At 41.0% G+C, this 144,179-nt stretch overlaps 1 protein-coding gene across 1 annotated transcript; it reads right to left on the bottom strand.

Annotated features, from left to right (window-relative positions):
- Positions 1–26,760: 26,760 nt before the first annotated feature.
- CERS3 (ceramide synthase 3) lies at positions 26,761–105,764 on the bottom strand. The gene is made up of 10 exons (XM_047086855.1): positions 105,592–105,764; positions 93,529–93,646; positions 88,124–88,242; positions 81,407–81,464; positions 80,466–80,516; positions 75,951–76,043; positions 72,945–73,073; positions 70,614–70,720; positions 58,652–58,805; positions 26,761–26,925 (listed from the first exon to the last, which is right to left on the bottom strand). The coding sequence occupies exons 1-10, from the start codon at positions 105,762–105,764 to the stop codon at positions 26,761–26,763; spliced, it is 1,167 nt and encodes a 388-aa protein (XP_046942811.1).
- Positions 105,765–144,179: the final 38,415 nt, after the last annotated feature.

Raw genomic sequence — 144,179 nt, 5'->3', positions numbered from 1 at the left:
TTGGTTAAGCGTCCAACTTCAGCTCGGGTCACGATCTCACAGTTCATAAGTTTGAGCCCCACATCAGGCTCTGTGCTGACAGCTCAGGGCCTGGAGCCTGCTTCAGATTCTGTGTCTCCCTCTCTCTTTGCCCCTCCCCCACTCACGCTCTGTCTCTCTCTCTCAAAAATAAATATACATTAAGAAAAAAAAATTTTTTAAGTATCGTGGCAAGATCACAAGCAAGCCCTGGAAACACAAGTCTTACCTCACTAAGCTTACAGAGAATGACAAGATGTTGGTCTTTCCTCGGTAGTATGTAGGGTAAGGAATGAGATGCTTAATAAGTTCGGCTTGTAGGCTAGCTGTTGCTGCTGGAAGACAATTCTCACAGGCCTTTTGCATTTCTGTGAATTTTAAAACATTGATCACTTCTGTTCCAGACTATCTTTTTAAGGGTATTTGTACAAACAAGGAAACAAAGACACAATGTCTTGGAAGTGGAGATAGTATCTCTGTATCAAAAAGATCTGTTGGCTGTCCTGTGTAATACAAATAATATCTTCCTCTGGGGCCAAGATCAAACAGGTTTGCTAGCAGACCCTTTGCCATGGTTAATCTTACATGTCAACTTGACTGGCCATGGGTCACTGGATTAAACATTGTTTCTGGGTGTGTCTGTGAGGATGTTTCTGGATGGATTCACATTTAAATTGGCAGTCTCGGTAGGGTGCCCTCCTTGCTGTGGATGGGCATCATGCAATCCACTGAAAGGCTGAATAGAACATCCTGAGAATAAATACATTTGAAGTTCATTTTCAAATTAAAATGTATAGTGATACGGTTATCTTGACACTACAAGCTTTACAAGATAAAACAAGAACATCCTGCTTGGTTTTCAAGCCAGCTCTGCCGTACTCCACTGGGTTACTTTTTGACCAATGACTCTTATCTCCAGGTTTTGGCTGCTTCTTCTTAAAAACAAGAGAGTTATGCAGTCAAGGTAATGGCAGCCATTTAAATACAAATCTCCAAACACATCCTTGGAAAAGTAATACAGAACAACATGAGGAACAACCATAACTTCAGAAAACCCACATCCTCTAAAAACCTAGAAGACAAAAAATGTCCAAGTTCAAGTATCATGTTGTTAGAAAAATTAACACTAAATCCCACTGAACAATCAGGCTCTCACCAGATGCCTCCAAGGAGAGCAAGTATAGTACATTAAAAAGGGGTGGGGGGCTCCTGGGTGACTTACGGCTCAGGTCATGAGCTCATGGTTTGTGAGTGTGAGCTCCCCGTCAGGCTCTATGATGACAGCTCGGAGCCTACAGCCCACTTCAGATTCTGTGTCTCCCTCTCTCTCTGCCCCTCCCCACTCACGTTCTGTCTATCTCTCTAAAATAAATAAACATAAAAAATTTTTTTAAAAACAGTGGAAAAGAAGGGAGCTATCAACCGGTCCAAGACTGATAAAATTATTTCCAGAAAGAGAATGTCCACAAAGTGTGAAAATCCTGAAACAAGGCTGGCAGACCAGAGCACGTACTACAGTGTGACTGTCTTGGAAGGACATCACTTCTAGAGACGCTTTGCACACATTTTTTTATGTTTATTTGTTTTTGAAAGAAAGAGAGCATGAGCGAGCAGGGGAGGGGCAGAGAAGTGGGGACAGGATCTGAAGTGGGCTCTGTGCTCACAGCAACGAGCCTGATGTGGGGCTCGAACCCATGGACCACAAGATCATGACCTGAGCCCAAGTCAGATGCTCAACCAACTGAGCCACCCAGGTGCCCCTTTGAGAACTTCCTAGGTGCCAGGCCCCTGGTGTTGTTCCTCACAGTGGGCTCAAGGTGTTCCTGGTTTCTGACTGTGCCATATCCCTGGGAGCAAAATGGAAGAAGTAACATTCCTGGGAAGAAGCTGACCTTGGGATCCACAGTATCTCAAGTTTCTCAATGAAATTTCTCAAGTTAAAATAAGAGGGGGTTTTGGCAAAATGCAAGTGGAACCTAGCCAAGTTCCTTTGGTCAAAGATAGAATCCAGGGTGTTTGCCAACTCGAAAGCATCTGGGCTTATCACAGCCTTTTCTTTCTCGAAAAGCCCTCAAGGTCACCTATAGGTGAGAACTTACATTGTCCAGCTAAGCTTGGTGAAAAATCCAGGGCCTCGGTAGCAGAGAGAACTTTCAGTTGTGGCCCATCCCAGGACAAGCAGGCAGGCTGGAGTCTTTCACCAGGGTGACCAATTAGTTGTGTCCTACAGACAGGTGTCGAGTGAAGGGCTGCCCGTTCCAAAGAGAGGATGGCTGCTTGGAAGATAATGACTCTGGAATCAGGACACATTGATTTTTCTCAAGAACGCTTGCTTATCAGGTACTTTTAAAAATATTTACTAAAGTAGAGGCACCTGGGAGACTCAGTCAATTAAGCATCTGACTCTTGGTTTCAGCTCAGGTCATGATCTTGGGGTTCATGAGTTCGAGCTCCGAGTTGGGTTCTGCACTCATAGTATAGTGCAGAGCCTGCTTGGGATTCTCTCTCTCTCCCTCTCTCTCTGCCCTTCCCTGCTCGCATACTCTGTCTCTCTCTCTCAAAATAAATAAATAAATAAACTTAAAAAAAATACGAATACAAAAATCTTTACTAAGGTATAACCCACATATGAAAAATGGGCAAAATGTAAATGGAAGGCTCAGTGAACCACTACAAAGTGAAGACCCATATAATCAACCTATAGAATAACAAGATCATGGCCATCAGATCAGGAGCCCCATTGGCACCTGCCATCACTGCTGTCTTAACTTTAATGCTATAGTTTAATTTTGTGATTCTTGGATTTTACATGGATGGAATCACACACTATTTGTATGTAGCTACTTTGACATAAGTCACATGTTTGGTCCATGCACACATCATACTACGTACAACGGCAGTTCATTGCTATTTATTCTTTCACTGTCTAAAATTACCACAATTTGTTTTTAACAGCTTTATTCAGATATAATTCACATATTACAAAACTGACTTTTTTAAGGCATACTGTTCAGTTTTTTTTAGTACATTCACAGGGCTGCGTACTCATCACCACAATCTAATGTTAGAATAATTAATCTTTGGGGTGCCTCGGTGGCTCAGTCGGTTGAGCATCCAACTCTTGATTTCAGCTCAGGTCATGATCCCAAAATCATGGGATTGAGCCCCTCGTTGGGCTCTGTGCCAATTGTGGAGCCTGCTTAAGATTTTCTCTCTCTCCCTCTGCCTCTCTCCTCCACTTGCTCACTGTGTCTCTCTAAAATAAATAGAAAAAGAATAATTAATCTTGATCCAGTTATCATTAGCCATCACTTCCTATTCTCTCCATGACACCCCTACCCTGAGGATATACTTTTTGTCACCATGGATTCAGCTATCCTGGACATTTTGTGTATATGGGATGAGTCTCTTGTGACAATGTTTCTTTAACATAGCATAATGTTTTCAAAGTTCATCCATGTTGTAGAATGTATCAATACTTTTATTTCTTTTCTTTTTTTTCTTTTTCTTTTTTGTCAAATAACTCTAATGTGTGGCTGTACACATTTTGTTTTACTTTTTGGCTATCATGAATAATGCTGCTTTGAACATTTGTATACAAATTTTTGTGTGCCCCTGGACTGGAAGACAATATTTATAACATGTCAATTGTATGAAGGAGCTGATCTACAGATTCAGCAAAATATCTATCAGAATGCTAGTTGACTTTTTACAGAAATCAGCAAGGTGACCCTAAAAGTAATGTGGACATACAAGGGATCCAAATAGCAGAACAATTTTGAAAAGGAACAAGTTTGGAAGAATAGACATATAAAGGGAGTAGACTTGAGAGCCCAGAAATAAATTTAAAAATAACTCTAATTTTAGCCAGTATCGTGCATCTATAATTGTACATCAGTAGTGGTTTTAATGTCCACTTCCCTAATGACTAAATGTGGGGGATAAACTTAGGAATCCCCCGGGCCTACACCAATGGGTTAACAAGGCATAAAGAAACACAAAGTCATAAAATGCTCACACCCGAGTTTGGGTAACCAGATTGGCACTCCAAGAATAGGGAGGCACAAAGGTGCCAAGAATAGGGAGGTGCAAAGGCACCCCAAAATAGGGAGGGGATGCTGAACTCCCCAAAATAGAGGCAAAGGCCTGAAATAGAATCGGCACAAAGGTGCCCAATACATAGGAATAACAAGATTAGATATTCAGGGTGAAAGCACCCCAAGTTTAGTACTATAGCAGAAAGCTGCTTTCATAGGAGAATAGGGCCAGATAAGGCAAATTGGTGAATTGGACTTTGGACCGCTGGGCTTGTAGGCAAAGCAGCCCGGAGTGGAGATGGCTAACAAAAGAAAAGGTGTCTTGTTAACTCTGAGGTTATTTCCCCTATCTGTCTCATCCCCTAGGCTAGCAAAGATCAACAGGCACGGCGCCTCCTGTCTGCTGTTAACAACCATCTACCCATCTGCCCGGCGCCTGGATTTTTTTTATATTGACCCAAACCCAAACAGTGTATATCTTCAAAATCCCCTTTCCCCCCTCACATCCACAAGTTAATGTTCCTAGTTTCTTTGTCTCTTTGTACATGCCCGTCACGTTTGCAAGCCTTCTGATCTGAATAAATATGGGGCAAGGCTCTTGTCTTTTTCCTCCAGACATTAGCCATCTCTCTTTTTTTAATCCTGCGTCCGCTCTCTTGCTAGGCAAAAGAGAACTTTAGACTTAGAGTCTACGACAACTAAAAAATTTACATTTTAGATTTTCTTGGCCATTAAACTATTTTCTTTGTAAGGTGCTAATTCAAGTCTGTTGCCCATTTTCTATTCTTTCTCTGGTTGAGTTTTAAGCTTTCCTCACATATTCCGGATATGAATTTTTGGCCAGATATATTGCAAATATGTTTTCCCACTTTGTTGGTTTTATTTTCACTTGATTGATGGTGGTTTTTGAAGCACAGCTGATTCAATTTACCAATTTAACGTCCAATTTACCAATTTTTGCCTTTATTGTTAGTGCTTTTGTGTCCTACTTAAGAAACATTTGCCTATTGCCAAATATTGAAGATTTTCACCTATGTTTCCTTCCAAAAACCTATAATACATTTTTAAAAGCTAGAAACCATTCTAAAATCTAGAAATGTTCCCCAAATCTATGTTTTCTTCTGGAGTTATTTTATCTTTTACATTTAGATTAATTATCTGTAGAATTAATTTTGCAGAAATGGGGAAAAGATATTTTTCTATTTATGTTTCCAATTGAACCTGTATTATTTATTGAAAATAACTGTGCCAGTGATCAACTTACTGCCTCTCAGCTCCAATTACACATTTCAATGCCTTCTCTGCAGTAGGGCACAGAGCTTCTTAAGCAGTTCTCCGTTATGTGAGCTCCACGCTACCCTTTTTCAGTAGAAAGAACTGGAGGGACACTGAAAGGGGAGGGGCCTCTCCTGCTGCTTTCAGTGACTGCAGTGTGAGTTTGAGGACATCCAGCGGTGTTTGCCTAAGCCATAAGCCCACTTTCTCGGCAACTTGGCAATACCAGCCCAGCCTGGTGCTCACATTTCCATGGCTCCCTTGGACACAGGCACTGCACATTCCGACCTCTCACTTCCACCAGTGCCCCCTTCTGTACATTTATATACTTGGCCTTCAGCTGTGGCTCACTTGCAATCTAGAGGTTGCGTCCTGCTTGCCCAGCAACTGTCGTCCAGCTCTGGTTGGGGAAAACCAGAGAATTCTGACATCCAGGGGCTCCAACCATGCCTTATCTGAAGAAATCTGAGCCTCAGTCTGAGAATGGAACCCTTCTCCCAAGTTTGTTCCTCCCTGAGTACTCTTGCTCACCCCAGCATCCTCTTATATCTTATGTTATCTCATGTATCATAGCTTAATCAGTTATAAAGAACTAAACTTCCCTTCTTTAAGTCACTGGGTTTCCGTGTCCTGATTGGACACAAACTGATACAATAACCATCATTTCCCCATTGTGCTTTGGGTCAGCTTCCTAGGCATGTGTGGGTCTGGGGCCAGACTCTATTCTGTTTCATGTATCTTCGTCTAACCTTGAGCCAATAACCACAATAATGTCATAATGGTTTCAATACTGAGGTCCCGGAATTTTTTGTTATATTTTTATTCTCATATATTTGCATTGTTATGTCATAGTAAATGGTTTAAATCTTTAAATTTTGATTTTCTATCTTTTGTTACTGGTATGTAAAATACAGTCTTCGACTAACAGTGGTTCAACTTAACATTTTTTACATGTTCAGTAGAAACAGTAATTCAAATTTTGAATATTGATCTCCTCCTGAGCCAGTGATAATGTGGTACAATACTCTCCTTTGATGCTGAGCAGTGGCGGTGAGCCCCAGCTCCCAGCCAGCCATGCTGTCACGAGGGTAAACAATCCATATACTTACCACCATTCTGTCCCCATACAGCCATCATATTTTCCACTTTCAGGGTGGTGTTCAATAAATTCCATGAGCTATTCAACACGTTATTATAAAATAGGCTTGTGCTAGGTGATTTTGCACAACTGTAGGCGACTGTAAGTGTTCTGAGCACATTCAAGATGAGCCAGGCTAACCTATAATGTTCAGTAGGTTATGTGTATTAAGTACAGTTTCAACTTAATGATGCGTTTATTGGGATGTAGCCCCAACGCAATTTGAGGCAGGTCTGTACAATTGACTTCTGTAGGTTGACTTTACATTTAGAAAGCTTAGTAGATTCACTGACTGACTAATTCTAATAGTTTGTAAGTAGACCCTTTGAACGTTCTATGTATATAATAATGTCATTTGAGAATAATGATTATTTTATTTCTTCCCATTTCTTCTGCCTTTTCATTTTTCATTGTAACTTATTCATTAGCTAGGACCTCCAGGACAATGCTGAATAGGAATAATGATAGAGGGCATTTTTGTTTCACCCTGGATCTCAGAGAGAACATCTTCAACACTCACCAATACATACTACAGATATAGTGTGTATCTGTTGGTGCACAAACCAATTTTCATCCCTTTTGGAGTAATACCATCTCTACTGAGAATGCATATAGTAACATCATCATATTATTTGTTTCTCATTTTTTCCTGTTAATGTGATAAGTTGCATTAATTCAATTTTGGGTGTCAAACCATGATTGCATTTCTGGAACAAGACCCAGTTAGTCAGGATGTATTATCTTCTTTATATATCACTGGATTCAATTTGCTACTATTTTAGTAAGGATTTTTCATCTACGTTCATCAAAGAGATGGGCTATAATTCTTTGTCAGAACACCCATGTCAGGGTTTGAGATCAAGATCATGCTGGTCTCATGAAAGTGCTACAATGTTTCCTCTTTTTCTGTTATCTGGAAGCATTTAGGTGCAATTGGTGTTATTTTTTAAATATTTAGGAAATGTCATCAAGAAAGCCATCTGGGCTTGAGATTTTCTTTGTAGGAAAGTTTACAATAACAAATTAGTTTGTGAGGAGGATTTTAATTTTATTATTCTTTTCAAAGGACCCACTTGTGGCTTTGTTGATTTTTCTAATACCCATCCATTTGCTGCTTCATTAATACTTGGCTTGTCTTTTTTGTTTCTTTCCTTTCTCTCACTTAAGTTTGATTTCTGTGCTTACAGCTCTTTTGATGGCATCTAATGACACTGGGTTTATGTTTTTGTTTTTGCTTTTTTTTTTTTTTTTTTGCCTTTTGGCCTTTCATGTATATATATGCATGTGAAGTCAAAATTCCTCCTGGCACTGTTAACAGCTACTGCCCATATGTTTTGATCTCTTCTTTACCATTCATGCTAAAATATTTTCAAATTTTTGTTTGGAACTTTGGACACATGGACTATTTATAAGCAGAGTCTTTAATTTCCAGGCAGTTGAGAATTTTCTGACTCTCCCATGGCTCTGTTTTCTGGCTTACTACCCTGTGGACAAGAACATACTCTGTCCTGTTGAAAAGAAGTGTATTGAGGCTTTCTTTCTGGCCCACATATAGTCCATTTTAATATGTGCTCTATCAGCATTTGACAAACATGCGAATTCTGTCATGGTTTGGTAAAGAGTTCTTTGTGTATTAACTAGGTCAGGTTTGTGGATTGTCTTATTCAGATCTTTTATATCTCTATTAGTTTTTTTTCTCTTTTTTAATGTCTCCTTCTGTTATTTAGAGAGGTGGGTTAGAGTCTTCCACTTGAGTGAATTTGTCCATTGTCGTTTTAGTTCTGTAAGTACCTGTTTTTTATTGCTTTTAGAGAGTTGTTTTCTTTCTCTTTTTTGTTTTTTTACAGTCCAGTTGACCTTTAAACAACATGGGTTTGAATGGCACCAGTCCACTTATATGTGGATTTTTTTATGACTACAGTACAGTATTGCAAATGTATTTCTTTTCCTTATGATTTTCTTAATAACATTTTCTTTTCTCTAGCTTACTTTATTGTAAGAATACAGGATATAGTACAGACGATGTGCAAAATAATGATAATCAGCTGTTTATGTTACCTGTAAGGCCTCTGGTCAACAGCAGGCTAATAGTAGCTAAGTTTTGGGGGAGTCAAAATTATATGTGGACTTCTAGCTAACGAGGGATCAGGGCTCCTAACCCCTGCATTGTTCAAGGGTCAAGTATAAATGATTTCCCTTGCTTTTAGTACAACTTTCTACATCTTTGTATTTAAAGTGTATCCCTGTAGGGGCACTTGGGTGACTTCGTTGGTTTAGGCATCTGACTCTTGATTTCAACTCAGGTCATGATCTCACATGTTCATGAGCTCACAGTTCATGAGCTCAAGCCCCACATTGGGCTCTGCCCTGACAGTGCAGAACCTGCTTGGGATTCTCTCTCTCCCTCTCTCTCTGCCCCTCCCCCCACCCGTGTGCGCGGGCGTGCGCGGGCGCCGGCGCGCGCGCACGCACACACACTCTCTCAAAATAAATGAATAAACTTAAAAAAATTAAGTGTATCGCTGTAAATAACTTACAGCTGGTAAGAAATAGTCTGCATTTGGGTCCCCCCGTCTAGGCTCTCCTTTGAGATTTGGAGGATGATTTTCTCCACCACACTTGGCACTACAGGAATGTCCTTGCATTTTGTCCTGCTGTGTGGTTTCAGAAGTTGACACACATCTCAAGGGTCCATCTGGGCATCTGTCTGCAACTTGCAAGTCCAGCCCCAACTAAACAAAAAGTTGTTTGTGCTGAGTTCTTTGTCCCACAGAAACAGCCCTCTTCTGGCATCTCCCCATGGATTCTGGGACCCTCACACACCCCAAACTGAGAGGTGTCCCCAGGGAAAGACTAATCTCAGCAAGCCAGTATCAACTCACTCTTCCCTTGAGGACATTTGGTTCTTACTTACTGTCCCCCAGGGCCTCTCTCCCTCCTGAGTCTTTTCTGGCCCAAGCACTGGTCCATTTCTCTGCTTTTCTAAAGTTTTTTCTTCACTCATTAGCTTCTTGCCTGCGTGCCTTCAGAATTCAGCAAATGTCTCCAGGAAACACCAGCCAGGGGCTTGAGGCCCTCAGCTTTATATTTCATCACTCCAGGGTGCTGCCCAAAGCCAGGTTGGCTTCTCTGGCCCCGGGCAGCAGCCCGGGCAGCAGAGGAGCAAATGCAACCAAATTCCCTGCAGGGAGAGGCAGGGGAGTATCCTAGCTGAGGTTCTGTCTTCCCCCCAACTTCCACTCTCTTCAGCCCTCATTGTTTTCCTAGCTTCCCAGTGCTTTTGCACACAGGATTTAAAAATGCGTTCACCCAGAGGATCCTAGGTGGCTTAGTCAGTTAAGCAACCACCTCTTGATTTCGGCTCAGGTTATGATCTCATGGTTCGTGGGTTCGAGCCCCACACCAGGCTCTTCATTAACAGTGTGGAGCCTGCTTGAGATTTTTTTCTCCCTCTTTCTCTGCCCCTCCCCTGCTCATGGTCTGTCTCTCTCTCTCAAAATAAATGAACTTAAAAAAATGTTTTAAAAATGTGTTCACCTTTTCTAGTTGGTTGTCAGCAGGAACATTAGCCGGCTGAGGCCTACTCCATCCTACCCAGAGATGGAGGGAGAACAATATTGACTTTTTTTTTTTACATGCAACGTTCATAAAATTTTAAAAACTTTATTCAGGTAACATTGACACATAATAAACTTCACATATTAAGTTGTGTACAATTTTATAAATAAATAAATATACGTACATGTATGTATATATCTGTGTACATATATAAATGTATGTATCTGTGTTGTGTGTGTATATCTAATATATATATATATATATATTCTAAAAATGGAATATCAGAGTTTGTGCTCTTTCTTGTCTGGCTTTTTTCGCTCCAGATTCATTCTTCCATGTTGTTATGTGTATCAACAGTTTATTCTTTTCTATTGCTGAGTAGCATTTCATTAGTTATGGATAATCCAAGTTTATTGAACCATTCATTTGTTCGTTGACATTGGGTTGTGTCTAGTTTTTTTCTGTTACAAATAATGCCTCTATGAACATTCCTATAAAAATATTTATATAGACATATGCTTTTATTTCTTTGAGGTAAGTACCTAGGAGTAGAATGACTGGCCCATATGGTAGATGAGTCTTTAACTTTTTAGGAAATGCCAAATGACTCCTGAGGGACTCAGTCGGTTAAGCATCCGACTTTGGCTCAGGTCATGATCTCACTGTCGTGAGTTTGAGCCCCGCGTCGGGCTCTGTGCTGACAGCTCAGAGCCTGGAGCCTGCTTCGGATTCTGTGTCTCCCTCTCTCTCTGCCTTTCCCCCACTCACACTCTGTCTCTCTCTCCTTCAAAAATAAATAAACATTAAAAAAAAAGAAGAAATGCCAAATGATTTCCCAAAGCAGCTGTACCATTTTACAATCCTATCAGCAGATGAGATTTCCACTTGCTTCAAATCCTTGCCAACACTTACAATGGTCAGTCTTTTCATTTTGAGAAATTCTAACATGTGTGGTTTTAGTTTGCTGACTGATAATGTTGGGTATTTTTTAATGTGTTTATTTGCCATTCATCTGTCTTATTTGGTTGAGGATCTGCTCATTTAGAAATCTAGTTGTTTGTTTTCTGAATATTTAGGCTTGAGAGTTCTTTATGTATTCTGGATACAAGCCCTTTATTAAATATGTGATCTGAAATTATTTTTTCTCCCACTCTGTTGCTTGTCTTTTTGTTTTCTTAGCTATGTCTTTTGAAAAGTAAGCATTCTTAATTGTAATGAAACCCAGCTGATCATTTCTTTTCTTTTATGGATCCAGCTTTTGGGGTTGTACTGAAAAAATATTTGTCTCTTCCAAGGTCACAAAGATATTCTTCTATGAGTTCTTCTAGAAATTTGTGTTTTAGATTTTACGTTTAGATTTATGATCATTTTGAGTTAATGATCATTTTGAGTTAATAAAGAGATGTGGATCCAAGTTCTTGTTGTGTTTGTTTTTTGCATGTGCCTCACCAATTATCTCATCACCCTTTGTTGGACAGTAATTTTTTAAAGTTAAACCACTCCTGCTTTTCTAGAATAAACTTAACTTCATATGGTGTATTTTAAAATAAGTCTTTAAATTTTTAAATTCTGTTTGTTCGTAATTTGTTTTGGATTTTTTAATTCATGTTCATGAGTGAGCTCGGCCTGCAATTTTCCTTTCTCACAATGTTTTTGTTAGATAATCAAGATTATTATAGTCTCGTAAAGGAAACTGGAAGTGATTCTTCTTTTCCTATTCTCTGTAAAAGTATATATATTGACTGGCATTATTATTGTTTAAATATTTGGTAGAATTCACCAATGAAGCCATTGGAACTGCAGTGTTCTTTATGGGATGGTTGAATTTAATGTTTACGCAGTCGTAGGATTATTTCACGCAGGCCCCAATCCCAACCCTAATAGAGCATAATCCCTGATTGGTGCAATTCAGCTAGAAAATGACAATAAAAATATCACTAGGAAATGTATATGTGTTTAGAAATTAAGAGATATACTTCTGAGTAACCTATGGGCCAAAATGGAGTCATAATGGAAATTTTAATATATTTTCAATTAAATGACAATGAAACAACTGTATTAAAATTTCTGATTTTACTAAAGCCATCTGTAAAAGGATAATTTATAGCCTTTATAGTAAGACAGAAGAAAGGTTGAAAAACCTATAAATACTCATATCAAAAAGGCAGAAAATATCGGGTGTGTGGGTGGCTCAGTTGGTTAAGCGTCCGACTCTTTTTTTTTTTTTATTAAATTTTTTTTTTTAATGTTTATTTATTTTTGAGACAGAGAGAGACAGAGCATGAACAGGGGAGGGTCAGAGAGAGAGGGAGACACAGAATCTGAAACAGGCTCCAGGCTCTGAGCCATCAGCACAGAGCCCGACGCGGGGCTTGAACTCACGGACCGCGAGATCATGACCTGAGCCGAAGTCGGACGCTTAACCGACTGAGCCACCCAGGCGCCCCAAGCGTCCGACTCTTGATTTTGGCTCAGGTCATGATCTCACCATGGTGAGAGGAAGCCCCACATCAGGCTCTGTTCTGGGTGTGGCATCTGCTTAAGATTCTCTCTCTCCCTCTCCCTCTGCCCCTTCCCTGGGCTTGTTCTGTCTCTGTCTCTGTCTCTCTCTGTCTCTCACTCTCAAAAAAAAAAAAAAAAAAGGTCTAATGCCAATCTTCCACACATTCTTCTGGAATAGAAAGAGTGATAATGTCCTAACTTGTTAAGGAAATTTATAAATTACGAATACTGGTCCTTTGACTGTAATGAGGATTATAGCACTGTGTAAATAAATGTCTTTGTTGCTTGATCTTGGTGTGTGTGTGTGTGTATTTGTACTAATTTTTATCTCTTCTTTTTCAGTTGCATCTTGTTAGGCAGAAGCATGACATTATCTTTGTTGTATGGAATTCTAAATATGTGTAGAAGGTCCTGTGTGGGTGCTGAGTTGTCAGAGGGAGAAGCTGTGTTATTTACCTATTACCGCTCAGCTCTAAATGCCCCCTTTTAAACTCTGCTCCGTCTTGCTGAGGCCGGTTCTCTCCTAACTACACATCCCAGACCCTTGCCAGTTGGCTTCTTGTTAGGTTTGCTTATAGGAATACTTAGGAAGGCACTAACTGGAACTAGTTAACTAATTAGTTAACTGGAATGTAGGAGGAAGTGAGAAGGATGCTCCTTCCTAATTTTAAGCTTCTTTCTTTTAATGTTTGTTTATTTGAGAGAGTGAGAGAGAGAAAGAGAATGTGAACAGAAGAAAGTTAGAGATAGAAAGGGAAACAAGAATCCCAAGTAAGGATATCCCAAGTAGAGCTAGAAAGGGAGACAGAGAAAGCCCCCCATGGGGGGCTCCAACCCACGAACCAAGAGATAATTATCTGAGCTAAAATCAAGAGTCAGATGACTAAGCCACCAAGGTGCCCCCCTATTTTCCAGCTTCTGTTGGCAGCAGCTGACAGCCTGGCCCTAGTGCTCAGAACCAGCTTCAACTGAGCCCCTCAGAAATGCCAGCAAGAGCCAAGTGCTTCCCCTTTGAGAAACAGAGTGCCAGCCCTCTGCCTCTTTCTTTCTTTTTTTAAAGTATTTATTTATTTATTTATTTAGAGAGAGGGAGTGGGGGAGGGGCAGAGAGACAGGGAGAGAAAACCCCAAGCAGGCTCTATAATGCCAGCACAGAGCCCAGTGTGGGGCTTGAACTCATGAACTGTGAGGTCATGACCTGAGCTGAGATCAAGAGTCGGATGCTCAACCAAATGAACCACCCAGGTGCTGCAGCCCTCTGCCTCTTTCACCTGCCAGCCTGGGCTTCCTCTATGGAGGTCCCAGCACTGTGTCCCCTTCTCAGAGGTTCAAGAACCAGCCACAGGGCCTCCTCTCCTCAGTGGTACAAGCAGCAGCTGCCTGGACTTATCACCTACCCAGAGTGTGGGGGCCAGCAGTGCAGAGTCAATTCTCTGGGAATTTATGCATTAATCCCAGGGGGGACCTCTCCTCCAGGCACTTACATTCTGGAGAAGCCTTTGTATCCACTTCCTGCATTTACTATCTCTGGGTAACTTGGTGTCCCTTTGGCCTTTCTCAGCCTTCAGCCCCTTTAGAGCCAATTCCCTGCATTAAATCTCTTCTGTTTGAAATACCTTGAGTGATTTCAGTGCTTCTCTGACTGATACACCTGTTTTCTTAAGCATGAGCAAGGTTGGGGTGTGTTTTGTGATAATGTGTGTCTTGGAATGACACATAGTAGGCCTCGATAAATATGTTTTAATCACATCAATGCAAAGAGTATCATTCTTAGAGATCAGTCAAAAGTGCAGATTTAAATCTAAGCTCTGCCATTTACAAGATGGGTGACTTCTGCCTGTATTTCAGAAACAAAGCTAGTACTATTTTTGTGTCATTTCAAAAGAGATCTCATTTAATCCTTACAACATACCTTAGGGGAAAGCATTATTCTTAGAACCAAGAAAATAGTGGTTCACACAGATGAAGAAGCTTCCCCAGGCTGCATATTTCATAAGCGGTGTGCTGTGACTCCAAAGTGGGGACACCAGACTCCAGAAACCATCCTCTGTTGTATGGAGTTCAGCTTTACCTAGCTCCCCACGAACCCTTGTCTCCTCATCTGCACACTGATGATCTATAATTCATCATTTGGGTGAAATTATATGAAATATCACAGATGAAATTATGTAAATAAAAAAGTGAATCCACTTTAAAAAAATTTTTTTTTAATGTTTATTTTTTAGAGACAGAGCACAAGCAGGGTAGGAGCACAGAAAGAGAGAGACACAGAATCAGAAGCAGGCTCCAGGCTCTGAGCTGTCGGCAGAGACCCTGATGTGGGGATTGCACTCACAAGCCACGAGATCATGACCTGGGCTGAAGTTGGACGCTTAACTAACTGAGCCACCCAGGTGCCCCGTTTTTTTTTTTTCTTTTTAAAATAAATAATCTGTGGCTTCATAGTTTAACCTTAATAGTAAATCCCAAGCAAGCCCTACCCATGGGCCTGGCCTTCCCATACCTTTCCTTGGTGGCCACCATGCATATTCTGTTGAGTTATCCTAATGTACCATCTGACTTGCTGCCCTCTTATCTCTAACCTGAGCCCAGAGGGGCTGTCTTTGGATGCCTAAGGGGACAGATTCTTCTGCCTCTGCAGAGGATGACTCGGTTGTGTCCAGGTTAAGGGCTCCTACTCTAGAGTGTGTTGGATACAAAGCCCCAACAGCATCCAGACCCTTCAGTGGTATTTACAGCCTGCAGTGAGAAGCACTGAGTTCTGTCTTCTAAGATCAAATTCATATCCTAGGATCTCAATGTAAATGTTACAAAGTCCTTCCCTTACCCCTTCGCCTTCCTCTGAACAGCAGCATCCGAAAGCCTGGGGCAAAGAGACTTTGAGACCCAACCCAGCAGCCTCTGTTGGGGGCAAGGCGTGCATGCAGTCCGTTCCATGTCTGTTCTGAGAGGTCTCTACCACGTCTGCTTCAACCCATGGGGCTGGTGCAGAAGCCCAAGGATGTGGCCCAGGGGCTCCTGTCTATCAATGGGTTTGTTCACTGATGTCATTGTTATAAAAAGGAAGGGTGCCCATGGAAGACCAGTTCTTTCATGTGGTAAGGCAGTGAGTTCCAGGGGATGTTTCCACCACTTACAGAGACCAATGGGAATAGCACGTGTGAGGTGATGCCCAGTGTGGAAGAATGGCTGGCCAAGGATCTCAAGCACTATTGTCCCAAATCCCAAACTGCTTGGGCACCCACAGTACCAGCCCAGGGACAGATGTCTTCCCAGAGCAACCCTGGTCAAGGCTTCCTGATTTATTCCTTTCTCTTTGTGACCTACCCTCTCTCTTGAAAAGCCTGTGGATTTTGTCTCTACCCACTTTCACCCTTCTCCTTAACAGGAGCTTGAGGGCCACCTGGTGGAAGGTTTTATTTGCCCTAAGGACAAAGGACAGTGACAACAGGTTGTGAGGAGCCTGGGTGGCTCAGTCAGTTAAATGTCTGTCTCTTGATCTGGGCTCAGGTCATGATCTCATGATTTGTGAGATAGAGCCCCATGTTGGGCTCTGTGCTGACAGTGCAGAGCCTGCTTGGGATTTTCTCTCTCTCTTTCTCTGCCCCTCTCCAGGCTGGCACACACTCTTGCTCTCTCTCTCAAAATAAATGAATAAACATTAAAAAAAAAATCAACAGGTTGTGTGTGGGGAAGCAGCCAGATGGCAACTCACAGGTCTAGGCAGGTCTAGGCTTCACTGGGACATAGGACAGATTTACTTACCAATGACTTAACGTTCTCTGCACCAGCCTGTGTGAGACAGGCTGAGTTACTTGCTCACAGGTACTGGGACTGAATGGTGGCTGTTCGCAGGGACCCAGGGACATTAGCTGGTAAGCCTCTGGAGATATATGGCTATCACTAGTGGGGAGGTGGGGGTAAAAAGCCAAGAAAACTGCCAGAGTAAGAAAGCTGCTTGTAGTGTGGGGGTTTAGAGCCAAGTCTTGAGGGGAAGGTGTGGGGTTTCCTGTTCAGATTTCAAGTGGGAAAGTTTCAGCCCCTTTGTATGGATTCTGTGTTCTGCCAGGCCTCTGTCACTATCACAAAGGACGTGAGTCCTTTACCAAAAGGTGCCCAGATGGGACCTAGTATGACTTAGTCACAATGGGCAAGTTCCTTCTCCTAGGTGGACTTAGGTTTCTTCATTTAAAAACTGACCCATCCATGCGGTGCCTGGGTGGCTCAGTTGGTTGATTGGCTGACTTCAGCTCAGGTCATGATCTCACAGTTCTTGAGTTCAAGCCCCACATTGGGTTTGCTGCTGTCAGCTTAGAGCCTGCTTTGGATCCTCTGTCCCCCTTTGTCTCTGCATCTCCCCTGCTTGTGCTCTCTCACTCAAAAATAAATAAATATTTAAAAAATAAATAAAAATAAACATTGGCCCATCCAGGGATCCTCAGTAATGGCCTATTGTTTTGTTTTTAACACCTGGGACAGAAAAGAAAGTTCAATAAAATCATCTTACTGATGGGACTAGTGGAAGATGGAAGACAAAGTGTTGCCTTCCACAAGGTCAGCAGGCAGTGGGTGGAACCAGCTCCCCATAGACTCGGAATCCCCAGACCTCCTCAGGGATTTGGTTTCCCCCTTCTGCAATTCCAGAATGTATGCAGATTTCCAATAGAAAATGAAACCTTGTTACACAAAATATTCCTACGTGGTTGCAGGGTAAGTAAAATGTAAGAAAAATACCCAAGTTGTACTATTTAAAATATATATTGGTTGACCCCAATTATCTCTTCATTTTCCAAAGGAGCACATCCACAATTAGGTAGACACCAAGGTTTCCATGTTAGAAATTTGAACCAGATTTCACTTCCCTTTCAAGACATTTAACATGGAAAAAGGAGGAACTAACCTTCTTCAGGGCCCTGCCAGAGCCAAATGTTATCTATAGCTCTTGGTCTGGGTCACCCTGAGCAGGAAGTCTCTCCCCAGTTTCCTGGTGTGAGCCAGAGCTCTACTAAGACTAGAAGCTAGGAAACTCTAGTTAATATCTGAAATTATAACCTCACACATAATATGTATAAAGTTAACCATTCAGAAGTCTAACATGACTGTAAAGCTTCCAGATTCACAGAAGGGAAACACATACCTACATGCACTGCAAAATAATCCCCACAGAAAAGATAAAAAGGAGGAGAAATTTAAAATCTGAAAATAAGAGAGAACTTAGACCAAATATAAGTGTTATACCCATAAATATGAATGGAATAAACTTAATTATTACAAGAGAAGATTTCTAGACAAGATGGAGTAAATGCACTTCTTCCTAGTCTGCCCACTAAGTACAGTTACAAACCCTGGATACAAAACATCAAGCAAACATGAGAAGACACTGAAAGGTGGAGAAAAGAAAGCAGACTGGCTAGGGACCTCAGGATCCAAGGAACAACAGTAGTGACTTCCTTGGGTTTTCCTTCTACCTCATAAATCCAGGACTGAGTGCTGGAGAAGCTAGCAAATCACAGGCACAGACAGCCCTCCAAAAGCCCCATTCTCTCTAGCCAAGAGACTAGAAAAGAGAGTTTAGCAAGACATTGAGCAATGACAATAACTTCTCTACTCTAACACTATGGGAAAAACTATGCTTTCCCCCTACTTCTATCAGCAAAGATCAGTGGAGAAGTCTAGATTTTCAGCAGCTGTAACAAGGCATACTGCCCCCCTCCCTACACTGGGCTGGTGTCAGAGAAGGCAGAGTGAAATAGGACTTTCACTACACTCTATCAATAATGAGAACTCACCCTGCTCTGCAGTGTCAGTGGAAGCCACATAGGGAAGCAATGAGGTGTCCCTACCAGCCAGGGTGGCATCAGTGTATCAGCCTAAGTCTGGTGGGGAGCCTGAGAAAATAGAGTGAACCGACAAACAAAAACATGCGGTGCCTGGGCATCTCAGTTGGTTGAGCAGCTGACTTTGGCTCAGGTCATGATCTCATGGTTCGTGAGTTTGAGCCCCATCTCAGGCTCGTTGCTTGTTGGCGCAGAGCCCACTTCAGAGTCTCTCTCTCTCTCTGCCCCTCCCCTGCTCACATTCTCTCTGAAAAATAATATAAACATTAAAAACAAACAAAATAACCCCAAACAAAACCATGAAGGTAGCCTCATGGACCTGTGTAAGTGTAACTGAAGAGCTAATATGTGTGTCATTGGACTCCCAGATGGGAAAGGAAAAAAAAGAGAGGGGCTGGAAAAATCTTCAAATAAATAATGACTGAAAATTTTCTTCATTCAGTTAGACATAAGCCTATAGATTTAAGAAGCTGAGGAAACACAATATAGGATAAATCCAAAGAAATTCATATCAACATGTGTCATAATCAAACTTTTAAAAACTGAAGACAAAACTTACAGTGTCAAGAGACACATGACATGTATCAATAGGGGACAGACAATTCAAATAAGGACAGATTTCTCATCAGAGACCATAAAAACTGGAAGGAAACATTTTTCAAATGCTGAAAGAAACTAACTATAATTATATAGTTATTTATTCTATAATTCTATACCCAGCAAAAATATCCTTTCGGAATGAAGGGAAAATCAGAACCTCCTTAGCTAAAGGAAGCAAGAAATTATCAGCACCTACCCCAAAAAAGTGTCTAAAGAGAATATTCAAGACAGAAAGGCATGATAAAAGAAGGAAACTTAGAATACCAGGAAGGAAGAGAACACAACAGAATGAGTAACAATATGGGTGAATATAACAGATCCCTTCAACTTTTCTTTTTTTTAACCAATTTTTTAAAAGTTTATTTATTTTGAGAAAGAGAGAGAAAGCGTGAGCAGGGGAGGGACAGAGAGAGAGGGAGGGAGAGAGACCTAAGGCATGTACATGAACATTATGTGCATCATGTGCATTTATTATTTTACCTTATTATTTATTTTATTTATTTGATAGAGACAGAGACAGCATGAGTGGAGAAGGGGAAGAGAGAGAGGGAGAGAGAATCCCAAGCAGGTTCTGCACTGCCAGCCCAGAGCCCTATGCAGGGTTGGAAGTCAGGAAACTGTGAGATCATGACCTGAGCTGAAACCAAGAGTTAGATGCTTAATCGACTGAGCCACCCAGGCACACCTATATCACGTTGTTATTATTATCCCAAACTGCCAGTGCAGAGCCCAACGCAGGGCTTGATCTCATGAACCAAACCGTGAGATGATCATGACCTAAGCCAAAACCAAGAGTCAGATGCTTAATCGACTGAGCCACCTGAGCCCCTCATTTTCACAACTTTTTAAGAAACTTATACCTACATAAAAGCATACAAACCATAAGTGTACAGTTTGATGATCTATCACAAACTCAACATACTCATGTAAGCCCTATCCAGGTCAAGATGCAGAAAGTCACTGGTACCTTAAAACCCACTCTGACCCAATCTAGGCACAGTATCTCTCTTCTCCCCAAATGTAACGAGCATCCTGACTTTTTCTTTTTTTAAGTGTATTTATTTATTTTGAGAGAGACAGAGCATTAATGAGGGAGGGGCAGAGAGAGAGGGAAAGAGAGAATCCCAAGCAGGCTCTGCATTGCCAGCACAGAACCCAATGCAGGGCTTGAACTCACAAAACCGCAATATCATGATCTGAGCTGAAACCAAGAGTTGGATGCTTAACCAACAGAGCCACCCAGGCACCCTCTGACTTTTTCCATCATAGATTAGTTTTGTCTGGTTTTGAACTTTATGAAAAGATGGAAATGTAAATTATATATTCATTTTCCATTAGCTTCTTTTGAAAAACAGATAGGAAGATGAAGCTACATTGTTGTAAATACCAGTTCACTTCCATTGCTATATTGTATCCCATAATATAAATACAATAAAACCTTGGATTGCCAGTAACTTGTTCTGCAATTGTTCCATAAGACTACCAAACACATTTAATAAATTTTAACTTGATAAAACGAGCAATGTCCTGCAATATGAATAGTATGGATGCTGAATATCACTTGATCACGGTTGTGCCAATGGTTCTTCTCTCTCTCTTTCTCTTGGTCTCTCTCTGCGAGAATGTGGGTGATGGTCTCCTATGCTCAGATGCTTGGTCTCAGGCCAAGGTGTTTGGCAGAAATCAGTGATTTTTTTCAGAACATTGGAAGGTGCCCACAACTAATACTAGTGTATTTTTTGTCACTGCGAAGCACCTATAGACAGTCCTTTGCTTTTCCATCCAAAAGTGAGCTTAAGAATGCTTTGCTTCATTCTAGGTCAGGCTGCCTGCAGATATAGACCCTTTCCTCTATCACCTTATTACCAGTTATGTTAAATACAGTATATGACAAGGGTTTATTGATACTGTACTGTAGTCAACATCCGTGCAAGCATATACAATGGCCCCCAGGCAGAACAAGGTTGAGGGGCATCTGGGTGGCTCAGTCAGTTAAGTGTCCGACTTTGGCTTGGGTCATGGTCTCATGGTTCGTGGGTTTGAGCCCTGCGTTGGGTTCTGTGCTGACAGCTCAGAGCCTGGAGCCTGCCTCTGACTCTGTGTCTCCCTCTCTCTCCAAACTTCCCTTGCTCACACTCTGTCTTTCAAAAATAAATAAACACTGAAAAAAATTTGTTTAAAAAGAAAAAGGTTGAAAAGAAAGGCAGTGAGAAGAAGGAGATGATTACAGTGGAAGTTAAGAAGTCATCAAGAAGTACGAATGAGGTATGCAACTGGCCAAAATTGCAAGATTTTATAAGAAGTCTACATCTGCATCTTGTTTGCAGAGGAGGAGGAGAAAAGGGGGGAGGAATCCCTCACTTCAAATGAGATTAGGGAGATGTGTAAAATGTGGGAGACAGTGCAAAGTTTTGTAGAAAAGCACCACCGAATAAGGCTGTAGCAGTGCGAGGGATGAATCTGTTTAGCGACAATGCAAAGTCACATTTCTGCGAAATCCTCAAAAGGCTGCAAAAGCAACTGTCATTGGATAGATTCCTTGTTAAAGTTGCACGTAAAGAAAAGATTCCACTGAGCCAATAGCAGTGATTCCATTAGTGACAGTGAAAGTCATAATAACCCTCCTCTCTCTTGTCTCCCTCACACCAGCTGTGAAGGTCTTCAAAAGTAAGTGCAGGTTAATTTGTTTTTCTTTATATTTTCTATTTTCTTTAATATTTTCTATTATATTACTGTATTGCAATGATTTGTATATGAATATTTTTGGGTTGTAGAATGAAACATCTGAGTTTCCATTTTTTTTATGAGGAAATTCGCTTTGATATACAAGTGCTTTGGATTACAAGCATGTTTACAGAACAAATTATGCTCGTAAACCAAGGTTTTACTGTCTACCACAATTTACTTACCCATTCTACTCTTAATGGGTATTTGGAAATGACTTGTTTAGGCTATCACGAACACTGCTGATAAGAACATGCATATGCATTCTTTTGAGGTTCATGTATGTGCTTTTTAGATACGCACCTGGTAGTAAAGCTGCTGGATTGTAATATGCACATACATCCAATTTTAGGAAATGACAAACATTTTCAAAGTGGTTGTAATGATACTCCTGCGGCAGTGTGTAAGTTCTTATTGTTCCACGTGATCGCTGCTTGGTACTAGCAGCCTTCCTAATGATTAATGAAATTGAGCGCCTTTTCATATATTTACTTAACTGTTAATGGTATTCTGTAAAGCATCTGGTTAAGTGCCTTGTTGATTTTTTTTTTAATTGGGTTGTCAGATTTTATTTGTAGGAGTTCTTTATATGTGTTGGATATGAGTCTTGTCAGTTTTAAGTATTGCAGATATTTTCTCCTGCTCTATGGCTTTCCCTTTCACTCTCTTCATGGTGTCGATTGAGAAATAGAATTTCTTTATTATTATTTACTCTGATTTGTTAATGTTTTCCTTTATGTGTAATGCTTTATTTTTTTAAGTTTTATTTCTATTGAGAGAGAAAGAGAGAAAGAGAGCGTGCAAGCAGGGGATGTGTGGAGAGAGGGAGAAAGATCCCAAGCAGGCTCCACAGTGTCAGCAGAGAGGCCGACTAGGGGCTTGAACTCATGAACCGTGAGATCATGACCTGAGCCAAAGTCAGATGCTTAACTGACTGAGCCACCCAGGTGCACCCCATATTGCTTTTTGTTTTAAGAATCCTTTGCTTATCTTAAGGTCATGAAGATGAATGTCCTCTTATGTTTTTCTTTGGAAGCTTTTTCACATTTAGATCTACAAAAACACCTGGAATTTATTTTGTATATGGTGTTAGGTAAGGATCAAGTTTAATTTTTATCCTTAAGATAGCCAACTGTGCATATATGCATGAGTTTGTTCCTGGTCTTTATACAATTTTATTGTTCTATTTGTCTATCCTCATACCAATCTCACACTGCTTTACTATCTTTTTCGGTAGTATGTCCTGGTACTTAGTAAAATGAGTTCTCTTGCTTTGTTATTTTAAAGATTGTCTTAGCCAGTCTTGTTTCTTCATATTTCTGTATAAATTTAAACACACACACACACACACACACACACACACTATGTGTGGGATGTTTTGCATTTCATTTGTAATATGAGTTTTTATTTACTTTTTTCAAGCCTCACAATTTTTATTTCTTGAAATATTACATTAGGCAGGATGAAAAATACAATGTTGAATATATTCAGGATGATGGGCATCATTAATGGACATCCCTGTCTCAGTGCTCATCCCTTTGGGGAAAGCTTTCAGTATTTGGCCATCATAGCATCATATGATGCTGGCTTGATGCTTTTTGAAGGTGCTATTAAATCAGGTTAAGGAAGTTCCTTCTTACTTTTCTGTGAAGTTTTTTTTTTCAAATAAATAATTGTTGAATTTTATCTAAAGCTTTTGAAGATATGGCTTTTTCCTTTACTCTTTTAAAATGGTAACATTGATTTTCAAATAATAAATCAACCACAACTTCCTGAAATAAACCCAACTTGTCTGTCATGCATTCTCTTCTTTACATATTGTTGAATTCAGTTTGTGTTGAGGAATTTTGTACTTATGTTCACAAATGATTTAGCTAATAGTTGTTGGGTTTTTGCCTCCTAATATTCTTTTCAGATTTTAGTATTGAGATTATGCAGGCCTTATGAGACAAGTATGGATGTGTTCCTTTGGTCTCTACAGAAGTTTGTATAATACCTGTGTTAATTACTCCTTAAATATTGGAAGAATCCACTGGATGAACCATCTGGGCCTAAAGATTTTGTGTGTGTAGGGGGTAGAGGAGTGGATTTCAAAATTTTGGATTGAATTTTGTTTCATTTAGATGGCTATTTAAATATCTACTTCTTTTTGTGCCCATGTTAACAAGTTGCATTTTTCTAGGAACTTACACATTTTGTTCACGCCTTCAAATTTACTGACATAAAGTTGCTCGTAACATTCTCTTATCTGTTGAATGTCTACTTGCTCTACAGTCACAGTGAAAATGTCAAGAAAGTTCCTTTCGGATCAGTCCTCTTTCTTAGCACTTCAACATTGCCTTGCACCACAGGCCCCAGATGCCATGACCCAGGTTAGACCCCAGCCCACACTGGTCTGTCCGCACTGTCTACAGCCAAGCGGGTCACCCCTGTCAGGCCTATTTCCTCTTGTCTGGAGTCTGATACGCCAAAGGCAGCAGCCTTAGTGTCCTAACTTGGTTCTACCCTTCTCCCTGTTCCCTCTGATTTCCGGCAGGGCATTTCTAGAGGCAAATCTTTTTTTTTCCACTTGTCGGTGAGAGCGATAATGATCTCTCAGAAGCCAAGCAATGTGTGTGCTGAATCTACTCCTCCGGATTCTGTCTTTGCTTTATTGTAAGTCTTCACCATTATGATAACATTGGTGGCACAGTGGACTGTGTTTTTATAAAGTCATCTGGCATAGTGTGAGCCCTTGGTTCTGGTAGGAAGAGAGGTGACCTTTAAAGTGACCACAAAAGCCATAGAGGATGTTACAAAAATGCATATCTACCTTTCCAGAGGTAGTTCAGTGCTTCCGGTTGTATCAGAGAGAGCTGAAGTTGGCCTATCAAGTTTACCTTTCACATTTAAATAAGAAAAAAAAAAAAAAGAACTGGAGGCTAGAGCAGCCAATAAACATGTTTTTACCTTGAGAAGATAATTTGGTACAGAGACAAGACCAAAATAAATCAATGAAAAAAACAGTCTGTTAACTGGAAACATAAAACATAGTGAGTGTCTCAATGGGATTTTTCTTCCACCAATAATAATAATATAATATAATATTAATAATAATTTAACACCTATGTCCTAAAGGGAGTGGAGGCATTCTAGATTTATATTAAAACATTGTACATATGATGCCTATGTCGTACTCATAAAAGCAAAGAACAGGCAGAGAAAACTTGACATAGGTTTTTCTGTTGTTCTGACTCTTCAGGAAGAGATCTTGATGGGGAAAGAATTAGCAAGGGTTTTGAGTTTTGTCTTTGTTCATCCTGAAGATTTTAAAAACATCTTTTTATTAAAGAATAAAAACCGGGGACCCCTTGCTGGGCCGTGCCTTTCCACTCAGCAGCAGCAGCCCGCATCAGGGGGGCCTGTGTGGATGTCTTGCCAGCCCTCACAGCCCTAACTCCCGCTTGGTTTTATAATAGGGGCCCCAAGCAAATGGGACAAAAGTGCAAAATGTGGCCCCCAAAGTATGAGAGATTGGTGTGTGTGTGTGTGTGTGTGTGTGTGTGGAGGGGTATTTGTGTGTTCTGTTCAAGCTCTCCCTCTGCAAGGCTCAGCCTCTCCTCAGCCAGCTGAACCCTAAGTCTCAGGTCTGCCCTGCACTCTGGGCTCAGATGTGCCCCCTGAGGGGGCCGCCAGCAGGCTACTGACCCACCAGCCTGTATTGGTATCTGTATCTGTATTCCCTGAGTGGTCTGCAGCCCCAAGAGCTGCCATTGACTCTAACACTTGTCCTTGGACATTTCTCAGGGGGTATTTTGCAGCCTTTTGTTTTGTTCTCTCTTACTGTTGAGCAGTCTGATTGGGTTGCATAGCAGAGATGAAAGAGTGTGGCATCCTCTTTCTGTTTCTAAGATTTCACTTGGGTCAACAGCTCGCACGCATGTCATGCCCCAAAGGCTCAGGTTTTCCGGGAAATAATGGCTAGGTGAGCAGCCTGCCCTGGGTCTGACTCTCCGGGACAGGCCCCCAGAGGGATCCTACTGCTGTCTGGGCAGCTCTGCCAGCCTGAAGGAGGGGCTCAGGGCAGGGGCAGGGGCAGGAAAGCTTCCTTCTCAGGAAGCAAGTCAGAGGCCAGCAAAAGACAATAAGGAATTGGGGCCCAGGCTGCCTCCACTGGCCAGGGGACCTGGGGGTAGAGAATTTGGGGGAATTTGAGAATCATCCCTGGGTAGCTGTTACCAAATATAATGGAAACAACCTTCTGGATATTTGCACTTCTGGGTATCTCCAGACACATTTAAAATAAATTTTTTAAGATTGTGCCTTTTGTTCAGGCCCATTCAGTGCCAAGTGTAGCCAGGTTTCTGTCTCCCAAACAGAGTTGGCATCATAGTGAAAACAGGGTCAGGTAACAGTCACATTGCAGTTGGCAGTTATACGCTTTCCTTCTGTTGTTATCTCATTTGATCCTTACTCCAACTCCATGAGGTAGGCCAGGCAAATATTACTATTCCCACTGGACACCAAGGCTTGGAAGGTTTAAAAAAACCACCCACATCAGAAAGTGGCCAGTGAGCCCTGGAAGCCTGGTCACCTCCCTTGGTCCTGCCACTGTTGCATTGCGTCCTCTACATCACTTTGGGAGGCAATGAGCTGTTCTCTGTGGCTGAACGCACCTGAAAAAGCGGGTTCCCCTAGAACCTCTCAAGTAATCCTGAGAGTGAGCAAGGTGGCAAGGTGCAAAGTCCTACTGGCATGACGTGAGCGCATGGAAAACCACCAGTCTCACATATATGAATGAACACAACTGAACTGAAATGGGCCTGTGGAGAAATCCTTGAAATCTTTGACCAGTCTGAGTCCTAACTGCAGTAAAATCCATAGGGATGCTATATTTAACATTTTAACACAAATTAACAACATTTTGTTAAATACATCTCAGGGGGAGAGGAAGGTAGTGGTTGAAAAGAGGAAAGGGCAGAATCTGGGGTCCCTGTGGCTCCTGTAAGCCACAGCTGTGGAGGGGGAAGCAACTCTGGCTTCCAGCAGCCCTTAGAGGACACTGTGACCCGGTAGCTGCATGGACTTCAACCTAACGGCCATGTTGACCGTTGAGAATGAGATGCTTGTTGGCCCCGAGGCCATTCTTCAAACAGTCTCTCTCTTTGCCTTTGGTGACTTCTTCCTCCTCCTCCTCCTCCTCTTCCTCGTCCTCTTCATACCCATCCTCATCATCACTCCGCACATCGTGGGTGTCCTAGAGAAAGAAAGGAATGGGATGTGAGTGACAACCTTCCAGAAAGAGGCTTGAGTGATTAAGAAAACCCAAATCCCAAACCCAGAAAGAAAATGCAAATTTCAAAAACCAAACATTCACCAAGGTAGAACATATCATGGGTCACACAATAAATCTCAACAAACTTAAAGAATTGAAATTATGCAAAGTATACTTCAGATTATAATGGAATTAATCTAGAAATCAATACAAAAAATAGGAAAATCTCAAACCAGTTGGAAATTAAACAACACACACTTGACAATGGATCAAAGAGTAAGTCACAATGGATATTAGAAAACATTTTTATTAAAATGAAACTACAGCATATCAAAATTTGTCAAAGGTAGCTAAATAGTGCTTATAAGGAAATTTATAGCATTAAATGTTTATATTAAAAAGACAAGTCTCAAATAATTTGAGCTTCCACCTTAAGAAATTAGAAAAAAGAAGTGCAAAATAAGTCCAAAGCAAGCAAAAGGGAGGAAATAATAAAGAAATCAATGAAACCAAAAACAGAAAAAACAATAGAGAAAAAGCAGTAAACCAAAAGCTGGTTCTTTGAAAAGATCCATAAAATTGATAAATCACTAGCAAAGGAAAAGAGAGAGAAGGCACAACTTGTCAGAAAATAAAAAGAGGATTCAACTATGGATACTACAAATATTATAAAAATAACAGAATACAATGAGCAATATTATGCATATATATTTGACAACTTGGATGAAATGGACTAATTTCTCAAAAACTACAAACTACCAAAATTCACCCAATATGGCATAGGTAACCTAAAAAAGTCATATAACTATAGAAGAAATTAAATTACTTATAGATCTTCTGGAAACGAATATCATCAGGCCCAGAAGTTTTCACTGGCAAATTCTATGAAACATATAAAGAAGAAATAACACCAAAGTTCCACAATATCTTCCATTAAAAAGAAGAAGGAATACTTCCCAATTTATTTTGAGGCTAGAACTACCCACATACCAAGGCCAGAAAAAAGACAGCATAAGAAAAAACAACTACAGACCAATATCTCTAATGAATATACCTCAACACAATAGTCCAAATCAAAACCAGCGATGTATAAAAATAATAATACATCACAATGAAGTGGGGTTAGTCCCAGTAATGCAAGCCTGTTTCAATATTTAGAAATCAATGAATGTAATTCAACCTATTAATAATCCAAAGAAGGAAAAAATATATATCAGTTGATGAAGAAAAATCATATGACAAAATTCTACATCCACTCATGATAAAAAAAAATTCAGCAAAGAAGAAATAGAAGCTAACATCATACTTAATGATGTATGACCAAACACTTTCCTCCTAAGATTAGGAACAAAGCAAGAATATCTACTTTCACCACTCCTATACAACATTGTATTGGCAGTCCTAGTCAATGTAATAAGGTAAGAAAAAGAAACAGAAGTCAAACAGATTGGAAAGAAAGAAGTAAAAGCGTCACTATTTGAAGATGACATGATTATCTATGTAGAAAATCCCAGAGAATCTACTGAAAGCTCCTAAAATTCATAAGTGAGTTTAGCACAAAGTTGCAGGACACAAGGTTAACACACAAAATCACACACACACACACACACACACACACACACACACACATAATCTGGATTTCTATATGTTTTTTAATGTTTATTTTATTGCTTGAGAGAGAGAGAGAGAGAGAGAGAGAGCATGAGCAGGGGAGAGGCAGAGAGGGAGGGAGACCCAGAATCCGAAGCAGGCTCCAGGCTCTATGCTGTCAGTACAGAGCCTGACATGGGGCTCAAACTCACAACTGCGAGATCATGACCTGAGCCGAAGTCGGAAGCTTAACTGACTGAGCCACCAAGGTGCCCTGCATTTCTAAACAATAATGTAGTAGCCTGAAAAATGTCCTCAAAGATATTAAGTACTAATCCCTAAAAACCTGTGACTGTTACCCGATATGGTAAAGTTTTTGCAGATATGATTAAGTTAAGAATCTTGAGAAGACTGTCCTGGATAATCTAGGCATGCCCTAAGGCCATCCGAAGTGTATAAGAGAGGCAAAGGGAGATTCAACACAGAGCATAGGCAATGTTAAGATGGAGTTAGAGACTGGAGTAATGTGGTTGCAAAAAAGGAATACTGGCAGCCACCAGAAGTTGGAAAAGACAAAGAACAGATTCTCCTACAGTCTCTGGAGGGAACACAGCCCTGCCACACCTTGATTTCAGCTCAAAACTGATTATAGACTTCTGACCTCCAGAACTGTGAAAGAATAAATTTGCTGTTTTAAGCCATCAAGTTTGCTGTTTTAAGCCATCAAGTTTTGTTACAGCAGCCACAGGAAACTAACATGACTAGCAATGTCTGACTAAAAACTGAAATTTAAATATCTGTAACATTACAAAAGTTTCCAAAAAATAAAATGCTTAGGTATAAATCTAACAAAACACATATAGGATCTGTATGTAAAATCTATAAAACTCTGACGAAAGAAATCAAAGATCTAAATAATTGGAGAGATATACTATGTTCATGGATTGGAAGATTAAACATAGTAAAAATGTTAATTACCCCCAAGTTGATCTACAGATTCCACACAATACCAATTAAAATCTCAGCAAGATTTTTTGTACATACAGACAAGCCAACTCTAAAATTTATATGGAAAAGCAAAGAAACTAGAAGAGCTAAAGCAATTCGGATAAAATTGGAGGACTCAAACTACCCAAATTTGAAACTTACTATTAAGTTATAGTAATCAAAGCTGGGTGGTATTAGCAAAGGGATAAGCACATAGATCAGTGGAACAGAATAGAGAATCTAAAAATAGGCACACATAAATATGGCCAATTGAGTTTTGACAAAGGTGCAAAAGGAATTCAATGGAGAAAGAATAGTGTTTCCAACAATGTTGGAACAATTAGAAATCCATAGGCAAAAAACTAAACTTTAACCTAAGTGTCATATCTTACACAAAAGCCAACCCAAAATGGATCATAGATCTAAATGTAGAATATAAAACTATAAAACTTTTAGAAGAAACCCGTGACCTTAGGTTGGGTGAGGGGTTCCAAGATGTGGAACAACAACAACAACAACAACAACAACAACAAACTCCATTGGAAAAAAACAATAATCTGGACTTCATCAAAATGAAGTCCACTATAAAAAACACTATTTAGAGAATAAAAAGACAAGGTGCAAACTAGGAAATAATATTTGCCAACCTCATAGCCGACTTGTATGCATAATAAAGAACTCTCAAAACTCAACAATAAGAAAAAAGCAAACCAACTGAAAAGTGGGCAAAATATGGAAAGAGAAGCATTTCCTTAAAGAGGATACAGGATGTCAAAAAGCATTTGAAAGGATGTTCAACATCATTAACTGTTAGCAAAATGCAAATTAAAACCAGGATGAGATACAACTATAAACCCATTAGAATACCTAAAATTAAAATTACTGACAATACCAAGTGCTGACAAGGACGCAGAGTGACTGGAAGGAACTCTTACACATTGCTGATGGAAATACAAAACGGTACAGGCACTTTGGAAAATAGTTTGACAGTTACTTATAAAGCTAAACATACATTTACTATATATGGCAGCAATCCTATTTCTGAGTATCCACCCTGGAGAAATGAACATTATGTTCACATAAAAACAAATGTTTATAACATCTCTATTCATAACTGCGAAAATTGGAAGCAACTCAAATGTTCTTCAATCAGTAAATGGATAAATGGTGGTGCATCTGTACAATGCAATACTACTTACCAATGAAAAAGAAACAAGTGTTGACATTTACAAGAAATTGGAGGAATCTCAGAGGCATTATGCTAAGTGAAAATAAATTAGTTTTAAAAGGATACCTACCATATGATATACTAATGTTATTAACATTCTCTTCTTTTTAAAAAATGATACATTTTTCTTAAATTTTATTTATTTTGAGAGAGAGAGAGCAAGGGAAGGGGGGAGAGAGAGAGAGAGAGAGAGAGAGAGAGAGAGAGAGAATCCTAAGCAGGCTCCTCACTGACAGTGCGAGTGCACACTGACACTGACACTGGGCTCGAACTCACTAACAGCGAGATCACATTTACATGCTCTTCTTGAAAAGACCACCTATCTGGATGGAGAAGGGATGCCAGGGGCACCATTACGGTGATGGCTACACAAATCTATACCTGTGTATAGAGTCATCAAACTTTATACAGATGGGAAAAAGTCAATTTTCCCAATGGTGTTTAAAAATTAATCGTATTTCCCCTCCCCCATGGGTTCCTGTTAAGTTTCTCAGGATCCACATAAGAGTGAAACCATATGGTATCTGTCTTTCTCTGTATGGCTTATTTCACTTAGCATCACACTCTCCAGTTCCATCCACGTTGCTACAAAAGGCCATATTTCATTTTTTCTCATTGCCACGTAGTATTCCATTGTGTATATAAACCACAATTTCTTTATCCATTCATCAGTTGATGGACATTTAGGCTCTTTCCATAATTTGGCTATTGTTGAGAGTGCTGCTATGAACATTGGGGTACAAGTGCCCCTATGCATCAGTACTCCTGTATCCCTTGGGTAGATTCCCAGCAGTGCTATTGCTGGGTCATAGATAAAAAAAAAAAAAAAGGACGTTAGAGTGGGAGAGAGCCAAAGCATAAGAGACTGTTAAAAACTGAGAACAAACTGAGGGTTGATGGGGGGTGGGAGGGAGGGGCGGGTGGGTGATGGGTATTGAGGAGGACACCTTTTGGGATGAGCACTGGGTGTTGTATGGAAACCAATTTGTCAATAAACTTCATATAAAAAAAATTAATCGTATTTCTTTTCAGATAGCAAATACTATGGTTTTCCCAATATGCATTTGCTAAGTAAAGTATTACTCATGTAGGCCTTTTGGTTGTCAAGATGCTCTTATTGTCGGGAATTAGGATGGGTTCTATTTTCTTTATGCAGGGACTCTTTCAAGGGCAGTTCTTAATGAAGGGGTATAGGCTCCCCCACCTCTCTCAGGTATTCTCAGAGAAATTCTGGGAGGAAGACTCTCAGAAGAATGACATTGCTACAGATCAGGCTTCATTCCAAAACAGAAAAGATGGTATGGATTATTAGAACAATACTGAGAACTCAGGCTCTGGGCAAGGCCAGGGTTGGCCATGACCCCGCACTCCTCTAAACCAGTTCACAAACATCTCTATTAAACTTAGACTAGAAAAGAAAACAAACAAACAAACAAACAAACATGGGAGCATCTGGGTGGCTCGGTTGATTGAGCATCCAACTTCAGCTCAGGTTGCGATCTCCTGGCTCATGAGTTCGAACCCTTCATCAGGCTCTCTGCTGTCAGCACAGAGCCTACTTCAGATCCTCTATCCCCCTATTTCTCTGCCCCTTCCATGCCCCCCGCCCCCCCCCCAAAGCGAATAGAAATTTAAAAAAAGAAAAAAAACATGGAAGATGAAGGCTGGTTCCTGACACCCCATTTTTTGAGATGCCATCTATAGCCATATGAGTCACTTTCTCCTTTTGTGACCTCCAGACTAAACCTGACCACCTCTGGGTATATGTAACCGAATACCTCCTCTGTGTACAATCTTCCTGCAAACACGGCTTTTGAAAAAACCCAACGTACCCATATTCTGCTGCCTTAATCACAGAAATGTCACGTCATGGGCTTTTCTCAGTACGATAGGTTCTTTTCCGCAACACAGAAAGGGTCTTAAAGTAAAAAGGCTCACTGTAAACATGGAGGCATAAACTTGGTGTCTCATCTGTTATGCAATGGAGAAAGGTAACCTTTTTATGATATGCTGGGAGCAGGGATCAGAAGTGCTGTTCCCCTCTGCAGATGGGGTCCTTCAGGGAAGGATCATGCGTGGCTGATGATTGCTTTCATGGACCACGCCCCTTGAGTCTCCTTCTTCAAAAGATTTTTGTAGGGAACAAGGGGAAATTTGAGTCAGAATAAAGAAATAAATTTCTCTCCAGAAAAGCAGACTAGCATCTACTGTCCCATTTCTCCAGGACTTAAGGAGCTACTTCAGCTGAGATATGAACTGGTCCTAGAAGATGCTTCCCATTGCCCCAAGCCACATCTCCAGCCCTCTTACCTCTAGGAAAGGGTCCTGGACCAGTGGAGCCTTCTGGAAATTAATGGCGTCTAATGGTCACAAAGGTTGGGGAGCATCACTGATTTTCAGTAAGCAGTGGCTAGAGATACCATATATCCTACAATGTGCCTGACATCCTAGCATCCTGCCAGACCTCTGTGTAAGTGAAACTGTGTTTCTGTGTTTAATCATCCAAGCCTAGAACCTAATTCCATTTTACATTCAAGCATGGTAATTCTTGTGTGGTTTTAATATACTCTCAATTCTCCAGGAACATAACTATGTACACAATTCAAAGGAAGGCTATACTTTGTTTTGTTCAGGGCTTCATAATTTCAGAAAACCATGTCACAGATGACACAACACTACCGGGGGGAAGTTGAGTCCCAGCACAACATGCCTGCATCAGTCTGTGTTTACAGCTGCCCCATTCATGGTGAGTCTCCACATGAGCAAGCACGGCATCTGTTGACCCCAGGATCCTCTTGAGTGTAGTTTTGCACATAGGTTACACATGAAATGAATGTTTTATCAGAAATGCCTCTTATTATATCTTTTTCTATTACAGTTGTGGCATTATATTAATTTTGAAATTATGATTATAGGTGAGTTATATTACCTGGGATTTTTTTTTAATTTTGAGAGAGAGAGAGAGAGAGAGAGAGAGAGATTGAGAATCTTAACCAGGCTCCACGCTCAACATGGGGCCCAACGCGAGACTCAATCCTATGACACTGGGACCATGACCTGAGCTGAAATCAAGAGTTGGACGCTCAACCGACTCAGCCACCCAGGCACCCCCTTAACCTGGGAATTTAATTTCAGGCTAGCGAATGGGATACGGGTCCAGTAGGATTGAGAACCATGGCCCTAGATGATGCATCAAGCTCAGAAAGGATTTTTGGATAGTGAGAGTTTGTTAGATGAATGTACAAGTGGTTGCATGTTATGCAAGCTTACATAATATAAATCGGAAATTATGGGTATTAAAGTATTGCTAAAAGCTCATGTTATATTCAATTTTATCTTGTATATGCCGTCTATAATAAAACCGTAACAGCAGTGGAAACCTCAAAGGGATTTTTTTCCTCTGCTCTAAAAGTCCGCTGTGCTCCACCTATTCATTCCCCCCTCTTCCCCAACCCCTCGTGACCACTGACCTGTCTACTGCCTCACAGATTTGTCTTTTCCAGAATGTCATATAGTTGGAATCATAGAGTATGTAGTCTTTTAAGATTGGCCTCTTTCACTTAGTTATGTGCATTAAGGTTCCTCCATGTCTTTTCATGGCTCAATTGCTCATTTCTTTTTATTGCTAAGGAATATTCCACCGTCGGAGGTACCACAGTTTATGTACACATCCACCTACTGGAGGACGTCTTGGTTGCTTCCGAGTTTTGTCAATTGTGGATAAGGCTGCTATAGACACTCATGCTCTAAATGTCTATGTGCTGAGCACTGGACCAAGCAGCTAGTGTGAACAATAACACTCCCTCCTCACAGTAACCCTAGGACATAGGAGCCAGTCTCTTTACTTTACAAGAGAGGAAACTGAGGCTCAGAGGGATTAAGTAACTTAGAAGGCCACACAGCTAAGAAAGGCAGATCGGATGAAAACCCTACTCTAAGCTTAGAAACTGTGAACTGCAGTGCTCTACAGACCCCTGCTGGAGTTTTATGCACACACACTTGAGACAGAGCACCCAGGAGGCAGACGCTCAGTTCTGTTTGAGGTCAGTTCTCTGCATAAGAAAGCTCCCTCTCCTTTCCTACTGAACAGAGCACCAGCGGTCTCCTTATACCTCCTCACCCTGTTCTGACTCTGCCCTTGGTACCAGCAGGACTGACTTCGAAGCATAAAATTGGAAATAATGAAAATCACCCCTAATTAATTATTTTTACTCTGTGAGACAAACACTGACATGTTTTGTTCTGTTCTGTTTCATTGCAAAAACGGTGGTTGAGACCTAGGAAACTGGATTACTGATCTGCCACCCACAGTTTGAAAAAAGCTGACTTCGGGTATGCCAGAAAAAAGAGGTTTTTCTAAATAGCCCAAATCAGAGAATATTAAAATACAAACCATAATGCATGTTCTGCAAAGCACCTTTTCACAACTACAAATCTTTCCCAGCAATTACAACACTTAACAGAAATCAAAAACAAATCAAGCTTGCTCTAGTGGAACAAGGAATTAAATACTTGCTAAAGGTCAAGCCACAGTGTTTTCTGGAACACTACCTGTCTGCTTTGACAGAGTGCCAAGACTCTGCTTACACAGCAGCATTGAGTCTGTCTCTTGGAATCAGCCCATTTCTTTTCCTGCATTGCCTTTCCCTACACTGTTCTCTGCACACTTTTAGTTGTCACTGGGCTAGTAGAACTTGTCTCATGCAAATGTTGGCCTGAAACCCTCCCACAAATTATTAAAGGCCCAAGAAAATGCACACATAAAGAGGACCCAGAACCTTTTGAAGAGTGAACTGGACCTTGGATCAGCAGCCAAAGGGTCACAGGTACTTGGTTCAGTTCTCCCACTTGCCCAAGCGTATGGGCTCACATGCTCACCGTGATCTGCCCACCTGAGCTACCTCTCAGTGAAGGTCTCAGCAGCCGCCATTACAGGGAGCACATCACTATCTGATCACTTTAGATAGCACTCTTTTGAATTAGCAAAGATATCTATACGCAACTGAACTTTTTCCAGAAATGACCTGGGCCCTCTAGAACACATTATTAACAACATTATTCATTCCACGATTGAAGTGGATGAGTATAATTTTTGCAAAGTCTTTTAAGAATCCCCTTCTCACCTGGCAGCAACCTTTGGTTGCACAAAACGGTGGTGGAAAGAATGAGGGACAAGTTACGTATGTAGCGGAGATCGTGTTACTAGCTCTAACGGGGGCTCTGGAGCCCCCACATCACCAAAAGGCATCAATATTGGCAAATGTCATCTGCCTGGCACTCCAAGAGGGCAGAGAAGATGTGTGTTCAGAGGATGGGCTGAAATCACAGCCACTGTGAAGGGAGACTGGCAGTCAGTTTGGAAGCATCCCATACACTAGAAGAAATAGAAACCTCTGAAATTGGGGGACGCCTGGGTGGCTCAGTCAGTTAAGCGTCCAAGTTCAGCTCAGGTCGTGATCTCATGGTTTGTGGGTTTGAGCCCTGTGTCGGGCTCTGTGCTAGCAGCTCAGAGCCTGGAGCCTGCTTTGGATTCTGTGTTTCCCTGTCTCTCTGTTCCTCCCTCCACCCCCAAAGATGAATAAACATTAAAAAGAAAGAAAGAAAAGAAAGAAAGAAAGAAAGAAAGAAAGAAAGAAAGAAAGCTCTGAAATTGGGATAAAAATGGCCTTCCTCAATTAAAGTCATGAAGTCAAAATACCCCTTTGAAGAGTGGGTGCCAGGAATGGGGGCACAGAGCTGAACTGACTTATGTCCAAAGACTCAAGCATCTGATCCCTAAAGTAATGAACACACTTCCAGCTTCTGCTAGTCTCCTTTTCTTTTGGGGAGCTCACAAAAAACTGGCTGACTTTGTAATAGTACATGGTAATTACCTTCGGTTGGTGTCAAATCTCTTGGACACAGAATGCCAGGATCAAGATCACAGCACCAGCTGCCTATAATTCTGAGTGCGAGTCAACATAGTACCTAGCCCTTTATGTCCTGTGGAGTTTGGATCCACATCCCTGAAAACATACCCTGAGATTGGCTTGTCTGTGTACACAGAATGTTTCCTCTTGAATTTCAGAGCCAGACACAAAAGTTGCTTTTTAAACTGCCCCAACTCACCAGTGTAAGCTAGAATATAACCCTTGAACAACATGGGGTTTAGGGGCACTGACCCCTGCACAGTTGAAAATCCACGTATAACTTTTGACTCACCAAAAATTTAACTGCTAGTAGTCTACTGTTAACTGGAAATGTTATCAATAACATGAATAGTTGACTAACACATATTTTGTGTGTTACATGTACTATATACTGTATACTTAAAATGAACTAGAGAAAAGAAAATATTAAGACAATCATAAGGAAGAGAACATACATTCACAGTACAGCACAGTTCAAACCCGTGTCGTACAAAGGTCAAGTGTGCATTCTATTTTCCACTGATGGCTTTTTTCATTCACTTGGTGCTATCAATGTCTCTAATTTCCTTAAGAAATGAATTCATTTTTCTAAGGCTTATGGGGGCTTTGAAAAATGAGCTTCTAAGAGAAGAAGTCAGTTTTAGGGCTAGGTGGATTCTAGAAAGTGTCTTGTCAAACATGTTCATTTTCCAGGTTAAATAAGAGCTTCAAGACTCCATCGCACCCAGCTGAGTGACACAGCCCCGCAGCAGCCGCATGGTTCTTGATAACAACCATAGATGTCTTTCATATTCTCTTTATTACTTAAAAATTAATTTACAATGTACCAGACTCTGTCATAATCATCCAATTGCGATGGATATGGAAAATGATTTGGTTTCGTAAATGTAATTTGCTTTGGGGATTAGAACCATTAAAATTAGCGCATTCTCTAAACTGCCATATTTTATGGCCTTTAGAAACAGCTTTAGATTCTATGGCCTGGAAATTCGACAACCCTAACAAGGCAAAGATACAAAACGATTTTGGAAAAAAAAAACCCACTAGGATTTAGGTAAGCATCGTTTAAGAAATAATCATAGAAAGGTGGAGGATTAAGTATATAGTCATAGAAAATGTGTATTAAAATTGAAATGTTCAAGTTTGTTTTAAATATTAGCATCCAACAAAGAATTTCTACACTCCATTAAGAAGGGGGGAAAACACAATGTGACAGAAAAGTAGACAAAGGATCTGAGCAGGCAATTCACGGAAGAGGCAACATTTGTGACAAATAAACTATACAAAATGCTCACTATTAGTAATCAGGAAGATGAGAATTAAAATGAGATTAAAAAAAATCTCACATTCATCAAACTGGTAAATATTGAAAAGTCCGATAAAAGCGAGTGTTGGTGAGGATGTGGGGTTTGAAAGATAGTTTGACAGCATCCAGTAAAGGTGACGTGGGAATCCTCCCTACAGAGAAACTCTCATTATACATTCCCAAGGAGACAGATATAAGGATGTTTATGGTACAATTGACTGTAAACAGGAGGCTAAACAGAGTGTGGAGTATCTGATTGGTGGAAAACTGTACAGGAGTTAAATGAATTGATCCATAGAGTAACATGTATCAATGTGAATGTCATGGATGAAGAAAACAAGATGCACAATTATATATACTAGATGTAAAGTTTAAAAATAAGAAAGCAATACTCCATATTTTTGACTGTATTCAAGTCTAACAAGCATATGAAAGCATGGGTGGAAGGACACAGCTTCAGTGGTTCTCTTTGCAGGGGGAGAGAGGGGAATACAATCTTTCTTTCTAGTTTCTCTTAGGTGATTCCATCTAGTGTGCAGTAGGCCCTCAGTATCTGTTTGATGGGTGAGTGAATGAACGAATCTAACACCACAGCAGAAACCCCCACCTTGACTCCCAAATTTATACCCCCGTGTGGACCTCTCTCCCTGGTTTCAAACTCAAATGCTCACAGCTAGACAATCTCCTCTCAGCTGCCTAATGGGCTTATCAAATGCTGGTCAACTCATACACCACCTTTTCTCCGGTCTTCCCTATTTCAGCAAATGGCACTTCCATTCATTCAGTTGTTCCAGACAAAAACCTCCAGATCATCCTCAGTCCTGCCCTGTATGGGAGACCTTGTTTCCCAGCCCATCACACTCAGTGGGGCTCTTTGGTACAGACCTCTTCCCTTGTCTTCAGCAATTTCCAAACTGCATCAAATCCCTGTGGCCAGGATCTAGATTCTGCGTTGGCTTGGCCCATGGGCTCAGCAAACTGTAGCACAGCAGTCGGCAGAGCTGTGCCACACAGGTTTGGATCCCCAGAGCCCCCTCCTGACCTAGAGCACTTTGCAGCAGACTCATGACAACCACTTCAGAGAGTTCTTGCGGGACAGGGCCGTTGCCTTGGCTCAGAGGAGCCATGCTGCCATTGTTGCTGAGATTTCTGAATAAGGAAGATTCACAAAGTATCTCACCACTGTCCTTCTCCAGTGGTAGACAAAATACAACTTGTTCTTAGGCAACCCCGATCCACCAGCTCACATTCAAAATGGAATACATAACATTATTATGGCCCATAGCAACTAGAGTATCGTGGGGCTATTCTATACCAGAGTTTCCCAACTGGTGTGCCAGGAAAAGGTTAAAATATGCTGAGACATTGATTCCTTTAGATCTTGGAGCAGCTACCAGAGCCCCAGTCTCCTCATTCTTTGGACGGTAGCGTCGATTTTCCCTAGCATGCTGTGCAAGTATCAGTCTCTCAGTGCCCTGAGGGAAGGAAGATTGGGAAGCGCTGTATGGGGCTGAAAGAAATGTTTCAATAAGTAGCAACCTTGGAAGACTTCCTCCTAAGTACAGTTGCTTGAACTAGAGATGGGAAACTGTGTAGCTCAAACTTGGATGCTGTGATTCCAGGGGAGGGAAAGGTATGTGCGAAGGGCAGGAGGGGAGAATTAGCTGCTTCCAGGACATGAACGGTTCTGCTGCTTAGACCCAACATTCGACAAAGTTAAGAAGAGAAGAAATGACAAGACAGAAATGGTCACTAAGTGAATGAAAAGGAACCAAGAATGACTGCTTGGCATGGTCAACCCTACCATTATTCCCTTCCCAACCCAAACTGTACATGACCATGAAGGAATGGAAAGTTGGTAGTGTTATAAATGTATTCATTTTCACCCAGTTCCAACTGAAAAATAAGCTACAATCTTATTCTCTCCATTCATCAGAACTTTCCCAATGCAGTTGCCTGATTTCAAAAGGAAATGGCTGGCAACCATTTGGAATTATCATTTGAATAATTTTATTTATTTTTTTTATTTTTTTTATATATATGAAATTTATTGACAAATTGGTTTCCATACAACACCCAGTGCTCATCCCAAAAGGTGCCCTCCTCAATACCCATCACCCACCCTCCCCTCCCTCCCACCCCCCATCAACCCTCAGTTTGTTCTCAGTTTTTAACAGTCTCTTATGCTTTGGCTCTCTCCCACTCTAACCTCTTTTTTTTTTTTTCCTTCCCCTCCCCCATGGGTTCCTGTTAAGTTTCTCAGGATCCACATAAGAGTGAAACCATATGGTATCTGTCTTTCATTTGAATAATTTTAAACCACCAATATTTACATCTGAAGAAATGCTACCCAGCTAATTACACGGAGCTTGGCTTCTGAAGAACTAGCGAGTTTGGCTGTTCCGGCATAACCTACCTTCCCTCTGTATAGAATGACAATGGTAGGTGGGAAAGCAAGAAATACTTTGGGAACACCACCAACCACAAAGTGGAATCAGCCAAAAGAGAAAGAAGTTCATCCATCTATTCCAGGCACGTCAGCCTAGGCACTCTTGACATTGTGAGCCTGGCAATTCGTGGTGTGGGGACTGTTCTACTCATTTAGGATGGTTAGCAGTAAGTTTCTTTAGTTTCTTTCCACTAGATACAGCTATGACAATCAGAAATGTCTCCAGAGATTGTCAAATGTCTCTGGAGGGCAAAATCCCCACTGAGAACAACTGGCTCAAAAACTATTTCTTGAGCCCAGTGCATTGTGCAAGGCATCAAGGACATAATAGTCTTTGTTTTCAGATAACTTACAGTCTACTAGAAGAGCCAAATGCTAAGAGCTCAAACAAATAACAATAAATATAGAACTACACATTTATAAGTGTTACTATGAAGTAGAGTAAACCACCATGTGTAAATTAGGGATCTCACTTAGATGGGGTGACGTCAGGTAGCTGTGCCAGGGAAATGGAACTCGGAGGTTGTAACCTGAAGGGTAAGTAGGAGTGGTCAGGAAAGAGTGGGGTGAAGAACGTTTCAAGAAGAAATAGTATGTGCAAAGGTCCTGAGGTGGGGTAAAATCTTGTCACGTTTGAGGGATCAGAAAGGCCAATGCAGCTGAAGCATAGTGAGAAACTATGGAGCATGTCCTAAGATGAAGTCAGGGAGTGAGCATGGACCGGATTATCAATTTCAAAGATCACGGTCAGGAGGTATATTTTACTTCTAAGTCCAACCAGAAGCCATTGTGCAGCACCATCTGAGGTAGCAACGACCAAAACAGACAAGGCGTCTATACTCAGAAAACTCCTGCTCTAATGGGGGGAGCTGGTTGCTATATAACAGCATTCCTGATTGCTGTGTGGAAGGGGCTGGAAGGACTTCGGAGACACCAGAGGTAGAGGCTGTGCAGGCTGTGACTGTAGTCCAGGGGAGCAGTGGCACGGATTGGAGGGTTAGCACTGGAGATGCAGAAGGGGTGTTACTTAAGAAAGATCAGTGCCCAACGGCCCCCCGGTTTGGAAGGGACATTTAGGCTCATCTAATCTAGTTTCTGTTGACACATATACACTCCTGCTCATACATCTCCAATAACTACAGTAATTGTCCAAAAGGAGTCTGTGTACTTCCTTCAAACATCGGTCAGTTTTTCAAACATTTAAAGACAGTTAAATCCTCTTCAAGCTAAATATTCCAATTTCCTCCCACAGGTCCTCATATGACACAACATCAGAACCCCTCCCCGTGCTGTGTTATCTTAGAGAATATACTCCCATCTGTAGCCATCAGTCTGAGTTGTATTAATGTGTGTAACACAACCAGCACCACCCAAGTCATACACGACTTATCACTTTCATATCCACCAAAAAAAAAAAAAAAGTGGGAGAGGGGGCGTACAAGAAATGTAAATCAAACCCTGATATCTATACTTCTGGCTTTACTGTTTCGTGTAACTTTTTCTTATATTTTAAGATACTGGAATGTAAGATCTTTATCAATTAATCATGATTTCCCTGTTAATGAAGGTAACATCTGGCCCTGGCCTGTCTTCCTAAAAACTGATTGCAAGGATTACCAAGCAAAATAAACATTGACAATGAGGAAAAAATATACTAATGCTAATGAGATAAAATGCTCATTTCAAGTAAATGAATGATCTCTGCCATAGCATTTCCGTATACCTCTGGGAAAGACATCTGCAGCTATGGTTTCAATAAAATTGTAGAGCTGTGTTTTTGAAATGCCTTAAGGAAACTCTGGGCTTGGGAATCTGTGGTTCTACATTAATGTCAAAAGCCCAGGAGGTCATGAATGACTCATAATGTCCCACTGCTTTTTGAATGGCTCCACATCTAAATCCACAGTTGGCAATGAAACAAAGGACAATATAATAAGCATTTTATGCTGTTTTGAAAGCAAACTTTTCACTTCAACTGTATGAAAAGAAAAAGAGGTGCATTCAGTCAAAGAGTTCAATTTTCTGAACTACTACCCAAATACATTCCTTTTTGTTATATTAGTTCTTATGATCCAAAATGACAAGGTCACAGAAAAAAACAATTGGGTTTTTCTTTCTTTTTTTTTTTTTCCTCAAAGAGGCTGCATTAAATTTAAATTGGATTCTATCAAACCTAGCTACACAGGGACAGTTACTGTTAGTTACCTGGATCTGAATTTTCTAGACCAGGGCTTCTCAAACTTTAATAGGCATATAATCACCCAGAGTTCTTGATGAAGTACATGCTCTCATTCAGAAGTGGGACCTGAGATACTGCATTTCTGAGGGTTTTTTTTTTTTGTAAGTTTTCACTTATTTATTTTGAGGAAGGAGGAGCAGAGGAGAGAGGGAGAGAGAGAATCCCAAGCAGGCTCCACGATGCCGGCACAGAGCCTGATGCAGGGCTCGATCCCGTGAACTGTGAAATGATGACCTGAGCCAAAATCCAGAGTCAGACGCTTAACCGAATGAGCCAGCCAGGTTCCCCTGGTGAAGCTGCATTTCTAACCAGCTCTAGGTGATGCCCAGGCAGAGTCACCACTGTGGTTAGCAGGCTGTTTCTGAGGCCACAGACTCTCCCTAGATTGCTGCCCTCTGTGAAAAGAGGTGCAGCGAGTCACCTAAGGATTTTTCTAGTTGGAAAATTCCATGATTTTAAATAAGTTTTATTTATTTAGTATCTATATATCATGAGTCTTTAAAAAAAATTTTTAAGTGTATTTGTTTACTTAGAGACAGAAACAGCGTGAGCAGAGGAGGGGCAGAGATAGAGGGAGGGAGAGAGAATCCCAAGCAGGCTCTGCACCATTAGCTCAGAGCCTGGCATGGGACTTGAACTCACAAAACCATGAGGTCATGACCTGAACCAAAACTGAGGGTTGGACTTAACTGACTGAGCTACCCAGGCACCCCCTAAGATGAGTCTTTTTAATCCAGAAAGGCAATAAAAAATTACCAATATGTCTCACTTCCTATAATGGATGGCTGTTTACAAATAATTAGTCAATCATCTTATAAAATGAGTCAGGCCTTTAATTCTCCAGAGAAATGTACTACTTAAAGAATTCTGGGTTTCCACAAAGGAAATAATCTCCAAGTGTTTCAATAGTCTGAGTTTTCTTTTGTAAGAATGTTTTAGCATTGAACACCTATGTGACATGAAAGTCTGCTGCTCTTGTTAAAATTTGCAAGATAGGGGGCACCTGGGTGGCGCAGTCGGTTAAGCGTCCGACTTCAGCCAGGTCACGATCTCGCGGTCCGTGAGTTCGAGCCCCGCGTCAGGCTCTGGGCTGATGGCTCAGAGCCTGGAGCCTGTTTCCGATTCTGTGTCTCCCTCTCTCTCTGCCCCTCCCCCGTTCATGCTCTGTCTCTCTCTGTCCCAAAAATAAATAAACGTTGAAAAAAAAAATTTTAAATTTGCAAGATAGGAGTATTTGTTGAGGTCATGTCCACAAACTCCACACATGTGGGGGAGAAATGCAGCTATCTTTGGTTTTTAGAAAGTAGACAATAAATGGAGAGTCGTCCATGGACATCTGTCCACCAGTGGAGAAGACACACAGATACACACATACATGGACTTCTCGACTTTCTAGTGGCTCTCAACCTGAGAGGCAGATCAGAATCACTTATATCAGGGGAAGAAGTCAGTCAAAAATTCCAATGTCCAGGGCCCCCTGGGTGGCTTAGTTGGTTAAGCGTCTGACTCTTGGTTTCAGCTCAGGTCATGATATCACAGTTTGTGAGTTCAAGCCCTGCTTCGGGCTCTGTGCCAACAGCATGGAGCCTGCTTGGTTCTCCGTCTCCCTCTCTCTCTCTGCCCTTCCCCACTTGCTCTTTATCTCTCTCAAAAAAATAAGTAAATAAACATTTAAAAACTTCCAATGTCTGGGCCTTGTCTCATAAATCCTGATTTAAATGGTCTGAGTTAGGACCTGGCCATGAGTGTCCTTCTTTAAAGGCTCCACAGGTCATTCTGGTCAGGTGTAGTCAACATAGCTAATGTGTAAAAAGTTCATCTGAAATAAAAAGTGGAAATCCTAGGAGATCTTCTTGTCAGTGTGAGCAGTATACCTCACTCTGTATTTTCCCTAAATATAATCACAATCCTCACCTGATGAAAATATATATCAGGAAAAATAATAAAGACTTTCTTCATGAGACGGTTTATGTAGAATACTCCTGAATTCTTATAACAGACGTCCTAGAAAAAAGGTCCTCAGGAACATTTAAGCATCCATCACCAAATGTCCTCTTTTCCATTCTGTTTTTTTTTTAATTTTTTTACATTTATTTATTTTTGATAGACAGAGAGCATAAGTGGGGGAGGGGCAGAGAGAGAAGGAGACACAGAATCCGAAGCAAGCTCCAGGCTCTGAGCTATCAGCACAGAGCCCGATACGGGGCTCGAACTCACAAACTGCAAGATCATGACCTGAGCCAAAATCGAATACTTAACCGACTGAGCCACCTAGGGGCCCCTACTACTTTTCCATTCTTAAGCAAAACATTCAAATGATAAGCTTATTAAGCAAAGTGATGTTTAATAAGAAGGAATATAACTTCCATCACAAATCACCACCATCACCAGACAATCCCCAAATGGAGGAAATGTGACTTGGCCCATGTGAAAAAGACTTAGAGGTTTTAATCAATTTCAAGCTCACTATAAATTAACAATGTAATGTGATTATCAGCAACTCGAAGCAAAACTAGGCTGCATCGATGGAAGTAGAGTTTTCACAAAATGAGACATCAGACCTGCTTTTGTATTAGTCAGACCATGTGTAGAAACTGATGCTCATTTAAAGGAGAATCTGGATAAAATGAAATGAGAGAGGTAGGTGAAAAAGCTCAATAGCATACCTTGGGATGAGGTACAGTTTAAAGAATTGGAGATGTTTAAACATTTTTTTAAGTTTATTTATTTATTTTGAGAGAGAGAAAGTGAGAGGGAGAGAAAGAGAGAGAGTGGAGGAGATGCAGAGAGACGAGAGAGAGAGAGAATCCCAAGCAGGCTCCACACTGTCAGCACAGAGCCTGATGAAGGGCTTGATCTCACGAACCATGAGATCATGACCTGAACCAAAACTGAGAGTCAGACACTTAACTGACTGAGCCACCCAGTGCCCTAAAAGAATTGGAGATGTTCAACCCACAGAAGCAGAGCCACGCGGGTGATAGTAAGGCATATGGTTGATATCTAATGGCTACCATGCAGTTCTGTGCTGCTAAATGCAGCTTCCATACTGAGACATCATCAAGATTACATGTGAGAATGGAGGAAGAAGTCTATTATTAAAAACGTTTTAAGCACCTGTGTGCAAATGATTTACTTGAGGACTTCTAGGCTTGGAGAACAATCGTAGACTGATTCCACATTTCTCCCTCACTTTCCAAAAACAAATACAGCATCAAATGCCTTCAATTTTCCTGGGGAAGAGAGAACACTGTTTGGGTATCTATAAGAAGAAAAATATATATATATACAAATTCGAATGAGCTCCCTCAGCCCTCTAACTTGTGCTGGGAACATGGAGAGGGGAAGGTTGGAAGAATGAGCAGAATGGGTGTATTGACCTAGAAGAAGTGCAGACAAAATCACCTCCAGAAAGAGAAAGGGAAAGTATAAATGCACAGGCTGGGACCTGGTAGTTCATAGCCCTTATTAAAGAGAAGGAGCCCCAAAGTGTACCAGACAGGAAGTGTCACTCAGAGAAGCAGAGTTTGTTGGGGAGAATCAGGTATATAAAGAAGATGTGGTACTTGGAGATAAGCAATGAAGGGAAAAAACAAAAAATAAGGATGTCACAGAAGAGAAATAGAAATAAGACAATAGGTTGGGGGGCACCCGGGTGGCTCAGTCAGTTAAGTGTCACACTTTGGCCCAGGTCATGATCTCATGGTTTGTGAGTTTGAGCCTTGCATCACTTCAGATCCCCAGTTCCCCGCTCTCTATACCCCTCCCCAGCTTGTTCTCTCTCTCTCTCAAAAATAAATAAATACTAAATAATTAAAAAAAAATTTTTTTAAAGACAATAGGTTGGGTTTTATCCTCTATTTCTCACAAACTGAAAACTTCTTGAGTGGAAAAGGAAAGGTAGTGGGTACAGCCAGCATAGTATAATCAAGCATAACAGTATAATCGAGCATAACACCAGGGGCCCCATGAGAACAGATCACACATGATCTGTCTCAGATGCAGGAGGAGAGAAGTACAATGGCTATTCTAGAGCTGGGAGCTACAACATCCAATGTGGTAGCCATTTGCCACATGTGTCTTTTGAGCAATTGAGTTGTGGTCAGTCCAAATTGAGATGTGCTGTAAGTGTAAAATCCACACTGGATTTCAAAGACTTAACATGAAAAAAAAAAAAAGAATGAAAAAGGTCTCATTCCTAGTTTTTTGTATTGACTGCTGAATCACTGTATTAGCTGTAAATATGATTATAATCCTTCCCCGATTAAGATACACACCAGGCAAAATATACCACAGGCAAAATTGAAATGATAATATTTTGCTTATGTTGTGTTAAATATATTGCTAAAATTAATTTCACCTGTTTCTTATGGTTTTAAATGACACTACTAGAGAACTTAAAATTATATATGTGGCTCACATTATATTTTTATTGGACAGCATTGGCCTAGAGGGAAAGATCAGGAATAAAGAGGAGCTACCTAACAGTTATGCTCATTTGAAAATGAAACAGGCTATCTCAGGAAGTGTATAAACTATTGTTATTTAGAAAATAAAATACTGTGACAACTGCTTCTGGCCAGGATGGAAAAACAGGGAATAGATTATCCTAGCATGTTAAACAACTAGAAAGCTGGATAAAATATAAAAATAGTTTTTAGACACTGTTCAAGAAGTAGCTCAGGACTGTGATTCCTGAGAAAAGGAAAATGGAGGAGGGGAGCCGTTCGCCTGTCCCAGCATACCATCTTACCATTTCTAAGCTGAAGCACAGTGAAGAAACCAAACAGAGCCCCATGGTGCCACTGAGTTGAGGAAATAGAAATTGGAGTTCACCACCAGGCAGGTATTTGTGGGACAGAATTCTGGAGAGAAGGAAGATATGCAGAGAGAGAGCTCCAGAGATCTTTAGTGGAATTCCCTTCAGTCTTTGACTCAGCACTGACCAATGTGTGTATGTCAGGAAACTACCAAAGGCCAGGCAAAGAATCACCAGAAAAAAAGTTGAAAAACAACACCTGGAGCTCATACTGGGGAGGCAGTTTGTTGTCTGCTCAGCAGCCAGAGTGAAAAGAACCCTTTTTAAATTTTTTAAAAAAATTCTTCTTTCTTTTAATGTTTATTTACTTTTGCGAGAGAGACAGAGACAGAGACAGAGACAGAGCGCAAGTGGGAGAGGGGCAGAGAGAGAAAGACACACACACAGAATTGCAGACTCCAGGCTCTAAGCTGTCAGCACAGAGCCTGATGCAAGGCTTGAACCCATGAACCTCGAGCTCATGACCTGAACCTAAGCCAGATGCCTAACTGACTGAGCCACCCACTTGCTCCTTAATGTTTTTTTTATTTTAAAATTTTATTATTATTATTTTTTTATATAGAGAGAGGGAGTGTGAATGGAGAAGAGTGTTAGAAACAATTCCAAGCTGGCTCCACACTCAGTGTAGAGCCTGATGAGGGGATTGATCCCATGACTCTGGGATCATGACCTGAGCCGAAATCAAGAGTCAGACGCTTAACTGACTGAGCCACCCAGGTGCCCCAAAAAGAACTCTAAGTATATGGACATCAAGGAGAACACTAAGGACTTCACTGTTAATTAATAGCCATCGACCAATGGTTATTCTGGTTTCACACTAACAAAGCTTAAAAACAAGCCTTGAAAGCATCAAACTTATGACAACACCTTGACTGCATACAAAAACAAAACACAATAGTTGTACTACATACAAAAACACTATTTAAAGGCATACAACAAAATCCATCATCCAACAATGTAAAATTCAAAATGTCTCACATCTATATTAGTATATGTGCTGCTGAAGTGAGCACTGCCTGGCATCTAATGAAAAATTACCAGGCTTGCACAGAATTTGGAAAATATGGCACATAACCAAGACAAAATTCTATGAATAGAAACAGAACCAAGAATATCAGAGATGATGGAATTATCAAACAAAGATGTTAAAATGGCTTTTATAAATATGCTCCATATATTCAAGAAAGTAGAGAAAAACACAAACATAGTAAGAAAAAGGAGGATGCAAAAAAGACCAAAATATAATTTATAGAGATGAAAAATATGATATATGAAATTAAAAAACACACTAGATGGGAATAACTGTTGATCAGACACTACAAAAGAAAAACTGAAAGATTGTGAAGACATAGCAATAGTAATTAGTCAAAATGAAGCATAGAAGGGAAATAAAAAGACTGAAAATGAACAAAATATCATTGATTTCTCGGCCAATGAAATGGTCATGCAAGTGCCACAAGAACAGGACAACGGAAGGGATAACAGAAGAAATTTTGAAACATTTGTAGAAATCTAAGTTTGATGAGATCTGGAAACCCACAGGTTCAAGAAGCTCGACAAACTCCAAGCAGAATAAACATTAAAAAAAAAAAAATCTTATCAAGATACATCATGATCAAATTGCTGCAAACCAGTGCTAATGAGAACAATTTTAAAGCAGCCCCCCCCGCCCCCGCAACAAAGAGCATATTTGTTTAGAGGAACAAAGATAAAACAGACATCTCATCAGAAAGCATGTGAGGCAGAAGATAATAAAGCACCTTCTTTAAAGTAGTAAAAAGAAAAAGAAGAAGAAGATAAAGAAAACCCTGGTATCTTAAATCCAGTAAAAATATGAAGAGAGCCAAAAATGGTAAGAATAAAGGGAAATATTAAAAAAGTTAAAATTTTATCATTTTAGAAAATAATTAAATGTTCAAAACAAAAAATAGCAACATAATATGGCATTTGTAGTAATGTGTAATTAATATTTATATGTAGATGTATATTTTCATATATAAACATATGACATTTATTATATATTATTAAAATGCATGACGACAACAGCACAAAGCACAGGAGTAAATAAATAATGCAATAAAATGAAGCCTTTGAAACTTCTATAAAAAATACCATGTGCTGGGGGAAGAAAACATGATGCACCTCTACAGAAAGGGAAATGGACATATGTACCAATAGGTGGTGGTTCTCAAACAGGATGAGAACATCTGGCAACATCTGGAGACATTTCAAGTTGCCACAACTAGGGATGGGATTGCTACCAGCATCTGGCAGGGAGAGGCCAGGGGTGCTGCTAACCACCGTACAGTCCCCAGGATGGCCCCCATGACAAAGAATCATCTGGTTCCAGGGGTCACCAGTGCTACTGTGGAGAAACCCTGAGACAGATGCAGACCTGCCAATTGCAGAGATGCTTCCAGAACACATATCACTCCTGGGGAGGAATGCAAGTGTGAGTGCCAGGACTGCCTGTAGAAAGTGGGAGCTGGGAGGGCCACCTTCTCCAGGGGTGACGGGGCACAAGTGGAGGAGACATGCAGAGCCACCAGACCTGCCACCTCCAGTGCCTGGCACCCGACACATTTCTAAAGGCTCTCAGAAAGGCCCGGCCTGACTCCAAACCCCACAGGGCAGTGTCCGGGGGCTCAGCCTCCTGCAGCCTCCCCACCTTCCCTCTCCAGAAACCTGTGAGTGTCCCTTTCTCACCAGACACTTCAGCAAACTGTTTCAGTGCCTCCTGGATGGCCTTCTTGGTGACTGATCTTCCACAGCTCAGAAAGGACTTTTGCATGAGAGAAACAAGTGTCTTGCGAGTGAGGGGTGGGGGACAGGAAGTAACTGGAAATGACTGACTAGGAAACCATGGAATGCTTACTGCAATGGTTATAATCAAAGATTTCTCTGTCCCTTGAAGTTTAGAGAGCCATCTCATTCATGTTGGCATTTTATCCTGTAAATTAGGTTGGGCAGTTATCACTCCCAATGAGAAAACAGAAGGTAAAATAATAAATAAATGACTTTTCCAAGGCCTCACTTCTACGTGTTTGGAGCCCATGCTCTCGGATGCCTAGTCTGCCTATAGAGGTACACGAAGTCCTCTTTGTGGGGACTGCTGTTGGGTTCGGGATGGGGCAGGAAGAGGTGGGAGGCCCTCAGAACCATGGTTCTAAACCCCCAGCCCTGGGGGCTCTAGGAATGTCCTTCTCTGGTATTATCCTTGGTTGAAGAGAGTTGCCTTGTCCGGAGTTAAGCTCCCTCTCCACAGGGCAGCCCACGTTTAGCGATAGGTTAATGTCAGGAGACAGAGGTCCAGCCTCTTTGCCACAACTGGACATCTCTGGAAGGCCACCCAGCTCTAGGGTTTTCTCTAAAGTTGGCTGAGGCCTTTGCTGTAACAGCACCACCTCTGCTTAGTTCAGCTCCCTTCATCCCCTCACGGGTGTGGAGTCCCACAGCACCCCTGAAATCCCCCTCTATGTGCACATGTGTGCATGGTCTCACACACACACACACACACACACACACACACACACACGCAACTGAGTAGGGGAAGCAAGAATGGTACAGAATGTAGGCAGTTTGTTTCCATCTCCTCTACACCTTCGCTGACCTTTGCCCTTACCTGTTACTCTCTTCTGGACAGTCAGGAGCCCAGGGTCATCCCAGAGCCTGGACTTTCCACACATTCTTCATATCATCTTGCGCCCAGAGAAGTGGGTAAAGGAGATTTCTGAGGGGATGTGCATGTAAATTTAGAGGCTCCTACCAAATCATGACATAAGTAGTCACCCATTATATCTCCTATAGGATCAGCTCTGACTTTAGCCTGTGACCCCACCATGGCTGGGCCTTGGTGGAATGCTCTAGAGATTTGATTGGTGGTCCCAAATCCAACCATGGAGTGAGAACAACCAACCCCATTCCCTTGAAAGACACGACCATCATCTCCGGAAATTCTAAAAATGTTACAGAAGTGTACATACAAGCCCAAGTCTCTTGGAACAACACTGAGGCTGAGGTCTGATTGAAATGAAAGTCTCAGAGCTGGCATGCAAAATGGGCTGTGGGACCACAGGAAGAGTGTGTGTGTCCAGTGATGCTCTCTTTAGGATTTCCAGAGTCCACCGTATGTGGCAAGCAGACACAATTTGCAGAAAATAGCCCCCACTGAGAGTCCAGGGTCCCATGGATGGCACACCTGTTATGCCCCAAACAGAACATAGATAAAGGCATCATGATGCTAAGGCCCATGTGATACATCAAAATGAAAATGTTGTACAAATTAATTTATTTTACCCATTATCTATATACTGAATGAATCTTCGGGAGTAAGGTTTCTTTTGTGTTACATAAAGCTCTCTTCTGAGACTTATGTGGTGGGGGAGGGATGGGGACCGCAGGGAGGGTGTGACCGCAGAGATTTGTGGGATATTAACAGAAACAGTGCATCTCTCCCCCTACCCCTGTTTTTACCAGGCTCTCTGGCCCAAGAGCCCATTAATAGCACTTTCACATCCTGGTGTGAATGTGTAGATTTATTAACAAGCCATAAATTGTTCCTGTCTCCTTGTCTAGGCTGATGGAAACAGAAACTCAAGTTCCAGGGGTGCCTGGTGGTGCAGTCAGTTAAGCATCTGACTCTTGATCTCGGCTCAGGTCATGATCTCGGGGTTTGTGAGTTTGAGCCCTGTGTTTGTGAGTCTGCGCTGACAGCATGGAGCCTGCTTGGGATTCTCTCTCCCCTTCTCTCTTCCCCTCCTCCACTTGTGCTTTCTCTCTCTCTCTCAAAATAAACACATAAACTAAAAATAAAAAAGGAGAAACTCAAGTCCCATATAAGATATCTCTGTGTGTACATGTGTCAGTGGGCATGTGCATGCGGCTACTTCTCTACTAATTAAATGGAGTATCTGTTCTTCTCAGGAATATATAAAATTCAATTCCATTTTCGTGAAATGGTTTTTAAAATCAGGTATGAAAGCTGTCAGAGCATCTTTTGTCTCTTCTTATTTAGATCTTCCCCTGTCCCTCACCTCCTTTTCAACTTCAGCAAGATATGATCAGTGGTTCAAGGAAACATCAGGGGTCATATTTAGGACAGGGAAAGAAAGGCAGGATTTGAGTGCCTACTGCCATCCTAGGTGCTCTGGCTATGCCCTGGCATCTGTTCCGAGGCCTCCTAGTCCAGGGCGAAGCAACAGGAATCCTGCTGGAGGCAGGGAGCTGGCAAGAGGCGGGTTTGCTCACAGGCCTCGCAGGATACATTTCCCTTCTGTGATTATCTTAGAGCCATGATGGTTGCCTGTTCTACTCTGATTTCTTTAAACAATTCCACACTTTCAAGTTTCTAAAAACTCAAATTTATGATTGTTTCAAGCCACAGAATCCCCTAATGGGGATAGCCCTAGGGAGATTTTCTAAAGAGCATTCTCTATGAAGAGCAGGAATTCATGGATTACTGGCAAGGAGACAATGACAAGTGAGCAAAGTCATGATAAGACTATGAGGTTTGTAGTAAAAGAATGTAGAGAAGAGCATGCTGTGTAACTTCAATTATATAAGGTTTAAGAAAGTTAAAACTAGTCTATGGGGACAGAAATAAGAACAGTGGTTTCTGGGGAGCCTGGGTGGCTCAGTCAGTTGAGTGTCCGACTCTTGATTTCAGCTCAGGTCATGATCCCAGAGTCCTGGGATCGAACTCTGTGTCAGGCTCCGAGCTGAGCACAGAGTCTGCTTGGGATTCTCTCTCTCTCTCTCTCTCCCTCTCTCTCTCTCTCTCTCTCTCTCTCAAAGTAAACAGTGTCTGCCAATGTGGGAATTGGTGATGACCAGAAGTAGGCGCTAAGAACGTTAGAGGGTCAAGGAAATGTTCTAAATCTTTCTTTTTTATTATTTTTTTGACGTTTATTTATTTTTGAAGGAGAGAAAGACAGAGCATGAATGGGGGAGGAGCAGAGAGAGAGGGAGACACAGAATTCAAGGAGGCTCCAGGCTCTGAGCTGTCAGCCCAGAGCCTCGAACCAGGAGATCATGATCCGAACCAAAGTTGGACGCTCAACCAACTGAGCCACCCAGGTGCCCCAAATGTTCTACATCTTAATAGAGTATTGGCCGCTTGGTCTATACATTTACTAAAACTCACCAAACAATAAACAAAAAGACAATGAAATTTGTGAGGACTGAGTGTACATCCACTGAATGCACATGCAGGGAAACACATATAAACACACACATATTAAATACATATCACTCATGTTAGGAGGACGTACGTTCACAAACACAGAGCTGCTGCAGAGGCAGGAGAGCACAGCACATGAGCAACATGGGCTGTGAAGTCTCAAGCTTTGCAGGCATGAACCCCAGTCCCGTGTGACCTTGGGTAAGTCATGTAACTTCGTCACTCACCCCCCTCTCTTCCTCTAGGAAACACAGAGCACAGTTTGATGTGCAAGGGAGTGGTACACTGCAGTACAGTGGGAGGGACTTGAGGAGGGGGGTCATGGTGTCCTGGTGGATGCGTAGTGGTCTCTCCCAGTTCTGCAAGTCTATTTCATGGCTCGGCTGAATGTAGTGTGTGGAAGAAGATTCAAATTTGAAATTCCTTAAGCCAAGCAACTTTGCATGGTTACTTTTTACAAGTTTATAAACTCTACTGTTGCTTCTTCAATAGATTGTTGTGGGGTTTTTTGAATGTTTTTTAGTGTTTATTTATTTTTGAGAGAGAGAGAAAGAGAGGGAGCATGTGTGCGCGTGTACATGCGAGGAGGGGAGGGGAAGATAGAGAAGGAGAGAGAGAGAATCCCGAGCAGGTTTCGTGCTGCCAGTACAGAACCTGATGCAGGGCTTGAACTCGAGAACCATGAGATCATGGCCTGAGCCAAAGTCGGACACTTAACCAACAGAGCCACTCAGGTGCCCCCAATAGATTGGTAAAGTAGTTAATCTATATAAATACTTGGAACTATGGAAATGTAAACTGATAGCATTTTTATAATACGCTATTTTAACCGCCAGCCTTTGTGATATTTTACCTCTTGTCCAGCAAAGGGCAGGTTTTACATCCACTGCTAACTACCACGAAAAGAGACCTAGAGGTTTCCTAGATGTTACAAATTTTGTATTTCTTCCCCAACATGCTGATATCGGAGTGTGTCAAAAAGGATCATCAGAATGTGAGTCCCGAAAGTTGTCTGGCAGAAGACGGCTTAGCAAGGGCTCATGGGAGCCCTTGGACTGACGCCTGACTCAGCTGCGGCATTATCTAAGCGGAAGGGAGGGAGGGCTTGACTGACAGCCAAGTGCCAGGCTACCTGGAAGTCACAGGCTCTCCATGACTTGGCACAAAGAACCTGAGTTAATAGTAATAATGGTAATGACAATGGTAGCTGACATTATCATGTGCTTGCCATGTGCCAGATGCCGTTCTAAGGGCTTTATACTACAAGGCAGGTGTTAATATCACCACCTCCATTTTATAGGTGGAGAAACTCAGGCAATCGATGGAAGTAATATCCCTAAGATCACACAGCCAGCAAATGAGAAAGCAGAGATTTGAATCTACACAGAGCCTGCTTCACAAGGAAGTGATTTGAAACTAAAAAAGTAAATACAAAACATGTTCTTATGTTTTCAGAACGTTCAAGCACAAGTTAAAGGATTCGTGCTGGGTTTTATTCTATTATCTTGATGACTCAAGTTGTTTTATGGACTATTTTTTTACCCCCTACAAGTATTTTAAATTAATTTTCTGGTTATTTCAAAGCAACAATAATTAGAAAAGGCAGAGTATTACACGTTAAGAGACCCACGTTCTAGTCTCAGCTTTGCCATAAACTTACTGTGTGACTTTGGTCGAGGCCTCAGTTTCCCCTATTTCTGAGAGGGTTCCTTTCTTTAACTAAAAGAGTTCACCGCGCATAAAGTGTCATCTCTGAACTGAAGAGACGCTGCCTGTCCGGAGCAGATGGCTGGGGCAGGTTGCCAGAGGCCAGTTGCCCTGTCCTGGCTGTGACGGCTGCATGCAATGCTCCTCCCTCTGCATTTTGGCTGTGCACCAGCCTAAGATGTCAGAGAGACATGCTTGAGTTGGCCAGCACCCAGTGTGATATTTAGAAAGAAGAAAATAAAACCAGAAGGATGATCAAATTCTCTGAAGTAATATTAAACGAAAGCATGCCACCCTCCTTCCAATTTCCTCTGAAAGCACTTCTCGTGTTTGCAAAGAGAATGACAAGATGGATGTATCAGCCCGTCATACTTCCCAATGTGATGTGTGGGTTAGTAGTTCCTCACAAACCCCCCCCAGTTTAGAGGAACCACTTCGGTTCCTCTGTTGTTTTAAGGTCTTCAACAACAGGAGCAAACGGTAGAAGGTTTTCATTCGTCATACACGTGCAGTGACCCTACTATTTAGGGAAAATAAGGTATGGATATTTCCAAAATTGCTATTTTTAGGATGTGTAATCACTTTTGTCTTGCCAGCCTACCAGGCAAATCCGTGGAGGCCATAAAAAGGTTAATAAACAATTTTGTGACTTTCCACGCCCGTGTGGTTTGTTCGTTTGCATATTCAAAACTACTCATTAAGGGCCTGGAAGCTTAAAAAGACAAATTCCCAACCTCTGTTATAAGATTTGAAAGACGTTTTAAGAGGCCTGAGAACTTCTGCAATTCCCTTTTTTAAATATCCAAGAATTAGTCACCTTAGTAACAACTGAGTTGTACATTAAATGCTAACTACGTATTAAATAGAGTTGAAAACTGGCTTGTTAGTTGTTCCTCTAAGAATGTCAACTCCCACCTTTATCTGTCTCTTCCCCCTTTGCAATGCAACTGTGCCTTCAAATGGCATTCTTTAAAAGGCACTTTACGGCTTTGGAGGAATAAGCTGATTTCACAGCCAGTTTTGCCACCGCTATGGAAAACAGAGTGTGCATGCAAGCCAGCTGAAGTCATAAGAACTTCAGGGATTAGGGCTGCGGGGGCCTCCACTACTGCTGTCAAAACGCAATTGGAAACAGCTTTTCCAAAGTACAGCATGAGAAATCGGGAATTCCTGTCCACGGCTCCCCAACGCACTGGGTTTTTAATCAGGCCTGGTACAACACATTAGAGGTCAGAAATATGAAAAATTATGCTGAAACCAAACAAGAGTACCTTCTGGTCTCCAAGTTTTGTTCTGCTTGGATCCCTTCCAGGCCTGTAATTATTGTCACTCACCAGCCATTAAGGGAACCCTTTCTGCCTAGGGACGGGCGCTCCAGGAAGGCTTGACTCAGTGGTGGGACAGGCTCAGTTCAGTGGCCTGCCTTCCTTCCAGCCCCTGGATGTGCAAATTGTCTAAATACTCAACTTCTTAACCTTATCTCAGTCCCTTTAACTTTATCAGTCGCTCAGAGGTAAAATAACTTTTGCAGAGGTCAGGGGAAAACTATTTAGAATATTAATAAACTAGAATCTTTGGGTGAAAGTTTGTTTGTTTGTTTGTTTGTTTGTTTGTTTGTTTTTTCCTGGGCATTCCTACTTAAGGGAAAGAGTCCACTCTCAAGAAAACAAGTTCAAGTCAGTAATTTATTTAAACAAACAAACACTACTTTCAGAATCTGGTTTGAGATTAATCCAGATGCAATTTCCTATACCTCTGTCTAGATCTAGAAGCTAAGAGATGGTAGAAAACCCAGAGGTCGATTATCGCAATGTCCATTTCATTTGTCAACTCTTCAATAATCTTTGAGGCACATTTACTAAAATAGGAAAACAAATTAATTGAATGGTTGATCAAAATGTGAGCTTATCAGATAAATTGACAGGATACCAGTTACATTACAAGCCACTCCCTCTGATGATACAGTGTCATACTACACATGAATGGTGACACCAAAAATGGGCCCACTGTAACTTCCACCTTGAAAGATCCTTAATTAAAACTCCCTTAAAAGTATGATTTCCAGGGGCACTTGGGTGGCTGAATCTTAAGTGTCTGACTCTTGATTTTGGTTCAGGTCATGATCTCACGGTTTGTGAGATCAAGCCCCACATCTGGCTCTGCATAGACAGCACAGAGCCTGCTTGAGATTTTCTCTCTGCCCCTCTCCTGCTCTCTCTCCCTCAAAATAAATAAATAAATAAACTTTTTTTTAAAAAAAGTATGATTTCCAGACAAAGAAGGAACTATGATTTTATTTTATTTATTTATTCTTTTACTTGCCTTAAAGGCTCAAGTCAAATTCTGTTTATTCGATAAAACTTTCCCTGGATCCCCCCCTGGAGTCAACTAGTTTCTGTCTTCCACAATATAGGTGGTCACTAGTAGGTAAACATTCCCCCCACCCCAGATGCTGGGTTGTTTCCCCAAAGGCAGTAATCATATCTTACTCATTTTTGAAGCCTTCCCCACCCCTGTTCTAGGATTAAATCCCAGAACTGAATTCAAAACAAACAAACAAAAACTTCTATTGTCTAAAATGTATTATTAATTTGTTATTACTTAGAGAAGAAGCTGTTTTCAGAGAAAAAGCATAGCCAAATGAGAGACAATATTTCAGATGTAGGAGAAAGCTCAGAGGGAGAGCATTATGTGCAAATTGAGTGTTCAGTGAAGGTAACCATAAGGCTGTGAAACACTACTCAACTTTCACAATAAAGCTTACCCCAAACCAGACCAAATTTAGACTTATTAGGACATTCTTTAAAATGCAACAACCAAGGGGCACTTGGGTGGCTCAGTTGGTTGAGGGTTTGACTCTTGATTTCTGCTCGGGTCATAGTCCCAATGCCGTGGGATTGAGCCCCGCATCGGGCTCTGCACTGAGTGTGGAGCCTGCTTGGGATTCTTTCTCCCTCTCTCTCCCTCTGCCCCTCTCCCCTGTTCATGCTTGTGCTCTCTCAAATAAATAAAAATAAAAATAAATTAATAAGCAGCAATCAATATTTGGATAAAAGTTTTATAAAAATTACTTGTCTTCTAATAAAAGCAATTTTTTAAAAGCACCTTAGAGACCTACTTAATGGAAAAGATAGTTACCTTTTAGATACATTTTAATCAATAATGATCAAATCAAGAAAATATAAAGAATTCTGGTTAACTATTAATTAAATAGAAAGTTCCACCACCTGGGCCTCACCTTCAATCTAGCAATGAAATCCACTCGTTAAGAACAGTAAGACTCAGACAGCCCTTACCTTCATGAATATACATCTTTTGAGCATCTTCAGGATGAAGTAACACCAGTAGAGGTGAAGGGCTTGCAGGACCATGAGCTGGAGGTTGAGGAAGATGTATGAAAAAAAAGGCTCAAGGTAGTGCAGAGGAAGGATCAGCGTGCAATATAAAATCCTAAAAAAAAACAGAGAAGAGTATTTCATTAAAAAGCACTTGTGAATTTTCAGTGAGAAAACAAATACTTTTTCTCCCAAGGCATACAACATTTAATTCATTTCTAACCACGTCCAGGAAATCCTCAAGGGAAAACAGTATACTAACATTACCTTTTATATCACTGGCGAGCCACACACACAAAAATACAGTCTGCCTCTTGGGAGAAAAGTTAAAGCAAATGGAATTTTTACTGTCACACTGCCTCCACTCCAAAGTTTCTGTACCTGGGTTTCCTCTTTGCAAACAGAAGAGCATACAGAACCCTACTAGGCTTCCCGGGATTTGTAGAACAAATAGGATAATGCATGTTTACATGGAGTTATAATTGCCTTATAACACAATCTCATTTATTTGACAGCAAAGGTGAATGGGGGATTTTATGAAAGTAAATTTTCCAATAAGAGAGGCTCTTAAAGAAGCAATGATTCTATTACTTCCACTTTCTGAAGTGAACTGCATACTTTATTGATTTCATGAACAGACTCCAGGACATCATTGGAACTGCCCTTGATGACCCAGAATGCACAGTGCCTTCAGATATAACTACAGTGTGAAGGGCTACCTGTTTCCTTCCCAAACTTCATACACTACCATGATCTTAGAGTTTCTGGATAGGTTGACTTGTAAGTATATTATTCTAATTATAAAAATAATCTAAGGGCATCTGAGTGGTTCAGTTAGTTAAACATCTGAATTCGGCTCAGGTCATGATATCATGGTTCGTGAGTTCAAGCCCTGCATCAGGCTCTCTGCTTTCAGCACAGAGCCAGCTTCAGATCCTCTGCTCCCCCCCTCTCGGCCCCTCCCCCACTTGTTCTCTCTCTCCCTCTCTCTTGGTCTCTTTCTCTCTCTCAAAACAAATAAATTTTAAAAAATCTATTCATGAGGCATCTAGTTGGCTCAGCCAGTTAGGTATGCAACTCCTGATTTCGGCTCAGGTCATGAACTTGCAGTTCATGAGTTCAAGACCCAGGTCAGGCTCTGGACTGACAGCTCAGAGCCTGGAGCCTGCTTCGGATTCTGTGTCTCCCTCTCTCTCTGTTCCTCCTCCTGATTTTCCTCTGTCTCTCTCAAAAACAAACAAACAAAAAAACAAATAAAAAAAAGTAATTAAATGAACTCTAAACTCTGTATAACAAAGATAATAGCCATTTGTCCATTTTATGTATGCCAATCATTTTTAGACACTTAGGAATTATAGAAAAATATAAAGAGGTTAAGTAAAAGTCACCTAAAATCTCACAACTCACAGGTAACCCAGTACATTTTGGTAAACGTAACTGAAGTCATTGCTCCTAAAAATACATTCTTTAAGTCTCTAAGTCTTTTTTCCCCTTCCTCATCATCACATAATTTTATACAACAGAAACACACTTTGCATGTGATTTTTAAAAATTTTTTTTAATGTTTATTTATTTTTGAGACAGAGACAAAGCATGAACGGGGGAGGGTCAGAGAGAGAGGGAGACACAGAATCAGAAGCAGGCTCCAGGCTCTGAGCTGTCAGCACAGAGCCCGACGCAGGGCTCAAACCCACAAACCGCGAGATCATGACCTGAGCCAAAGTAGGACGCGTAACCGACTGAGCCACCCAGGCGCCCCTGCATGTGATTTTGTATCCTGCTTTTATGACTAAATAATATGATACAGGGAGATTTCCATGTCAATGACTCTATCTATATATCAGGGATCAGCAAACATTTTTGTAAAAGGACAGATAATAAATAATTTAGGCCTCTGGGCCATTTGGTTACGGTTACTACTCAACTCTGCCACTGTAGTGTGAAAGCAGCCGTAGAGATACATCAACTAGTGGGTGTGGCTGTGGGCCAATAAAACTTTATTAACAAAAATAGTCAGTGGGCTGGATTTGGCCTGTGAGCCAGAGTTTCCCAACCCCTACTATATGCCATCCTCTAAACAGCTGCACAGAAATCTATTTACAGATATCATAATTTATCTAGTCCCTTATTGATAGCTATTTGTTTCCAAAGTTTCATTACATTATAGAGAATACTGTAAGAGTTACTTGTAAAGATATTTTGATAGAACCGTTTGATTATTAGAATGGCTAAAATCCTTAATCAGAAAGTATACTCATTTTACATTTTAGAATACGTTACAGGACTGCTTTCAGCAAGACCATACCAGTTTATAGTCTTGCATTCAATGTATGAGGGCACCTGCTTCCTTAGATCTTGAGCAACATTGTACTCTGTCAGCCTCTACCTAAAAGAACATCACATTGTTTATAGTTACATTTGTATTTCTTGTGAAATGAATATACGTGTGTGTATATATATTTATATTTTATTTGGTTACTTTGATTTATACATTGGTGAGCTGCTTCTTCATGGTATCTGTCCATTTTTCTATTGGGGTGTTTACTTTTTCTGTTGACTCATAAATGTTCTTTACATATCAAGCACAACATTATTTTTAAAATCATATTAAGTATCATCACATAGTCTCATTCTTTCAACCTTGTTTATTTTTGGGGGGGCGGGGGGGCAAATCAGCTTCTAAAATATTTTTGTAACCAAATTTATCAATTTTTGCCTTTATAGGTAGCCTCCGTGTTACACTTTAAAAGGCCTTTCTCACCTCCATCATTATAAACTATATTTTCCCGTATGTTCTTTTTTTTTTTTAATTTTTAATGTTTATTTTTGAGACAGAGACAGAGCATGAGTGGGGGAGGGACAGAGAGAGAGGGAGACACAGAATCCGAAGCAGGCTCCAGGCTCTAAGCTGTTAGCACAGAGCCCAACGTGGGGCTTGAACTCACAGACTGGGAGCTCATGACCTGAGCTGAAGTCGGACACTTAACTGACTGAGCCACCCAGGCACCCCTCCTATATGGTCTTAACATAACCAGCTCTACCACTTAAAATCCTGGTTCTATGTAACTTTGATCCACTTCTCTGTGCATTTTCTCAATTGTAAAATGGAAGCAATGATTATCTACTTTATTCATTCAATAAATATTTATTGAGCACCTACCAAAGTGCTACTTGGCACTTCATAGGAGCCAGGAATGTTGCAATGAATAAAACAGACCCAAATCCCTGAAGTGCTAAGGCTCACATTCTGGGGCCTGCATTCACAGGGATTTCAGGAAAGAATGTACAGAAAGCCTCTTTGTCATTCTGGTTTGCTGGATCTTTGGGGAATTGTGTGCCTTTTTCTGTACTCTCTCAGCCTAGAATGTCCTCACCTGTTCCCTTTTATTTTTTTAATTTTTTAAAATGTTTTATTTATTTTTGAGACAGAGAGAGACAGAGACAGAGAGAGAGAGAGAGAGAGAGAGAAAGCAGGGGAGGAGCAGAGAGAGAGGGAGACACAGAATCTGAAACAGGCTCCAGGCTCCAAGCTGTCAGCACAGAGCTTGACTCGGGGTTCGAATGGTGACCTGAGCCGAATCATGACCTGAGCCGAAGTCAGATTCTTAACTGACTGAACCACCCAGGCGCCCCGCCCTTCCCATCTTCAGCTAAAACTCTTTTCACCCATCAAAGCAAGCACGGGAGCCTCTGTAACAAGTCTCGGTGCTGTTCTGATCACCTCTGAATGTATAGTATTTCTCTAGGCTCCCCCACTACCTCCTCCTTTAGAGCGTTCGGCCTGATTCATTCAACCTGCCTTGTACTAATAGATGCTTGTACGTCTTCATCTCTGTGCCCTCCCTTCACCTGTTCCAGGGGCTTGCTCCTTACTAGGTCCCCGCTAGGGATTTGTCAGTATCAAAAACAGTAAAGGAAACTACTCAAAAGCATCCACTTTACAGATTCTACCAGGGAATGTGAATAATGCAGTTACTCATTGTGATCCGTGCAAAGGAAAGAAAAAGGGTTCTGACTGACCTGCGATTTCCCTATTTCTCTATTCTTAAAGGGAAGACACAGAAAAGAGGGTTCTGGTTGGAAGGAACCACATGTACAGGGCCCTCGGGTGGGAGGCATCATGGAAAAGTCAAGGGCTAAAACAAGACCGGTGCAGCTTAAGGGAGAGGACCGTTAGAGGGGGGCGGTGTGAGATGCCAGTGGAGAGGTGAATGGAGCCATCTCATGTTGGCCTTGCATGTCATGGCATCAGGAAGCTTTGCTGGATGTAGAAAGGCGAGTGATACGCTAGGACTAAACTCAGCAGAGCAGGATTCCCGGACTGAGGCCATTCCGGGGCTGTTTTCTTGCCTCATAACCTGAGCACATGTCACTGAGCTTCCTGGTCCTGGGACAGGGTGGAAGTCACCCCCTACCCCTGTGACAGGGAGGCTCCAGGGGGACACACGGCCAGCTTTGCAAACTGTGGAGTCCTAGAAATGGAGGAGACTACCATTAAAATGCAAATGCCTTCTGAGAGAGCTGCAGAGAGGAGAGAGACAAGGCGTGGGCTCTGGAGCCTGGTAGATTAGGATCATGTCTCTCCTGCTGTCTTCAGCGAGTTACAGAACTGCTCTGGGCATGGTTTCTTCTGTCAGATCAAAACAACACCACTCCCCTCGTCAGGCTGTCAGACTGTCGTGAGGGTTAGAGGAGTTGACAAATGGGAAGAGCTTAGCATACAGGAAGCACTCGAAAAATGGTAGCTGGGACTATTACTGTCACTACTGTTGTGAGGATGACTGCTTTTCCACCCACCTGTTCCCACTACAGGTGGCTTATGGGGTGGGAGGGGAGTGCAGCTCCCTGGGCTGGAGTTTCTGTTTAGGGAGAGAAGGGGGGAGCCACTCAGGAGAGGAAGAGGAGCTCCAGAGGAGTGGGGACCCTGTGCTGCCAGAACATTCTCTGCAGGAGGACAGAGGGGACAGAAGTGGAGAGGAGCTCCAAAGGGGGTGGCCACTGTGGCCCCAGGGACAGCAGGTTTGGGGGCTGTGGTTACATTTTCAGGACCTCCTTCTGTTGGTCTCAGTGTGCTCACTAAGGATGGTCCAGTCTCTCAATCCCAATTTCTTCTCCTCCTTTGCTAAAAGAAGAATGGGAGGAAGGGAAAAATAAACACTTTGTCCTCCTCAGTTTTGTCCCAAACGCATGTGTGTCATGTGTGCTGGCACATGAATGAGCACGCCAACACCTGTTTACCTTCCGGGCTACATGGAATTTCTCACTTCACAGGGGATGCCCCGAGACCGCTGCGCTCCTCAATTCCTGGAGCCACTTTGTTCCGTCCACCGCCTTTAATCTGTCCAAACGGTGGCAGGAGTACCACGCCCCGGGATTGCGAACCTTGGCTTTTCCCCGCTTTGGTTCTGTTTCCCATCTCCACTCTACGGCAATCAGTGCAGCTTTGGTGGCTTGAAAAGATCACATTGCTGGCATAAATAGTAGCTGGTTTTGCTGGGCTAGATAAGGCAGCCACCACAAGTTGTATTTTCCTAATGCACAGAAAGGTCTTCTGCTAATAACGGGGGGTGAGCCCTAAGCCTTTTCAGGATAACAAATACTGGTTCTACTGGTGAGTAATTGCCTACCTTATATTTCAGGGATGTCTTGTATTTCAAAGTGACTGCGTAGTTGAAGAAAACTTAATAAATACTTAGGGAAGGCAAATTATGCCTGCTTTTAGCTGTCCAGTTTAGTCATTTAATTTGAAACATATCTGTTCTCAGTTTCAACTGTCCTGTTTCTTGTCTTGGTTCTTTCATAACTAGCTGTGTGAGCCCAGAAATATCTTAACCCCTCACCTGGAAAATAAATCAGGGGTCTAAATGCTTCAATGATGTTGATGACACGAGGCACGGGAAGGGTGAGAAACTGTCCCTGGGGGAATGACAACTGAAGGCAAAATGTGATCCTGGGCCAGATCCAGGAGGAGGGAACAAAGCAATAAAGGCATTATTGGATCAATGGACAAAACTGAAACACCGATGGTAGATTGCTACATTTCCTGAAATCGACAACTATTCCTGTGATTCTGTAAAAGGATCTCCCTGTTCTTAGGAAATCCGCACTGAAGAACGAAAGAATAAAGGGACATGATGCTTGCAACTTTCAAATGATTTAGAAAAAATATATATGCACACACGTGCTTGTGTGTGTGTGTGTGTGTGTGTGCGCGCGCGCGCTTAGAGTGATGGGGCAGTAGGGAGAGAGAAGGGAGGAGAAAGCAAATAGGACACAATACTTACTAGTAAATCTGGGTGAATACAGTGAAGCTCTTTGTAACATACTTGAAATTATCCTGTAAGCCTGCAATTATTTCCAAATATATAAATGACCAAATTCTGTAAAAGGTCCCTTTTCTAAAATACCATGATTTGAAGAAGGGTGAGTGCTGTGGTTGTCCTTTATGAACTTATGAACAGCAGAAGTGCCAAGCATGTGGGGTGCGAGGGAAGGAGCTCCAGTGAGGGCACCCTGTCGAATGAGACACTGAACAAACACAGGCGGTGAAATTCACGGTCTCCCTCATAAAGTATGTAACTGGAAAGTCTAGTTCCGAGATACTCATCTGCAGCGAAGGCTCAAGGGAGTGGCCCCAGCTTCAGCAGAGCCACTCTTGCATTGCACAGGTCCCTCCTTTCCTCTGGTGGCTATGCGAAGGGCACTGTACCTTCCCATGAGGGCATGGCACCATGGCACAATTGGACCCATGCTCTGCCATTATCATTCAGAACAGAGGCTCCAGAGGTACCCAGGGGCACATGGGTAGCTTAAACGGTTAAGTGCCAGACTTGGGCTCGGGTCATGATCTCACAGTCAGTGAGTTCGAGCCCCGCGTGGGACTCTGTGCTGACAGCTCAGAGCCTGGAGCCTGCTTGGGATTCTGTGCCTCCCTCTCTCTCTGCCCCTCTCCTGCTTGTGCTCCCTCTCTCTCAAAAATAAATTAACATTAAAAAAAAAAAAAAAGAACAGAGGCTCCAGGCCTTATGACAATGGGAAAGGTCCACTGTGTCCTTATTCTTGTTTCCCTCCGATGAGTGTCTGCTAAATGCACTGCTCTACGCTTTTATTTTATTATTTTTTTTTAATGTTTATTTATTTTGGGGACAGAGAGAGACAGAGCATGAACAGGGGAGGGGCAGAGAGAGAGGGAGACACAGAATCGGAAACAGGCTCCAGGCTCTGAGCCATCAGCCCAGAGCCTGACGCGGGGCTCGAACTCACGGACCGCGAGATCGTGACCTGGCTGAAGTCGGACGCTTAACCGACTGCGCCACCCAGGCGCCCCTGCTCTACGCTTTTAGCTTTGTCTTGTCTTTTTTAAAACTGTCCTCTTTCTGATAGCCATTCCGAGTATTTATATCGTCACATCATTCACAGAATTCCCTTTCACATGAGGCTTCCCAGAGTACCATTTTTCTATGCCAGTGAGAGCCAGATCACCAAAAGCTGCAGGCTGAAGCCCAGTGAGCCAGTGATAGGGAATATAAAGTTACCACAGCATGTGGACCCTTAGAGGTCAGGAAGTTACTTATTTGAATATTACTCACTGTTGGAAATTTTTTTTTTGAACATCCAGTAGACAGATCACATAATATAATGGTCTTCACATATATAGATGAGGTAGTTGATACAAAGATCTCTTCTACCACCGTCGTGACCTCCTGCACAGTAGGAACTGAGTCTTGTTCGTCCATGTATTCCTCACAACATCTAGCTGTGATGAGTTCCAGAAATGGAGAAGTGCAGTGAGCCAGCACCACCACCTGTAAACTTCAGCTGAGACAGAGAGCTCCTTTCCTTCAGCTGGAACAGCCTGGACTAAATTGTTATCTGTTCTTGTTGTTTATGGAGGAAATTTTCGAGAGTCAGGGGAGTTGTTTACCTGAACTTAGGAAGGGCTTTCTAGCCTAATGATTCCCTGGAAGTGTTCGGATACTGTTCCAATACATAGGTACATCCAATAATTCAACAGTTTAGAAGTCATTATTTTAAAACAACAGTTGGTAATAAAGTGTAAAAAACATAAGCCTGAGATTTAAATGGCTTTGAATAAAAATGCAAACAAATGAGGTAAGTAGGCAGTTAGATTAAAGTAATTTGACCAAGGCCAAATTCCTTGAATTCCTGCCTAATGTTGAGAGGAACAGTATTTTTATTTTTTTATTTTTATTTTTTTATTTAAAAAAAATTTTTTTTAACGTTTATTTATTTTTGAGACAGAGCATGAACGGGGGAGGGTCAGAGAGAGGGAGACACAGAATCCGAAACAGGCTCCAGGCTCCGAGCTGTCAGCACAGAGCCCGACGCGGGGCTCAAACTCAGGGACTGTGAGATCGTGACCTGAGCTGAAGTCGGCCGCTCAACAGACTGAGCCACCCAGGCACCCCAAGAGGAACAGTATTTTAAAAAAGAATGTAATTACTTCTTGCTGACACTGATTGAGTGAGAACTGGTTAAGTAAGATTCCGGAAAAAAGGAGGAGAGAAGAGAAGGCACAGTTGTACTAATACAAAGAGAAAGCGATCAGACAACAGCAAATATGCTTGAGGCTGGGGAAAATGTAGGGACAGTGAAAGAAAGGGAAAGACATGTGTAATGGACAAGCTCTAGTTCTTTCTCTCAAAGTTTCTGGATACATTTCAGAGGGGTCAGCTTTCTCCCCACTCAGCCCTTCATCTTACCACAAAAGGTGCAACAAAAACAGTTGGGAGGAACAGAGCAACTGATGGCCAGCTGCCTCCCACAGCACCTCAAAAATGTCTGAATCTGGAAATAGGTCGATCATCTGCACATTGTTTGGTCCGTAGTAAATTCCACCCCCCCCAAAACTGAACTAATAAAATATCCTTGAAAAATGAATCTACAGTTACACATTTTAGACAGATGCTTGGAGTCAGGCTAACAACAAGGAACTGACTTTTCCTCTTTGGCACCGCAAGATGATTGTATAACACGTTCAAGCTGATGAGAACACTATTTAAGCTAGAGTAACACACTGCAACTGATTCTTTCAAAAACCATCAAGAACCAATCACCCAAACTTCCAATAGCTTGGTGAAGTTTTCCTCAACCTTCCAATGAGGACCAGTCAACGTCAGCGCAGAAAAATTTTTACCAGCAAAACGATTTTTACAGTCAAGTCTGTTAATACTGGTTTATTTGCAATCCAACTCCCTGAAGACAGCAAACCGTGGTATTGGCTGCCCTCTGCAGTGGGCTGGTGAAGTCAGCGAAGTATCAAGATCAAGAAAATGCCAAATACATGCAACTAATTCTCCTTGAAATGCAGAAATGCTGGCAAGGGAATGACTTAAATCTACGATTTTTAAAGACGAGGGTATGTGGGAAAGTTAACACACCACCTCCACAATCCCTCAACCCCAGCATGATGTTTGGTTGTTTTCTGGGCAAGAGTAAGCTTGCTTGTTGATTTAAGACATCATGGGAATGTCTGAGGTTAATGTCCTTCATTGCTAAATCAAAAGCCAACCACAGCAGCAACACTTAGAAGCTTCTCAGAGAGTTCCCTGCACCGAGAGCTTCCACGGTGTATGCTTTTTAAAATATGCCCACAAATTCTTTGAAACTACTCCTGTGGATAAATGGAGTCTAATTTTCCTTCCCTCAAATATGAGCTGGGCTTAGTCACCTGGATCCAACGAAGAACAAGAGGTTGGACGTGGCATGATGGTACTTCTGCAGGTGGGTTATAAAAGGAGACACAGCATCTGCCTAGCTCTCTTATGAGCTGCTCACCATTGAAATCCGGCTGCCATGCTATGGGGAGGTCAGGCCAATGGAGGGTACGCCAGCTGACAGGCCTACCCGAGGTCCCAACTAGCCATCAGCATCAACCAATTGATCCTATGCGTGTTATCTCAACCATGTGGAGTGTGGAAGTCTTTAAGAAGAGTCCAATTCTGGCCACATCTGACTGTAACCACATGAAGAGACTCTAAATGAAAACCACCTAGCTGAGGTTGGTCAACTCCCAAACCCGTAAGTCATAATAATAATAATCAATAAGTGTTGTTTTTTTAAAAGAGAGGTCTGCAAACTGAGGCCTGGTGGTAAAATCTGGCCTGCAACCTGTTTTTCTACAGCCTGTGAGATCATGTGGGTTTGGTACATTTTTAAAGGGGTGTAAAAGAAACAAAACAAAGCAAAGAATAATATGTGACAGAGACCATATGTAGCCCTTAAATCCTAAAATAGTTATTCTACGGCCCTTTACCAAAAAAAGCTCCTTAAACACTGTCTTAAGCCACTAAGTGTACAGATGGTTTATTATGTAGCAACAGATAACTGGAACGCATGGTGTCTTTGGAACATAATAAGAGGAATCGATGGACAAATGCTGGATTTATAGCATCATAAAATTCACACTGAAAAGCCGTAAGTCAACAGTTACCTGAAAGTCAATACTTATCCTATCAATAATTGCTATCATACAATATTATAATTTCATAAACACACTTGCTCAACCAAAGCAAAAGTGAGGATAATGTGACTCTTCAACCAAGGAGAGTATTTCAAAGATGGATCTCACATTTGATTCTAGGTGAAACTTCTAGATGAATCATCTAGATGATTCTAGATGAAACTTCAAATTCTTGGAGAATTATTAATAACTTCAGCAAACATAGCTGGCATTTGCTGAGTCCTTACTATGTTTCAGATGTCATTCTGAACTATTTTATATGTATTATTTTATTTAAGCCTTGTGACAACACTTACATTTTACATATGAGAAAACTGAGGCACAAGGAAATATCTAATATGTCCAAGATTACACAGGTAGTAAGTGTGGGGCCAGAATTTGAATCCACGCCCAACTTGCATCCATGAACTTAACTACCACACTCTGCTGCTCCTCTCCAGAAAATGTCTAAGTGAGATATTGGTCTATGTTTAAAGCTGTAGCTGGCTTCCATAGGGAGGGCAGCATCCCTTGACCTCTCTGACTAGACTTCCCTGGGGTCTAGTCAAGGATGCTGTGCACCTACTAGGAACCAGGCCTGGAAGTGGGTCTCCATCCCCTTCCCCTGCAACCCAGGATCTTCAATGACACTAACTTTTCTGCTGAGAGGATCTGAAACTCCTAGTCCGGCCCCAAACTATGGCTGGTTATAAGTTCTTTCTTCCAAACCATCAAAGACTTCCTCACATTTGTCCTCTGGTTCCTGTCAATCAACACGTGGAAAATTATGCTTGTCAAAGGGATGACTGTCAGGGGAGACACTATATAAGTTCTTCAATCCTTGCCCTTGACTAAATAAAATCAACAGGCTGATCGAGAGCCGATCGAGAGCCGATCAATATTGAAAAGATATCCAGAACTTTGTTAGGGCCAGTGATCATGGAGAATGAAATCAGTATCACTTTCTTCATCTGTGAAGTAGGACTGGTAATACCTATCTTTATGATTTGTTGTATAGACTAGAGCCAAATTATACAAAGGGCCTAATCCAGTGTCTGGCATTCAATTAATGGTGACCACAATTACTGTTATTTTTAACATAGAACATGCCTCTCTTTCAAAGAGCTGCTGATTGGCCAATGATATTTCACTGAATAACTGGAAAAGCTGTTAATCACAAAGATCCACATTCACAAAATGAGACATAGAGTCAGAGCTGCTGCTTACCCATTGGGTTACACATTTCCCACCTCCCTTTGTAATAACCCTTTTCCACGCTGGAAGGTGTTGTTTTAATTATTTATAAAAATGGCCCCTTCACATTAGTGTTTCCAACTGAACTTGGCACAAACAACTGGACATCAGTGTAAGGAGGAGAGGGCAACACTCTGACTTTGACAACATGCCAAGGCCACCTCAGCACAGTGACCAAAGTCATGGTACAGCACCTTGTCTACTCACCAGAAGGGAAAGACAACGAGGCGGCTGATGAAAAATATGGCGGAGAAGATGAAAAACAGCGCGTTACAAGTTTGCTTCCATCCAGCATAAGAAAACATCTTCGCAGACTGAAAACAAAAGAAAGCAATTGCGTTCAGATAAAGTGATTTCGTATAAAATTCTTCAATTAAATATTCATAAACAAAATGATACGATGATACCATTAAAGGGTTGGGTCCTGGATCCAAACTTGAACATGTGGAAAACTAGAGGGTCAGGAAGATGCTTGAAGAAGGCAAAGGCACCTTCTGAGTAAGAGTGATCATAGATACTGGGGCTATTTTTCCTTGCAAAGAAAGAGCTAAGAAAATGACCTACCGGCTCTCTTGAGGAATCTGAAAGATCAATAGGCACCATCTTTAGGAGGGTCTAAACAGGGGCAAAAGTTGTACCACGTCTGGGTTCAGATAGAACTTGCCCAAGAAGACAAACACTAAAACCAACTACTCAAGGAAGCTGTGGACTAGGCACCCTCTGGAAAATATAAAAAATGAGTCCCATTCCACTACTTCATGCTGCCTCTTCCCAGCTGGTGGAAGGTACTGGCCTTGCTCGTTGAACCTCACGTTAGATCATGGCTTGTGAATCAGAAATGATTCATGATCACTAACAACATGAAGCTGTTTTCATAGTTTATTCACGAAGGGACCTCTGAGTTTGACATTTCATTTTTCTTCTGTTCTTTTTTTTCTTCACCTAAGAACCCCAGAACATTTTCAAACAGTAATGAGCTAAATTTCACAATATACCCTAAGGGGTAGATATGACTTCTCATATTACAGCTGAGGACAGAAAACAAAGCATTAAGTGATTTGCCCAAATCACCCAGGGAGTTCTGTCGTGTCAGTGATAAGGTGGGGGAGGGTGGACAGGGACAGCCCAGTGCTTATTCCCAGTCCCAACAGCTAACTCCCTTTTAACAACACAGTGAAGCTGTTTTACAGTGGACGTACACCAAAGGCTAGAGGGCTTAGAAGCAACAGAGTAGCATAAAATTCTTAAGTCATGGCCAATATGGTTTTAATTTACAGGCAGGGTTACCGAGATATGATCAGAGAAGGAGGTAATTATAACAGAGATGGCTACATTCAGACAGCGATACATGGGAAAACTGGCATAATCCTTCTTTTGCTAAGCCATTTGCTGCCCTGAATAATCTAGACCTTTAGAATGGGATTTACATGTCTAACTGCAATTGCACAGAAGAAACAAAATTCTGTGCACATCTGATATTTTTTTAACAGTAGCCAGTTGCTTCAAAATAGCTTCAAATGACTTCTGGTTACATCTAGAAAAGGGTTTAGCAAACTACAGTCCAGCCTATGGGCTAAAGCTTGTCACTCCTTAAGGATGGGTTTCACTTTTTAAAGGGGTATGAGAAAATAAAAAACAAAAAGAATATATGGCAAGAGATCCTATGTTGCCCACAAAGCGAGATTTACTATCTGGCTCTTCACCAAAAAGTTTGGTGAACCCTGCTCTAGAAAAACAAGATCCTATCAAATTTAATTTCTTCCATACCAACCTATATTCAGGCGATCCTGAACATGAAACGGTTGGCATCATTTTCCTCAGCTGCATTATAAGCAAAGGTATTTAAAGGACACACTAAGTGGCTCTGGGAAATGTGACCCTAAGTACAGCAGGAGAGCTGGCCGGGAAGAGGACCCTCGGATCACTGCCTCAGGGCAAACGGGAACCAATACAGAACAGAAACATGTAGAGAAAACAATCCTAATTTTGTTTTGTTTCTCATATTTTGTGTTGTTTGGGATTAAGAAGACTCTTGCTTTAATGTCCCCTGCTCCAAAACATTCCTTCCTTAGAAAAGAAATGTCATTTAAATAAACATCAGCTCTCATTCCTTAAAGCTGGAGGACCATCCGTGTGGGGGAGTGCAAGCATCCAATGGGTGTTCAGCTTTGGCTTAAGGAAATATATGGCATCATCCAATATTAAGAATCCATAATGCCACAAATGCAAGGTTTCCTTTTCAAAGATTAGAGTTCATTCCTTCCTCAGGAAGACATCAGTGTACTTTCTGAGCTAGTATCTGCGTGCGACTTTCGCAAGTGGGATTCCATGAGTTAACCTCTCTCAAGTACCCTGGAGAAAGATGGAAACTAAAAACTAAAAGATTTCCTTTCTTTAAGCCCGGAGACATCCTCAGACTTCAGGTGTTTTCACGACAGAGAGCCCTGCTAAATCACTCACAGACAATTCTTCCTGGGATGAGACACAAAAACCCGGGACGTGGTATTGTTATTACTTTTTTTAATGGCAAAAGTTTACCTCCAGCCAAATGTCAGCCACGTCATGCACGATCATCACGAGGGTCCCGCTGCGGATATAATTAGCACACCAAGAGAAGCTCATCAAACTAATAGCAGCCAGGTGGTGGATGACATGAGCTAGAAAATCCTATATAATGAGAGGAAAATAGCGGCTATTAAGCAAATGCAGTTATTTCCTAATCACTGGAAGAGCTAACAACAACAACAACAACAACAATAATATTAAAAAAAAAAAAAACCAGTAACTTACATCTGAATGTTTTGAAATTTGTAAAATGCTTTCACTTTTATTCTTAAACACAATCCTTGCAAGGGAAACTAGCACATATTATCTGCATCACTGAAGTCACTGAACTCTGAGACAGCATTGAATAGTTGTCATCTAAATCCTAAACATCTCCTAACATCTTTCCACTGCCTCACACTGGATATACATACACATCCCATCCCATATACATACACACATGAGTATATTCCTGTGTATATTTACATCTATCACTTATTCCCTGTCTAATTCCAACAAGGGAAAAAGACAGATACACAATATAGTGAAACTGTACAACCATTAAAATAAGAGATGCTGCATATGAAACAAGTAACAAATGAAAGTGTAACAAATATATTAGCAAATCTAGGCTAAAGAAAGCTATTACAACTGAACATAAAACCTTAAAAGGTTTTCTGCAAACAAAATATACAAATGGCCAACAAGTACACAAAAAAGACACTCAACCCATGGGCTGTCAAGAAAATGTAAATCAAAACCACTTCATCCCCACTAGGATGGCTATAATAAAAATGATGAAGAAAAATAACAAGTGTTGGCAAGGAGGTAGAAAAACTGGCATGCTTATATGTTGCTGGTAGGATGTAAAATGCTACGGCTACCTTGCAGTTGCTCAAAAGGTTAAATATAAAATTATCATATAGCCCAGCAATTCCACTCTTAGGTATATACCCAAGAGAAATAAAAATATCTCCATGCAAAAACTGGCCTATGAATGTTCACAGCAGCATTATTTCTGGCAGCCAAAAAAAGAAAACATCCCGAATAGCCATCAAGTGATAAATAGATGAATAAAATGTAGTATATCCATACAGTGGACTATTATTTAGCAATTAAAAGGAATGAAGTATGGATACATGCTTCAACATGAATGAACCTTGAAAACATTATGTTAAGTGAAAACCAGACACAAAAAACGATTTGTTATATGATTCAATTTATACGAAATATACAGAAGAGGAAAATCCACAAAGACAGAAAGTAGATTAGTGGTTGCCTAGGGCTGAGGAAGTTAGGAGGAATGGGGAGTGACTGCAAAAAGGTACAGGATTTCTTGTTGGGGGTGACAAAAATGTTCTAGTACTGACTATGGTGATGATTGCACAGCTCTGTGGATATATTCAAAACCACTGAACTATGTACTTTAGATGAATGGATTGTAGTATGCAGACACCTCAATAAAGATGTTTTAAAAAAAACTTAAAGATTTCAGTTTCCTTGTAGCCAAAGTAAAAGAGTAAATATGATACTACTAATAACAGCCTAACTTATTGAGCACTTACTGTATACCAAGAAGTGCTTTGTATGGGTGAATCTGCTTAATTCTCATAATAACCAGAGACAGGAACTATTTTTAGCTCTATTTTACAGATGAGGAAATGAAGATCAGGGGGTCTAGCCAGTTAGCTTGAGATGTTAGTGAGTGGTGAAGTCACGGATTCAAACCCAGGCGTTCCAATTCCAGAGCCTGTGTTTTACCCCCCTCCCGATAGTTGTATGTCTCGTATGTCTCTGAAGACATGTATTTACAAATATATGACATATATTTACATTTAATTTTTGAAAAGGTACCCAATGCACTTGTATGTAATAAAGAGAAACCAACTACTGAAAAATCAAAGGTGGGAGAAAGACAGGATTGTTATAGGATCAACCCACCTTAGTATATCTATGAAGACCTTCTAAAAAGTGATTATTTTCAATTCTCTCCCTTGAGAAAATGGCTCAAACAATTTCATTTTGATGTATTCTTAGCCCAAACTAAAGTTAATGACAGTTAATCCACAGCTATTATTAAGTGTGTGGGAAGGAGATTGTTTCTATCAGATTTTTTCATAATATGTTCTTATACTTACATTCCAGAAGTTTTCTGTTAGATCTCCAGTTAACTGCAGTTGATTGAACCCCTTAATGTGGACAGTGGACACCATCACACCCCCAAACATCATTTATTCAAGCCAATTGGTCTTATCTCCTTAAAACTGAGTTCAACTTAACTTTATTTATCACACAAATTTTGTTACAAACTGACTTTTAAATAGAGTATACCATATGAAGTATATGCCAAGAGTATCATTTGATATGTGTTGCTAACATAGATGATGAAATCTTGTGATTGCATTGAGATTCTAATATGGTTTTCTTTACCAGCAAATGGTTCCTAAACAGTTCCTAAAACGCCTCACTTTGTTATGTGGGAGGATACATTTAGCATGCCTGTAACTCAATTTCCCTGCATATAAAGCAAAACTAATCATGCCTGAAGCAAAGTTCCCTTGTAAAGATCTTGGATGAATTAAGGACAGCATGTTTTTAAAACCTTTTGAGTACATCAAAGAATTACATAAGGTGGGTTGTAATCAACTAAAGGATGTGGCCGCAGAATTAAAACTACTAGGACCTAAAGAACATCAAATTCCCAAACCAAAAGAAAAAAACAGATCACATAACGGAGAGTTCTCTTCTCACTGAACAAAAGGCGGGGGTGGGGGGCGGGGTTTCCACATTAAAGTTTCTCTAATGTTTCACTACAAAAACCCACCAAGGCACCAAAGTATGAGCAAGATTTGCACTAATCTATGTGCTATATAAAATGCAAAAATGCTATGAACTGAAACTACACACATGGAAGAATACAATTTAAAGACTAAGATTTGGGGGGGAGGGTAAAAATTTTTGAAGAAGTACAATAAGTAGTTTTGTAAATAAGATACTTACCTTCCTCTTGACATCAGAGCCAAAGCTAAATATCAGAGACCAATAAAAACTCATCTCCAAAATGTAGTACCAGTACTGAGAAGGCAGCAAGGGCTGAGGAAAATGAGAAATGAGAAAAATTCACTGCTTTAGCATCATCAATAACTCATTATAAGGCATTAAACTATTGTTTATACCTATTTAATTCCACAAAATTACAATGCTTTAAGATTTCAATTTCTGAAAAGGAATCAAAGATAATATTTCAAGGCATTTTATTTCCAAAAGGGTAGATAAAAATTCCAAAATCAAGTTAAATGTTTTATTTAAAAGTTTATAAAACTATGGAGTGCCTGGGTGGCTCGGTCGGTTAAGCACTCGACTCTTGATTTTGGCTTAGGTCATCATCTCATGAACCATGAGATCAAGCCCTCTGTGCTGACAGCTCAGAGCCTGCTTGGGATTCTCTCTCTCCCTCTCTCTCTGCCCCTCCCCCACTGACATGTGTACATGCATGCTCTCTCTCTCACTCTCTCAAAATAAATAAACACTTAAAAAAAAAAGTTAATAAAACTACCACAGGTTTGATTGCATTATTTTAGTTGATTAAAAGTTAAATTAGGAAAAAATTCAAAAATCTTTACTTAAGAATATTGGCCAGTCTGTTCTGCTATTCCCATAATTTACCTTGTTTTATGTTTCTTGAATACTATTCAAAATTTGATGTCCTAACCTCTTTACTGGTGACAGTTAAGTAATCAGAATTGGCCTATTCTAAAAAAGGGCAGTAATAAAATATACACAATTATTTAAATATTCCAAAAATGTCTTCTGAAAAAAAATTTCTACATCTAGAATTTTACTTAATAATGTTATAGTGTGTGTATGTGTGTGGGGTGCCTATTTTAGGTAAGTTGATATATTACTTGGTGTAATGGATTGTTACATTAATGCCTCCAGTGAATTTCACCTTCTGATATCCATGCACTGGTATAGTCTATGTGACCATGAACTTGATCTTGGGCTTTGGTCAAGGGATCATAAGCAAATATGATGCAAGCAGAGAGTCTACAATCACCAGGTAAGAAACCTGAGCTATCCTGCTGATAAGAACAAAGTAGAGGATCAAGGTGCCCACTGCCAAAAATATGAATGAGGACACCAGGGACATGAACCATCCCCTAATCAACCCACCAACCAATTGAAAAATGCATGCACGGGGGCGCCTGGGTGGCGCAGTCGGTTAAGCGTCCGACTTCAACCAGGTCACGATCTCGCGGTCCGTGAGTTCGAGCCCCGCGTCGGGCTCTGGGCTGACAGCTCAGAGCCTGGAGCCTGCTTCCAATTCTGTGTCTCCCTCTCTCTCTGCCCCTCCCTTGTTCATGCTCTGTCTCTCTCTCTCTCTCTCAAAAATAAATAAACATTAAAAAAAAAAAAAACAAAAAAAGAAAAATGCATGCACGAATTCATTTAACACAACATGGAACAGAAAGAACTGCTCAGTTGAGCCCAGCTCAAATTGTTAACCCAAATCACAAGCATATAAATGGTTGTTGTTTTAAGACACTGTATTGAGGATGGTTTGTTAGGTACCAATAGATAACTAACATACCTAAGAAGTTCAGAGTAAGTTGGAAGCAGAAGAATAAGACTGGAGTTTGGCCTACATAATGCCTGAGTATCTTATGGTCTAACCTTTGATTCTTTAATACTGAAGCTAACATATTAAAAGGAATAATTTTCTGGTCAACTAATCATCCTCAGTAAGGCCATAAAAGAATGAGACAGCTGCTGCTTTCTTCTATGTCAGACAAGCACCTATGAGACTAATTCTCCTAGTGAGAATAACTAAAAAAAAATCCGGGTAAAATGCATAAAAATATCTGTGAGAAGGCATCAAAGAGCAACCAAGGCATCCAGAACCTGTGAAGCTAAGAGTTCAAAGAGAAAAATGCATTAAAAGTGAATCCTTTATTTCAAATGCATCCTTAATTCAAGAAGTACTACAGACCCTAAAGAGGATAAATTCAAAGAAAACTACACCTGTGTATAGCATTAGTGAGTATTTGTCAATTTATAAGCAGTATGGACCCAGAGACTAAGAAGTAGAAGAAGTTAAATGGACTTTTGGCAATCTCATACTGCTAGGATGCAAATTGGTAATCAGGGCCAGCCAAGCAAGAAGAGTCCTGGCAAACGCTGTAGTCTTTTATTAAAACCACTAGGAAAATATCCTAGGAATATGGGTAAGTTGTAAATACATCTGCCCTCAAAAAGACTGGAATCAACCTTGAATCAACTCAATCACATATAAGATGAAGGTGATCTGTCTCTATTCTAACTAATTGAAGTGAAAGTAAATCTTCTCAAGAGGAAGATAATATTATCCTGAGCATCTATACTTTTTCATATACAATATCTATCATTCAATAGAAAGTTATCAAGCACAAGGAGATAAGAATAAGAAAACAGAACAGACCCATAGATGATGAAGACATTGGATTCATCAGACCAGGACTTTAAAATAACTTTGAAAACTTGGTTAATATGTGGAAAATTTTAGTAAAGAACTGGAATCCATTTAAAAAAAGAATTAAATGAAAATTTGAGAACTGGAAAACAGAGTAACTATAATTTATAAGATATATTTAACAGCAGTTTAGACACTGCTAGAAAAGACACTAGCAAACTAGAGGACACGAAATACAATATATCCAGATCTGTGAAGGATCTGAGATTTTACCCTACTTGCAGGATAGCTTGCCACAGTTTCATGGATAATGATTGAAGATATGAAACTCCTGGGTCAGAGATAAAGAATAGTTTATTATTCACAGTAATAGTAGTTGCCAGAGTATCAATATTTGGGCCAGTTCTCCCATCTTAATTCATGTAGGGCTAAAAAAAAAAGGGTCAGATGACATCTGCACATGTAATGGGTTGTATTACAAGAGAGGAACACTGAGCTAGGAAACCTGAATCTTTCATAATAGATGGTAACATGCCTACCCTTTGCTCCAGAAGGAGACATTTCTATTTTCCCAGGTTGTCTGTTATATAAACATCCTTGAGAAGATAGCACAGAACAAAAGGCAGGCAGTGCTTCATTTCATTTGACATGCAAAAATGCAAGAAATCTGTGGAGGATTAACTCCCAAGAGACTAAAGCTCAGAGAAGCAAGAGGATGGAAAACACTGGAAAAAGCAAAAGAGACATATGGGACTTAGTGTAAAGGTCTAGCATGTTAGTACACCTGTAACTGGAATTCCAGAAAGAGAAAAGAAAGAGAAAGGAACTAAAGTAATGGCTAAGAATTTTCCTTTCTTTTTAAAAAATGTTTTGTTTATTTTTGAGAGAGAGAGAGAGCAAGCAGGGGAGGGGCAAAAAGAGGGAAACAAAGGATCTGAAACAGGCTCCATGCTGACAGCAGAGGGCCCAATATGGGGCTCGAACTCACAAACTGTGAGATCATGAACTGAGCTGCAGTCAGATGCTTAACTGACGGAGCCACCCAGGTGCCCCAATGGCTGAGAATTTTCTAAAACTGACTGAAGATATCACACCACAGATTCAAGAAGTACTATGGACATTAAAGAGGATACATTCAAAGAAAACCACATTTATGCATATCATAATAAAATGTGAAAGACAAAGACAAGATATAGAACTCAGAGAAAAAAGACATTTTGTTCAAAGAGGCAAAAATAAAAACTGACAGCTGAATTCTTAAAGAAAATTATGGGATCCAGAAGGCAACGGAATGCCATTTTCAAAGTGCTAAAGGAAAATCACTGCTAACCTAGAATTCTATACCCAGGAAAAATATCCTCTAAAAAATGAAGGCCAAGTGATAACATCTCAGAAAAGCAAACCAGAGGGACTTCTTCAGCCAGAAGGATAATCATCCCAGATGGAAGCATGGAAAAGCAAGATACAAGGCATAGCATTGGGAGGGAGATTTAACTGATTTACAAAACAGTAACAGCAATGACTTGTCAGGTTTTAAATATTTGAAGGAGGAAATAGGAGGGGGATATATACAAAGTATTCTAATGACTGTTCAGTGGCTGGAAAGAGGTAAGAGCACGAAGTTTTATTAGACTCCATCCAATAATTTAAAAATGCACATGGTGATCTCTAGGATAAATACTAAAAGAATAAAAGCTAACTGAAAAGCTAATATAAAGAAAAAAGTGGAATAATAATTTTTTTTTTCAAAAACTTGACTGGCCCATAAAAAAGTAAGAAGAGAGTACAATAAAAGGAAATGCACTAGGTGATACAAATAGAAAATAAATATTAAGATACTAGATTTAAACTCAAATATGTAATTGCATTAACCATAAAGAGACTAAAGGAAAAACACATGGGATGGGTAAATAAGGAATAAGAAGGAGTAAGCTTCAGTAGAGAAAAAGCCAAAGAATTGCACAGACATGGACAGAGAGTAGGAAGGGGGCTCGGACCTAACTCATGGGACAATTTAAGGGGCCCAAAGCTGACATAAGGGAGGGAGCGTATCACAGGGGACTTACCTGCCTGGGATAGCCATTCCACACTTCCCACAGGTCATAAACCCAAGGTTTCTGAAAAAGACAAAAAAAGGAACCAAGGGAGAGAAAATAAGTCTTTGGAGTCAAAGGCAGATTTCAGCAGAAAACATAAGCTCTTCCTGATGTCACTGATGGGGGCACACATGCACAGTAAACTGTTGCTCCTGCTGAAACTCTCTCTCTTTGTACATCTTCCCATACAACATATCTGTGATGCTCATGACTTCCAGTGAATCTGGGACCACACACCTTGCTGTCTCATGCAGGGAATTATTCAAACAAGCGAAACCTCTAACAATATTACTTCCGAACCAGATTGCTGTTTCTGCAGCAATAAAAATATCTTGAAAGAAATCTCTAAAAGCTGGTTATCCTTTTTTTTTCTGTGAACTATCTATCACTTAATGAGGTAATCATTTAATAACTATTTAAGCAGACAATGCAAAGGTAATTTGGGAAGGGAAGATTTCTGATGAGTGAGTACCGAGTCTTGATAGAACAAGTGGGATTCGATATGGCAGGGATGGGATTTGGCAGGTAGATAGGGGTGGGAAGGGCAAGAAGTTTCTGGAAAAGGGGATGAAATGTGCTAAAATCCAAAAGTGAGGATATACCAGTGTGTTCAGTGGATTGTTAGTAGTTCAGGGGTAGCTGGCACATGGGTTGTGCAAGTGGAAATAGAGAGAGATTAGGTTTAAGACTTATGTTTGCAAAAAAAAAAAATAGTATTTGCAAATTCAAAGCTTAACAAAGGCTCTGAAAGACAGCCTGAGGGTTTCGGACTTCTCTAGACATTAGGATGAGTTTAAAGGCATAAAAGCTGGTTATTTTACTGAGAATATTATTTCCCAAGGAATTCACAGGCAAGAATTTTTAAAATTAAAGACAAATTCCAGTCAAAGAATATCAAAGAGACAACTTACATCATAAAGAAATACAATTCCAGCAACAGTCATTATTAAGTAAAATGTAAATCGCCAGCTGCCAAAAGAAAGAAAAATCTTGTGAAGGTGATTGACATCTGAGGAGAAACGCACTTTGTATGACAGTTTGGAAAGAATGCACGGACAAATCTAATGTGACATCCTGACTCTGCCACTTGTTAAATGGCTGAAACTGTAGGTTAGCCTTAATTTCTTCACCTATAAAATGGGAATGACAAAAATTACCTCAAACTGCAGAAAGAATTGAAGCTAATTTGTGAAAAGTAAGCATCTGGTATGAAGTAAGCAACAACAGGTGACTACTATTATTACCGTTAGTATCATACCTGACATACAATAGACCCAGTTCCTGACACACAATAGACAATGGGTTGACATTAGTATTAATCTAATCGTTTATTTGCACCCCATGTAATCCCCAGTGAAAAGGTTTCCATGTGGCCAGATTTTTGTTTTGTCTCTGAAAAGCAGATTTTGAAAGAAAATCTTTTCCTCATGTATGAACAGAGACTTAAAAAGACATATCAATCAACTGTACTGTGTGGGTTTTATTAAGATCCCAATTCAAACAAACAGACTGTAAAGAAAATTATGAGTCAATCAAGGGAATCTGAACACTGATTAAATATTTACTGTTATTACAGTTTTTCTGAGGTATGATACTGGTGTTGCAATTTTGTTTAAAAAAAACAGAGTATCTCTTAGAGATACATACTGAAATATTTATAGTGAAGTCATATAATGTCTGATATTTGTGTCAAAAGTAATCCTCAAGGGGCACCTGGGTGGCTTAGTTGGTTAAGCATCTGAGGTTCGGCTCAGGTCATGATCTCAAGGTCCATGAGTTGGAGCCCCACATCAGGCTCTGTGCTGACAGCTCAGATCCTGGAGCTGTTTCAGATTCTGTGTCTCCCTCTTTCTGCCCCTACCCCGCTCACACTCTGTCTCTCTCTCTCTCTCTCAAAAATAAATAAACATTAAAAATTTTTTTTTAAAAAAGTAATCTTCAGTCATAATTGGTTGAAGGTGGTCAAAAGGAACAAACTTTCAGTATGGGATAAACAAATACTGGGGATGTGATGTACAACATGATGATGATAGTTGATGCTGCTGTCTGGTGTACTGACAAGATGCTAAGACAGTAGTCATGTGACCTCATCACAAGGAAAAAAACTTTTTTTTTTCTTTTTTGTACCTGGATGAGATGACAGACATTAACTAAACTTACTGTGGTAATCATCTCATAATATACGAAAGTCAAACCATCATACTGTGTGCTTTAAACTTACACAGTGATGTATGTCAACTATATCTCAGTAAAACTGAAAGAAAAAAAATTTATCCACAAAAAACAATCTGTGCCAGGAGAGAAAAGTAGGTCAGGGACACAGATGACACAGGATTGCCTTCAGTTGGTAATAATTAAAGTCCGTGATGGGTACATAGCACATATATTTCATTATATACCAACATCTACTGACCTCTTGACTCTGTGCCAAGCGCTGTGCTAAGCACATGTATGTTATCACATTTCTATCTTCACATTTGTGGACTAGGAACTGTAATTAGCTCCTCATTATGGATAAAGGGCAGATAAGGTGGCTACCACTAAAGGACAAAAGAGGTTGGGAGAGATCAGATAACTCTCCGAGGCTGTGCAGTGACCATCAGAGGCAAGCACAAAACCCAAGTGTCAACATTTTCCTGGACTGGTCTTGTCAGGTTGCATTACACCATCCCAGGGGTTTCAAGGTGTGTGCGAGGGATTCCTGGCATCAAAATATTTTCATAACACCACCACCGTGTTATTGCCATTTTCACTCATCCCCTCACAAGCATACAGTGATTTCCAGAGGCTACCTGACGTGGGGTGCCATCTTTGCTCTAAGAGCTGATACACTGTGTGCTTGTGTACTCTCATATTTTATAAATGTCTCAGCTTTCATTTCCAATATCGGTAGGCATAACACACACAAGCTAATGCTCTTTGTGGTCTTTGACACTTTCAAACCAAGAAGTTTGAGAGCGGCTGCCCTTCACTAATTATAAGACAAATGACAAGGCCAATGTTGTTTCACTGGCTTCAGATGAAATCGTTGGTAAAACTTCCCTTTCTCCCAGGAAAGACGCAGACAAATATAATTGCAAGGAAAAACGATCTCTTGGTGGTGGTGGGAGGGGGGAGGAAATCCAGAAACTGATTGGTCAGGCTCAGACAGTAAGTACAGCCAGGGGGACTGGACAGAGTAAATTCGGGCAATGGCAACAGAAGCTGACAAGGGCAGTGACAGGGCTCAGGAATGGGCAAGGCCCAGTGGAGCAGGCAGGGACCAGCCCCAGCATCAGCTAAGGCAAGATGGCAGCCCACCCAGCCAGAGGAATGCTCCAGATATTGAGTACTGGGAATTACCTGGTATTTTCATAATAAACTTCCCACCGCTAGATGGAAATGCTTATTTTAAAAAGTGGTCAGGTAATATGGAATTTGCTTTAAAAATAAAGGATGCAGTGTGGATTAAAATCCTGAATTCTGAGGAACAGGACTTAGGGGTCATTATTTTAAAAAGTAACCAAGTACAATAGCCAAGATATGGAAGCAACCTAGTGCCCATCAACAGATGACTGGACAAAGAAGATGTGATATATATGGACACAATGGAATGTGTCCATGGGCACACACACACACACACACACACACACACACACACACATACACACAGCGGAACATGTATGAAAATGAAATCTTGTCATTTGTGACAATGTGGATGGACCTAGAAGGTATTATACTAAGTGAAATAAGTCATACAGAGAAAGACAAATACCATATGATTTCACTTAGATGTAGGATCAAAAAAAAAAACAACCCACAGCAAATAAACAAATAAAACAAAACAGAAACAGACTTACAGATACAGACAACAATCTGGTGTCTGCCAGAGGGGAGGGTATAGGGGAATGGGTGAAATAAAGGAAGGAGATTAAAAGGTACAAACTACCAGTTATTAAGTGTGTAAAACTCGGGGATGCAATGTGCAGCATAGGGAATGTAGTTAATAATACTGTAACAACTTTATATGGTGGCAGATGGTTGCTAGATTTATTGTTGTGATCACTTTGGAATGTATATAAATGTCAAATCGCCATGTTGTACAGCTGAAACTAATCTAATATTATATGTCAACTATACCTCAATAAAAAAAAAAAAAGAAAGTAACCAAGGAAACAATACAGTAAACTTAAGGTGTTCATCCTGATATTATAGAGGAGTTTCTGCCTGTTGGAGAATAATTTGTAAAAGCTTGGTGTTGGGAAATAAATTTCCTGAGATTTCCAAAATGCCTGGGGCTAAGTATCTCTTCCTATGATTCCCATAGCACATCCCATAGCTGGTGCAATAAAGTGTAATTAAATAGCTTGGCATTTTGCTTTCGTCTATTTATTTAGTCTATAATAGCAGTGTTCTGACTTAGAGGAAATTTGTGACATTTCTAAAGAAGAAGGTAAAGCTTAAATTTTATTTGTTGGCCCTCTCCTACTTCCTGAACACATTGTAGAATTTCCTGCTTTGTGTCTTTGCCTTACTTGAAACATGCTACTCTCCAATCCCGATTTCTTTTCTCATGGAAATCCCAACTCATTCCTCTTGGTCTGACCTCCCTTTCTCTATCGTATCCAGGCTTACTGACACCATCTCCTCTGAATGCCCACAATGCATCTAAACATGACCGTGAACTACAGGTATACAGGCTCATGCACCATCGGGGTGGAATCACTGGATGGATGTTGTGGTTTCCTAAGCGATAGTCTTGTCTCCCTGATTAGCTGTGTAAGGCGAGTGACCAGGCCTTCCACTTTTATTTCCCTCCTAAAATCTAGAACTCCACCCAATGTGGGAGAGTGCCGCATACAGAGAAGACAGTCAACATAACCCTCTCCTTTGCCTGACTGATGAATAGTTGACAATTTGAAATTCCCTTCCATGGCCTGAATTATTAGGCTGACTTTCAGCAGGCTAATTGACAGCCAGATTCCCAAGTGTTAGGCCTTGTTGACCCAACCAGTTAGCTGATATGGTGGGTTTCTCCTTGCTAAGAGGTGAGCATTAGGTGTCAAGGGGCAGTACCATGGAGCAGAAAGAGTACCACAAAAGGAGTCAGAAGATATGAGTGCAGTAGCCCGGCCAACAGCTAGGTTATCTCAAGCAAGTTCCTTTAAGAAGATGGACCTGTAGTTTCTCATTTCTTTTTTTTCCCTCTCCATTTTTATTGAGATTTCATTGACATAAGGCGCTGTGTAAGTTGAAAAAATTTTCATTTCTTACACAGAGCTAGCTCCACCTTTCCTGATTGTTTCACACCATTGGTGGGAGGCTGAAACATTATTTATAAACTGTAAGTCAGCACTGTTGGGGAGCTGGGTGGCTCAGTCAGTTAAGCCTCCAACTTCGACTCTGGTCATGATCTCACAGTTCATGAGTTCAAGCCCCACGTGGGGCTCTGTCCTGGAAGCTCAGAGCCTGGAGACTGCTTCGGATTCTGTGTTTCCCTCTCTCTCTCCCCATCCCCTGCTCACGTTCTCTGTCTCTCTGTCTCAAAAATAAATAAACATTAAAAAAAAATTTAAGTTGTAAGGCACTGTAATGTATAAGAAATTACCACAGACTTTCAGGGGCGCATGATCCAGCTCAGGAGTAGACAATTAATTCCTGCCTGGGGACTTTATTTAAGATAAGAATCATTTGCTAGAAAAAAATTAATGAATGACAGTAGGCAAACAGGAAGATGTAATATGTAATATGAGACTTTTTAGTGTTTTGCACTAATGGTTTAAAGAGATTCTGTCATGCCAAGCTGACATCAGTGGCAACAATATTAATCTCTCAAGAGCTAAAAATCAAAGAGCTAGTTAGAAGACAAACCAGGAGGGGTGCCTGGGTGGCTCAGTCAGTTAAGTGTCTGACTTCAGCTCAGATCATGATCTCACGGTTTGTGAGTTCAAGCCCTGCATTGGGCTCTATGCTGACAGCTCAGAGCCTGGAAACTGCTTTGGATTCTGTGTCTCCCCCTCTCTCTGCCCCTCCCCCGTTCATTCTCTCTCTCTCTCTCTCTCTCTCTCTCAAAAATAAATAAACACTTAAGAAAAAAGAAAAGAAAACAAACCAGGACATTCACATTGAACTTCCATTGGAAGCCAGTGATGAGAAATGACTGTTTTGAGACACCCTGAAGACGTGGGCTGTACTCCTACACACGATCAGCATCACAGCCGGATCACATCAGTCAGGAATATCCAGGTAAACTGAAGGAAGCCATTAAAGCTTAGCCTCAGACTCTATTTATTTGACACTCTTACATCAGGTTGCTATTCACCTCACCATTAAAATAAAAAAATATATCTGGTGAAAATCGCTGGCAATGAGAGAACTGTAAGAAAGAGGGAGAAGGAAGGGATGCTATTAGTGTATACAATGTGGAATCAAACACAACCCAATAAATGAGCATTTGTCTGGATGCAAAGCAGAGGAAAAGGGGGTGCCTAGGTGGCTCAGTCAGTTGAGCATCTCTCTCTCTTTTTTTTAAAGTTTATTTATTTATTTTGAGAAAGACAGAGACAGAGTGAGTGGGGGAGGAAGAGAGAATCCGAAGCAGGCTCTGCACCACCAGACCAGAGCCTGATGTGGGACTCGAGCTCATGAGCCATGAGATCATGACCTGAGCTGAAACCAAGAGTTGGATGCTTAACCGACTGAACCACCCAGGTGCCCAAGCATCTGACTCTTGATATCGGCTCAGGTTATGATCCCAGGGTCGTGGGATCAGGCCCCTACATTGGGCTTTGCACTGGTCATGGGGCCTGCTTGAAACTCTCTCTCTCTCTCTCTCTCTCTCTCTCTCTCTCTCTCTCTTCCCTGCCCCTCTCCCCCACTCATGCACTCTCTCTCTCTCAAGAAAAAGAAAAAAGGAAAACAAAAGAGGAGGAAAAGAGTAAGAGTGATGACCTAGTCTTCCTTTTTCACACAGGTATCAATTTCTGCCACCAAGGGAGTAACCCAGAGTACAACAAAATTCTACAGGAGGGGGAAAAAAAAAACACAGAGCCCAAATTAAACCAAAAATAAGTGCAATGCAGCCTCACTGCCTGCAGAGCATATTCAAAGTAGCCAGCTCTGAAAAATCTTACTTGATACCCTAGCCTACCCTGACTCCTCTGCTAAAACCAACTGGGAAACCCAGAGGAATTGGCCATCCAGTCCACAGGTAAGGGGTGGAGGGGCTGGGGGCGGGAGGAGCCAAGCGAGACAGAGAAACAGACACTGTCTCATTTTCTGCTCTTATAATGTGATATAATAATTGGAATGTGCTTGGAAACAGGTGATAAAGTCTTGTGAAGCAGGGCCAACCTCTACCCTAGAAAAAATAAACACCAGTTAAGACATTTGTATTATTTTTCTGGACTTCAAGGTGAATACATAATATGTCCTATTCATTTCAGAGAGCTCATAGCATGCCCCATTTCATGGAGAAGGAAACTGAAGCAGAGAAGGTCAATGGGTGACTAGCCTAAAACACCCAACTGGTCAGTGACAGAGCTGGGTTTGAACCCTTCTTCTGCTCCAACTTCAGTGTTCTTTCTGAAATGACCATCCTGCTCCATGTAAAATCATGACATTTCAAAAGCTTGAACTGTCCTACTTACCAAGCTTCTTGGAATCTTTTCATCCTGCAAGGCCTCTCTTGATTCCGCCGACTCCTAAACCATCTTTCCACCTGGCGCTCTGTCAAGTTACACTTCTTCGCCAGTCCATAAATATCAGCCTGAAAGGCGATAAAATGAATGAACAAGTGATAAAGAGCAGTCATATTGGCCAGCAGTCAAGAGACAGTGCAACTGGGTTACAAGAGCTTGTGCACTGGAGAGGAGAGAGACTGTGTGTTAGATCTTGGGCCAGTGAATTTGCCTCTTTTGCTTATGGAATCACGCACACACATACACAGCAAAAAAAAAAAAAAAAAAAAAAAAAAAAAAAAAGGCTGTTAGTGTCCCAGCACTCTGAGTTACTAAAAACGATCAATTCTCTGTAAGTTGGCAGCAACCCATACATTCAAGCTGCAGATGTGAGCTCACTCAATCAGCTAAGTTTTATCGAGGGCTTCCCAGGTACCAGGTAGAGAAGCATAGCTTAGATGTTGATCAGATCCAACTGCCTCATCTTTCCTATGAGAAGCTGGAACACCAAGGGTGTTAGTAAGTTTTCTAAGACCTAAAGTTAATAGGAAAGCAAGGACAAGAACTTAGGCTAATGCACTTTCTGTTCTTTCACACGATCTTTCTGATGGCTCCAAAAGATAATACAGGAAAGACACAAACAGGTGTTGGCCATCACTTTCACATTTAATCAGATGTAAAGCCTATTTCAAATGAATCCAAAATAATACCAATCATAAAAAAAAGTAAAGATTGCAGAATATAATAGTGATGATGGCTTCTCTTCTGGGAGGCAGAAATTATTATTTAAATCTGGAAATAATATGGATGATCGATTAGCCCAAAGGTCATAAACTCGAAGTTCTCCTTGGGCCAGACAAGAAACAAACATGATTGAGTGGACCAGGTCTGTTTCGTGGTGGGATTGGAAGTTGTATTCTTTTCACACAGGCAGGTTTTATACATTAAACCCACAGTTCTTTCAGCCAGCACGGAGAAATTAGCTCTGTAATTTTCTGAAACACCTGCTCTCTTGATCTTTCATTTTCCAACACCAGTACAAGAAATATTTCCATTTTCTCGTCACTAGAAAAAAATAAAATTTCATACTGGCCCTCAGCTTCAGTGTGGAGGAAACAAGCAGGAGCTACAGATGCGGTGGACAGAAAAGCACGTGCCCTCCCCCAAGAGTGCGGCCGTGAACAAGCCCTGGCTGATGGTTCCCAGAGTCCAAGTGTACACACAGAGCTTTTATGTGAAATCACCAGGGATTTTAATGTTGATGACTAATACCTCAAAGTAAATTTCTTTTTTATTTTTATTTATTTATTTTGAGAGAGAGAGAGAGAGAGAGCGAGAGAGAGAGCGCGGGTGTGCAAGCAGGGAAGGGCCACAACAAGAGGGAGAGAGAGAGAATCCCAAGCAGACTGCACTGTCAGTGCAGAGTCTGACGCGGGGCTTGAATTCACGAACCGTGAGATCATGACCTGAGCCCAAACCAAGAGTCAGATGCTTAACCGACTGAGCCACCAGGTGCCTATCAAAATAAATTTAAAACCAATTTTGGGGGTGTCTGGGTGGCTCAGTCGGTTAAGCATCTGACTTCAGCTCAGGTCATGATCTCGCAGTTCATGGGTTTGAGCCCCGCATCTGTGCTGACAGCTCAGAGCCTGGAGCCTGCTTCGGATTCTGTGTCTCCCCCTCTCTCTGTTCCTCCCCCACTTGGTTTGGGCTCTCTGTCTCTCAAAAAATGAATAAACATTAAAAAAAAAAAAACAAAAAACAAACAAAAAAACCCAACAAAAAAACCAATTGTGGATCAACACTGCAAGGGCCGAACAAAGCCTCCCCAGTGGCAGGACACCCAATAGTCTGTGTTCAGTCATACAGTTTCTGCTATGTTGTTGTGCATAATTCACATAATTGTTCAGTCGCACAAGGTAACAGTAGATAAAATTCAAAACGAAGCTCTCACGCTAAAGACTGGCAAAAGACTAATTGCAGCTTCTGTGTCCCTACTAAATTGCTACCTGTGATTTAATCTGCAAGAAGGAAAACAAGACAAAACAAAAACAGGATATAGCCCATATTATACTCTGGTAAACTGCCCTATCTAATACCTATTCTTTTTATAGGCCAAGGGTTCACCTGCTGTTGTTTTGTTGTTGTTTTGCTTTTGTGCTCTTGAGGAGACTGAGTTGGCAAAACCATTGATTGGTGTCTACTTCTTGCAGGCCTTGTGCCAGTCTTTGGAGGTCCAAATGAGCAACCCTGATGTGGGCCTCCCTTTCACAGGGTACAGTCTGTCTGGTGAGGAAGTAAGAAAATAAAAGAATTCCAATCAAATACCAAGAGTGCTAAGACAGGGGAAGATTAGGATACCATGGGACCTAACTCTGTGTAAGCAGTTCCTGGAAGTCACACATACGCTGGACCCTGAAAAATGCCCTGAGAAGGAGAGGATAAAGAAGGGAAGTGTCCCGGCAGAGGGTCCAGCACGTGAGGTCGTCTGGAGATGAGAGTGTGGATGCACAGGGAATGCCTGAGGAACAGAAAGAAGTCTGGCTGGGTAGAAACATAGGAAGAGGAAAGGAGGGAAAATGTGGCTAGGCTCACATCAAGGGGGGCTTTGTTGGGGATCTATCTTGGGGGTGACCGGACATTTGCACTGTTAAGTCCCCCTCTTGCGGTGCGAACTGAATGGAGGCGTAGGAACACATCTGGAGATGGACATCTTTGGCCTTTTTGTCCAATCCCTCTGCTCTCACAGCGAGGACCTCGTGCTGGACAACTCTGGAAGTCTAGATTCCCTAACCCACGAGCCCCATGTGCATCAAACTCCCTCACAGAATTTCCATAACAAAATATGACAGGGAACTGAAAGCAGAGGACCCAGTTCTGCTACTTCATCGCTGGGTAGCCTGGAGCACTTCTTCTGACCCCCTGTGGAAATGGGGTGCTAACAGCATAAGTGCTTGCTTCCTGTATCACCTCATGGGGATGGTTACAGGATTTGGAGGCTCCTGAGGGAAAACGTGCTGTGCAAACTATCCTGTGCTACATCAGTGCCAGAGATTATGGCTGAACCCAGAAAGGACACCATGGGCTGAAAATCATTTAAGAAAAAGCATTCCTTTACTTCTGAAATACTTTGCAAGCAAGAATTGATTCCTCGAAACAGAGGACATGCTTCAAATGCTGTTGGTTGGTCCACAGTAGGACATATACTGCTATGCTGCAGCACTATATCCTATTTGCTTGTAGACTGAAAGAGTTCTGGGTCTAGTTTGACTGTTATAAAAGTTTTATATATTCAGTCATTCGAAAATATTTAGTGGGCCTCTATTCACAAGTGCCAGGCACCATTCTAGATGTTGGACATTCGGCAGTGAGCAAAAGAAAGTCCCTGCTCTCATACTGGAATCTTCTCAAATCTGGGAACAACTCAATTTTATTATCCCATCATTTCTACAGATATCTGCTTAATAAATTGCATCTAGAAATAGCACTCGAACATGATTTGAAGCAATTTATTTTCTGTTTTACAGCACAGATGAATCTGGTTGAATGTCAGTCTTGACAATACTGGCTTCATACACTCTAATATTATTGGGATAGAATCCTCTTGCAAACAAAACTCTCTAGAAGTATTTTCTTATTGATATATAAAACAATACCTCCAATGCACAGAAAATTGTGCAAGATGTTATGTTAGTACTTCTTCAACTGTCACATGGCTCTTTTCTCTTTACAGCAGGGAGACTTGATAAAGATAAAATTTTCTACATAATTTTAAATTTCCTAAAAGCTGACCTGAAGGTTTTGCTATAACGAATATAGCAAGTGATGGGTAGCATAGCACAGTTCCTTATGTGTTATATAAGGTATTACCCAAGTTCATTGTCCTCAAACAGAAAGAGAAAAAAATAATAGGGACTCTCTGAAAGAGTCCCAATTTCTCATAAACACATTTCAAGAAATGTGAAATGATGTGTGGGCACTATCATCACCAGTAGTAACAACAGTACTGAATTAAACAACAGCAGTCATTTACAGCAGGTGGAAATAAAGAACACGTGGAAATGGCTTGTCAGACTGTCCTCATTTTAGAAAAAAAAAAGAATTCCAGGACAGAAGCTGAGGGCAGAATGAGTTACAGACAGTGCTGGCTAGCTGTGAACTATTCTGGACATGATGCCTCATGCTTTGTGCTCAGACTTCCACATGCCTTCTTTGGGCAGGGAGCCCACCAGACCAACAATAGAAACAGTTATCATGAAACAACTGAATTCAGCAAATAAAGTTCAGCACCCTTAAAAATCTACCTATCCTAGGGGCGCCTGGGTGGCTCACTCGGTTAATTGACCGACTCTTGACTTCAGCTCAGGTCATGATCTCACGGTCCGTGGGTTCGAGCCCTGCATCAGGCTCCGTACTGCAGAGCTGGCTTGGGATTCTCTCTCTGCTCCTCACCTGTTCTCTCTCTCTCTCTCTCTCTCTCTCAAAATAAATAAACTGTAAAAAAATCTATCTATTCTAAACTGTGTTAGCATACACTCTCGACTTCCAAAATTACTGTGATTGCTGTCTGTAGTCATCATAGAGGGTGTGCCACTTTTGAAACAGTTTGTATTCCATCTCTCATTTTAACTATGGTGGGAAAATGAAACTAGACTTGCCTAGACACTATCTTTTTTACAGCCATTACATCAAAACCTTTTTTTTAAATGTTATGCACACAAGCAGTGCACTACAACATTTCATTTAAGTGCACCTTGTATTGTGAATAGAATTCTGACTTTCCTAAAAATTCTATCTCTGGGGCATCGTAGGAGCACAGCACATTTTTGAATGTGTTGAGGCCTTGGATAAAATAAAGTGCCCCTTCTCATAAAAGCCATCCCAGTGAAGACTTTAAAAATGTGTGCAATGTATATCAATGGTGCCACAATCATCAGAAGTCTCAGATAGGAGCTACTCTGCCTTAACAACGGTCTTTTATGATTAGTATACTTTTGTATAAGTATATTTTGTACTTTGTGTATATATTAGTATACTTGGCATATCTACCCTCCAAAATTTAATTTTGATCTTTATACCTAAATTATGGCATTGATTGTTAAACACTGTAGTTGAACACAATAGTTCAGCTACGAACATTGGTTATTTTATATTATAATATTTACTTGTCATTTTATATTATGTCTGGAATGCATTCCAAACATATAACATATGCCCTCAATAGAGGGAAAAAAATCCAAATGAATCAAATCATTTAATGGTTAACTGGAACAGATATCTTGTACAGATGAGGTAAACCACTGGTGACGGAAACATTAAGAAAGGAGTTTTTTTTTTTTTTTTTTTTAATCCCAAAACAAAGACTTTGTACTTACTTGAGATGGTTGCCTTGTGGAACATTTGAAAAAATTCTCTAAGATGGTATTTGGTATAATCTTCTTTCTAACTTCCTCTTTAATGCCAAATGCTTTTGCTAGAGGCATGGCAATAAACCTACAAAATATGAAAGAAAGTAAGTCCAAAATCTGAGAATGAACCCACAATGACACCAGAAAACTCAAGCTGTAACTTTAGGTTCCAAATGAAGGATCAGTCATTGGGTCATGTTGTTCTTGGGCTATCTACAACCAACCTCTGGCTGACAAAGAAGTTCAAGGAGAGCAAATTTTGAGACCCTCTTATACAAGCAATAACTTAAAAAAATAAGTTGCATGCTGTTCTCAAATCTACTTTATGTAAACCCAAATATATTTATTTATAAGATCCAGGAATTAGGATAAGCCATTTCACTTAGAGTTTCGTTTTAAGACTCCTAGGGATTAAAATGAATAATTTTATTATATTTTTAAGTTTATTTATTTATTTTGAGAGACAGAGAGAGCACGAGCAGGGGAAGGGCAGAGAAAGAGGGAGAGGGAGATTCCCAAGCAGTCTCTGCGCCATCAGCTCTGAGTCCAGTGTGGGGCTTGAACTCATGAACCATGAGATCATGGTCCGAGCTGAAACCAAGAGTCGAATGCTTAACCAACTGAGCCACCCAGGTGCAGTTCTGAAAAGTTTTATTTGGTGATATTCTCTTAAAGAGTTACTGTGTTCTAGGGGCGCCTGGGTGGCTCAGTCGGTTAAGCGGCCGACTTCGGCTCAGGTCATGATCTCGCGGTCCATGAGTTCGAGCCCCGCGTCAGGCTCTGGGCTGACAGCTCAGAGCCTGGAGCCTGTTTCAGATTCTGTGTCTCCCTCTCTCTGACCCTCCCCCATTCATGCTCTGTCTCTCTCTGTCTCAAAAATAAATAAACGTTAAAAAAAATAAAAAAAAAAAGAATTACTGTGTTCTTACCTGAAGTTCCAATTTATGAGAAAAATAGCCTGATTCTTGGGTAAATATCTCAGAGTGGAATTGATAGGACAAGTATACACTTAACTTTATAAGAAACTGGCAAACCGTTTTCCAAGATGGCTGTACCACACTGCATTCCTGCCAGTAAAGTGCCAGAGTTCCAGTTACTCCATATCCCTGCCAACACTTGGTATTGCCAGTCTTTTCAATCTCAACAATTCTACTGGGTGTGTACTGGTTTTCACTGACTTTCCAATCTAATCCTTATTATTTCCTAACTTCTGCTTGCTATAAGTTTAGTTTGCTCTTTTTTTTCTAGCATCTTCTTTTTTTTTAATGTTTATTTTATTTATTTTGAGAGACAGAGAGAGAGAGAGAGAGAGAGCGAGCGTGAGTGTGAGCAGGGGAGGGGCAAAGACAGAGGGAGAGGAAGAATCCCAAAAACAGCAAGGACACTGATGTGAGGCTCAATCTCATGATCTTTGAGGCCATGACTTGAGTCACCCAGGGGTCCCTTTCCTAGTTTATTAAGGTAGAAGGTCAGATTACTGATTTGAGATCTTCCTTCTTTTTTAATATAGGTGTTCACAGCTATAAATTTCCTTCTGCTCATTGTTTTTTGCTGCATCTCATAAGTTTTGATATTATGTTCTCTTTGTCATTCATCTCAAAGTATTTTCTAATTTACCATGATTCCTCCTTTAACTCATTGGTTATTTAGAAGTATGCTGTTCAATTGCCACATATTTGCTCATTTCCCAATTTCTTTCTGCTACTGACTTCTAATTTCATTTCATTGTGATTGGAAAACATACTTGGTATGATTTCCATTTTTTTACATTATTGAGACTTGTTTTATGGCCTAACATATGGTTTATCCTAGAGAATGCTCCTTGTGCACATGAGAAGAATGTGTCTTCCACTGTTATTGGGTGCTATGTTCTACAGATGTCTGTAGTGTTGATCAAGTTGGTTTATAGTGCTGATCAAGTCTTCTATTTCCTTTTTAATCTCTCCCCTAATTCTATGCATTATTAAAAGTGAGATATAGGAGCACCTGAGTGGCTTAGCCGGTTAAGGGTTGGACTTCCAGTCAGGTCATAATCTCACAGTTTGTGGGTTCAAGTCCCATACTGGGCTCTCTGCTGTCAGCATAGAACCTGCTTTAGATCCTCTGTCCCCCTCTCTTTTTGCCCCTCCCCCACTTTGCGCTGTCTCTAAATAAAGAAATAAATAAATATTTTAAAAAGTGAGATATAGACATTCACAGCTATTTGTTGCCTATTCCTCCCTTCAATTCTGTCAGTTTTTGCTTCATGTATTTCACAACTTTGTTGTTAGGTGCATATATGTTTATAATTATTATATCATCTTGATATATTTACCCTTTTACATTATAAAATGTCCTTGTCTCCGTAACAATTTAAAAATCTATGAAAGTCTAAATTGTCTGATATTAGTACAGCCACTCCAGTTCTCTTTTGGTTACTGTTTGCTTACTTTTTCCATACTTTTACTTTCAACCTATTTATGTCCTTGAACCTCAAGTGTATTTCTTCTAGAAAGCATATAGTTGGATCATGTATTTCTATCCATCTCTCCTATCTATGCCTTTTAGTTGGAGTATTTAATTACATTAAATACTTAAGTATTTACATTAATGCAAATTATATTTAATTACTGATAAAACAGGATTTAGGTCTGTTATTTTGTTATTTGTTTTCTATATATCTTATGTCTGTTATTTCTCTATTCTTCCATAAGCTATCTCCTTTTGTGTTAGATATTTAAGTGTATCTTTTTAATTCTCTCTTCCTTAAAATATTCTTCTTTTAAAATATTTTTCCTAGTGGTTAACCTAGGGATTACAATTGGCATTTTCATTTATAACATCATAGTTCAGATTAATACCAAAATAATTTTAGCAATATACAAAAGCTTCATTACCTCCCCTCTCTGTGCTGTTATTATCATATAAATCATACATTTATAAATTATATGCTAATCAACACAGATTCATGATTTCAGTTTTATGCAGTTGTCTTTTAAATCAGATAGGAGGAAAATGTGTTATAAATTAAAACTGTGTGTATACTTTCTTTTTATTTCTTTTTTTTTTTTTAAGTTTATTTATTTATTTTGAGGGCAGGGAGGGGCAGAGGGACAGGAGAGAGAGAATCCCAAGCAGGCTCCACACTGTCAGCATAGAGCCCAATGAAGAGTTCAAACTCATGGAACAGTGAGATCATGACCTGAAACGAAATCAAGAGTTGCACACTTAACGAACTAGGCCACTAAGGCGCCCCCTTTTTATTTCTTATGTAGGTGACTTTACTGGAAGTGCTTTTTATTTATTCCTGTGGATTCAAGTTACTGTCTTCTGTCCTCTAATTTCAGTCTGAAGGATTTCCTTTAATATATCTTGTAGGATGGCTCTGGAAGCAACAAATTCTTCCAGTTTTTGTTCATCAGAGAATGTCTTAATATTTCTTCCACCTTGAAAGATAGCTTGTTCAGTTGATAGTATCTTTTTTTTTTCATTTCAGCACTTTTTATATGTCTTCCAACTGCCTTTGGCTTCTATGGTTGCTGATAAGACACCGACTCTTAATTTTATTGAAGATCTCTTGTATATGATAGATGCTCCTCTCGAGCTTTCAAGATTCATCGTCTTTGTCTTTTGACTGTGATGTATCTAGCTGCTGATCTCTTTAAATTTACCCTACCTGGAATTTGTTTAGCCTCTTGGATGTGTATATTAATGTTTGTCATCAAATTTGGGGAAATTTTGGGCCATATTTCCTCAAATATTTTCTATCCTATTCATTTTCTCCCCTTCTTCTGGAACTTCCATTATGCATATGTCGTTATGCTTCCTGGTATCCCACATCTCTCCAAGGTTCTTCATTTTCTTTCATTCTTTTATTTCCTTTCTCTTACTCAGACTGATGACTCTTCTACCTGCTCAAATATGCAGTTGGACTCCTCTAGTGAGTTTTTCATGAGTTATTGTACTTTTCAACTCCAAAATTTCTTATTTCTTTTATAATTTCTAACTATAATCTTTTTATTGATATTCTTGATTTGGTGGGACATTGTTCTCATTCCCTCCTTTAGTTCTCAAGCATGGTTTTCTCTAGTTCTTTGAACATATTTAAAATAGCTGATTTAGAGTTTTTGTCTAGTAAGTCCAACATCTAGGCTTTGTAGGGGACACTTTCTACTGATTACTATTTTTTTCCTGTGCATGAACCATTCTTCCTTGTTTCTTTACATGCCTTATAAGTTTTGTTGACAATCAGACATGTTAAATAATATGATGTGTCAATTCTAGAAACAAAATTGTCCCTCTCCTCAGAGTTTGTTTGTTTTGCTGTTTGTTATCATTGTCCATTTGTTTACTTAGTTCCTCTTTTGAACTGATCTGTGAAGTCTGTATTCTTCGTCATGTTTGGGCAGTGGAGTCTCTATTGGATTAGTTTAGGTATCATTTCATGATTGGACATAGATTTCCTTAAATGCCTGGAACCAATAATTCTCTCAGTCTTTGCCAAGGAGCTCTGCATACATTTTGGGACACACCTTCAGCACTCAGCTAGGCAGTTGCCAACTTTGCCTTAGCCTTCACTTTCTCTTTGCACAGAGCCTCAAGATCATCCAGAGGTGAGAGCTAAGGGCCTTCTCAGATCTTTCCTGGGCACATGGATAGCCCTGGGCATACTCAAAGCTCTACAACTTCAAGTGGCCTTCTGATTTCCAAGAATATGTCCGATCTTTTCAAAGCCCTCTATGGACATCTCATTTTCCATTTTATTTTATTTTATTTTATTTTATTTTATTTTATTTTATTTTATTTCATTTTATTTTATTTTTTATTTTATTTTTGATGGGGGGGGAGGGGAGAGGCAGAGGGAGAGGGAGAGGGAAAGAGACAGAATCTTAAGTACCTCCACAGTCAGTGGGAACCCCATTGTGGGGTTCAATCTCATAACTGGGATGTCCTGACCTGAGCTGAAATCAAGAGTTGGATGTTTAACCAACTGAGCCACCCAGGAACCTTTCCAGTTTTCCTTTTTAAGTATTTTGCTTAATCTATTGTTTGTCCCAATTGTTATCTACTACCTCAGGCAGTTTCAAAGTTAAACTATTGCCTCTACTTGTTTTAGACAAGCACCCTCAAGGAAAGACTTTTCTGAGTCAGATCCAGTACAACAGCCTTATAAGTACTGTATTCTAGGCAACCACAAGACAGGTCAGGTAAGGATAATTCTCTGGTAATTATGCTTTGAAGGAGCTCTAACTCTCTTCTGCTCCCTTCAATGGCTGCCAAGGTGATGGTTTCCACTGAAATTACAGGTTGTTGGTTTTTCAAGGCTATCACAGAGGTGGAAAGGAAGGATAGAAATAGGGAAGTTAATATGCCACAAAGCTTGCTATTCCTTCCAAGAGTCAGTTGTTTTTCTTAAATAACAATCCCTGGATTGTTAATTATGAATTCGGAAAAGTTTATTTTGACAATTTTGCTAGTTTTCTGATTGCCTTTAGGGAAGACAGAATTTTTAGAGGAACTTTGACATTTTTGTTAATTTCCAGGGTGTAGTGGTTTTAATTTGCATTTGCTAATGACTAAGGATATTGGACACCTTTTCATGTGTTTACTTGCCATTTGTATATCCTTGGTGAATTATCTATTCAAGCCTTCTGCCATTTTAAAAATCAAGTAATTTTTTTGTTTATTATTATTTAATTATAAGAGTTCTTTATATATTCTGAATTTTAGTCCCTCATTAGATACATGTTTTGCATATATTTTCTCCCAGGCTGTGGCTTGTCTTTTCATTCTATTTACATTTTTAAAAATAACCACAAAGGCGGGGTCCTTGGGTGGCTCAGTCGGTTGAGCATCCAACTTCGGCTCAGGGTTCATGAGTTTGAGCCCCACTTTGGGCTCTGTGCTGACAGCTCAGAGCCTGGAGCCTGCTTCAGATTCTGTCTGTCTGTCTGTCTGTCTGTCTCTCTCTCTCTGCCCCTCCCCCACTCACACTCTGGCTCTCAAAAATAAATAAACATTAAAAAAATAATAAGCATTAAGGCATTTTTGCATATCATATAATTCACCTTTTCCAAATATACTATTCAGTGTTTTTTAAAGTAAATTTACCAAGTTTAGAATCATCACCACAAATCAGCTTTAGAAGATTTTCATTGTCCCGATCTAATCCCTTATGCATATTTACTGTTAATCTTGTTCCCTCTCACCCCTGCCCCAGGAAATCACTAATCTATTTTCTGCCTTTACAACTTTGTCTTTTTTGGATATTTAATGTAATGGAATCATAATATGTGATTGCTTATATCTGGCTCCTTTCACTGAACTTAATGTTTTTGAGGTCCATTTGTATTTGGGGATATATTTGGAGTTTATTCCTTTTTATTAATGAATAAAAATCCATTGTATGTATGTATAGACATACATTAACAATGTCTTTTGAAGAGCAAATACTTTAGCAGTTTACCAAGGGAAACAAGAACATGTGTCCTTATAAATTCTTGTACTCAAATATTCATAGCACCTTTATTTGTAATAGCTAAAAACTATAAACAATCCAAATTTCCAACAATTAGTTGAAGGATAAATGAATTGTGATGTATCAGTGTTGAAAGACTACCCAGCAATGACAAGGAATCACTGATACATACAACAACATGAAAACAATCTCCAGTGCATTATGTTCAATGAAAGAAGACAGACACAAAAGACTATGATCTACATGATTACATTTCTAGTAATAGAAAAGGCAAATTATGCTGATAGAAAGCATATCAGTGATTGCCAGGGGCTAGTAGGAAGGGAGAAGATAAACCAGACAGGGTACAGGGAAGTCTCTAAGCTGATGGAAATCTTCCATGTCATAATTGTGGTGATGGTTACACGACTGTATAGTGGTTAAAAGGCATCAAGTTTTGGATGAACTCTATTATATGTAAATCATACCCCAATAAAGCTGATCTTAAAAAATAACGATATGTCCCTATTCTTTCTTCAGTTCTAACAAAGGCTCGATCTTCTGCCAGGTCAGTCTATTTTAGTACTTACTTAGAGGTTTCTGTGTTTAATTAAACGCCAGAAATTTTTGGTTATGAATGATCATTTAGCTCTTCAATTCACTTTTTTATGACCGTGGGAGTTGAATAAATTTTTTTCTAAAACAATTTGATAAAATATATAAGCCAATCCAACTTCCAAATGGACTGAATTCTCCTGGAAATGGCCCATACATTTCAGAGACATAGAAAAACAAACTAAGTATGCGCCACATGTACATAGAGCAATGTGGATAGATCATAAAACACGAGGCTGCATTTTTACAAAGAAGAAAGAAAATGAGGTCTCATCCCAATACCGTTTATGTCAACCAACGATAACATGCACTTTATGTTTATGCACATGTTTTGCTGGGTCATACAAACAAAAAGCCATCAAATCCATTAGAACCCAGAGGGCAGGAATGGGACTAGGAAACTAGGATGAAAGGTAATTAATGAAAAGAGTTAATTCAAATCAATCAGTCAAGAGGTCTTTCACAGACCAAAGAGAGAATGCTATGATTTGAGAACTATGATTAATTTTCCCTTCACATAAAATGTCCAAATCAAACAAAAACTAAGATGTCCTTGAAACTAACAAAGTCTTCAAATACATATTTGACAAGGTTTTGGATAAATAATGGAATTTGTTCATTTGTCCAACCTACGAGTTGAAACGTTTTATTGGGAGGGAAACATTCATTGTTTTTACTAATAGAATAACACAAATATACAATGTTTAAATATGGTAATGTTCTCAGTCAGAGTCACTCAATGCTCTTTCAAATGTTAGAAATGAAGAAATTAGGAACAATTTTAAAAGCAAAGCAGAATTGGGCCAAAAAAAGCTTTATGCAGTAAAGGAATACAACCAACCTCAAAGCCGAGTAAAGTGTAACATTCCACTCTAGAGGGTCATGTGGGAGATTAGTATATGGATAAATATATACAATGGGTGAATATACATATCCATAGCATACTTCCTGATCTGAGGAACCCACCTGTATTAAAATTATTAATTTAACCAAAAAAGAGAAATATGGTCTCGTTTTTTTTAAGATGCCCAGGTTTCAAGGACAGAAATAACATTTTTGATGAAACACAGGAAGTATATAGTTTTCTATTTTAGCATTATCTTTCCTTTTCAAATAAATCTGGAAAATCAATCACTTCATCTGATGTAAGTACAAATAATTATGAAGAGGCACTTAATTTAAAACTCTGCTTTGAAAAAGGAGAAAAGAATGGAGTATAAAAATATTTGATAAACTGAAAAGAGAAGGGAGACAGGTCTTAACTGTAGAAATACCTTAGAGATTAACTTGCCTGAACTTTCATTTTATGGATATGGAATATAAAAAAAAATGTCCAAGAGGAAGAAAAAAGAATGCGAACTTCTGCTCCCATGTAAACGGTTCAATGTTAGGTTAATTGCCAAGGAATGAGTCTCTCAGGTTTGCTACTATTGCAGAACTGAGCCTTCAGATGGCCCCATGCAGACACCCAGACAGCCCCCTCTTCATCTGGCACTTCATCAGTTGCCTGGGAGCCAAAAGCCTAGCAATTTGAGATCCCCCTCCCCTTTTTTCAATATTCTTTTATAGAATAAAAGGAAGGCAGCCCTAGGCAGATATTAAGCATGTGAAGTCTAAATACTGTTCCTTAACAACAGGGCACCCGGGTGACTCAGTAAGCGTCCAACTTCGGCTCAGGTCATGACCTTGCAGTTTGTGAGTTGGAGCCCCATGTAGGGCTCTGTGCTGCCAGCTCAGAGCCTGGAGCCTGCTTTGGATTCTGTGTCTCCCTCTCTCTCTGCCCCTCCCCTGCTTTCTCTCTCTCTCTCAAAAATAAATAAACATAAAAAAAAAATGAATACTTCTCCTAAACAGAAACAATAACCCACTGGCATAATTATGGTCGATTCCCAGTTGCTAACGAAGGATTCAAAGACTCTTTGAACAGAGTTTAAGCCGGGGTTTATTTTATTTATTAAAAAAAATTTTTTTAATGTTTATTTATTTTTGAGAGAGAGAGAGAGAGACAGGGTACGAGTGGAGGAGGTGCAGAGAGAGACAGGGAGACACAGAACTCAAGTCAGGCTCCAGGCTCTGAGCTGTCAGCACAGAGCCTGAGGTGGGGCTCGAACTCACAGACTAACGGACTGTAAGCTCATGACCTGAGCCAGAGTTGGCCGCTCAACCGACCGAGCCACCCAGGCACCCCAAGCCGGGGTTTATATGAGAGAACAAAATATCTGGAGCAATGTAAGTCTCAGATAACATTTGAGTCTAATGTACATACTTTGAGACTATTTCAATTTAGGACAGTTAATAACAATCCTTCTTCAACTCTTGGAAATGGCTACAGATGGGTCATTCCACCTTTCCTTCTTTGAAGAATGAGGACATATTGGACCATCATGAGCTTATGTTGCTCAGTAGAAATGGTAGAAATGGGGAGTGTATTCAAGGCACAATTAAATGAAAGAAAAAAGATTACCTTTTGACTTTACCACCTCCGTCCTTGCCTTGACCCTTCTGGGACCACAATTTACTTTGAGACAATGTGTTTATTCCACAAGTATTTAAATTTGAGTGGCTCAGATCCCCTTTAAATCACTTTTCAGACACATAAAGGAATGCATAGAAGAGTCTGGAAAAACTGGTTAGAAAGTGCTGTGCTGGACTCCCCACTACCAACCCCAGTCAGCAACAACAACATGCACATACATATATGCCACAAGCTAAAACTTAGAAGGAAAAGGAGTCCAAAATACAAAGCAAATGTCAGTCCCTTTCAAATGATCTACTTCTTTGTTCTTTATCAATTCTCTCTCTCCGTTCTTGCTATTCTAGGAAGGGACATCACTTTCTGATCTTAAATGGCTCCTGCCTAGCACTAAGGGATAAAAATGAACCAGCCAAATCACAGCTACTGGTCACTTCATGGAATGAGTACGTGTAATATAAACACAGTCTAGGACCAAAGAAGAAAGGTTTCGTGTGATAAATACATCGTGGGAGATGCTGAAACAGTATCAAATTTACATGAGTTTTTAAGATAGTTCAGAAAATTTCACATTTGCTAGCTTATGTTTTCTGTATTTTCAAGAGATACTAACTAACTCTTGTCTGCCATCAGGAGTATTGTACTGTGAAAGTCCAAGAAGTACTGGTATAATGGGAAAAGAAAAACCCAACAGCCCTGAACTTGGTGTCATAACATGTCAGTTCATGTCCCAAATCTACCCCTTGAATACTAACTGTGATCTTGGCCAGGTTACTCACTTCTTATTTTCTTGACTGAGATCACATCAGTTGTGATTTTATGTACTTGTTAAACTGTAAGTTTCTATTCAAATGCAAGGTGTAAGCAATATTTTATTTATGACATATGTGGTTTAATCTAATGCAAATGATATGGTAAGCCTTGAAAAAGATATAAATGCATGCTTCAAAAGACATAATCTCACTTCCAAGTTAGATTTTCCTTACTTCTATTGCATTCAAACAGAGATGTGAGGCTAGTGGGCCAACACATCATTTTCTGTAGTGAATGGAAAAAGCTAAGGGTGAATTATTGGGAGTTAAAGCTACATGAGGAGATTGGAAAAATGACATAGACTATACTTAATCCCTTGAGAAGAAGCAAGAATGGTCCTAGGAATTACAAGAGGATTGGATTCCTTCCTGATTATTGTTGGAGCAGCCTAGGCTAAGACAGAGCAAGTTGGTCCTCCACAGCTGTGCTGCTTTGGCAACCAAAAGAGTTTTCTAGTTCTAGTCCTGATCAAAATGTAAAAAATGGAGCTGTCCACCGAGAAGTGGGAAATCAGCAGTGCAAATCAGGAGAAGACCTGGATGCCAAATTCAAAGATCACCACATGCTATGCAAGACAAGCAAGGAGTTCAGGGTAGTAGAAAGTAATTTGCTAAATCGGACGTGCAGCGGCAAATCCTACTTTATTTATGCATTCTTTGACAAATCCAAACATGTGAGTAAAAAGTGGAATTAATGGTCAAAAAGGAAGAACATTTGCAAATGTTTCCAGCTAAAGTTTAAGTGGTATCCAGGGGCTTCCTCTTCCTCTCGATAGCAATAGCACATTGTTGGCCCAAGTAAAGTTGTTATTTGCACAAAAACCTTTTGGAGAGTCTATGAAGCAGAGTTGGTCAAACTAACTCTTGAGATAAGGACCCTGCAAATGGTTATAAACATATGATCTGAATTACAGTTAGTCTTGGACTAAATGATCTTTATCAAGTTTTGTCTTAAGTTTTTCCAACTTTGACATTCAAATATTCTTTTTGCTCCAAAAAAGTTAATGTGCTAATAACAGTTTTTGAAATAGAGACAGCCATGGAGATTACAGATGAACATTTATCTCCTGTTATCATAACACAAGCACAGTTTTAATAAAAAGGTTGGAAGCAGTATCTATTTAAATTAAATTAAAGAAAAAGAAAAGTTTGCTTTTTCTGAGAAAGCAAATTGATATTTTTTCTTTGATTTCCTTATACTTTGGAATGAAGGACTGCTTATTAAAACTTTCAGTAAACCTTTAAAATTATGCTATAAAGCAAATATTAAGTTTGGTCTTTAATGAGCCATTTTTGCTATTTTATAGGCATTCTAAAGTGACACAGACTCTTCTAGCACTGACTTTCTGGGAACATTTATCCTTTGTCAGACAGCATGCGACATGGAAGATGAAGTGGGTCCCCACGTTGTCACTGGCACTAATAAGTCCTATGATCCTTAACATCTCTTGACCTCAATTTTCTTCACTGTGAAACTAACACACTTGAGGAGATTGTGCTCCTAATTTTCATTTGTTCAGCTTCTAGATAATGTTTGGTGTATATACTATTTGATGAACTCCCCCAGAAATCTGTAGCCCATTAATGGCCACCTCTGAACAACAGATTATTTAACGTTCTTACAAAGATTCCAGTATTCCAGAGTTGGGGCAAAGAAGAGGAATGGGAAGGAAAGACACACAAATACTACTTACTTTTCAAAGAAATGTCTGATAACCAGCAAGACGAAAGCATACGGAATTGTCATGTACAAATGAGAGGGTTTTACAAAGACAAGTCCATCATGATCTTCAAGATCTGACCACTTTATTGTTGGAGGAAGCCAGAACCGTTCCAACCAAAACCATTCTTTAAACGTCTGAAACATTCTAGAGAGATGGAAAAAAGAATATGTTAGGCTTATAAAGCAAATACTTAAAATTAAAATAACATCGAACACCATTACTCAAAATACCTATGCCAGAGAGTTTTGAAGACAAGGCAAAATGGAATCCTATTATTCAATGGGTTTCATGATTGTTCATTGCATTAAACAAGAATTACTCTGCCGATACTCTCAGAACACTTTTGGCTGTGGCATGGCAAACTGAAGTTTAACATACCACTGTTCATACTTTTGGCACAACATACATTGATATCATGGGTATGTTTCTTCCTCTTCTATGACTCTATGGTATGAAAAATAATTTAACAGTAATCTATCTCTACAACTTCAACATGCCCATGGTCAACCTCATGAAAGCTCCAAGTATGTATAAATCTACATTAGTACACTGAGAACTTCTTTGGGAAATAAAGAACAAGTATATTTAATTTCATAGTACAATAAGGAGCTCAAATCTGTTCATGCCAACAAATATTTATTGAGATTCTATTATTTGTCAACCACTGTGCTAGGCACTAAAAATATAAAGATTGAAAAGATAGCATTCTTGCCTTGAGGACCTTACAGTCTTGTGGGCAAGGCAGGCCTGAATATATAGATGACTTTGACATATCTTTTTTAGGTACAATAAAAAAGGCACAGGGTGTTGTTGGAACAAGATGATGGGCACTGAGCCCAGCAGGAAGTGTCAGAGAAAGATCCCTGGAACAGATGATCCTTGAGATGTCCTGAACAATAGTGGAGATAAACCAGGGAAAGGCAGGAAATGGGAGTGGGAAATAGAAGTTTTAAGGAGGGAAAAATGCTATGATCAAATAACCAGAAACAAAGAAGAAAACAGAATTAGATGTCCTAATCTCATTGTTTTAGCTATGAACAATTTTTAGTCTTGACATATTGACCTTGAGGATGTTTTGATTTCGTCTTTTAATAGTTAATCAGAGAAAGGAATCAAAATGTCCGCAGATTGATCACAAGGTGGTCAAAGTAACTCTATCGAAACATCTTGATTTGTAAATATTGCAGTTCCCGTTGAACACGACCAGCAGTTTGGTACTACTACAGTGTAAGAATCCAAGGTGTGGGATGGTTACACACAGGTGCCCCCACAGTCTAAGTTCATTGCCTTGGCACGCTTCTTAATAGTGCCCCCTTACTTTCAGAAGTGCTCTAGTTTGGCCAATAAATCATATGGTCACTCTCATCAAAAGGCTGGTGAATCAAGTAGGACTTTGTCATGGAGGGTGTGAGACCCATGCTAAGTAGCTTGCACTTTAGCTAATGACATCCACTGAACAGTATTATGCAAAGGAGTAAAATGGTCAGATATTTTTCAAAGGCCACTTGGCAGCCAGGTCCTCTGTGAGCCCAAATGGTGTCTTTCTGCAGATAGGAGGATGGCGTCGCCTCTGGGCAGACACAGCCCTTCTACCCAGTGGGCTGAGGGCTGGATGTTAAGGCCCCGTGAGCCCCCAGGCCAGGCACATATGTGGCTACTTGGTTGGCAGTGGTATGGAGTCCGTTTCAGGAGACAGGAAGACTGGAGAGCAATTAGGAGTTTCAAGCGCTGGGTACAGTCAGAAATGGGAAGGCTTGCACTGCAGTGCTGGAATCAGGCACTGAGTATGCTGATAGTAACATCCTACATAAGACTATGCATGAGATCCCGACAAGGTAGAGAACAAAGAATTAAGAGAGAAGTGAGGTTGAAGGGGGAAATAGACAACCCCAAGAAGCAGAGGTCAAAGAACAAGTATGATGGGAGGGACTAAGGACCCCAGAGGGCAGGAAGTCTCAATCAGAGGTGAGGATCAGAGGGTGGAGTCCTGACGTTACAGATTTCCAACTTCAGGTGAGGAAGAATTCCGGAGTGTGGACCCCAATATCCTTCTGAAAAATCCACACCCCAAGCAACAGCTGAAGCCTGCTGAGATAATTCCGTGCTTCATTTCGTCTCTCATCCGATGTTAAGAGATGTGCTTATCCGAAGTAGCACTAACTCAGTCACACCCACAGCTGCAAGGCTTGTGTGCAGAAAGAGAAGCACTGCCTTCTTTCTCATGTGTTAATCATTTCACTCTGATTTCTACTCTGGGGGAGGATGAGTCCTATGAATATAGCTGCAGTTGTGCAAATATGGAATGAAGATAATCAAGAAAGACTAGTTGATATTTCCTCCCTATCAGGCTGTGGGGCTACAGAAAGGAAAGGGGTGATCCTGGACTCAGGGAGCTTATGACTGAGTCAGGACTCATGTGGCTCTGGACTCAGAGGGAGGCAGTGAGAACAGGGGAGAGGGTAGTCAGGAAGGGGAAGTCACACACTTTGGGAAGGGAACTGGTGATTCAAGCTCGGTTGCCTGGGCCATCAGACATAACTGGCCAAAAGAAGGCATGAAGAGAGGTAATCTGTTTTGAATGCATGGCCAGATACAGCTCAGTAAAAGAACAGGCCTAAGCCTTGAGTCCAACTCCAGCTGAAATTCAAACTTCCTACAGATCTCAGAAACCAACTCTGGCCATGGGAGGCTCTGTGTAATGGGCAAATCTTGGGCCAGGCCTTGACCTTCACCACATCAGAATGAGCTACACCTGCAAGGGCAGAGAGATTTTTTTTTTTTTTTCCCTAAAATTTTGCCTCAGTATGTTCATAACTTTGTTGGCTGTAAATTTAATAGTCTAAGGGTGCCTGGGTGGCTCAGTCGGTTAAGCTTCCAACTTGGGCTCAGGTCATGATCTCACAGTTTGTGGGATCGAGCCTCGGGTGGGGTTCTGTGCTGATAGCTCAGAGCCTGGAGCCTGCTTCGGATTCTGTGTCTCCCTCTCTCTCTGCCCCTCCCCCACTTGCACTCTGTCTCTGTCTCTCAAAAAAATAAATCAATGTTAAAAAATTTTTTTTTAATTTAATAATCTAGGGTTCAGGGAACAAACAGCAATGGTGATTGAGTTACTTTTTCTTTTGCTATTGTTATAGTAATTGTTATACAAAATAGTTCGCTCACTCCTAGAATGCAACTCCAGGCAGCACAGATTATTTTGTCCAGAGTGAAACACAATTAAATAAATAGTTTACAACAGCTATTTAGGAGTTGCCACTCTAAATTATGCCCTTGTGCCTCATATGCAAGCAATGAACCAAGATGTTGAAAGCCATAGTAATGCTAATATCCCACAGCTTAAAACATTTAAAGGGAAATAGAAACAATACAAAAGTTGAGGGTGGCCCCCTGGAAAATGTGGCTCAGACTGCGAAAAAAATAAATCTAATTATTTATTCATTCTTTTTTATGTGCTGCCACCAAACATCAATTATTGCTGCTTCAAACAGTCAAGGATCCCTTCTTCACACCATTCACAAAGTTTAACTCAACATGAAGCACAAACCTTATAGGCCTTTATGGACCCTTATAGGGCTAAAATTAAAACACTCTTAGAAGACTAGATAGGTCTACGCAGTCCTGTGGGTTAGGCAAAGCCTCCTTACATATCACACCAAAAGCACAAATGCCAAAATTTTTATAATTGATAAATTGGACTTCATCAAAATGAAAACCTTTTGTGCGCCAAGGAACACAATCAGGAAGTGAAGAAGACAACCCACAGGATGGGAGAAAATACCTGAAAATCATATGTCTGATCAGGGATTTGTATTTAGACTATATAAAGAACTCTTGCAACTCAATAATAAAAGGACACATAATCCAACTTAAAAATGGGCAAAGAATCTGAACCTGAATATCTCACCAAAGAAGATACACAAATGGCCACTAAGCTCATGAAAAAAACTCTCAACTTCATTAGCCATGAAGGAAATGCAAATCAAAACCACCTCAGAGGTACTGTTCACACCCAGTAGGATGGTTATCATCATAAAGATAACAGGTGTTGGCAAGGATGTGGAGGACATGGCTGGTGGGAAGTAAAATGGTACAGATGCTGTGGAAGACAGTCGGGCAGTTCCTTGAAACGTTCACCGTGGAGTTACCGTATGACCCAGCAATTCTACATGTAGGCATTCAAGAGGGTATGTAGGAGAATTGGAAGGATTCATGCTACAACATGGATGACTCTTGAAAATGTGCTAAGGAGCCAGACACAAAAGGCCACATATTGTATGATTCCATTTATGTGAAATGTCCGGAAGAGGTAAATCCATAGGGACAGAATGTAGGTTACTAGTTCCTTAGGGTGTATGAAGGGAGTGTGGGGTGAAATGGGGAGTGATTGATAATGGGTACAGGGTTTCTTTTTGGGCTGATGAAAATGTTCAAAGATTGAATGTGGTGTTGGCTGCACAACCGTGAAGATACTAAAAAATGTTGAATTGCACACTTTAGATGGGTGAATTGTGTGGTATATGAGTTATATCACAAAAAAAGAAAAAAGAAACAGGAAAGAAGCTTCCTCCACAGGGTGCCTGGATGGCTCAGTCAGTTAAACATCCGACTCTTCATTTAGGTTCAGGTCATGATCTCGTGGTTCATGAGTTCAGGCTCTGCATCAGGCTCCTTACTGACAGTGTGGAGCCTGCTTGGGATTCTCTCTCTCTCCCTCTCTCTCTGCCCCTCCCCTGCTCTCTAAATAAATAAATAAATAAATAAATAAATAAATAAACTTTTAAAAAATTAAAAAAAGAAACCTCCTCCGCTTCAACCCTTTTAACCCAGAGCTCATCCTGCTAAAGCTTCCCATTATTTCATTTATGGGGCTTATGTTTTACCTCCCAAATTCACCTGTGTCAAGCTTGTGTCCACGGACCAAGAAAAGTAATTAAATGAAGGAAAGACTATATCCAGATTCAGATTTCAGCATGATTTAAAGTTCATGGCTTTCTGGGGGAAAGAAATAGCATGCTTTAAAAAGCAAAACAGACTAACCGCCCTGAAGGAGAAGCGGCTGTCCTAGATGATCGCCTCCCTGGGTGTAAGGGTGTTCGGTAGACATCCACAAGCCCACATTTCAGCTCTAGCAGTGGGCTTTAAAAATTCAGGCAATGCCTCCAGCCAGCCTCTCTACCATCCTGTTACTTCTCTCAGGATGAGATCAGAGGCTAAACACAGAGAAATGAGCTGAAGAAAACCGGGGCCAGCAGTCTCCAATCCTCTGGGCCACTTGGGTCGACTAGCAAGAAACAGGTCACGGTCCCTCAGCCTCCCGCTAGCTGTTCCTACGGCCACAAGCCTGTGCCAGTACCTCTGGCCTCCTTTATAGCCACCTCTCCCTGACCCTAGTGTATCGGACATGCCATTTTGGAGGTAGCCCAGCATCTGGCTCTCAGAGCAGCAGGGGAAATCACCACCAATGGAGGGGGGGAGGGGGCGGAGCACTGCCTTTCCCACTGAGAGAGCCAACATGGACCGTTCTCCATCTGCTGACAGTTGGCTGGGATGGCCTAGGCTTGGCCAGTTGGATGCTTTTCTCGGGGCTTTGAGTCTGCAGCAGACAGCGATATCCAGCGGCAGCCGATGGCATCCTGCCTAGGCCGCTGCTGTTGAAAAGATCGTTGTCATCTCTTAGCTTTTTGGCCTTCCTGATCCCATCCCCCCACCCCACCCCCCACCCCCGGTTTCTTGGTTTCCACTGTCATTCAAGTCTGGTCCACCGGCCTTCCTTCAGGGCTGTGGGCTGCTTCCAATGAAGCCCTGTGTTTAAGATGGTTAAGAGAGAGGTGTATTTTGTTGCCTCTAACCAAGAGGGCTTACACGGAGAAGCAGGAATCTAGGGGCAGGCAGCCTGTAGCATTTGTCAGTTCCTCCCTCTGATCTCATCTTGCAGACAACGAGCACTTATTTATCCCCTTTCTTCTCTCCCTCTTCCATTTTGGCTCCTGCACTGCCTAAGTTTCAAATCACAGTGGCATTATTAATAATCACTGTGTAAGGTATTTTTTGGTTCAGTGTAAAAGAGACTGCTGGCCTCCCTGACACAGCCTTAAAAAGATGCGTGGTAGACGACAAGATATATTACCTGTGCAGCCAGTGAAGCGATATCTTTATGTTGTGTTAATGAAGTATAGCAATATTTCAATAATAGCCAGGTGGAAAGAGAATTAGAAAACACTGACATGGGGGAATACTTGCATTTTTTTATTTTAGAGAGAGAGAGAGCTCACATTCGAGGAGGGGAGAGGGGCAGAGGGGGGGAGAGAGAGAGAGAGAGAGAGAGAGAGAGAGAGGATTTTAAGCAGGCTCCATGCTCAGCAGGGAGCCTGATGTGGCACGACATTGGGATCATAACCTGGGATCGTGACCTGAGCTGAAATCAAGAGTCCAGATGCTCAACCGGCTGAATCACCTAGGCATCCCAGGAAAAGCCTGCATTTTTAAAAGCCTACACAGGTTACTGCTGTAAGCACAATCCTGAGCATTGGCAACAATGAATCTGTCATTCAAGGCCTCTATGCCGGTGGCGTCTGGGACAGTCTGGGAAGCCCACTGACTCCCATGGCAAATTCGCAGCCCACCTCTCCGTTCCTTTAGCTCAGCTCTAGGCCTTTCTGGCAACTGAAATATTGTCAGCTCTGTTGACAACTCTTCTGTCTCTGCTTGGTACGCTCTTTAAGCAAATGTATTTTACTCGTTGGCCACTCCCAGTGCCTTTCTTTTTTTTTTTCTCATCTGCTACTCAAAAGTCCCCCTTTCCCATCCCTCGTCCATTCTCTGAGTACTGCAACTCCTATTTATATAAAAATATCTGAAGGAACCGTAGTATTTACATTAAAAATATCTGAAGCTCTTTTTTAAAGTAAGAAATATTTGCAAGACAAATACCTGCATTTATTTCCTTTTACTTTGAGGAAGTATCAGTATTGGAGGAAGCATCACAGTCCAGCTGTGTTTTCCCACCTGCCAATACTGTGGAAGTTTCAAACCCTATTTGCGGCTGCAGCTGCCAGTAGTTTGCAGGAAGACAATCTAACTAATGTGGGTTTTTATGACTCATGATTTTCTGACCTCATGGACACAGAACCCCAACAGGGTGAAAGAAGCCTGCTGAGCCACTTTCTCAAATGAACACCATTAAATTTGACCTTAGGACTGAAGAAATAAAACCATCTGGACCACAAGTTCATCACTATTTGAAGCAACATTTTTGCAAAGTACTAAAAAAAATGTGGCGCTTGAACCCTTGCTGAGGTGAGAACTCCAAGTTAGGCTGAAGTTTTGGGCAAATTATCAAATTCTGGTAATTATCCATGCAATCCCTACTGCTAATTATCCATGCAGTACCGACTGTAAGTAACCCCATCACCTTAGGAGATAACGCTACAGAACATATCTCTTGGAGAGAGGAGAGTGACGAGAGAGGGAGTCTACAGAACAGAACACAGCTCTCAGAGGCCAGTGACAAGAAATGGGAAACTAGGCAGAAAACTCTAATTGAAGTTATGGTGTATTTCTGAGCAATAAAGTGATGGAAAGACCCATTTGAATCGATGTTCACTATCTCAGAGTATTATTAGTGTTGGAGGATATGAGAGTTGGTGAGAGCTTTGGAGACTGGGTGACCGGCCAGATTACAGTGGGACCAGGGTCCTCTGCTAACAAGAAAGGCAACTCCAGAGGAGCAAAGAGTGTGCCTGGATTGTTCACTATTGTACACCCGAGGCTTGCCACACAGTACACACTAAGTAAGGACTTGTTGAATGGATGGACAGAAGGTTTGCCGAGGCTGGCATAGACTTTTGAACAATCAAGGAGTGACGCTAGAGCCAAAAGTGATATGTAATTTAATTATCTAAAAACCATCTCATTTTTATTAGTTGCAAAACAATTTTTAAAATTTGGTGCAAGGGATCAGGTAAATATGTTTATCTACATTTCATCTGTTTGTGTTTTCTTTGGAATGAATTCTACTAACTTGGCCAAAAAAACTGGTTAAGCCTTCAAGATAAACACATAGGAAAACATTAGCAGCTACTTGCTTCCTGTCAATGGCGTAAGGACTGAGCCAACTATAAATTCCAGCTCTAAAAGCATTTTAAGGGGCGCCTGGGTGGCTCAGTTATAAGCCTCTGACTCTTGACTTCCGTTCAGGGCATGATCTCACAGTTCGTGAGATCAAGTCCTGTGTCAGGCTCTGCACTGACAGCACTGAACCTGCTTGGGAGTCTCTCCCTGCCCCTCCCCTCTCGTGCGTGCTCTGGTGGGCTTTCTCTCAAAATAAATAAAAACTTAAAAATAAATAAATTGTGCCATTTCAAATGGATAAGACAATGCAAGTGATAGACTAACTTACCTCTGAGGAATATTTATTGTGATTAAATTAGTGCACTAAAAGCCTATAAATGTTTGGGCTTACAGTGAGAAAACTGAAGAGAAAAATGAATGAATGAATGAATAAATAAATAAATAAACAAACAAACAAACAAAACCTATACTCTGTGTAGAGAAGTAACTGACTTACAATAAGATAAGTAACTCTCTCATGTTAAATTTTACCATTATATCAATTTAAAGCCTTGAAGAAATTCAAGACAGACCTATAGCTTAAAAAAAAGAAAAATACAGAGCATTTGCAAACACAACCAGGATATCACCTCAAAGATGTCATTGAGGGGTATCGGGATGTCCTGGGTATTCAATGATTCTTCCTTTTACAGTCCCCATATACCCCTGGCCCCAGGTTTTCCCTGGGCATGTGGCTGTCCTGCCATGTGAGACACTGCCCAACCTCCCCTGTGGCTAGATTTGGCCATGCGTGACTGTGTCCACGTCAATGACACAGCAGTGGAATTCACTTGAGTAATCTCCCTAAATACCAAGCTGTGTGTCTCTGTTTCTCTCTTTCTTCCATCCTAATAACTAGAAATAGGGATGACAGGATAGAAGCAATCTTTTTTTTTTTTTTTTTTAAATTTTTTTTTTTTTTTCAACGTTTGTTTATTTTTGGGACAGAGAGAGACAGAGCATGAATGGGGGAGGGGCAGAGAGAGAGGGAGACACAGAATCGGAAACAGGCTCCAGGCTCCGAGCCATCAGCCCAGAGCCTGACGCGGGGCTCGAACTCACGGACCGCGAGATCGTGACCTGGCTGAAGTCGGACGCTTAACCGACTGTGCCACCCAGGCGCCCCTAGAAGCAATCTTTGAGGCCAATTAGCCCATTATCCTGGCCTACCACATGTCTGCACAGTTACATACAAGAGAAAGAAACTCTTGTTGTCAAGAAACCATTGAATTTTGGGTCCTTTTTGTTTTAACAGCTCAGACCGTAACTCTCATATATATAGAAAAATATGAAGGAGAAGGAAAGAAGAACTATATTGCCATATTGTGTTATATTTTTTTCCAGGTAGATTATAAAATCTGGAGACATCTGCTCAAAAACAACAAAAATATCACTTAGAGAACAAAAAGGAAGCCTATATAGACTGGGAGAAAATATTTGCAATATTTGCAATAGGAAAACATTGTATCTAGAATATATAAAGAGCTCAGTAATTTAAATTCAATAATTTAAAAACTCTGGGGGACTTTTTAAAATAATAAGTCAATTGGGGACCTGTATTTCCATTAGTATTTTGCCTACTGGGTAGCATGCTCAGGATTTGCTCTGCCTACAGGGCTTCTTGTATGGAGCCTGTGCCAATTATCAATTCATTGCCTCTCAACTGAAAATCCACCGTTTTTTTTGCCTGTTCTGTGAACGGGTCTGCTTCCTTTCCTATTTTCCCTTTGCCAGCTGGCCCTGGAGCTCTATCAATAGAGGATGGTGGAGGGATGTTGCAGGATGAAAGGGTTTTGCTTCCTGACTCTGGTGAAAGTCAGTGAAAAGGCTCCAGTGAAAGGCTCCAGGAGCCCTGAGCAGCCAGCAGATTCTCCCTGGGGAGTTTTGTACTTGGGGAGTGCTGCCAGCGAGACACTTTCCAGTGACTAGGTCTCCCCCGCATTCTGGAGGGCAGATTCCTGGCAAGTTCTAGGGGGCTGCTTTCCAGCCTATTCTGCTGGTAATTCCTCTGTGTCCTCCCCAACAGGTGTGCCTCTGGTGGAGGGGGAGGGGGCCGTGCAGATAGGGTGGCATTTCCTTGCATGCTCTAGCTCAGCCCCAGGGGTCATGAGGGTTTCCTACAGCAGTGATCCCTGCATTCTATACAGTTCTTCCTACTGGCCAATCCTTTATTTTCTCCAATCTTGATTGGGCCCAGACTGCCTTGGTGGAAAAGTCCAATTTTTAATCTAGTATGCTTAATCTAATACGAATTAACAGAAGCTAAAGTTATTCTGGACAAAAAAAAAAAATCAAAAAGTCAAAAAAGCCTCTGAAGTTCCAAAGCAGAAGGGAGAACCCTCTCATTTTTCCCTTCTGATACTGTGTGTAGAGTTTGGTTACAGATTAAATGATGCCTGGAGATTTCAGAAAGATGTGCTTCTCCTCCTCTGCTCCTTTCTCCATTCCAAGGCTTAGGTTAATGTCCCCATGAGCAGCCATCACTTTCCACTAGGGCAATAAGTTCTCCCTGTTTAGTAAACATAATTGGGATATTTTCCCAGCAAAACTAATAAACTCCTAAAATGCCAACTAGGCACTTGGCATCTGTATGGGGTCAAGCTCTCTTTGAAGCCAGAGCTATCCCCTAGTGCCATTCTCTTCAGGCCATGTTTCTCTTGGCTCTGTAATAAAATTTCACAATATGCCTTGATCTGGGTTCCTAGCTTAAATAGCCCGCTTCCTAACTTAAATATTGAGCCAATGAAGTTTAATTCCTAGAAAATCACAACTTACTGTTTGCTGTTGTGTGCAGAAAAACCCAACGTGGGGATGGCTCTGCCGGAGGCTTAGGGTCCCAGCGGCACCCCCTTTGTTTGGAGGCAGCTCCTCATGGCCCGCCCTCACCTCTGCATAGTCTCCTGGGAATGACCCTGGGCCACTAGATCCCTGTCTGCTTTTCCAGGCTGACTTGTGCCTCCTATGTTCCTCACTTTGTGATCCCGCAAGTCAGGTCTGCTTTCAGACTCTTGAGAACAAAACACAAAGTTCTTACCTGCCTCCCAGTATGTGCATTGACTATTCCTTCTGCCAGGACTCCTTTTCCCCATCTTCACCCAACTCTCTCCTCCTAATCCTTCAAGCCCCAACTTAAGCCTCCCTAAGAGTTCCAGCAAGGATTTCCATGACCCCTGCCCCCCACCACACATTGCTCCAAATCTAAACCAAATATTGCCATCGCCCCCTGTTCTTTTCCTTCACAGCCTGTGTTAAATTTGTAATTACATGTTTGTATGTTGATTGGATTCTGGCTCCCACCTTAGACTTCAAGATGCACAAGAATAGGCGGGACACCTGTTTTGCTCACAACAGCATCCCTAACTTGGCATACAGTAAGTGTACAAACAGTAAGTGCTCAATAGATATTAAGGGACTCAGTATACAGCACAGCAGTCAAGCACATGGATTTTGGAGCCAGACTGCCTGGATGTAAGACCTGGTTCTGACATTTGACTATGTGCCCCCAGACAGCTAACTTAATGTCAGTGTCAAGCTCTCCATCTACAAAACAGTGGTGGTAATGTACTCTGTGAGTGAGTAAATGTTTGTAAATCACTTTATTACATGCCTCTTAATAAATAATAAATAATAAATAAATAATAATAAATAATAATAAATTGGAGTCAAGCTGTTCAATATCATTTGCCCTTCTGAAGAGGAGGAGCTAAAATGAACTTTCTTCTTTAACTTTAAATTCTTTAACTGACACCTCTTAAATTAAGTTATTTAAAAATAATATACAGTGCTGTGATATAGTTAAAACTACTACATTAAAAAAAAACATAAATGATACCACCCTTTAGAGTAATAAGTTTAGAAGTCACCAAAATGTTCAAGCCTACCTAGGAATATATGTGAAACCGGACAAAAAATATGTTTAGGCTATAGTTAATAAATACTACTTCAGTCTCAGTGTTCATAATAATGATTTTTAAAAATCTGAAAGGTTTAAGTATATTTTGAAATGTTAGCTCTATGCAATAACATTCAGCTAAGACTAACAATTATGATGTTTACCAACATGAGAAGTGTTTAGACTTGTAAAAAAACCCCAAAATTCAAAATTATATCTATACTATAATGATATGATGGTATATCATCTCATTTTTATACTACTTTATACATATACATCTCAGTGTGTGTGTGTGTGTGTGTGTGTGTGTGTGTAAAGGCAAACTAGAAGGAATGAAAAAATGGTAAAATTCTTGGTGTTGAAAATTTTAAATTATTGTTACTGTTGACAATTTGTTACTGTTGATCCAATATTAGGAAAATTTATAACAGATTTCTGCTTAATGACTCAAATCAACAAAGGTAAATTTTGTTCTAAAAACCATACAATCATCTAGTCCAGCCCTGTACATATGAAGAAACGGAGTCCCAGGGAAATACAGGTGCACTGTCCAAGCAAACCCAGGAAAGCCAGCTTTTTCCCAATACACACAGTTTCCCATTACTAAAAGGTGTTATTAAGGTGATTTGTTTCACATTAACATTTTAAGACAATCATTTTTTCATGTAAATGTTTCACTTACAAAAGCTACTGGCTGATTTGAAGTAAGGCAAGTTTGTTACCTACCTAAAACTTCTCATAGCCTTCTTAAAGATGCAAAAGCTAACTATGAGAATATCTTTTGTACTCTAACAATTTCAGAGAAAATAGAGTGTGCTTCCATAGCCAGTAGAAAGATCTATCTATATAAACTGACTTGAGATGCCAAAGGTAATGAAGATAAGAGAGAAAATGCAGTTTACGGAGACAGGATTCACCAAAATGTAATTCTTCCAGATGCCTCTTCAACTTTATCACATTTCTGCTTTATCTCTGTTCCAGTCATTAATTGACAGACATTGCCAAAGTCCAGCTCAGGGCCAAAAACGAGGCCCTGATCAAGGATGTTTACTGAGACCAGTCACATGGCTAGGAACTTGCAGAAAAGCAGGTATGACTGAAATCAGAAGGATGTGAAGCAAAGTTACGGAATAGATAAATCTTAGAGGCATGTAAATCCTAGGGTTCAAAGAAAACGGGCTGAGAGATGATTGGGAGGGAATCTATGAGAAAGTTACATAGGATGGATTTTTCATAATTCTGCCTTCAAAGGTAGAATTCCTCCCCACCCCCACCCCCCATTCTTTTAAAGTTAACTTTCGAAGTCTAAAAGGTAAATGAATAGCTGGGTAACTAGGCAGTGCTGTTGCAATGTAAAGAAATTTTAACCCAGTTAGCATCACATCACCATTTCCTTTCCAACTGCTATTAAATATTTTGCTCCTCTCCACCGAGTCCTTTCTTGCAAGCTCTCTTCCCTGGCCTGGTCAGTTACCCATCTTGCTCCACAAATTACCCTGTTATTAGTCACAGGCACAAGTGAGTGATGTAGGCAAGAAGGGGGCTGGGAAGCTCGCTGACGGTGACTCACAGAAGAGCCTGAGGAGACGCCCTGGTCCTGTCTCAGTTCTCCCATTTGAGAGACCAGAGGATTGGCCTCATGTCTGCAGAGCCCTCCTGGGTGGCGCGGAAGGGTGCTGTTGCAGGAGCCTCCCCGCCATGTAGTCAGAAGAGTCAGCAAGACCGTCCCACAAACTGCAGGCCCGTAACTGATGAATATAATCAAAAATTAAAAAAGAAGAAAAAAAAAAAGAATGTAGTGCTTCACACACCAGCTCAAGTGCTCGTTGTCTTTCAACCAGTCGCAAAACTTGAGGAAGAACTATGGCTTTAGTGTCAGAAAGCCCAAGGTTCGAGTGCCAGCCCTGCCTCCTAAAACTAAGTGAACTTGGGCAACTCAGTCGCTCTGAATCTTTGTTTGCTCCATGTGCTCCATGGTGCCAGTCCTGCCTTCCACAGAGACCTATTGCAGATTAAGAGTGATTCGGTATGTAGAAATACCTGAACACGGCAGAATGCTGGACCCATGTTACAGAGTCATGGTATCTTATGATCTTAACCCTTACCGGGTCTGGCCAAGAATCCGACGTCAGGCTGGTTTAGACAGTAGGATTAAATGCTAATTTTAAAAAGATTCCCCAAGGGAGAGTAAGGAGACACCCCTGCCCCTTTACAACTACGTTCTCCCCATAACCTGCACATTGCTCACTGCTGGGAAACGATAACCAGTTCCATTTCTTTCTTTCAGTAAGGGAAGCCTACGTGATGGACACAAACTTTGCCAAACAGAAAACTTGGAGACAGTCCTGCAGAGGCAATACTACACAGTGTCATCTAGTTCAGACCTTCCCGATCATCAGACTCCCCTAGGGTGATACCCAGACCCCAGACCCCCCAACCACGACACACCGTGGTAGAATTTCTGGGACAGGACATGGGGCAACCCTAGGCCTATTGGCTTACCAAGGAATAGGGGTTTGGGACTCTGAATGTTCATCGTCACCCTTTCCCGATACCTGAGCTAGGAGAGTGCATGACTTCCTCTAAGCCTTGAATTCCTCATCTGCAAAATAGGCACAATATTTTTTACTTCTCTACAGTCTAAGTCGGCATTAAATAAGGTCATGTGTCTAAATCACTTTGTGTAACTTGGGGTGTCCAGGAAGTGCTCAATAAGCTGTAGGTGTTAGTACTGTCACTATTTACATTTCCTCATCAATGGCGCCATGGTCTTCCAGGTGGCCCAATAGTCAGCCATCATTCACTGGTTTCCTGCAATACCCTCATCAGTGTTAAGGCTGCCTAGACTAAGTGTTGGCAAGGCGACAGCTTTTCTGAGGGATGAGTGTCACTTGACGCGGTAACTCAGTTCCTCAGTGACAGAGGGATTTCTTACCTCACTAGAACCTGTCTTGGGCAGTGTCACCAAAGGAGTCATTTTATGAAAGAGAGTAAAACCTAAAGGAGGGTGTGGGGCCCCATCTTGATCAAGAAAGAATCTGGAACATTCCTCTCACAGATGAGGAGGATGCCAAATTACTTTCAGGGAAGGACATGGGGTTACTAAGGCACACTGATGAAGCAAGCCCAGATTTTAATGGTTTTAAAACATATGCTTACGTAATACTTAAAGGCAGGGTTTCCTGTCACACAGCCTGCTGCCCCCGCAGAATGAAGCAGTCTTTGGAAAAGAACAAGATGACAAAGATTCTCGAAATCTTCAGAGGAGGGTGAGGTGTGGTGGGTGTGGAAGCTTACAGTATAGGGCCCAGAGGTAGTGAAGGAGTGCAGGAAAAAAATCCCAACTGCATGTTCGCAACGGCCTTCTTCTTTGAGTCCGAAATCACAACAAATTTAGGACAATAAGGGGCACGTGGCTGGCTCAGTCAAACGTTCAGCTCCTGATTTTGGCTCAGGACACGATCTCAGGGTTTGTGAGTTCGAGCCCGCAGTCGGACTCTGCACTGTATCAGCACAGCGCAATTTAAGTACAGAGCGGGAGAGACAGAGACAGAGAGACAATAGAGATCAAGAGAGACAGAGACAGAGACTTAGGGAGGGCATGTGCAACGTCTAGAACATAGGGAAAATATTTCATTTATTCATTTTACAGCTCTTGATTAATGATTAAATCCATGGCTTCAAATTTAGAGCAATTTTGCCTGCAAAAGTGGCTGGAGGGAAAAACATCCTGCATATATTGTATGAAAATGTAACATTATTTAAAAATAAAAATTTCCCTAGGTTTCCAGACTTTTTTTTTGAACTTTTTAAAATTTATTTTTATTTTTTAGAGAGAGACTGAGAGTGTGAGTGGGGGAGAGGGGCAGAGGGAAAGAGAGACAGAATCCCAAGCAGGTTCCATGCCCAGCTCAAAGCCCAACACGGGGCTCGATCCCATGACCCAGGGGGTAATGACCTGAGCCAAAATCAAGAGCCAAAATCAAGACCTCAGGTAATGACCCGAGCCTACTGAGCCACCAGGCTTTTCAAACATACATTCTTTCCAAAAGGGTATCCTTAACTTTCTCCCCAAAACATAATTTTCATTTCAGTCTGATTTCTATTAATGCAAATCTATGCTACAAACAAGAGAAAACACTGTGCTAACATATACAGAGTTCCCTATGTCAAGGCCACATCTTGCACCCAGTCAATTCCCTTTTCCCTGGGGGACATACGTCAGTCATGTGCCAATGTTATTTTCCAGCTACTCCTCTATTGATCCTAATTTGAGGTCTACAGCTTCCTAAGCCTTCCTTTTTTTTTTTTTTTTTTCAACGTTTATTTATTTTTGGGACAGAGAGAGACAGAGCATGAATGGGGGAGGGGCAGAGAGAGAGGGAGACACAGAACCGGAAACAGGCTCCAGGCTCTGAGCCATCAGCCCAGAGCCCGACGCGGGGCTCGAACTCACGGACCGCGAGATCGTGACCTGGCTGAAGTCGGACGCCTAACCGACTGCGCCACCCAGGCGCCCCAAGCCTTCCTTTTTAAAGACCTTTTTCTTTAAGCTAAGACTTTTTCCAAGAAATATAGTTGGCTGAAGTGCTACTGGGGATGACTAATCCGAATTTTGTGAAGCAGGGCAACGTGTGAACCTAGGGGAAGAGACGGTGGTGGAACTGGAGTAGAGAGGACCCACAGGGCAGGCGGCTAGCTTCACGTGCTGGACGGGGGATTCAGAGTTCCTCTGTTTCACTCATGTTAGTGAAGTTTAAATATGGATGTCTTAAGGCCGATGTGAAAGACAGCAATGCTCTGAAAGATGGTGAATGAAAGGATTGCATGATATTCAACAGCAAAGATCCCAAGTGCAAGAAGTGTATGAAATATAAGTGAAAGAGACACCACTCTAGGGGCATCTGGGCGGCTCAGTCGGTTAAGAGTCTGACTTTGGCTCAGGTCATGATCTCATGGTTCACAAGTTCCAGCCCCGAATTGGGCTCTCTGCTGTCAGCACAGAACTTGCTTCAGATCCTGTGTGCCCCCACCCCCACTCTGCCCCTCCCCTGCTTGTCCTGTCTCTCAAAAATATGTAAATATTAAAAAGAGAGAGAGAGAGAGAGACACTAAACTTGTGTGGAGTCTCTTAAAATATACCAAGAGATCCCTATTGGAGCCTCAGTGAAGTCCTTTCGTTCAAGGGTGGGGAGAACACTAGATGCTTCTCTTCCCTGCCAAGTGAAGCTGTTTCTCAGTAAATTTTTCTTCCTGCTAGTTTATGAGGTTGGGAATGTTACTCAGCTGTCAGTCATCTTATGAAATCTAAGCAATTTCAACCTTTGCCATGCTGTCAGGTGGATGTTTACAGGGCGTGATGGTAGAGAGGAGTCACATTTACATAGTCCATGGCAGTTCTGAAATCGCTCAGCCTTTGTCACTCTGTCATGCATCAATTAGTGATATCATTAAGCACCAACTGTGTACAAAGGGCCCTAAGCTTCATGCCCAGGAGCAGTCCCACCCTTACACCCTGGCCTTATTTTAAAAGAATAAAGTGTGGCATTCCTCTGGCCACAATTGTCTCCCACTGGGCGAAGAGTCCATAGGCCCAAGGCTACATGCCCCCACATACACCATAGCCCCTTTCTAGACTCGCTAGGGCTGCCTAGGACCCTAGAATTCCATGCCTAAACAACCTCTAAGTCCACTTCCAAGGCCTCCATGGACACTTCTCCAGGTGTATCCTTCAAAAAAGTGACAGCACAACATACCCTTAGGCCTAGGGATGGCCAAAAGGAGACTGTTGGGGAGGAGACGAGGAACTCACACTTGGGCGCCTACACTGGGGCATCTGCACACATATGCCCTGGGCTTCTAGCTCAGCAGGACAATTTTGGGGCTGGGAAGGGGGATAGGGCCAGGCTGAGGGCCACCTAATTCCACGCGCACTCCTGCCCTGGGCCCTTCCTGGGCCCTTGTTTTTTTCCAAACAAAACAAAACAAAACAAAACAAAAAAAACAAAAAACAAAACCAGAATATGGACCTACAGTATTTCATAGAGAAGAACACGGCACTTGCCTTGCCCAGACACCTCTCCTCCCCAGAACACATAAAACAATATCACATAATAATAAAGCTTTGGGTCACAGCTGTAGTTTTCCAAGATCACAGCTAAGAAAACACAGTAGAGATAAAATAAAACAAAATGTAAAATAAATTAAACAGTAAATGTACAAATAAAATGAACAGTAATTACCTTGAGTATAAATGAGAGATTTCTGCGGAGGAACTCACGTACTATATATGTATGTACGTATGTATATATATACGTATATATATATATATATAAAAGTTTCGCCTTCACTTTCACAGCATCCCTGCAGAAGCAGAAAAGGGAAACATAATTAACAGTCTACACAATTATACCCATAAGTTTCCTTCTAACTCTAAAACTTTAAGTCAGGGTTACAAACCGGTGGCAGATCTTGATATAGGCTGAATTGGACCTCCCAATCAGTTTGGGACCTACATAGCGCTTTAAAACAATTTGAGCCAACATTACAAATTTAGGAATTTTCACATAAAAATCCAGATCTATAGTTTCATTTGAAAAGACCAGAAGATCTGGAAATAATCATAGGACCTGCAGGCCTTAAGGGAGGCACAAGATTAATCACCAGGCCCTGCTAATCACTGCTAATTTGTTACCTGCTTTGCTTTCTAAGCCATTTAACTTTGTGATTCCTTGTGTCTCTAAGATTTATCAATGTGAACTATGTCTTCAAAGTCAGTGCAAGTTAAGTAAAGATAATATGAGCCTAGCACAGCCTCATTTAATGATTATAGTTTGTATCAGCGCATGGTGTTTGAAGGAGCCAGTTGTGACCCATTAACGCACTGGCTCTCAACTCTGGCTCTCTATGGGAATTACCTGGAAAATATTTTTAAGCCAAGCTCTCCCCTTAGACCACATAAATCAGGATCTCTGAAGGTGCCATCCTGTCATCAGTATTGTTGTTATTGTTGCTTAACAAACATATGTATTAAAGCACAGTGTAGGATAGTAAAGCTACAAATCACTAAAGTAAACACACCTGTGTTAGAACCAACAGCCAGACCAAGAAACAGGGTATATTACCAGCATCCTAGCCCCTGCATTTGTGTCCCTTCCCAGTCACTACCCCACTTTCTCCAACTATCCTAGACTAACTTCTAACAGTAAGGATTAATGTTGCCTAGTGGAACTTACATGAACAGAATCCCACTGAATGCATTCGTTTGCATGTAGAGTCTTTCCCTCAACATGTATGACTAAGATACATCCAGGTTAATGCAGGTAACAGTGGTTGACTCATTTTCACTGGTGTTTAGTATTCCATGGTATAACTATATCGCAATCTATTTTTTTATTCTCCTGTTGAAGGAAATGTGGGTTGTTTTGAATTGGGGGCTGTAACAAATAATGCTACTATTTGTTAACATTCTCCAACATACCTTTAGTAAACATACATATGCATTTCTGTAGGGCATATAGTTACATAGTTTTCTAAAGCTGTTGTGCCAATATATACTCCCACATGTGTGTATGAGAGTTCTAGCTGCTTCACATTCTCACCAACACCTCTGCGGTCTTTCAAATTTTAGCCTCTCTGGTGGGTGTGTAGTGGTACGTCCCTGTGGTTTTAATTTGCATCCCCCTAATGGTTAATCAGGGGAAGTACCTTGTTTCATATTTTTGAGCATGTTTCATGTTTGTTGGCCATCTTGATATGCTCTTTTGTGAAGTACCTGTTCAAATCTCTTGCCCAGGGGTGCCTGGGTGATTCAGTTAGTTAAACATCTGACTCTTGATTTTGGCTCAGGTCATAATCTCACGGTTCGTGAGTTTGAACCCCGTGCTGGACTCTGTGCTGATGGCATGGAGCCTGTTTGGGATTCTCTCTCTCTCTCTCTCTCTCTCTCTCTCTCTCTCTCTCTCTCAAAAATAGACATTAGGGGCGCCTGGGTGGCTCAGTCGGTTAAGCGGCCAACTTCAGCTCAGGTCATGATCTCGCGGTCTGTGAGTTCGAGCCCCGTGTCGGGCTCTGTGCTGACAGCTCAGAGCCTGGAGCCTGCTTCAGATTCTGTGTCTCCCTCTCTCTGACCCTCCCCTGTTCATGCTCTGTCTCTCTCTGTCTCAAAAATAAGTAAACGTTAAAAAAAATAAAAAAATAAATAAATAAACATTAAAAAAAATCTCTTGCCCTATTTTCTATTGTGTTGGTCTACCTTTTTTAATGAACCTGTTTACTGATTCTGGACATGACTCTTCATTGTTTATATGTATGGCAAATGTCTCCTTCCCCTCTGCAGCTTGTCTCTTACTCTTTTAATAGTAAGCTTTGATGGAAAGAAGCTATTCGCTTTAGGATAGTCCAATATATAGATCTTTTTCATTTTGCTAGTACTTTTTGTGTCTTGTTTAAAAAAAAAAAAATCACTGCCTGCCCCCAGGTCATTAATATATTCTATTTCGTCATCAAGAATGATGTTGTCCAGTGGAAAAATAGTTGGAGCCAAATATGTAACTGAAAGTTTTCTCCCAGTCACATTTAAGGAAGTAAGAAAAAAAGTGAAACTAATTGTAATAATGTATTTTATTTAACACGATATATCTCAAATACTATCATCTCAACATATAACCAGTATAAAAATTATTAATGAGACATTATGAATTTTTTCTCTCTGGTAAGTTTTTGAAATCTGGTGTGCGTTTTGCACTTATAACCTGTCTCTACTGGACCAGCCATATTTCAGGGACACAATTGCAACAAGTTGCTAGTGGCTATCATATCAGAACAATGCAGATTTAGAAATTATAGTTTTACCTGCCACACCTGAATTAACATTCAGATGTGCATAAATTTCGAGGTTAGAATCAGGATTCTAGGTTTTTCCCCCCATCTGTATATTCAAATGCCTATCCCTTCTGTATAGTATCAACATGATCATAAATCAAGAGTCCAAATAGATGGAGGCTTATGTCTAGAATCTCTAGTTCATTTCATTGGTCTACTGTGACTTTGGCTTTAGTTTCTTTTCTTTTCTTTTTTTTTTTTTTTAAGTTCCCTAGTTGATTCTTACATTCAGCCAGTATTGAGAACCACTACTAGTAGGTCACAAAATTTATTAGTAGCTATGACCAGAAATCTTATGGAGTGGAATGGGATGGAATAGAAGAGAAAACATCAATACATACCCAGTATTGTTCTGTGAAACTTTCATTTCGGTCAGTGTGTGTGTGTGTGTGTGTGTGTGTGTGTGTGTGTATTTAAATTGAGATCTAAAAAGTATTTCTTACCATCAGTGATGTCCCCCCCCCACCAAAAAGGTCTGAAATCTACTCCAATAGTGCAATCTGTGAACCAATTACTTGGGAAAATTCAGCTTGCATGTTATCTTATAGTTGTCATCTAGAAATGCTCTGAAGCTTTATTCTTATACCATTGGTTATAGACCAAAGCAGATCTCCATTTGGAACAAGTCAGGGAAAGCCACTTACAGCTAATAGGACAGGAGGAGCTCATTATAAAACCCTGCAACTTTGACCCAAAGCGGAATATGATAATGAATTCATGATGTGAACATTACAAATGAAAATTGCTAATCTGCATAATTTGAGATTTGTTCAGCATCAGCAGATTTTATGGTTTTCAAGTTTTAATGGGATGTCAAACAAGAAAACAAAATTTGAGGGGAAGAAATTGAAGCCAATTTAGCTATTAAATGATGTTAAATAACCTTCGTTATTGAAGAAAATGCTCTCAGAATTTTTGCTTGAATTTTGAAAGGATTATTTTAATGTTCAGCTTATGTCAAGATCAATCTAATCAACAACTATTTATTGACTATCCACTAAAATATGTCTGGCAAAGGAATCAAAATAAGAGGAAAATACTTTGTTCTTGCATACAAGTACTCTGTAGAGAACAAATGGATTGTGGCATACGATTTTCCCTAAGTACTTCATTTTAGAACATGGATATAGTAAATAAAAATGATTTCAAGCCCCTTAATGTAACATTTTGTCTCTCCAAATGTAATATTTTGTCTCTTCAAATGCATGCCTTATCTCTGAATTTCACAGTTTTCCCATTAAAAGATAAAGGAGGGATATACTTGGTGGTTATTTCATAAGAGATACAAATGTTGAATTATTATGTCATATACCTGAAACTCACACCATGTTCTGTATCAGTTATACCTCAAAAAAAATTAAAAAGCTGGAGACCTGTTTTCATTTTTCCCTTCTCCAGTCCTAGTGACCACATGTCACATGTTTCAGAAGGCCCAGCTACAAAGATGGAAGAAGAACCATCTATGACAGAAAGAGAAATAAACCTTGGTTACACACACACACAATATATGTATCCTTTGGTTTTATTTTTATATATTATGCACCTGCACGTAAATGTATGTGTGCAAGAGAGAGACTGTGGTGTGTGTGTGTGTGCCAATCTTTAAAAAAAATTTTTTTTGTAATGTTTATTTATTTTTGACAGAGAGAGGCAGAGCATGAGCGGGGGAGGGGCAGAGAGAGAGGGAGACACAGAATCTGGAGCAGGCTCCAGGCCCCGAGCTGTCAGCACAGAGCCCAATGTGGGGCTCGAACTCACAGACCGCGAGATCATGACCTGAGCCGAAGTCGGACGCTTAACCAACTGAGCCACCCAGCTACCCCATGTGTGCCAGTCTTAAAGAGATTTGGAGATTTTCATTAAATATCTCCATTTTTTTGCTATTTCCTGAAGATAGAATTTGGAGATCAATAAAAAGGAAGATTTCCATTGAACTGAAACCTCTATAAACCAAATACCAGCTATGTGATAGGCCTTGGGTCTGTTGAGTTTAGTCTCCTTAAGAATGCAGCATGAACTGTCTCCACAGACTTTCCAATGACCAGATGGGGGGAAAAAACAAAAACAAACAAACAAAACAAAAAGAAGAAGAGAAGAAGAAGAAGAAGGAGGAGGAAGAGGAGGAGGAGGAGAAATGGTTATTAAAATGAACCAAATCCCTTTGACTTTACATTTCTTTATATTTGCGAGGAATGTAGACACTCACAGCTTGAGAAATTTTAAATTCTCATAATTAGGAAAGGTGAAGTTTGTGTCAAGGTCACCCAAGTTAAATCCCCTTCTCACTAGAGCCACCATCTATTTGTTAGTGGGCTTTCTCAGACTTTAAGGTATGATAATAATGAAATTTGAAAATAACTGTCTTTAAAAGACAGTGATTGCTAACATCTATTTATAACCAAACATCTGTCTTCCATCAACAGAAAGCCCTGTGAAGAATTTTGGCTGTTATAGTGTTGTACAAGATCGAAGATTCTTAATATCTCCACTCACTTGCCATTTTAGGGTTTTATGCCTAAGCCCTAATTTAGGTTTTTAGCGTGATTTCTGTTTTCATCTAAAAAACCCACTGCAAGATGCAATCTTAAGGGCTGTCACAAAGATTTCTTCAATCATTCTGAGTCCACCAAATAAACAAAACAACAAACTTGGGCTGTGTAGGACCAGTAAAGTTGGTGTATTGGGTGTGCAGGTGTTTTTAAGAGAAGGGAGACCTGCATTTGATTCCAAAGGGAGCCCCCCTGTTCCTCTCTTCTATCTCTCTGTAGGGAGAGATTGTCAAAGCACCATTCTTGATGCCAACTAGCCCATTTGGTGAACGTGACTATAGGCTTTTAGCCAGTAAATAAATCAAATACTCTTCTTCAAATCCACTTTTTTGAAGGTATATTATCTCCAGTTCATTCTTTGGACTCCATCCCTAAATTCACATTGGGGATGCCTCAGAAAGCCCGAGGCTATTGTACAGATGGCCTAGAGCCCAAGGTAAATGAATGGTTGCCATGCTACACTCTGTGTTTTATGAGACCTTGGACCCTTCTCCCATGCACAGCCTGCGGGCAATGTCTTGGGGGCCTAAGAAAACTCAAACGAACTCTGTGTGTGTGTGTGCGTGTGTGTGAAGGAGTGTGTAAAAACATATCTTTCCTTTAACTCTGCAAAGATTAGCACAACAAACTGATACTTGCAAAAGAGTTATCTGATGCTCTTGCTTTTTGCCTGATTTTACTACGCTTTGGGGGGCTCTTTGCATAGGATGTTTACCACTCTGCCTCATAGGCTGTGTCAAAGCCAGATCAGCTCCACCACAGAAGATCTCAATAATCACCACCTGGTTTTCAAGGAAAGTCAGTGACACTATGATAGAATAAACAACACTGGTCAGTTCCATGAGGGCACAGTCTTGTCTGCTCACTGCTGATACCCCTGAGCCCAGAACAGGATCCAGCACCCTGAAAACATTAGCAAATAACTGGAGAAATGAATACTATTTATCAAAAGCCTATCATTTGTCAGTCATGCGGAAGGCACTTTGCATACCTTGTCTTTCTATCCTCTATAACAAATAACCCTGCGGGATGGATATTATAATAATTAGCTTATAAATAAAGAAACTGAGGTTTGAAGAATTTCACTGGCTTGCCTAGGTCACATAAATAGTAAGCAGAAAGCAGGGATTCAAATCTAGATCTGTCTGTCTTTCTAGCCCATGTTCTGTTCACCACACCATGCCTTCACCCAAACAGAAGCAAATTATAGACTGACTTTTGGTCTTTTGCTATCAGATACCAGGTTGGCATATTTACATATTATCATGGCTTCAGAAACCCCTCTATAGGACAAGGTTTCTGAAGGGCTGACAGAACAGGATAGGAACAGAGAAGGCTCCAATCATGTATTTCTGTGTGCAATAGACTTTGGGCTTTCTCACTTCTCTGCTATGCTACTATACCTCTCACTAAGCTGAAATGTCCTCATTGGAAAACTTCAGAACATGAGTTCTGTCTCACTGAATTAAATGGGCAATGCATTTATGCACAGCAAGGACTCAATAAATGTAGATTATTACTAACCCAGAATTATGTAGGTTATTACCGACCCAGAATTGTCTCCAAACTATGTCAATTAATTTGATTGCTTTTGGAAAAGGCAGAAGTATTTTTAAAGGGAAGATTATGCAATTATTATCTATTTTCCCCCTTTAAAAAATTTGCCCCTTTGTTCAGCACATTCTACTGATGAAATTTTTAAGTGGCAACCCCTTTTTTAAAAGCTTATAGGGGAAAAGGCAGGGAAAGGTGCTGTTTAAAGTCAGAAACCTCACTCGTGATTGAGAAAGTACTCGGATATTGAGGATTAACACATAAATGAATATTCATCATCTGGTGAGTCCCATAGGTTTCTTTCCCTTGCTCTGCATAAGGCTTTTCAGGAAACAACACTGTTTCAAAGAATATCCTCACTAAACGTGTACATGAGTTAGAAAAAAGGAAAATTTTATTATGTTCCTCTAGCCAAGGCTGACAGTTTTATAACTAATCAGCTAATGCCCTCTGGACACACACAGCATGGAGAGGGTCTCATCCAAGATAGAGCCGGTTTAGAGAAGTTGGCCGCTGTGAGGTGAGCAAGTCCTGCCTTGTTCCAAACTTAAGACATGCCGAAATGGTCTGAGATGGCCTTGGCCATGCCACCTGGAGATCTGTGGTCACCCTTTCCATTTCTCCTTCCGAATACACCAAGCTGTACTGACTGAGGGCTCAGCCTCATGTGAGTCCACTCCCTGATTCCACTCCACTTCCTACCCCTACAATGAATCCATTTACACTTGCCAGAGAGCAAGTGATACAGGTCACGAGGAGAAGTCTGGACTCAACATTTGCTCTCCACTACTGAATATTTTTGAAGTAAAAGTCATCAAGCAATGGGATTCAAATGATCAGGCCAGAAATGAGCATTTTGATCATCTCTCTCTCTCTCTTTCTCTCTCTCTCTCTCTCACACACACACACACACACACACACACAGTCAAGGCCAACGTGGTTTGAAAGCTCTCAAACGTCCACAACAACAGCAAAATGGTGCCTACCTTTTCTGAAATCTCAGCCCACAAAAGATGCCCCTTGCCTGTGAGGAGTAGTCAGAGGCAGATTTCCAGCGTTCCAGTCGGCTTCGTTCTCATCAGAGAGCAACACACCTCATCTCTGTGTAAGCTCTGAAATTCTTTCAGAGACCCACCCTCTAAAGTTGCAAGTCAAGATTTCCGACTGAGGGCGATCAGTGACGTGAGGCAAAGCTACTGGATGGCACCTTGAATTTCTTCCTGACGGGAGGATGCTTCCTGTTTCACCACTTGGGAGAGGAGAGGACTGGAACTCAGTCAGACACGGGATGACAAATGCACGATTGCCTCATCGTTGTTGGTTTTGGTGCTCACCATCATTGGCCAACTACTAAACGAGGTGGTCTTACTGTTTGCGTTAAAAGGAAGGGATTTATGTGGCGGAGAGAAACCTGAAACACTGTTGACAACCCTACTCTACTCACCGAGCGCGTCTGACAGCAGCTATAGCACTTTCTAGAAGCCTGGGAATATTGGCGGAGCTTTGGACTAACTAAATCCCTACCACAACCACCAACAGCATGCCACCCATCCGCAGAAAGGCAACTACTTCTCTGCCTGTTTCCTAGCAAGGGGGGGGGGGGGGCGGGGTGGCGGCGAGGAATATCACTTTTTTGAACCACGTCACAAAAAATAAAAGTCTGACCGCCCTTTCCTTTCAGAATAGTCAGAGGTAATGCACTTTGTTTATATTCGTGTCAGCCTCAGAGAACAGCCGTCACAGACAACGAAAGACGAACCTGTTAGTAGCAGGACACAAACGTTGTCTGTCTGCTTGAGGCGCTCCAATTTCAAAGGCAAGTATGCCTACATTTACAGTGTTTATTTGAGATATTAGACCTTTTGGGGCCGTTTTCACTTTCTCTTGCCTGAAGATGAAACAACTCTGGGCGTGGATTATTTAAAGGTGCTTTGACGAGCAAGGAAGCTTCACAAGTTGGTACTTGCACCCCCTCGTAGCCAAACCTCACCTCCCGGGCGGTTCCGGCCGGGCCGCCTACTCTGAGGGCCTGGTTCAAGGCCCTTCCCATCGGCTGACTTCAGCTGCTGAGAGACACCTTTCTTCTCCTGTCAGCTAATCAATGACAGCAAATTAAAAATTAACTAGAGGCAGAGAAGAGGGGAGGCCAGTTTCAGACTCCACAGTTTCTCAAGTTTCACTAATGAAATTCCATTCACAGATGGAGGATTGGTGAAGGCCCTTTCACGGGACCCTCGTTCACTGAATTCTTCCTACCCTGTTTTTCTCTCCAGACTTTCATTTTTTTAATTGTTTTTAAGTTTATTTATTTTTGAGAGAGAGAAAGAGATAGTGCATACACACAATGGGGAAGGGACAGAGAGAGAGGGAGACACAGAATCCAAAGCAGGTTCCACGCTCCGAGATGTCAGCACAGAGCCCGACATGGGGCTCAAACTCACGAACTGAGAGATCATGACCTGGGCCAAAGTCTGATGCTCAACTGACTGAGCTACCCAGGCGCCCCTCTTCCCAGACTTTCTTTGGGCTATGACAGGGTTCGGAAATCTTAAAGCTCATCTGGCAGGAGGGCTGAGCTCCCAGCAGAGTGGTCACTAAGTGAGGCAGGTTGTGTGGTTCAGATTCTGGTCATGTCTTACCAGGCGACTCCGTAGAATTGCCTGGTCTTCCTGACCCCAGGCTACTATCCCTTTCTAGTCCATCATTCTCCAACTGCCACCCAGCTTACCTTCCTAATTGTTTTTCTTTATCGTGTCTCTCTTCCCCACTGATAAAGCTCTACCAGCTACCTTTTCCCTGTAAGCTTTCTTAGCATAGATGACGGCCTGGTTCCTGGTTGCAAGCGGCAGAGCTCAGTACCTCCTCAATAACCAGAAGAATCCCATCATCATATGCTGTACTGAGTCACTGTCAGGGTGTAGTCCCTTCTTCCTTCAGGGACAAAGGTAAAACTTAACCTGTTGCACAATCTATGCGACGGGGTACCTCCAGAGGGATAGAAGTGGGGAATTCTGATGGTTTGTGGGTTGTGACATGGGGGGAGCTGTGTGCGTGCACATCAGCCCAGTGTGTCTTTGCACAACTCCTCTGAGGAAGACAAATAAATACAAATATGGTTCTTTCAAAGACTCCGAAGGTGATGCCTTTCCTTTTCCCTTTCCCCCTTGTGCCTCATGATGAATGTATCAGTTCACTGCTAACAGAAGAGAGAGAACCCCAGGAAGCATGTAACCCCAGGAAGCAGGTAACGTGCGTGTGTGGGTGTCTCTTCCCTGGGTAACACTTAACTGTCTCATTTTATGAGAAAAGTTTAGAAGCCAGTTAAGACATTAAATCTGTTGTACATTTTAAGTCCTCATAAATAGATGCTGTTTATTAAATCTTAATGATTTGCTTTTTGAAAGTCAACATCACACCTCTGCCAATTAAACATGGGCAGTTAAGCCTGATATTAGTGGACAAAGTTTCACGGGGAGCCGCCAGGGGCTGCATTGCAAAATGGATGGGTTTTAACACGCAGAGCAAACTTGTTACTAACTGTTACTGAAGTGAGCGAGTGTCTAAAACACCTACTGGGAATATTTCAAAGAGTAAAACAGGAGAGGGGGATAAGGTAAGAGCAGTGAGGACCCTAGGCAAACCTAGTCAGGAGTCCGGAGGGCCACTTAGGAACTCACAAGAGAAACACAGCATAAGCAGGACGCTGGAAAATGGACTCTGGGCCACAGAAGGAAAGCACAGAACTAGAAATTGTGTCCAAAGTTCTGCTAGCCAGGAGCAGAGGGTGCCCAGGGTATAGACACAGAGGAAAGGGACGGGGAGCAATTTCTGATATTTAAATTGCATGTTACATTGCAAACCAATTCTGAGCCTAATTTTCTAGAGAAGGAAATGTAAGTTTGATAGAAGTGACCTGCTTTTACCTCAAAGGAGAGAAACCCTTCCAAGAAACTTAATGAGTACAGTTTGGGCTACATTGATCTTAACCTAACCAGTCCAATTTTCTGGGCTTTTAGGTACAAAAACACTGTTTCCTTATAATGTTTCATCTTATCATTTTCACAGACTTTCCAAATGCAAAGGTTTTTCTGATAGACAGATATGTTAAGTCAAAATGCTACCAAACTGTGTATTCTTTAAATAGGTACATGGAAAACCTCCTATGGGACAAGGTGATGTCTTCACAAATGCCTAGAACAATACGTACACCGACTCAATTTGAACACTACATCTTCTTGGTGTAAAAAGCTCCCTGGATGATTTGCCTAAATCCCCACAATGGACGATAGATTACAGACCCACCTCAGAAACATTATAGGTTTGGTTTCCAGACCACTGCAATAAAGTGAACATCTCAATAAAGCTGGTCGAGGAATTTTTTTGCCTTCCCAGTGCATGTAAAAGTTATCTTTATACTCGACTGTAGTATATTAAATGTGCAATAGCATTATATCTAAAGAATGTATATATCTTAATTCAAAAATACTTTCTTGCTAAAAATACAGTATCATCTGAGCTTTCAACCAGTCCTAATCTTTTTGCTGGTGGAGGGTCTCACCTCGATGTTGATGGCTGCTGGCTGATCAGGGTGGTGGCTGCTAAAGGGCGGGGCAGCAGGGGCAATTTCTTAAAATGAGATGACAGTGAAGTTTGTTGCATCGATAGACTCTCCCTTTCATGAACATTTCTCTGTGGCTTGCAATGCTGTTTGATAGCATTTTACTCACAGTAGAACTTCTTTCAAAATTGGAGTCAATCCTGCCATTGTTTGACCAACTAAGTTTTGTAATATTCTAAACCCTTTGTTGTCATTTCAAAAATCTTCACAACATCTTCACCAGGAGTAGATTCCATCTCAAGAAATCACTTTCTTTGCTTATCCTTAAGAGGCAGCTTTTCATCCAGTTACGTTTGATCATGAGATGGCAGGGGCACCTGGGTGGCTCAGTCAGTGAAGTATCCGTTACCCCCACTCACCAGGTTCCACAATCCCCCTGGCCCAGTGTTAAAGAGCATCATTTGTGTGTTCACTGAGTTTCGGCTCAGGGTATGATTTCACAGTTCATGGGTTCAAGCCCTGTGTCGAGCTCTGTGGTGACAGTGCAGAGGCTGCTTGGGATTCTTGCTCTCCCTCCCTTCCTTCTCTGAGGTCTTGAACCCTTGAAGTCACCCATGAGGTTTGGAGTCAACCTGTTCCAAACTCTTGTTCATGTTGATATGTTGACCTCTTCCCATGAATCACAATGTTCTTGAGGGCATGTGTAATGATGAATCCTTTCTGGAAGGTTTGCAGTTGACTTTGCCCAGGTCCAGCAGAGGAAGCACTATCTATGGCAGCTGTAGCCTTATGAAATGTATTTCTTAAACAATAAGATTTGCAACTTGAAATGACTCCTTGATCCATTGATTGCAGAATGGATATTGGGTTAGCAGGCATGAAAACAACATTAATCCTACTGTACATCTCCATCAGAGCTCTTGGGTAGCCAGGTGCATTGTCAATAAGCAGTCATATTTTGAAAAGAATCTTTTTATTAAGCCATAAGTGTCAACAGTAGGCTTAAAAATAGTCAGTAAATCATGTTGTAAAAAGATGTGCTGTCACCCAGGCTTTGTCGTTCCCTTTACTGAGGGCAGGACGAGTAGATTTAGCTTAATTCTTAAGTGTCCTAGGATTTTCAAAATGGAAGTGGGCACTGACTTCAAGTTAAAGTCACTAGCTGCATTAGCCCCTAACAAGAGTTGGACTGTTTTTTGAAGCTTTGATGCCAGGCACTGACTTCTCTCTAGCTGTGAAAATCTTGGATGGCATCTTCTTCCAAGAGCAGGCTGGTTCATCTACACTGAAAATCTATTGTTTAGTGTACTCACCTTGATTGTCTCAACTAGATCTTCTAGAGAACTTGATGCAGCTTCTACATCAGCACTTGACTTGATGCTCACTTTGTACTTTGATGTTATGGAGATGGGCTCCTTCCTTAAACATCATGAACCAACTTCTTCCAGCATCAAACGTTCTGTCTGTAGCTTCCTCCTCTCTCTGAGCCTTCACAGAATTGAAGAGAGTGAGGGCCTGGCTCTGGATTAGGCTTTGGCTTCAGGGAATGTATGGCTGGTTTGATCTTCTATCCAGACAAAGTTTTACTTTCTCTGTATCAGCAATAAGGCTGTTTCACTTTCTTATCGTTCGTATGTTCACTGGAGTAGCACTTTTCATTTCTTTCAAGAACTTTCCCTTTGTGTTCACAGCTTGGCTAGCTGGCTCCAGAGGCCTAGCTTTCAGCCCATGTTGGCTTTTGACACACCTTCCTCACTAAGCTTAATCATTTCTAGGTTTTGATTTAAAGTGAGAGACCCATGGCTCTTCCTGGTACTTGAGCACTTAGAAGGCATTGTTGGGTTATTAATTGGCCTAGTTTCAATATTGTTATATTTTAGGGAACAGGAAGCCCTGAGGAGAGGGAGAGAGATGGGGGAACATCTGGTTGGGGGAGCAGTCAGAATACACATATTTATTGGTCAAGTCCGCTGTCTTATGATTACAAGAGTAACATCAAAGATCACAGATCACTATAACAAATATAATTATAATGAAAAAGTTTGAACTGTTGCGAGAATTACCAAAATGTGACAGAGACACCAAGTGAGCAAATGCTGTTGGGAAATGGTGCCTGCTGATAGACTTGTTACACGCAAGGTTGCCACAAAGTTCCAGTTTGTAAAAAATGCATGATCTGTGAACCACAACAAAGTAAAGCACAATAATACAGGTATGCCTGCATAGAATCTGAACTGAGTCTCTATTACCCCCACTCACCAGGTTCCACACTCCCCCTGGCCCAGTGTTAAAAGATTTCCTGGCAGATAATTTGAGAGAAAGTGAGAAAACAAAAGAGAGATCATCAGAACTGATGGTTCTCATATATTCATACTTGAGTGCCACCCCCTAAGCTCCTTCCCCTCTCCTGCTTTAGGTCTCTTCATGTCACACTCATCATCATATAACACATGTGACCTCTTATTGACTTGTTTGTGACCCATCTCCCCCATCAGAACATTAGCTCCATGAGTGCTGGGATTTTTGTCTAACTTGCTCATGGCTGAGTCCTCTGGGGACAGAACAGTTCTTGGCACTCAATGCTGAGTGGGTACACTTAATTTGGTTATTTATGGTTGAGTCTCTTCCTATCTACCACAATAGACAGTTGCTTTTTTCAAAGGTAGTTCATTGGGCTTTCTCAAAACTTACAGGTGGGTACTGGGTGTCATGAAGATGGCCAGTTCTAGTCTGAGTTTGTTGGGAGAGAGGGAGATTTTTCCCTCAAAGACTTAGGTCTGTTACACTCTGAGTACTTAAAGCAAAGGGTTTTTAGAATCCATCTGGCTCATACTCTGGGAAGGCCATGGAGCTGTCTGCCAGCCAGATCGTACATTGTCTTGTGAGCTGCCTGCCTCTCAGTCCACAGCCCTCACTGAGAGATGGCCAGAAGGTCTTTGCATATGGCCCTGGCCACAAGTGTGGCTGTGGGTGACCAGGCAGCCCTCATCTCAACTTGCCTCTTCCAGAAAGTTCTTGTTGCTACACCCGTTTCCACTTTGTGCTAACTATGTGATCTTATGCTTATTAGCTGTGTGACTCCAGGCAAATCACCTAACCTCTCAGTCCGTTGGATTTCTCACATGAAAAATGAGGAAAATAACAGCAACGCCTCAGAGTTGTAAAAACAGTAAATGAGGTAATGTCCATAGAAGAGCACCTGGCATATAGTAAGACCTCTGTTGACGTTAGCTATGATGATAATTATAATTGCTGTTACTAATTTATTTCATCTATAAGCTTTATTCCTATGTTACTTTATAATAGACTTTATTTCATGCACATAGACATAGATTCTCCAATTAAATCTTGAGTAAGACTCCAAGTAGCACCCATTACCATTCTCTGAACACACACATTTATTCATTAACTCATTGATCAAGTATTTCATTGGGTTCATACCATGGGCCAGGCACATCATATCTTTTGTGGGAGCTAAGGATCTCAAGAATAAAAATATAGCATGATTGCCCAAACTGATACAGACACACACTCATATGGATGAGCATAAGTGTTCACAAACCTATTGTACAGAGTACAACAGGCTCTGCGTCGGACAAATTGGGACCACAGAGGAGATGAACTCTCAAACATTTACTATTTCATATCCTACATGCATGCAAGCATAAGCTGCAGATTTTAGATGAGGAGCTAAGACTGTATAATATGGCATCAGGAAGCAGACAGAAGGGTAAATAAAATTTTCATCCCCCACATAACCAATCCCCTGACTGTCTAGGTCTGTGAAGGTACAGCTTGGTAGCTTCAACAGCTGTGCTCCTTTATCCAGCACCGTGTTGGGCATCAAAATAAATAGTCCATGTGCTTTGAATAGACTTATATGAGTTGTGTCAACAATAGGTAGGAAGCAACAGGAGATAAGAGGGAGATGAGTGTCTCAATAAACACATGGGCTGTCAATACCATGTTATGTGTGATAATGGGAAACAAAATGCCCCTGATCCATCCAGCCATCACTTATTCAACACATATACTATACGAGGTGCTTGACATACAAAGATGGAGACAATGTCCCTGACCTCAAGGAGACTACCATCTATCTTTGCCCCCTTACTCTACTCTCCCTCCTACCCCATACCCTACATGCTACCTGCCAACAAGGAACCAGGAGAAGATCTGCTTGGCTAGCCTGAGACACCCCAAAATGGGCACATTTCTTCAGCTTGTAAATTCTTGGTTATGATTTTTTTTTTCAAGCCAGACTAAGTTTCATGAAGTCAGCCAACTAAGACTTATTCACATGAACAAGACACTCACCCATCTGCCTGCTTGTGAACAAAAGACTGATTATTCCATGGGGCACCAGAAATGCAGCCCAGGCTTGAGGTTAAGAGTGCTGACCACCTGTGGGATAGTGGCTATCCGACCACCTCAGTCACTCTCTGGTCATTTCCAGATTCCCTATGATGTAGTTCTAAACCAAGTACATTTCCCTTCATCAGCTGCTTTTTTGCCACCAAAGCACCCACAGTGACCAGAACATCCCAGTACAACCAAGAATGGTACTGAGATCCCAATCCTTGGGGGCTGTTTCCCTTTTCCTTTCTGGTTCCTGAGGTAGAGCCATCCTCCTGCATGTTGCTACCAAGTAATCTCAAAACACAGCCTTTATCAACTTACTTCTTTCCTCCAGAATCTAGGGCATCTTTATGCTGGTTACATTTGATCTAAATTTCTATGACAGCTGATTTCCTAAACTCCCCTCAAAAATGGGATCCCCACCTAGGCTATCCCCTTGTCATCCCCACTGTACTCCAGTACCTTGAGTCCCTGGGCTGAGCCCGTAGATATGCTCACTCTGACCTTCGCTTGCATCCCACCTGTGATCAATCCCTCCTCATCCAAGACCTCCATTTCCATTTCCTCTGGGAAATTCTGCCTCTCTAATCAACCTGAATCACCCTTTCTCTTACTTGAGCCTTTACACTTATCTGAATCACACCATGAGGTCCATTTTATATGCAGCCCCATTCTTACCAGTATAGAACAAAATCCTTCCATCATACAACTGGATGAGTGTGTGTGTATGTATGCACGCATACACATGCAGGTATGTGCCTTGTCTCCACTTGTAAACACCCTATGAGCCCAGATAGCCTGGAAACACTACCAGGTTCATAGGAGACCCTCAATAAATATTAGTCGAGGATCTGATAACACTCCTTCCCCCTACGTTTTAAGCTATAGGTACTTTCTGCTGCCGCTCTTCCTCCTTCCACAGTATTTTCATTCCTTCAACAATTATTTATTGAGCCTGGAAACAGGAAAATCACAATGAACAAGGCAGCTATGGCCCCTGCTCTCTAGCTACTCAGTCTCAAGCTCTGCCTAAGGTTGGAAAGGCAACCACATTCCCTGAATGTCAGCACCCATTTCTTCTCCCTCTTTGGGAGACTATCCACAGGTCAGCGGTGCTACCCAGCCAATGCTGGGGTCTAACAGTTTGGAAGACACTAAAAGGATATGAGCACAATACTATATACACCAAGTTGATTACAAAGCGTCCTTCACTGCCTTCTACTGAGACCTCACATCAGGAAAAAGAACCCCTTTTGACCTCTTTTACATTAGACTGGTTTTGAATTAGAAATTCAGATGTCACATAACTTGTTTCACTACTGGGTACTGCCACAAAGTGTTCAATGAGATAGGATGATTTCTATTCACTTACACAGCAGATGTTTCGTATCTTTCCTGAAAAAAACACCAAATGTTGGTTCTTCTTTCTTTCTTTCTTTTAAATGTTTATTTACTATTTTGAAAGAGAGAGAGGGGGGCAGAGAGAGAGAGAGAGAGAGAGAGAGAGAGAGAGAATCCCGAGCAGGCTCCATGCTATCAGCACAGAGTCCAATGCGGAGCTCGATCTCACGAACTGTGGGATCATGACCTGAGCCAAAATCAAGAGTCAGATGTTTAACTGACTGAGTCACCCAGGTGCCCCTAGTTCCCCTTTAAAAAAACCAGGTATAAAAATTAAGTTTCACTAAAAACTAATAATATGCATCACCGAATGTTTCCATGAATAATTTATAATGTTCATTCATTCATACATCTATGGAGTTGTACGTACTACATCATACTATATACTATATATACTACATCATAGCAGTTATGACAACTATAAGTGTGGTTATAATAACAATAGTTTGCTTGATCATATTAAACTGTCTGCAAGGCGCATTTGCAAAAGAGAATACTAGCCATTTATAAGTAAATATCTAGGGGCACTTGGGTGGCTCAGTCAGTTAACTGTTTGATATCGGCTCAGGTCATGATCTTGTGGTTTGTGGGTTCAAGCTCCGCGTCAGGCTCTGTGCTGACAGCTTGGAGCCTGGAGCCTGCTTCGGATTCTTGGTCTCCCTATCTCTCTGCTCCTCCCCTGTTCATGCTCTGTCTCTCTCTCTCTCAAAAATAAATAAACATTAAAAAAATTAAAAGTAAATGTCTGGCCTAAACTTTTTTAAAAGCCGGACTAAGTTTCATGAAGTCAGCCAACTAAGACTTATTTCCATGAACAAGACTGTCACCCATCTGCCTGCTTATGAACAAAAGACTGGTTATTCCACGAGGCACTAGAAACAAAGCCCAGACTTGAGGTTAAGAATGTTGACCACTTGTGGGATAGTGGCTATTGGACCACCTTGGTCACTCTTTGGTCATTTCCAGACTCCCTGTGGTGGAGTTCTAAAGCAAATACATTTCCCCCCATCAGTTGCTTTTGTGGATAAATTGTATACAGGGAAATTATCCCCAACAACTCTGGTTCAAACTTTTCATTATTTAAATCCTTAAAATCAAAATCAACCGACCAATCATTCAACAGATAAATGTAAATACAAAATATGAAAATAATTATTATAATGAGCACCAAGGGCTTCAGATTTTAGTTAAAATTTTTTTAACATCTATATATTTATTTTTGAGAGACAGAGAGGGAGTGGGAGAGGAGCAGAGAAAGAGGGAGACAAAGAATCTGAAGCAGGTTCCAGGCTCTGAGCTGTCAGCACAGAGCCTGACACGGGGCTCAAACTCATGAACCGTGAGATCATGGCCTGAGCTGAAGTCGGACGCTCAACCAACTGAGCCACCCAGGTGCCCCAGATTTTAGTTAAATTTTTAAGAAATCTTTTTTCAAAGCTGAGAAGAAGACCACCTGATTGTCAACAGTAAAACTTTGGCCTCAGATATGCTCTGCATCAAGGTCCTGTTTTCCAAGACAGTAACATAATAACCAGAACAGATGAGAAAACTCTTGGACTGTTAATACAGGTCATCACTGAGTTTCAGCAGGGACAATGTAAAGCAAAGATCCTCACATAGTCACACAATAGGAACAGAGGTATGTGTAAATCATGCATAATTTCACAGTAACAATGATGGCTTGTGGCTCCCATAATTGCTAACCACCAGTGACTGATCTCATATAGTGAAGCAATTCTCCCATTCCATTCCTTACATATCAGGAATGATCTATACTGAATGTGATGGACCGGATACCCAGATACATGGCATGCTAATACATGTAAAGTAAATGTAAAACACACAGAGCTAATGAGGACAGAAATACCATTTGATTCTTCCAGAGTTCCAATCATGTAAATAATTGTAATTAAGATAGGTTATTACTACTCTAAGCATACTTTCTGTATAGGTAACATATTTACCTTGGTCTAAACCAGTAACTTAATTTTTAAATGTAACCCACAATACCTTTGTACATACCTTTTACATCATGACCTAACACAAATATACCTACAAATATACATAACTGAAACCAAAGTTTCACAAAACAATACTTATCCATACTATCTATTATCTATTCTAGTCTAATATTGACTCTTTAAAAAATGCTGGTCTGGACCTACTATACTGGTTTACTGACCCATTATGGGGTGATAGAGCACAATTTATAGGGTCCAAAACTACCTAATTGGATTGCTTTACCCTTTCTATAATTCTACATACTACTTAGATTTTTTTCCCCCTTCATTTCAGTTAATTTAAAGACATTTTCTGATGAGATAAAAGACAAATTTGGATAAGCTTCAAGTTTCATAATTTTGGTCTCCAAGCTATGACTACTAGGAAGAGAAACCTACAACTGAGTCTAAGCACATGCTGCACACTTGATACATTTTCCTGAATTTTAGAGTAAATAAACGTGTATTTTCAGTATTTTTTGAAAGTAGGGATAATAACTTTTACCTGACAAAAATCAAGCCCACTCAAAGAGGCTTCCCTGCCAGAGGCACAAAGGCCATAGGCTTGTGGGATCAAGTCTAGGCTCTCAAGTCCATTTCTGGACGGTGTCCGCAGCTCCCTGCTGAGCCCCCTACCACAGAAAAGAGCAGTAACCTGGGCCAGATCTCTATTCACCTGGGTGGGGTTAATATCCAGAAAATATGGGGCCAACCCAGCGATTCACAAAAACCCACGAAGGCAAAGGCACTCCAGCCTGGGATGGGCCTAACTGACTCTGCAAGGCCCAGTACCAGTGGGCTGCAGCAAGATGGGGAGGCGACTCTGCCCAGGACACAGCCTGGGCCTGCGCAGGGACAGGGCCAGGGCCTGCGTGGGGATATGGACCGGGGACAAGGCCTGGGCGGAGCCAGGGACCAAGGGAACGACCTCAGACCTGAGAGGGGACAGGGACAGGGCCCCGGCCTGCGTGGGGACAGGGACCCAGGGCATGTCCTCGGCCTGCGTGGGGACAGGGGCCTGGCTCAGCCTACGCAGCATCGGCTCTGGCAGGGAGATCAGCCTGCCCCGCGTACACCCCCACCCCCAGAGCCCCCGGAGCCACATCGTTCCCCAGCACCTTTCTCCTCTGCTCGGAGCCGGGACTCCAATGCGCAGAGCCAGGGCCAGGGGTCAGCACAGCGGTGCATCCTGGGACGAGGGCCCCTCGAGGCTGGAGGGGGCGCCATGGAGGGGTGGCGGGTGGCGCGCGGGA

The sequence above is a fragment of the Lynx rufus genome, unplaced genomic scaffold (genome assembly GCF_022079265.1).
Source record: "Lynx rufus isolate CCGP_SWC_20201006 ecotype Redwood Valley unplaced genomic scaffold, mLynRuf1.p SCAF_21, whole genome shotgun sequence".
NCBI classification, from domain to species: Eukaryota; Metazoa; Chordata; class Mammalia; order Carnivora; family Felidae; genus Lynx; species Lynx rufus.
This window is presented reverse-complemented; position numbering and strand designations above follow the sequence as displayed.

Excerpts from the sequence above, each read along its gene's own strand:
- CERS3 (XM_047086855.1), bottom strand. The coding sequence starts at position 105,764 with ATGTTTCAGACGTTTAAAGAATGGTTTTGGTTGGAACGGTTCTGGCTT. Across the intron at positions 81,465-88,123 it reads AAAAGATTCCAAGAAGCTTG|CTGGCGATTTACATTTTACT; the intron begins GTAAGTAGGACA and ends TTCTTTTGGCAG. Across the intron at positions 73,074-75,950 it reads GCTCTGATGTCAAGAGGAAG|GATTTTCTAGCTCATGTCAT; the intron begins GTAAGTATCTTA and ends CTCATTATATAG.